General features: G+C 44.6%; 1 protein-coding gene across 3 annotated transcripts; it reads right to left on the bottom strand.

The window, feature by feature from the left end:
* Positions 1–89,080: 89,080 nt before the first annotated feature.
* Positions 89,081–141,459, bottom strand: LOC142748831 (LON peptidase N-terminal domain and RING finger protein 1-like). 3 transcript variants are annotated; one of them, XM_075856118.1, is made up of 11 exons: positions 140,850–141,459; positions 129,042–129,160; positions 127,544–127,666; positions 124,435–124,587; positions 116,263–116,410; positions 110,604–110,706; positions 104,703–104,817; positions 104,494–104,615; positions 99,691–99,849; positions 98,474–98,786; positions 89,081–90,115 (listed from the first exon to the last, which is right to left on the bottom strand). In XM_075856118.1, the coding sequence occupies exons 1-11, from the start codon at positions 141,148–141,150 to the stop codon at positions 89,960–89,962; spliced, it is 1,812 nt and encodes a 603-aa protein (XP_075712233.1). In that variant the 5' UTR covers positions 141,151–141,459; the 3' UTR covers positions 89,081–89,959. The 3 variants fall into 3 exon arrangements, with proteins under 3 accessions (XP_075712233.1, XP_075712234.1, XP_075712235.1); XM_075856119.1 differs by having other exon boundaries at positions 116,284–116,410; XM_075856120.1 differs by lacking the exon at positions 89,081–90,115 and adding an exon at positions 91,365–95,350.
* Between the last annotated feature and the right edge of the window lie 2,720 nt (positions 141,460–144,179).

Genomic DNA, 144,179 nt, shown 5'->3' with positions numbered 1-144,179 from the left:
ACATCGCGTCCCGCAGTGCTGAGCACTGCAGTTTTTCACGTCCGAGATGCGCAGCAGTCGTGTGAATCCGGCCTTCGAGTAATAAAAAATGGTTGCAAAAGTGCACATATTCCGGAAAAAGCCGAACAGACACGAAGCGGCTGAGGGCTCACACGAGCGTTTCAGCTGCTTCGTACTAGCAATTGGTGGGGTCTCAGTGCTTGGACCCCCACCAATCCAAACTTCTGACATGTCACTATGACATGTCAGAAGATTGTCAAACGTTTAGCTACCCTTTAAACAAATATCTTTGTATTTACCTGACCAATTTCAAGCAAATACTGCATTGCAGACATCACTGAGTGTAATCTGTTATTTTCCATTCCTTTATCACTCAGCCGCCGCCTGACTGACTAGCAGCTTTCTGTCCAAGAACTGTGAATAAAAACCCAATTTTGCACAGATTGAATCCCGCATCAGTCCACAGTATAATCCCAGAATCTTGAGAGTTTGAGAACCTCTATTGTTTTTACTTATTAGACTGAGGGGAGATAAAGTCTTCTCAAAAAACATTACGGTCTACAGGAATACATGTAGTTACATATAACTGAAATTTACATACGACTGCAACACGTTATTTGTACCTAGACCCAGGGATATGGGGATATTTAGAGCTTTGAAAAATGATGTGAAATAAACAAAATAAAAATGTGTCGCTTCATATGACCAAGTGTCTGACCGGGTGTCTCATCACAGACAATCCCTTCAGGCCCCATGCACATGACTGTAGAATCCATCCGCAATTACGGACCCATTCATTTGTAGTGACCACGGACACCTTTGTGTATATTTACGGGAAGGTGTCCGGGCCATAGAAAGCCTCCGCAAAATATAGGACACGTCCTATTTTTTGCTTTTTACGGACCGTGTTCCCATACTTTGTACGGGAGTATGGGCCAAAAATGCGGGTAGCTGTCCAAAGCCGCCAGCAGCCGGCCATGCCCGTAGTCGCAGACTATGATTATGGGCAGGGCCTTGGGGGCCTCAATATGAGAAAGGCAGCAGCAATCATCTGGTTATTGAGAGTCAGATCACTGGCAAAATAAGTTGTTGTGGTTGGCATTCTTTTTTATGCCATGGACCATGTGGTATAAATTACATGATACGGTGATACCAAATTTTCTCTGTTTTAGTACTTATGCTGAATAAAAGCTTATTTTATGGAAAAAGTATAATTTTTGGGGTGCCACTTTCTGAGACCCATAACTTAGCCATATGGGCACTTGTTTTTTGCAGGACGAGTTTTTTTTCCCACCATTTTGGGGTCTATATAGTTTATTGTTTGATATTTAGAAGTCTTTTAACGGGAAGAACTAGGGAAAAAACAGCAATTCCGCTATGTTGTTGCATTTTTTTATATTATTGCGCAATGTAGTTAAACCAATTTTTTCTATGGGTTGTGACGATAGTGGCAATAGCATATATATATATTTTTTATTTTTCTTACCATTTTTAAAAAAGTTAACTATTATATTAATAAAAAAAAGATATTTTTTTTATGGTGGGGACTAATTCATTTTATTAAATCTAATTGAACTTAATCTATTTTTTATTTTTTTATTATTATACCACCAAGGGACTAGCAGCTGCAATCAATTGATTGCTCACATGATGCCTTGGAATACTTAGTAGTCCAAAGTATTATTGCTTGCCAGTATAAAATTGACAGGAAAACTATTAGGCCATTCCTCTTGCATGGCGTAATAAGCATAAGCCTCTAGAAGACCTAGAGACCTTTGTCATGCCCACGGCTGCCATTGAAAGTTATCGGCACTTCGCGATGACATTGCAGAGTGCTGTTAGGCTGGCAGAGGAAGACCCTTAAATGCAGCGATCACTATTGACCACCGCATCTAAGGAGTTAACTGAACTGATTGGTTAAGCCAACCCCACTCACTCCCTGATGCTGTGTCTATACAAACAGCAGAGAGTGAGCGGTATGAGAGTGAGGGAGCCCCAGAACCGCTTCCCAAGGGGGCACAAGCGGATACTGCTTTATGTCTTAGGGTATGTGCACACGATAGCAGGCATTCAAGAGAAAACAGCTGCCTCGTTTCACACGTAAATGCTCCTCCTCGTAATATACGAGGCGTCTGTGACGCTCGTAAATCTTGAGCTGCTCTTCATTGAGTTCAATGAAGAACGGCTCAAATTACGTTGCAAAGAAGTGCCCTGCACTTCTTTGCCGAGGCAGTCAATTTACGCGTCGTTGTTTGACAGCTGTCAAACAACGACGCGTAAATGACAGGTTGTCTGCACAGTACGTCGGCAAACCCATTCAAATGAATGGGCAGATGTTTGCCGACGTATTGTAGCCCTATTTTCAGACGTAAAACGAGGCATAAAACGCCTCATTTACATCTGAAAATAGGTCGTGTGAACCCAGCCTTAATGGAAAGTGTCACATTTCATAGGACGTGAAAAGGCAGTACTGTGATGGGAAGCCGTTAATTCCCCTTGCAGAGGCAACTACAGGGAAAACGTACAGTATAAGGCCTCATGCACATGGCCGTGCCCGTAATCACGGGCTGCGATTGCGGGCATGGCCGGCTGTCCGACGGCCTCGAACAGCCGTCCGCATTTTCGGCCCGTGCTCCTATACAAAGTATCAAAGCCCGGGCGTAAAAAGCAAAAGATAGGACAAGTCTTCTACGGCCCAGACACCTTCCCGTAAATAAACGGGAAAGTGTCCGTGGACAATAGAAGCAAATGGGTCCGTAATTGCGCACTGTAATTGCGGTCCGAAATTACTGACGATTTTTATGGTCGTGTACATGGGGCCTAATATGCTGCCATTTAAATGAATAACTGTCCATGTAATACATGGACGGCTTCCGTCTGCCAGAGCGTGAGTCGCTGCTTGTTCACAGCTCTCCACCCTGGCTCATAAAGGTGGGTCCCTAACGGACAACTATCATCTTTGACGTCCATATGACCTAAAAGGACAACTCCATTAATGGGCACACGATTTTGACCACTACATATCATTATGTGATAATTGATGTAAGTAAATTATTAGTATGTCATGGTAAAGAAACAGTCTGGCGGGGATCAGTTGTCAGGTCCCCCTTCGCCCATGATTGCTAAATTTAAAGAAAAACTCCACTTTTGAACAAGACGCCATGGTTAAAATTTACATAAAGTTTTGAGTTAGGTCCCCTGCACACAGCCGTAGCCGTAATCCCAGTCCGTGATTACGGCTACGGCCAACCGTGGACTACTGCAGACATTCGTCTGCACTTGTGGGCCGTGCTCCCATTATAAAGTATGGGAGCACAGTCCGTAAAATAAAAAAGTAGGACATATCCTATTTTTTACGGAAGCTTTCTATGGCTCAGACACCTTTTCGGAAATATACGAGAAGGTGTCCATTGGCCATAGAAGTGAATGGGTCCGTAATTACGGTCCGTAACGGGCAAATATGTTTCGTAAATATGTTGTGCAAAAGTGGTTTTCTTTTAAAAAATGTAAATAGAATTGGTAGCCATTTTCCTTCTTGGGCTTCCATTAAGGGCCTGTATCAAAATGCCTCTTTAAGGCTGGGTTCACAAGAGCATGTTACGTCCGTAATGGACGGAACGTATTTCGGCCGCAAGTCCCGGACCGAACACACTGCAGTGAGCCGGGCTCCTAGCATCATAGTTATGTACTAGGAGTCCCTGCCTCACCATGGAACTACTGTCCCGTACTGAAAACATGATTACAGTACGGGACAGTTGTCCTGCAGCGAGGCAGAGACTCCTAGCATCGTACATAACTATGATACTAGGAGCCCGGCTCCCTGCAGTGTGTTCGGTCTGGGACTTGTGGTCGAAATACGTTCCGTCCATTACGGACGTAACATGCTCGTGTGAACCCAGCCTAAAGGGAACCTGTCACCAGCATTTCACCTATTGAACTTTACTTATCCCTCACTGGCCGCTGCTGTCAAAAGTTAATTGCTGTTATCCCCTTTCCTAAATTCCTCCTCCGACTGTAAATAACGGTCTGCAAACATTTTGCGCTTTTTATCGTAATAATCTGGTGTCCCTTTGTGCGCACACACCAGAAGAGGACATCAATACACAAGTGTAGGATTTTGTTTGCTGGGGGAAGGCGAGGAGCTGTCAATCAAAAGTAAGGAGGCGGGGTAAACCCGGAAAGACTCGAGGAATGAAGATATGACTCTTTTCAAACGAAGATATGACTCTTTTCAAACGAAGATTTGACTCTTTTATGCTCATTACTCATTAGCATACGGAGCGGGAACACTAAAAAGCTGAATACTAAAGCAACAGAGCCGACTAAGAAGACAATTATAGGTTATATAGAAATGATTTTTCACCCACTACCACCAGGTATTGCTCGTTTCATAGGTGAAATGCTGGTGACAGGTTCCCTTTAAATAAGTAGGTTATTAACGATTGTATTACGTGATCTTTCTAAAGTGATCTACAGAATTTAATATTTTTAATAATATTATAATTATCTTATTAGAAATTAGAACACTAAATAAGACTCTGTTCAGATCTATCAGTTATATTCTGCTCAGTTTACGGAGAGCATCATGCAGATTTGACCATATGGGACTAGTACAATACCATAAGGAGAGAGATACACAGCTGGCCTGATATGGAGAGGGTCATGCAGCTGGCACAGAAAGAGGAGGGATATGCGGCTGATACTGTATAGGGTGGGACACATGGCAGGTACCATTTGGAGAGGCGCATGTTGCTGGCACCATATGTGGAGGGTCAAGAGGATGTTATTATATGGGAGCGAGGCGATATGCGTCTGGTACTATATAGCAAGTAACTGGTACTGAATAGGGAGGAGCATGCTGCTAAAACTATATGGGGAGGGGCGTGTTGCTGGTGACATATGGGGAGGGACATGCAGCATTGGCAGGGACTATATAAGATATTACATTTGTAGGATTAGGCCCTGTTCACACGGCGTGTATTTGACGAAAACGACATAAAAAAGCACACGATTTAAGCTTCCAATTAGCGCACTGTTAGTGCATATGACGCTTTTTTTACGTGCGTGTTTAAATAACACGTCTCGGAAGAAAAGAATCGTCAGGTCAATTCTTTGGAGACGAAAATCTGCCTAATTCACATAGTCACTGGGAGTCCAAAAAAACGCACCGAAAGCGCACACAAAATGTGTAAAAAAAAAAAGTGATGAAAACGTCTGTAGTTTAAAAAGCGCTAGCGTCTTTGACATGTTTAAACTTAGTTTTGTTTTAGCGCCATATGAACAAGGCATAAGGATGGGGTGAGGGGGATTCATGCAAGAATGCACATGTTGGTAATGACTCTAGAAGGTTATGTGGGGGGCAAACATCTAGCACTTTATTGGGAGTTGTCATGTGGGTGGCACCTCGTGGGAGAGGCATATGGCTTGCACTTTATGGCTAGGTGGGAATTTTTGTGGCAGTTCATTGGGATGCATATCTACTTAATGAGAGGGAGGGGTCTCTGGTACCTGCAACTGAATCCAACGCAACATGGGGTCTGTTTTTGCCATCCTGGGTGCAGAATGAACCGTCCTTCCTCATCATCCCCTATTTTTACTCCTACTCTACCTTTGCTGACTGCCTGGCCTGATGGGAACAAGGAGATAAGACAAGATCTGAATGGGCACGTCACTTTCCAAGTGCTGCTTAGCAGGGAGAAAAGGCTGCAATACCAGATATAGCCCATGAACAAGAGTGGCACTGTTTCTGGAAAAAATCCCATAAAACCCCTTAAAAGTTATTTTTATTTAAACATTTACTATCGGGTGCTAAATTAAGGTTAGAAATCATTTTCTTTTTACCACTTTCTTATAACTTTGGGTTTGTGTTAGTTTTAAATCAAGACATGAGGTTTACAACCTAAAGAACTAAATTTCCATTTCTATTAGCAGCGGCATAAGAACACTCGGGATAGTGACGGCACAGTTTATTTGGTCAATTTACAATGTAATTATCAGGTATGTGAAAACATGATGTAGTGCCAGACGCTTCTTCAAGCAACTGTTTTGACACATGTTCTTCTGTGGCTTGGATGAGGATATCAGAAAACCAGCGCTGATAAGCTGGTCAGTAGCAAATCTTTATCCCCAGAGCTGACACTAGGCAGGAACCATATGCAGGCTTGGATGGCAGGCGATCACTGCTGATCAGAGAAAAATGACAATGGACAACAAACTACAACGTTTTACCACAGATAAAGGACCCCAACGTCTACTGATTCACTCACAGTCGTGCTAAGGAAATGTACTTTACTATAAATAAGTTCAGTCATAAGGGCTCATGCAACCCCCGAGTTGAAGTCATAACACAGCACCTATAACAGTCTATGGGTCCCTACTGCACTTCCAGGGGTGTAAACTAGGAAAGACTGGGCCCCATAGCAAACTTTTGACTGGGCCCCCCTCCCCTGGGTATCACACTAACCCCCATTGTAGATAGTGCCTCCCTATAGATTCCGCTACACAGCACCCCCTATAGATAGCACCATACAGCCCCCTGTAGATAACGCCTTACAGTCCCCTCCTGTAGATAACGCCATACAGCCCCCAACCCCCCCCCCCCAAAAAAGAAAAACGACCTATAGTATGTCCTACAAAAGAGATGTATCCCCCTATATACAGGATAGGGGATACATGTGTGATCGCTGGCAGCGATAAGGAGATCGGGGGACCGAAAGTCCCCCGAAGTTCTCCATGATGAACCTCGGACTAACGGGGTCCGCACAGTTCAATAAAAATGAAAGGAGCGCTGGTCACGCATGCGCACAAGCGTGACCGGTGCACAATTCATTTCTATGGAGCTGCGCAGACCCCCGAAGTCCAGGTTTTGTCATGGAGAACTTCGGGGGACTTTCGATCCCCCGTTCTCCTTATCGCTAGGCGCCCCAGCGATCCCACATGTATCCCCTGTGGATGGGGGATGCATGTCTTTCAGTGCCGTCGCGCTGTAGCAGCCATAGCGGCTGCTAGCGGAGACTCCGGCCATGGGGGGGGGGGCACGGGCCCCCTCAAGCTGCGGACCCCGTAGCACCCGCTACGGCTGCTACAGTGGTAGTTAAGCCACTGTGCACTTCTGTATGACTCCAATTTAATAAAGAGGCACATAGAGATTTTCTCTGAAAGATTTAGTGTTTGACAGAAAAAAATGTGGCATGCTTAATCGGATGCCTATTACTGAGGCATTCTTCTATTAGGAGGTATTGCTTCTAGGGAAAATATCTCTGTAATATGGTGCCATACAGAGGCCAATAGGGTTGCTATCAGGCTGGTAAATCACTGACCCAGCCGGTATGTACACTGGGAGGCCGGTAAAAGTCATGTGTGGATATTTTTGCATACAGTGCATTCGGAAAGTCTTAAGACCCTTTACATTTTTTCAGATTTTTTTATGTTGAGGTCTTGTGCTAAAATGAAAAAAAAATTAAAGTTTTTCCCCCTATCATTCTGCACTCAATTCCCCATAATGACAAAGTGAAAACAGAATGTTAGTAATCTTTGCTAATTTATTGATAAGGAAAAACAAAAATATTGCATTGACATAAGTATTCAGACCCTTTACTCAGGACTTAGTTGAAGCACCTTTGCAGTGATAACAGCCTCCAGCCTTCCAGAAGGGGCTGGACGCAGCCTGCAGGGCTTAAGGGGAAGCCTCCATGACCTCCCTGGTAGGGAAAGGGTTAACAGGTGAGGGAGAGTTGGAGGGAGTCGGAGGGGGGGTCAAGGAGGAGTCAGGGGGCCGTTGCTGCGCTTCCCGCTGTTTTCGGCATTGAGCCGGAAGCAGCGGGAGGAGTAGCACAGTGAAGACAAGCTCCCCGTTGCCCGCGCTCGTAAATCATGGCGGAGGCAGTGTTGTTAGAGCAGCTGCGAGCGGCTGCTGTGCACCACGGTCCCGGATGGCTGGAGGAGACCGTGGCTGCATTAGCGAGGCTCCCGGACGCCGTGTTGCCACGTCAGGCCCGGCGTTCGGGGTCTGTTGCAGGAGGCAGGCTCCCCTCCCCCGGCCCCCTTCCTAGCATGGCGGCGGGGGGGGAGTCGGCAACAACTGCTCCTGTTCGGAGCAGGCAGAGAGCGTTGCCGGGGGTGACGGCGACGCAGGCCGGGTCGACCCGTCCCTCCCGGCGGTCTCGACCTCCAGAGCGCCTCAGTCCTGAGGCAGTCCCGCGGACACGGCGTCGCAGAGGGAGCCCGATCTCGGACGCTGCGGGCCAGGCAGCTGGGAGGACCGCCCCTTCCCAGGCCCTGCGTCCTGGCAGGAATCCCAAGCCGCGACGGGGTCCGGCGGTAAGCAGGGAGTCGCAGGCCGGGCTCCCTGCCACCCCTCCCCCATCGGATGGAAGATTTGGAGGACAAGGTACGGCCGCCCCGCCTGGTGATGTTCCGGCCAGGGGGCAGGCTTCTTCAGGATCATCGAGACGGACGCCTAGATCTGCAGCGACGTTGAGACAACAGGTCCGGTCGGAAGTCTGGGTTCCATCGGTCGGGCGGCAGGTTGCCGGCCCATCGGTCAGCGCTTCATCATCTCCGATCCGAAGATGTCGGTGGGATGGCCAGTCGTCTGCGAGAGAAGAGCTGGAGGAAGGTGAACTGGACGAGTATCGTCGAGGTCAGGATGGTCCGGCTGACGGGAACACAGCGCCTGTGCGGCCCGGTGAGTGTATAACTCCATCATTGTCATATCCAGCGATTTTTATGTCGGGTGTCGGCGGAGGGGCTGCTAGCGTCGCATCGGTGGCCGTTAGTGGCGCGGGCGGGCGCGATGGCGCGGAGCTGGCAGATTTAGTGGGTTGCTTGAGGGAGCTGGTCGGGCGCTTAGATAGGGCGGCGGCGCCGGTAGTCACGGAAGTGTCCCCGGCGGTAGTGTGGGAGGGCCCCAGGGACGTGGGATTGTTACAGGCGCGGCCCGTGCTGGCGGTTAGGGAGGCGGTCGCGGTGTCGGTACAGACCGAGGCACAAAAGGATGGCGATCGGGTGTGTATTGATGACCGTGCTCGTGGGGAGGTGTACGTTTGTTTCGAAGGTCCGTTGGGGGCGCATTTAAAGCAGGAGGTGCGCGAGCGGATCTGGAAGGACGAATATGTTGAGATTTTTTCTCTCTTGCCGCTCGCTAAATTTAATTTGGATAAGAGCAAGCGGGACGAGAGTAAAAAGGACGAGGAGGAACGGCGGCGGTATAGGCTTATCCCGCAGACGTTCGTTAATTGGTCGCAGGCGTTCGCCATATTGGCTAGTGTGATAGGGGAAAAGGCGCCGGAAAATTGTTCGGCGTTGTTTTGTTATTTTGATGCCATTGGGGAGGCTCATAGGGCGTATGGGGGTCAGGCGTGGCTGCGATACGATGAGCAATTCCGTCAGCGAAAAGCGGTTCGGCCGGCGATTCGGTGGGACCAGAAGGATATTGCTCTCTGGTTACGGGTTACGGCTCCGGTTAGGCAGTCCTTTCCCGGGAGCGCCGGCCAAGGAGGCCAGTCTAGTCAGGTTGGACAAGGCGGCGGGGGAAAGGCGGGTTTTTGCTGGCAATTTAATGAAGGCCAGTGTAAGTTCGGGGCCACGTGCAAGTTCAAGCACGTGTGTTCCGAGTGTAATGGTGCATCACACGGGGCGGCAAAATGTCTGCGAAAAAAGAGGTCAGGGAACCAGTCCTCCGCGGCTGGTCAAGGGGGTGTCACCGGTGAGGGTGGAAAAGATGGCCCCTTATCTAAATGAGTATCCGGATAGGGCGGCGGCAAAGTTGCTTTACGAAGGGTTTTGTGTTGGTTTTGTTATTCCTCCGCCTCCTTTTGAGGTTCCGGTTACGCGGAGGAATTTAAAATCGGCTTACTTGCATGCCAAAGTCGTGTCGGAGAAATTGTTAAAAGAAGTTTCGTTGGGTCGCATGTCGGGGCCTTTTGTTGAGTCGCCTGTAAAAGATTTAGTTGTGTCCCCGTTGGGTATTGTTCCTAAGCGCGAGCCCGGGAAATTTCGTTTGATTCAACACTTATCGTATCCCAAGGGTTCGTCGGTAAATGACGGGATTGATCATGAGTTGTGCTCCGTAGTCTATACCTCATTCGATAAGGCGGTGGGTTTAGTGCGGGCTGCGGGTCCAGGTGCGCTGCTAGCAAAAACCGACATCGAGGCGGCGTTCAGGTTGTTGCCAGTTCATCCAGAAAGCCAACGGCTGTTGGGTTGTTTTTGGAATGGGGCTTTTTATGTGGATCGGTGCCTTCCGATGGGGTGTTCCCTTTCTTGTGCATACTTCGAGGCGTTTAGTAGCTTCGTGGAGTGGGTAACGAGGGGAGTATCCGGGGTCGACTCGTTGATCCATTACTTGGATGATTTTTTGTGCGTTGGCCCGGGGGGTTCGCCGGTTTGCGGTAATTTGCTTTATGCACTACAGAAGGTGGCGAGGGATTTTGGGATCCCTTTGGCGCCAGAAAAAACGGAGGGCCCGGTAGCGACGATTTGTTTTTTGGGAATTGAAATAGACTCGGTGGCAATGGAGTGTCGTCTCCCTGCGGATAAGTTGGGTGCTTTGAGGCTGGAGGTACGGCGGGCTTGTAGACTGAAGAAAATGATGCTGCGGGAGCTTCAGTCGCTGCTGGGGAAGTTGAATTTCGCCTGCCGGATTATGCCAATGGGGAGAGTGTTTGGTAGAAGGCGGGAGTGCGTGCGCCGCATCATTTTGTGCGGCTCAAGGAGGAGCACCGAGCTGATCTTCAGGTTTGGGATGACTTCTTGGGCCAGTACAATGGTCGCTCGCTATGGATGGCCCCAGCGCAGGATACGAGTGATTTGAATATTTTTACGGATGCGGCTGGGGCGGGCGGTTTTGGAGCGTGCGGGGGAGGTCCGTGGTGCGCAGGTCAATGGCCGGCTAGTTGGGTGTCCAGTGGACTCACGCGGAATCTGGCCCTGCTCGAGCTGTTTCCCATCGTGGTGGCGGCTACCATTTGGGGGGACAGGCTGAGGGATAAGAAGGTTCGGTTTTACTGCGACAACATGGGGGTGGTGCTGGCCATTAATAACATCACGGCGTCCTCTCCTCCGGTAGTTCAATTGTTGCGACATTTAGTGTTGGTGTGTTTGTCGTTGAACGCGTGGGTGGTGGCGGTGCATGTGCCAGGAGTACGGAATTGTATCGCTGATGCTCTTTCTCGCTCGCAGTGGGACCGGTTTCGGCAATTGGCACCGGGAGCGGAACGTCTCGGTTTGGCTTGTCCGGAACATCTTTGGGATCTGGTCTCGGTCCCGTAGAACAACTGTTACAAAGGTCTTTGGCGCGCACGACGTGGAGTGCTTATGCTGCTTGTTGGAGGCAGTGGGAGGAGTGGGTAAGAGAGTTGGGTGACGTCAATACGGATAGAGACAGGTTGGTGGCACTTTTGTACTGGTTGGGGGACGCCTGGGAGGCGGGGTTTTCAGTGGCAAAGGTGAACCGGTTCATATCTGCGGTGGCGTTTGGTTTTAAGTTGCGAGGCTTTCAGGATGTATCGAAGGAATTTCTGGTGTTGCAGGCTTTGAAGGGGTTGCGCCGAGGTAGGGTGGAGGCGGACAGTAGAAGGCCTGTGTCGTTTGCTTTGCTTAGCGCGTTGGGTGGTTCATTAGCATCGGTCTGTCGTTCTTCGGACAAAATGGATTTGTTTCGGTTAGCTTTTTCGTTAGCATTCTTTGGGGTGTTTAGGATAGGTGAGTTGGTGTCGCCAAGTACCAAGCAGGCAGGGGGGCTGAGATCTGGGGAGTTGAGCCTATTCGCAGATCGCCTGGAGGTATGGTTGCGTCGGTCGAAAACTGACCAATTGGGGAAGGGTAAGCTGATAGTTTTGTTCGCCCTCCCGGGGTCGGTTATGTGCCCAGTAGAGTGCATGCAGTGTTTTAAGCCAAAAGGGGGGTCTCCAGATTTGCCTTTGTTACGTCATATGGACGGGTCGTTTTTCTCCAGGTTTCAGTTTTGGAGCTGTATTTAAAAAATGTTTGACGGCGGTTGGTGTCGCGGCAGGCTCATATTCATCTCATTCCTTCAGGATTGGCGCAGCAACAGAAGCGGGGCGCTGGGGGTTGGATGATGAAGGGGTGCGGCGTATTAGTCGTTGGGAGTCCAACAGATTTAAGTCCTATGTCCGCCCCCATATGTTATGAGGTTTGTTGTTAACACTTAAGAAATGTTATATGGTGGTGCCTAATTGTTTTTTCCGTTTCAGATTCGCCTCCGTGTTTGGTGTGGTTGCTGGGTCATTCTTATGTGCACTGGGGGGCTTTGAGGGCAGACGTCCGCACGGACGGTCGCCAGTTGCGCATTCCGCGACAGGATGCGGTGGTGCATTGGCTGGGATTTAGAGGTATGTCTTGGAGCAGGGTGTTGGCGGAATTCCAGACATATGCCCGGCTTGATAGGGTTCCGGAGGTCTTAGTGTTGCACGTGGGTGGGAATGACTTAGGAGTCCGCCCCTTTCGTGAGTTGGTGCGGGATATCAAACACGATATGTTGTGTTTGTGGGTTTCTTATCCCAAGTTGGTAATAGTATGGTCGGACATAGTCCCAAGGAAACATTGGCGGTTGGCTAGATCTGTGGAGAGAGTCAATAAGGCTCGCATTAAAGTTAATCGGGTGGTGTCCCGTTTTGTGGCAAAAAACGGGGGCATTTGCGTGAGGCACAGGGATTTGGAGTCAGGAGTGGGGAATTTCTGGAGGAGTGACGGGGTTCATCTGACCGAGGTTGGCATTGATCTTTGGAGCTTGGCGATAGCAGAAGGCATAGAAAGGGCGGTGGTGGTGTGGAGGAACTCACAGGCTTAAGGTGGTCAAGGCCTGTTTCGCTGTGGCGGGGGGAGTCCTTGAGGCCAGTCAGTACAAAATGGTGGGGGGGTCGCATCGGGGGTATGCGTCCCCCAAAAAAGGTACATGGTTGAAGACTTCATCGGGTGTTATCCCTTTGAAGTGGTCTTCTGGTGGAAGGTATATCACTTGAAGGCTTCATCGGGTGTTATCCCTTTGAAGTGGACTTCTAGTGGTCGGTATATCACTTGAGGGCTTCATCGGGTGTTATCCCCTTGAAGTGGACTTCTAGTGGTTGGAGCCATCTGCAGAGGTGAACGGTGCTTCCGAGCTGGTTTACGGCTGGAGGTAATTGGTGGTTTGCAGATGGCTAACTCGGTGGGTTCTTAAAAAAGGAATATCTGAAAGGGCTTCAAGGACTTCCTCTGCTCGGGTTAATGTTAACGTTAAATTGTTATTTACGATTCTGACCCATGTTGGGTCATGTGAATTATTAGAAGGAATTCTCTGGTGGATTCCTAACTAGTTATCCGAAGGTTTCGGATTTAAATTGTTTTTATAAGACTGTAAAATTAATAAACGGCTGCTGTGGCCATTTCACATCCAACCTCGGTGTCACGTGTCTTTCCTAAAGGTGGGGGTGGGGGATAGGATGGGGTAAGGGAAGGTTCATCAACACACGACTCTACTTAGGCAGGTCAAGAAGGGGCTGGACGCAGCCTGCAGGGCTTAAGGGGAAGCCTCCATGACCTCCCTGGTAGGGAAAGGGTTAACATGTGAGGGAGAGTTGGAGGGAGTCGGAGGGGGGGGTCAAGGAGGAGTCAGGGGGCCGTTGCTGCGCTTCCCGCTGTTTTCGGCATTGAGCCGGAAGCAGCGGGAGGAGTAGCACAGTCAAGACAAGCTCCCACCCTCCCGCCCTTGGTTTGTTACTTTGTGGGTCTTTACGTACGTCCGTCTATGAGTGTTGTGTTATTTGTGTGTTTATTTAACATGTTTTTCCTTTTTTCCGGAGTAGGTTCTGTTGTCATGGCAGCTGGCGGGGGGAGTCCTTGAGGCCAGTCAGTACAAAATGGTGGGGGGGTCGCATCGGGGGTATGCGTCCCCCAAAAAAGGTACATGGTTGAAGACTTCATCGGGTGTTATCCCTTTGAAGTGGTCTTCTGGTGGAAGGTATATCACTTGAAGGCTTCATCGGGTGTTATCCCTTTGAAGTGGACTTCTAGTGGTCGGTATATCACTTGAGGGCTTCATCGGGTGTTATCCCCTTGAAGTGGACTTCTAGTGGTTGGAGCCATCTGCAGAGGTGAACGGTGCTTCCGAGCTGGTTTACGGCTGGAGGTAATTGGTGGTTTGCAGATGGCTAACTCGGTGGGTTCTTAAAAAAGGAATATCTGAAAGGGCTTCAAGGACTTCCTCTGCTCGGGTTCATGTTAACGTTAAATTGTTATTTACGATTCTGACCCATGTTGGGTCATGTGAATTATTAGAAGGAATTCTCTGGTGGATTCCTAACTAGTTATCCGAAGGTTTCGGATTTAAATTGTTTTTATAAAACTGTAAAATTAATAAACGGCTGCTGTGGCCATTTCACATCCAACCTCGGTGTCACGTGTCTTTCCTAAAGGTGGGGGTGGGGGATAGGATGGGGTAAGGGAAGGTTCATCAACACACGACTCTACTTAGGCAGGTCATGGATATGATGCCACAAGGTTTGCACACCTGAATTTGGGATTTTATGCCATTCTTCTCTGCAGATCCTCTCAAGCTCTGTCAGGTTGGATGGGGACAGTCGGTGGACAGCCATTTTAAGGTCTCTCCAGAGATGTTTGATTGAATTCAAGTCAGAGCTCTGGCTGGGCCACTCAAGGACATTCACAGAATTGTCCCTAAGCCTCTCCTGTGTGGTTTTGGCTGTGTGCTTAGGGTCATTGTCTTGCTGGAAGGTGAAACTTCAGCCCAGTCGGAGGTCCACAGCACTCTGGATCTGGTTTTCATTAAGAATATCTATGTACTTTGCTCCATTCATCTTTCCCTCAGCACTGACTAGTCACCCTGTCCCAGCCGCTAAAAAACACCCCCACATCATGATGCTGCCACCACCATGCTTCACTGTAGGGATGGTATTAGGCAGGTGATGAGCAGTGCCTGGTTTCCTCCAGACATGACGCTTAGAATTGAAACCAAAAAGTTCAATCTTGTTTTCCTCAGACCACAGAATCTTGTTTCTCACAGTCTGAGAGTCCTCCAAGTGGACTTTCATGTATCTTTTACTGAGGAGAGGCTTCTTTCTGGCCATTCTACCATAAAACCGAGAATGGTGGAATGCTGCAGTGATGGTTGACTTTCTGAAAGTATCTCCCATCTGCACATAGGATCTTTGGAGCTCAGCCAGAGTGACCATTGGGTTGTTGGTCACCTCTAGTACCAAAGCGCTTCTCCCCTGATTACTTAATTTGGTGGGGTGGCCAGTTCTAGGAAGAGTTCTGGTTGTTCCAAACTTCTCCATTTAAGAATTATGGAGGCTACTGTGCTCTTAGGAATTTTCAATGCAGTAGAATTTTTTTTATACCCTTCTCCAGATCTGTGCCTCCACCCAATCAGTGTATTTAGTCGCAGTACTGAGGAACTGTCCACTCCAAACCCCTGGGAAGTCTAGGATCCGTACTTCCCACCCTCTCTTAACGTTGTTTAAATGTTGTATTTTATGTTATTTTGCGGCCTGTTTATTAGAAGGAGGGGTAAATCTCTCACCTATAAGTAAATGGACAGGTAAATTATAATTTTCCAGTTAGTCCAAATTTATGACTGGACTATATGGGGGCAGGGGGCAGCAATGGAGCAGTAGAAGAGTTTGCCATGGAGAGAAGGGCTTTCGTATGTGTAGAATCCCCGATTAAAAAGGCTGTGAGCCGTGAACATGATCTTAGTATAAATATACCTGTACCAGGGAATGGATTCAGTAAAATGTACAATTCACTGAATATCCCTATAGGCAAGGCAAACAATATGGCACAGCTATAAATCTGTCAAGAACGGGTCATACTTAAAACTGACCGACCATGCTCAGAGTTATAGCGAAGGAGGCCACCAAGACACCAATGACAACTCTGACGGGGTTACAAGTCTCCCGGGGTGAGGTAGGAGGGATTGTGCATTAAAAAAAAAACTGCTGTACAGCTCCCCCTATTGGCAGGGGCAAGCAGCAATTTTATTATTATATCGCTATGGCAGAGTATACTGTAGTGTTAATAGGATGAGGTTGGAATGGCTGCTTACCGCATGCTTATGAGGAACAAACATGTTGATTTTTTTTTAACCCATATGGATTTTTTATTTTGGTATAAAAATATAATTTAAGTCCATTCTTTAAAATATTTTTAAGGGAAAAATACATCTCCATCATACAGAGTGAAGAAAATGTGCAGGTACAAGTAATTATCAATACTGTGGGCTCATGAAATTTCATGAGATGACTCACTGAGGTTACACGAGGACCCAAACGAAGTCTCAGAGTTTCAAGCTTAGCTCTGCTTGAGTGTCAGCAGATCATGAGCTTTATGACATCTTTCTCTAGTTATTTTATTATTTTTATTATATTTTTTTTACATGAAACAGGATCTGCAACTGAAACCCTTTGGGCTTAAGCACAGAAATACGTAGCTAAACCACCATAGTCCACACTCAAGAAACCGTAGTCCCACTATACATTTAAAGGGGCTTTCTCATTTTATTATATTTAATCAATGAGAGTTTATTTTTAATTTGGAACCATAATGCTTTGCAGCTGCATGCAACATTCAACATCTCCTGAGTAGCGTACCCTTCCTTACATTGCTGATTGTAAGTAAGCTGTATTGCAACCCCCCCTCCCCCCTTATAACTCCTCAGATTCCCACATGACTACAGCATGGCCTGTTGCAAATGTTTATGTATAGGGGGAACTTGTGCTGAAAACCCCCTTCCCGATGCTCCTCAAAAGCTTGGAGGAGGATCCTTTGCCGTGCCATGCTCTGTGTCTTTGATGCATAGAGTTTTGTGTTTTTTTGCCCAAAGTCGGGCCCTGGTTATCACATGAACTGAGTCTCAATGCATATAGAAGTCCATCTCAGGGGCCCAGTGGTGATTTTGGGATTAAGGAAGTACCCAAAGGCCCATGACCAGCTCCGTAGTCTGTAACTGTACTCTTTAACACAGTATTCCAGTGCCTTAGAAACCAAGACACTCTTAGTGCACGCTGATCCTATCTTATATACCTTGTGGGGCAAAAAAAAGTCACCTTTAAACATACGTTTTTATGTTAAACATATTTTCTTAGACTTTCACATGATTTTTTTTTATTTTCTGTCATTATCTATATTAAAAAAAATAATCCTAAAATCTTGCAGTTTTCACTCTGGCCACTGAGCCTCACAATAGACTGAACCTTCCTGTTCTGTAAAGATCACTTTTCAGCAATCATCTCATCATCACAGGCAGGATTACAATGACAAGTAACACCTCTATATAGATAACACAGGATCAACCATTCATAATAGACTGACCCTTCCTGTTCTGTAAAGATCACTTTTCAGCAGTCATCTCATCATCACAGGCAGGATTACAGTAAAAGGTAACACCTCTATATAGATAACACAGGATCAACCATTCATAATAGACCGACCCTTCCTGTTCTGTAAAGATCACTTTTCAGAAATCATCTCATCATCACAGGCAGGATTACAATGACAGGCAACACCTATATATAGATAACACAGGATCAACCATTCATAATAGACCAACCCTTCCTGTTCTGTAAAGATCACTTTTCAGCAATCATCTCATCATCACAGGCAGGATTACAGTAAAAGGTAACACCTATATATATATATATATATATATATATATATATATATATATATATATATATATAACACAGGATCCACCATTGACAATAGGGGATGGACACAGCTCCCCTCCTCCCTCTACCCTGCATAATGAATGACCTTTGTTCAGGTCGCAGAGCATGCCTAGAAGCTCTCTCGTAGAAGTCAATGGGTCCCCTCCTGTTTACAGGTTCCTATGCTACATGTGGCTGCTGTTAAGCATATCTCTAAATGCTGTTAACAGCAGCTTAGGCAAGATGGCGGCCCCTATAATCATGTACAGATAATAGAATAAAAAAAATATACAATCATAAAATAAAAATAGACTAGAAAAAAGTTTCACTATCTGGTTTTAATTAGGAAAAAAAAATAAGTGATACATTCCCTTTAACAATCCTTATTAGCAGTATTAGGATAACGCTTTTTATTACGGTCATCGTATCTCAGTACAGTCATTTGCTTTTCCCCTACAATAAATCTTAGAATATTTTTTCATTGGGCGCCTACTTGTATCTAGATCTACTTTGCTATATATTTTATTCCTATTATTTCCATATACTATAGAAGTCATCTCTTTATTTAAGTTTAAGAGGTGTAATCTGACTTGTTTCGCCCCTCAGGCAGTTTTCATGATATATCTTAACCAATAAGTCCATGACTCCCTTCAATTCAAGCGACAAACAGTCAGTTCTTGGCATGCACGCTATACTGAATGTCTAAAACTCCCATACATTATTAAAGCATGATCTATCCCTGGCTGTGCCAGTCCATGCAGTAATATCATTTTGCATGCAAGTCAGACAGATAATATGTATAATTACGTGCAATCTGTGTCTTTTATCTTGCAGATGGGAAAATGGAAATTTCAGCATTGAAACTAATAATATGCAAAATAGAATCAATTCTTAGATATGAAAATCTGGGCTGTAATTGTGTAACCTTTCCAATGGCTGGGGAATGCAAATCATCCAGCACGCTATACCTAGTCACTAATATGTTACACGTTTGATGATTATTATATGGAGCGGACCAAATCATATACCGCAGTATAGTTCATTCTGTTTGTTAGAATAGAAAACAGCTTATTCTTCTGACCTGGGTTCAGAGTAGCAGCCAATGCACGACCTATTCTCTGTGCTTTTATACCAAGCATTGTCTATTCCACAAGTCTCCATCTCACAGTATGTACAAAAAAAGGAAGCAAAATGTAATCATTCAGGTCTATTCTGCATATGGAACAGCGTCCAGGCAACGACTATACGGGTAATAGGAATGGGGGGGGGGGGTGTTATTTAGCAGACAGCCTACTATTGGGAATGGATATAAAGTCCACAGTGAGTATGCACTGTTATCCCCTGGCGGCTTCTTTGAATTTGCAAGAAAACTCACAGACACAGTGATGCAGGAAGCCGGCTTTCTTTATAATGTTTTTGAACGTTACAAATACGATAGCAGTCTCTACAAACACAACGCTGTACAATGGCTGGTGCTGATAATGACTTTATGTTCCCCGTCCAACTCAGTCAACATTGCTAGGCCTGTTCATAGCGGCTCCCACCCCGCCTGGCACTACGTCTCGGCACTGCTCACACACCTCTCTCTGTGTTTCGGGCGGCCGTGGATGTTGGCTACTCACCCAGGAGAACAGGCCAAGAAAGGACAGGTCTACTCTGCTCACTGGTTTGTGCAACCAACGTCTTGGCACCAATTCCCAGATCCTTATATAATGTCGGATAAGGCTTCACCTCCCTTACTCGAGTCGCGTGACTTGTGGGTCTCGGGGCTTCAGCACTACTGAATAAGTACCTCCCCCAAAAATGCTATCGCTATCATTGCCCGGGCCCAAATCACTTAAAGTACACATATCTCTCAGCGGGACAGGCAGCCCCATGCCCCTTGGCGTCTTGCCTAACTCTGACTACGGGTCTTCCTAACCCCCAAAATCACACCATATGGGGTCCCGAGCCAAACTAACCTTCCAGGGATACCATACAACAAGAACTCAATTGGGAAGAGTAATCTCAACCAATAACGTGAAAAAACACACATTATTAAAAACATTATTGACCCTACTGTTTAACCCCTCTTACACATATACCATTCCACTGATTGATAATTATTAAAACTCTGTGGGAAAACCCTACAGTGACCATAACAGGGGCTACCACCAGGTACGAGGGTTACCAGGGGCATACACAGTAAGGGCCCCATTAGCAAAACTCATAATCCCCCCCCCCCCCACTGAAATCCCAATATATTATTTTTTTATGAAAGTACTGTCCAAAAGCAAGTCAGTGCCAGGCCTCCTCTTACCACAGATCTGCCTCTATCGAGGGTAAATCTGGCCATGTAAATAGATGTGCCCTGCTTGAATGTTTAGTGCTTCCTGATGAGTTTGGTGGAGAAGAAATAATGTTCTGACTTGTTCTGTTTTTCATAGTTTTTCCCCTTAATTCCAGTGAGGGTAAATCTTAAAGGAGTTGTTCAACTTTAAAAAAAAAAAAGAAAAATTGTGACAGCTCCATGTGTTCTACAATAAATAATAAAAAACTATACTCTAGCATTGATTGTCCAGTTGGCCTCCACTTGTCTGTCTATATTGCATGAGCACTGCTAGACGCTCTCACTTGGCTTTTTCTGTACCTGCCATAGAATTGCATGGAGTAGTAGCGCACATACCTGGCCACTGCCCTATACAACTCCTCCCTACCGCGGACATGCTGCTAGAAAGGAATGGGGGACTGAGGTTCCCAGGTCATCGGAACTCTGCCTATCTAGCATTTCCCACCTATCCTGTGGAGGATGATAAATGTGTATGGCTGGAGTACCCGTTTAAGGGTAAACCTCATAAACAAATTAATTTTCCATTGTAAATAGGGGAGTCCTTCAGGCTGTGTAATAAATACACTCTTTGCCAGTGCAAGCTTAGTCAAGGATCTAGCAACAAGTAGAGAAGTCCACACAGTATCCGCCTGATCTTATACATATTCTGCATGGTCACCTCCAGCACTTTCGTCTCTACATTGTTCAATATAAAATGGCCCCAATTATCTGGAACGCGGTAGCGCACTGAGCTACACTGTTTTTGTAAGTCCCATAGAACTGAATAGTAGTAACAGAAACAGCATAACTCTCATGCTGCGCTGCTTCCGTAACTGCCATTCACTACTATGGTAGTTACAGTAACAGCGTAGCTCAGAGGGTTACGCTGTTTCCATAACTCCCGACCATGTAATCAGTAAGTGGCCGGGAGGCAGCGTGAGCACAAAAAGCAAGAACAGGGTTTAGGGGGCCCCGTTCTAGAGATAGGTGCGGGTCCCAGAGGTGTGACCATCATCTAACTGACATTTATGACATATCCTATGGATATGTCATAAATGTCTCTGATGGGAAACCCCCTTTAATGCAAATCGCAGTTATACTTCTCCTAAAGAGCAAGTGAGGGCATGGACAATGCATTATTTGCTGTGATAGAAGACTTGCAGTTATATAGGTCAGGGACTGTAAATAAGATCTGAACGGGAAATCGTTTTTCTTATCTATTCTATCCTATCTACCTTTGCAAATGCCATGAGGTTTTTCCAAAAAGGTCACTGTGGTCAAAGAATAGAGTGGCCCTGGGCGGTTCAATTTAAATGCCAAGATCAGATTTCTATGAAAACTGTGCGGTGGTTTTTCAATAAACCAAGGTTCTCAACACTTTAAAGAAATACAAGTCACTAGAGTAAAATGTTTCATTACTGGTGTTTGTGACAGAACCCTGGGGCAGAATATGAGACCCGCTACAACGTATCATTACATGAGGTTCTCTCATACAACAAGATGCCAGCCAGATCCAATTCCCAGAGCTCCAAGCATCTGCCTGGGGCCACTGTCACTGCCCAGTATGTAATGTGCGGAATCACCCACACGGCCTAGTAAGAAATTGAACACAAATACAAATAGACGTTCATATCGGAAGCAATTTACGTAAACTCTGCCTTAGCATGAATGTAAACAGATTATCATTCCACTATACGAAATATCAATGGATGAGCACTTATATAGTAGTGTCTACATAGATATAATATTGTATAAAATGTAGTAAAGCGGGTGGTACGGTGAGGTAGCAAAGACCCAAAACAGAATCAAAATGTATCACCACCCCCTCCCATGACTAACTCTTCAGTGCGTCGGAGCATGAGAATATTCCTGTTTGTTTCGTTTGGAAGGTCGAAATTTGGATCGTACATCCTCTAGCATGCAGAAAATTTGGATTGTAAGAACTTAAAATCATAACATCTAAATACAATTGATCAATGGTCTTGACAAGGGAAATACATTTCTCCATGCCCACTGAGCCATGTGATGGCGATGGAGTTTGGATAGCAAAATCAAATAATCGCTTCTTGGGTTGTATGGATTCAAACCATCGTGTCACAGCATCATAGTAATGTCACCCTCATCAAAAAGTCTAGTTGGCAATATGAAAATGTGGTCGGTGTATGGATGGGGAATTCTCAGAAACATGGGCAGAATGACTGGCATAACAATTTTCTAAAAATGATGATCTAACGTTGAGCCAGCAGAAAAAATAAATAAAACCACATGGTAATGGCTTCAGATGGACAGCTTGTCCCTCTGTGGGGAATTTCACACAGAGTAAAAAGAAGTCACGTGAAATAAATCATACAGACGTTTCACTTTAAGGCCGCATGCACACGACGCGTATTACCTGCTGATTTGGCGCACGGAAATTCCTGCGGCAAATCCGCAGTTTAATACAGTACCAGCAAAGCAAATTTGACTTCTAGTAATCTAATCTACGCGTTGCAGAATTTTACACGCATAAATTAACCTGCGGTGTGTATTTTATAATCAGCAGCATAGCAATTTAACTTTTCCATCACAGAATTGTAGCTGATAAGTTTATAAAAACGCACCAAAATAAAACCGCACCAATTTCCACATCAAAATATAATAAAACACACCTAAAAATGCATTAAAAAAAGCACCATTATGTGTGGATTTTACCTGCGGAATTACCTGCGTTTATCTGCGGCTTTAGGGTAAGTCCACACGTAGCTACTACTGCACACAGTCCGCAACTGATTTCATTGCGGAAAATTTGCACCGTATTACAGTAGCAGCAAGAGTCTGAGATTTGAACAAATCCCATCTACACGCTGCATAAAAAACCTGCCCAAAAACGCTCATAAATAGACCTGTGGTGCTTTTTTTTTTTAATCCGCAGTATGGAAATTTATGCTTCGGAATCGCTGCTTTTCTGTTGCGGGTTTTCCCCATTGAATTCAATAGGAAGGTAAAACCCGCAACAAATAGCAGATGTTGCGATTTTTGTGGCAGAAAAAGCTGCGATTCCGCCACAAAATTCGCAACTCAGAAAAAAAAATCATATTTACCCAGATCTCTTTGCTCCTGTGTCCAGCCCGGCCTCCAGGGATGATGGTTCACAACCTTATGTATGATCTCTGCATTGGCCATAGTCTGATATCTGGAAAAATCCTGATCCATACCTTTTTACCACCATTTGCTGCCTGCCTCGACTATTAGGCTGAGTTCACACTGAGTTTTTTGCAGGAGGAAAATCTGCCTCAAAATTGTGTTTGGAATTTTGAGGCAGATTTTCCTCTGCCTACATGCCGATTTTCGCTGCATTTTTCGCCGGGGGCCATTGAGCGCGCGGGCATAAAACGCAGCGAAATACACTTTCTCTTCCTCCCAGTGATGTCAATGAGAGGTCAGAGGCGTAAACGCCCGAAGATAGGGCATGTCCCTTTTTTTTCCCGCGAGCCAGTTTTTCCACTCGTGGGGAAAAAACGCCTGCACCTCCCATTGAAATCAATGGGAGGCATTTTCGGACGTTGTTTGGCGAATTTTGCGGCGCGGTTTCCACGTAAAAAAACTCAGTGTGAACTCCCCCTTAAGGGGAGTGTGATCTCAGGATTCCTTATGTTGCATAAGGTCAATGGTGAAAAGCAAATAATTCTTTAGCCTTTGCATCCTAGATTACGCCAAAGCTGAATCCAACACGACCAAGTGGATCTGCATCCTGGATCCTAACAAATCTCATGAGTACAAGTGGCTTGTAGGTAAAACATTTCCCTATGAAATTTGCTAAGAAATTTTTATAGGGCTTTCCAGGAGTTTAAAAAATTACCCTGACAGTGGAAAATGGAATAATATAAAAAAAACAAAAAACAATAGTGTCCTGTCCCACGCCGCTCCAGTGCTGACACTCTCGTGGTCCCCACCAGTTTTTATTTACTTGTCCTGCACTGATGACATCATGCACATCCATGTGACTTATATACACACAAGAAACAGAGTATAAAGCCAGGTATATATAAAAAAAATATAAAATTTTATTAAATACATATAAGAACAAACATATTAAAAAGGTACATGAATGGATAGACTCTATATAATGTAAACACAGATAAATAGGTTAGCCAGGTGTATAATGGATAATATATTATAGTTCTTATATTGGGGATATATGAATTGGGCAATGTATTATCATATGTAGCGTTAGTTCCTTATGTGTAGACTATTTAATTGTGGACATGAGTGTCCAAAGGGTAATTTCTACGTGGAAAATACTCCTAACATAGGTAGTTCAGATAAACCTTACCCATATCAGTAGTCACTGGTGGCCTGGATAACTGTGTGTTGGACCCCAACGCGCGTTTCGCGATGTCCGCCGCTTCCTCAAGGGGTGTATTGTGTCTAACTATAGTGGGCCCTAAATAGTATATTGCCCAGGTGATTTCGATATAATTTGATAGCTGTTTCCACGTCCATAGGTATTCGGCGCACGTCCATCGACGCAACCGGAAGTGTGGCATGCCCCACATCCAACCTCCAGTGCTGCGGCGCACATCCGGCTTCCTGACGCATACCAGGAATTCAAGACATGGGCACCACACTATAGGAGGCACGAACGGGGTCAGCAACAGTCCCGGCCACGTGCGTATGGAGCTCCAATCTCTGACCACTGCTGTAAAGGATCTGCCAGGCACAGCTTCGGGGTTAACTCCCATAGGTAATCAGTCGGCACCTGAGTCTATGTCTCTGAGACTGACTCCAGCTTCCACCACTCAGGCTGGCAGGCTTAGGAGTGGGAGAGCCTATCGCAGCCTGGCCAGACTCAGCTAGCTCCCACCCTCGGTCTATTTATACCTGCCTTTCCTGTTCCTCCTTTGCTTGTGATTCTTCTCGTGTGGTTTCCTGGCCTTGCTACAGCTTCTGACTATTTGATCCTGCTCCAAACTGACCCTGGCTTACTGACTACTCTCCTGCTCTGCGTTTGGTACCTCGTACACTCCTGGTTTGACTCGGCTCGTTCACCTCTCTTGTTGCTCACGGTGTTGCCGTGGGCAACTGCCCCATTTCCCTTAGCTTTGTGTACCCTTGTCTGTTTGTCTCGTGCACTTACTGAGCGTAGGGACCGCCGCCCAGTTGTACCCCGTCGCCTAGGGCGGGTCGTTGCAAGTAGGCAGGGACAGAGTGGCGGGTAGATTAGGGCTCACTTGTCCGTTTCCCTACCCCTATCACTACAACTGCAGTTTGTGCTCTATATGAAAGCATTACCACTGAGGCAAGTGATTAACTGCAGCGGTCACTTGAATGACTTTTAATTATTTTTTTATTTTATTACATTTCTTGCTGTCAGGGTAATTTTTTAAACTCCCGGAAAAACCCCTCTAAGGGTCTCATCTAACTTGGCTGGTGTTAGGGGGAGTTACACAACATTGCTCCAAATAGATGGGTAGATTTTTTTTGTTTGGTCCATATAATTAATTCTTACATACTTTTAAAAATAATCTACAGGGAGATGGACCGGAGATGAAAAAAATATTTGTTTTTCCATACAAACCCAACCAAGAAGTCCAGACTATACCCCAAAAGTGCCAAAGTTAACAGTGCCAGCAGACTGCCCCTTCTCCAAATCAGTTTTCTCCTTTCACACAGCCATAGAATTAAATAATACAATTCTGCTTGCCACTGCCACAAGGGGGAGCTAATTGCATACATGGAACCAACGAAAGCAATATGCAGCAAGCTCCCCCTACTGGCAGCCATTGGAAGCCTTTTGCGGGAGACTTGCCTTCTGTGCCAGGAGTGCTAAATATCTCCCCTTTTTCGTGAGACTTCCATACAATCCAGGAGAGTAGGCAAGTATGGTATAACTTTTCAAAAGTTTTAACACAACGGTGTAGTGTAATATCTGGTATTTATCCAAATAGTCGAAAAATTTAATCATCTGCTGGAACGAACCAATAAAAACATCTAATTTTTGATTTTGCAGAGCGAATATTGTGAGATTGTCAGGGGCCCCCCAGGCTATTGCCTGGGGGACACATGGTCGCACGGCCCCCCATAAGTTGTTAATAAAATATGTTTTTTTGCTTGGTATGTTTTTCTCTCCCCCTTTCCCTCTTTTCTCCATTTGTTATTTTATATTAGAATGGTACTTACCATCGTGGTGTCCCCCGGGTAAGCTGTGCTGGTGGCACGAGCCGGTTTCCAGATGTTTCTGTCTCTGGGCAGTTTGGAGTTGGTCCCAGCTGATTGGACCTAGGTCAGCTGTGCAATTGCATGAGCAGGTTCTGGCAGATTCTATCTCCAGGCAGTTTTGTGGAAGGCCAGCTGATTGGTCATTGATAAAATCCTAAAGGCGGGAAAATTGGACATAAAAGGAGCAGTTCATCGTGGTCAAGCAGCCAGTTTTTGAAGATTGGACCGTCGCCCACCCTCCCGCCCTATTGTTCTTAAATTCCTTCACGTCACGTTGTTTGTTAGAGGGGTTTGTCACCCAGCTAATGCTGGGCGGACTTGGTTTTTATTGGTCAAAATATTTATATTTTATTATTTATTCGATTATTTATGGTTATTCTCTTCGAATTATTTTATCTTAGGTTACCCTTAATAAACACCGTGGCCATTTTTATCCAAAGAAACTGTTGTCATGTTTTATTTCATTTTGATTGAGTATTGTGGGGTTTGTGCTACCATGATGATAGAGTCTCATTTACACAATGCAACTTACATCCCCACATAGCGCTGTATTATCATGTTATACACGACGCAGAATCACAGCTCCACCACAGTCTTCAGCAGGATGAGAGTGCGGGTGGAATCCAGTAGATAAGCGTATTTTCATGCTTAAGAATTAGAATAAAGATTGTTTACACTTTGCCGTTAACCAAATGATCCGCCTGTTTACCAGATGATGTTATATTTCATAAGAACCATTAAAAGCGGCAGATAAAAAGTTCTTTCATTTATTTGCAGGATACAATTATTTAGATTCTGATTTCCGCTGGGAGTTACAAGTTTGAAGGGCATCTTATTGCCGGGAATGGCTTTGAGAACCATCACAAATTCTGTCGCTTTGGCAACCATCTGCGGCCTGCAGCCTACCCTTTTATCCACCGCAATCATGTAATTTCTGCTGAACATATTGTGCCTGAAGAGTTACAGGGGGTGCGTTCTAGAAGCGTAAATGGCTCTTATTGTCATAACATATTCACTAGATCCACTTGTATGAAGAAATTGTCCCAAATTCAGTTATTCATTCGGAAAAACTAGGAGGACCGTGGAGAATGAGAACAGAATATTTATATTTTAGTTCCTAAAGGAGCAGTAAATCTAAGGGCTAGTTCACATGGAGTTTTTTGACGCGGAAACCGCATCAGAAACCGTGCCAAAATATGCCCGAATTCTCCTCCCATTGATTTCAACGGGAGGCGGAGACGTTTTTTCCCCGTGAGCGGTAAATAAAGCTTGCAGGAAAAAGAAGCAACGTGCCCTTTCTTCGGGCGTTTTCATCTCTGACCTCCTATTGACATTAATGGGAGGCAGAGGTCCCGTGTTTCGCAGCGGTTTTTGCTGGTGGCGCCCAATGGCCAAATGTTCTGCCGTCAGGTCAAAATCTGCCTCAAACTTCCTGAAGGAATTTTGAGGCAGATTTCTCCACCTGCAAAAAAACTCTGTGTGAACAGGGCCTAAAGATGATATGACTCACATAGAGTAAAAAAAAACGATTGTTTTGCACAATGATGGGTCATTATGAGTAATGTGTTAGCGCAAGCAGAAAGAAAACGTACTCGTAGTCAAGGCGACGCATCTCTCTGAGGTACTGCAGCCTAGCTTCCTGGGATGACGGCTCATCCCAAATGACCACTAAAGCCTGAGATTCGTTGCAGCAGTCACATGGGATGAAACATCATCCCATGAGGTCTGACTGGATGCAGAAGCAGAGAGATCTGGGTAAGTATAACTTTTTTTTTCCTGTGTTGCAATTTTTGTGGCGGAATTGCTGCTTGTCCCCCGCAAAAATCGCAACATCTGCTATTCCTTGCAGGTTTTCCCTCCCTAATGAATTCAATGGGAAATATCCGCAAAAAAAAAAAGCAGTGATTCCGAAGCATAAATTCACATGCTGCAGATCAAAAAAACGCACCGCGGGTCAATTTATGAACAGTTTATCGCTGTACTTTTTACGCAGCGTGTGGTTGTTAAAATCTCCTCTAATCTGCGGGTAATATACTACGTTGCAGATTTTCCACAATGAAATCCATTGTGGAAAATCCGCAGTGTTTACGCTACGTGTGGACATACCCTTACAATTTTCAGAGGGTGGAGCATAAGACATAAAACATGGACTGACATGTCCGTAAATACTGGTGTAAATACGGGTCCTTGGTCACACGTATTCGACCCGTATTGCACTAGTATTTACGGTCCCGTGCCCGTAAATATGGGTCCGGTGTCACCAGTATTCCACCCGTATTTACGGACACGTTTTCGATGCAAAATTGCACTGCAGTAATCGGCAGCCCCTTCTCTCTATCAGTGCAGGATAGAGAAAAGGGACAGCCCTTTCCGTAGTAAAAGTAAAAGAAATGCATACTTACCCAGCCGATGTCTTGGTGACGCGTCCCTCTTTCGACATACAGCCCGACCTCCCTGGATGACGCGGCAGTCCATGTGACCGCTGCAGCCTGTGATTGGCCTGTGATTGGTTACAGCGGTCACATGGGCTGTTACGTCATCCCAGGAGGCCGGACTGGAGGAAGAAGCAGGGAGTTCTCGTTAAGTAGGAACTTCTATTTTTTTTACACGTTGATTTATATTGTGATCGGTAGTTACTGTCCAGGGTGCTGAAAGAGTTACTGCCGATCAGTTAACTCTTTCAGCACCCTGGACAGTGACTATCCACTGACGTCGCCTACCAACGCTCCCGTAATTACGGGTGCACACACGTAGTCACCCGTAATTACAGGAGCCCCATAGACTTCTATGGGCCTGCCCGTGCCGTAATTACGGCCTAAAATAGGACATGTTCTATATTTTTCAACGGCCCGGTCACTTACCCGTAAGCATACGGGGAGGTACCCGTGGCCAATAGAAGTCTATGGGACGGTAATTATGGCCCGTGATTACGGGCGTTTTTACGTTCGTGTGCATGGGGCCTTAGAACTGGAGATATGTGACATAACGTAGTGATTATATAGTAAACCCCAGCCTGAAATACAACTGTAGAAGATTAGACAAACTTTAGTTTTAGTTACAGGGGTTACATTTTTACAAAAAGAGGTTGTTGTATGACGAAAGCTCCTGTCCATATTGCCCTATTGGGGCATATGGACGTCATACAGGGGAAGACCCCGCTGAGTACTCCTCTCATTAGCCGGAGCCACTAAGTAAGAGCAGCTCCGGCTCTGGTAGACCCATCCAGTCCAGGTATTACATGTTCAGCCATTTATTTCATATAGTACTATATTTTACATATATGTATGGCCAGCAGATCACCATATATTCAAAAAGCCAGACCCATGGTGAACCAGTTGTCTTATAAAGGACACCTAAAAGATGACGTGATAACATCCACAAATGTGCACAAAAATCACAATTCTTTAATGGTGCAGCAGAATGTAGCAAACACAAAGTTTCAACCCTCACCATGGGGCAAATGCCAAGCCATGGTCTTCTCAGTACCATGATGATCATGACATTTATGACATAGTGGATGTGGAGTCATGATGTGTCGTGATGTGGCATGATGCTATGAGGTCATGTAATGTTTGCAAATTTTGCGGTTGTGAAGTGACACTGCAATATCAGTCATCAGTATCAGGCGTCACACTGTGACCGTCAAATGAAGTTGCGTCACTGTCATCATGTAGAATAGTTAATCTCCCCAAAGTATCATTAGGTTGTGAAACATGGCAGACCTTGTTATATACCCTATACCCCTGATGCTAATTTATCATGTTGAGTAAATTTTATGCAAAGTGATTTTTATGCCGTCAGATCATTAGAAAGTACAGTATAAGGCCTCATGCACACGGCCGTGTCCATAATCACGGTCCGCCACTCTTGCCCATGGTCTGGTGCTGTATAGATGTGACCACCCTTACCTTTGCTTGAATTTGGTTAAGAGCGCCAATTTTTCATTAAACCATTTCAATATAATGTTGTGACAAGCTGCAATTCCCATCACAAACGCAGGGTGGCGATACACAGACACATATAGCATAGACATCTCGTGACAGAGTATCGCAAAATCATGTTTTCTTTTAAAACTGGTAATCTTGCGTCACATCTCAGGATATGTTGAGATAAGCTCATCCCTATTGAAGTGAATGGGGCTGAACTGCAATACCAGACACAGCCCATGCACAAGAGTGTCACTGTTTCTAGACATGCAAAAAAAAAGCAGCTTTTGTTAATCGTGGACAACCCCTTTAAGTAGGAGCACAAAATAATCTGCACACTTTTTCCCTACATGGAAAAATGGACCTTGGAAAGAATCCGGTTATGTCAGATTTTTTGAAAATGGTTGCAGATCACTTGCAACTTTTTATTTTCCATAGGAAAACATTGAGATCGCGTTGCGTCATCCCACAGTTTTACCACAACTTGTGGGTTATGCTGTGTCGCAAAGACTAGTGTAGAACATCAGCAATGGCGGTATGCTAGATCGCTATACGGACTCAACAACTTCCATTATTTCAGGTCATTAAATATACCTACGATTTAGGTCTGCCAACTGATCGGAAAAAGGGCATAGAGCGAGGCAAGCTGGTACAGTCGCCATGTCTAGAGCAAGGCTCATATTAATTAAAAAGTTCACAGTTGACTTTTTGAGCATCATGCAGTTACCTCTGCTACTGTACCGCCCATGAACGCTTCCTGTGTCTCTTCACGCCCAATCTCAGATTTAGGGGAGAACAAAATTATAGGGACACTTTAACTCAACTATAGAGCTACAAAAATAGAGATCATAATTTTTAACCCATCTAAAAATGTTCATTAAACTTTTTGCATTGCAAATCATCCATTTGCCCTTGTATAAATAATAATAAGTAGCTGCCTTTAGTGGAGTGCTGTCACTTTAATTTAGCGACATTATATATGTTAATGCATCTGTTATCCCGCTCGCCAACATGCGACTGCGCACACGCATTCCCTTATCTCACTGCAAGCACCTGCCACCGAGAGATGGTTTAAATTTGCAAATCCACAGCTCAAACAGGCCAATATTCTTACTTCAATCAAGATGCCTGGGAAAGGCAATGTATGGGCTAAATTTGGTCTTTGGATTAAACATTTTGCTATCTGTAAAGAGCAAGCACAAGGCGGTGTGTGGATAGCAGCTTAATATGGGGCCGGGAACAGCGGTTATTCTGATGCAGCATCATTTTTTTGCACAAATGTAAAGAATTTAATCCTGGATAAAAGTTAAACATTTAACAGAAAACCTTCGTTACTTTGTGAAAATGCTAAAAAAAAAGACAGCACCAGTCAAGGGTAAGATGTAAAATATATACATCAGACTAATCACCCAGGTATTGTGGACAGTAAAAAAAAGAATGAAACCCAGAATATATAGGTATGTGGAAAATGTGCATATACAAATTTGGACATATGTATTGGGACTCCTATACTGTACATTACACCTACAGGAGCTTTTATGACATCCCATTCTGAATCCATAGGCGTTAATATGGAGTTGGCGCCTTTTTGCAGCTAATACAACTTTGACTCTTCTGGGGAGACTTTCTACAAGATTTTGGAGTGTGTCTGTGGGAATTTTTTCCCATTCATCCAGAAGATCATTTGTAAGGTCAGATACTGATGTTGGAGGAGAGGGCCTGGCTCAGGTCCGGCCTTAGATTGGATGGCGCCAGGGCCGGCCTTAAGGGTGTGCGATCCGTGCCTTCGCACAGGGCGCATCACTCCAGCAGGTGGAAGGGGAAGCTGCTCTGGCTCCCTTCCCCTGCTTGTTTCAGAAGCGCCCGAGCCCGGTGACTCAGCAGTCGCCTTTCCGCCCGGGCGCTTCTTCACTTAGCAGCCATCGCTACCACTGTAGCAGCCATAGCGGCTGCTAGCGGCTACACCGGGCATGTGGCCGGGGATTCCGCTCCTGGAGAGCGCTCCTTGATGTCTTTGTCCATATATTGACAGTGACATCAGGGGTAACTCTTAAAGCGGAATCCCCATCCACAGCATTGCAGACGCTGTGACCGGGGATTCCACTCCACGAGGAGCCAATGATGTCACTGCCCATAAATGAACACAGACGACAGGAGCTTCTTCTGGAGTGGAATCCCTAGTCACAGCGTGGGCAACGCTGTGGACGGGGATTCCGCTTCAGGAGTTTCCCCTGATGTCACTGTCCATATATGGACAGAGACATCAAGGAGCGGAATCCCCGGCCACACTCCTTCAAGGAGCTACAGTGGCGCTATCTACAGGAAGGGGGGGGTTGCTATCTACAAGGGGGCTGTGGGCTGTGTGGCACTACCTACAAGGGGGCTGTGTGACACTGCCAACAAGGGGGCTGTGGGCTGTGTGGCACCCCCTACCAGGTGGCTTTGTGGCACTCCCTACCAGGGGGCTGTGTGGCACTCCCTACCAGGGGGCTGTGTGGCATTCTCTACAGGGGGCTGTGTGGCACCCTCTACAGGGGGCTGTGTGGCACTCTCTACTGGGGGCTGTGTGGCACTCTACAGGGGGCTGTGTGGCACTCTCTACAAGGGGGCTGTGTGGCACTCTATAAGGGGGCTGTGTGGCGCTATCTACAGGGGGTTTGTGTGGCACTATCTACAGGGGGCTGTGTGGCGCTATCTACAAGGGGGCTGTGTCGGGCTATCTACAAGGGGACTGTGTGGCCCTATCTACAGGGGGTTTGTGTGGCACTATCTACAGGGGGCTGTGTGGCGCTATCTACAAGGGGGCTGTGTCGGGCTATCTACAAGGGGGCTGTGTGGCGATATCTACAAGGGGACTGTGTGGCGCGCTACCTACAAGGGGGCTGTGTGGCTCTATCTACAAGGGGGCTGTGCGGCGCTACCTACAAGGGGGCTGTGTGGCGCTACCTACAAGGGGCTGTGTGGCGCTACCTACAAGGGGCTGTGTGGTGTTATATACAAGTGGCTGTGTGGCACCACCTACAGGGGGAATCTGTGAGCGGTGGGCTGATGGTAATTTTACTTTGAGTGGTGGGCTGATGGTCATTTTACTATGAGTGGGGGCTGATGGTCATTTTACTGTGAGTGGAGGGCTGATGGTCATTTTACTGTGAGTTGGGGGCTGATGGTCTTCAGGTGGTTTCCGCCTCTGACCTCCAATTGAAATTAATAGGAAGCAGAAAATACCTGTGGCGCCAGTTTGGAGCTTTTTTTTCCTGCGTCTTTTGCATTAGCTTCAACGGCTAAAGAAAAAACACCAAAAAAAAGGTCAAACAACACTGTCAATTTCTGAAGGAGTTTTGAGGCAGATTTTATTTGCTTTACAAAAAACGTGTGTAAACATACCCTACGAGTGTAGTGCTTATTTTTTAGCCGTTCTCTGTCTGTCTTTCTCGAAATAATTTATGGTAGGGGTGCCCTGAGGAAATTTTATTTTTCCAGTGCTGCCTCGAGTCCAAAAAGATTGGGAAACTCTGTACTAGGCTACAGCATCCCGTCGTGGAGCAGCTCAGTTCGTCGTGGGAACGGGGCCTAGGTGAGTACAATTTTTGTTTTTGTTTGACACAAGGGGAAGGTGGGGGACTGTATGGCACTGTCTACAAGAAGGAGGTGGGGGATTATGGCACTGTCTACAAGGAGGCTGTATGGCAAAATCTACAGGTGGCACTATACTGTGTGGGGACCACTAAGCGGACATTATACTGTGTAGGGGTACTACAGGGGGCAAAATACTGTCGGCACAATTAGTGGACAAAATTCTGTGCCCTTGAAGGGGTTGTAATATATTATATTATATTATTAAATATTATTATTATACTGTGTGGGGGCACTAAAGGGGCATCATCATTTTTTTATGGGGAATTTTTTTTAACGATGGGGGTGGGGCCCCGAAAGATCATTTCGCACGGGAATCTCTTTTGCTGCCCTCCACAAATACAGGCAAGTATACATACACATAGAGATATAATATATATATATATATATATATATATATATGGACATACAGACAGGGGGCATGTTTACATATACACACACACACACACACACACACACACACACAGGCATGTATACATGTCTGACGTTTCACGTCCGAGGCGTATCTGTGCACTGCGCTTCGGGACGCGATAACATGCATCCCCCATAGACTAGAGTCTATGGTGGGATGCGTGAAGCGTGAAAAAATAGGACATGTTCTATTTTCTCACGGACCCTTCACACGGTCCGTTGAAACAACGGCTGTGTGAATGGCCACATTGAATTATATAGGTCCGTGTGACGGCCGTTGTTTCAACGGCCGCAACACGGATGTTTAACATGTTCATGTGAATTAGGCCTAAAGGTGTTGGATGGGGTTGAGGTCAGTGCTCTGTGTGCGGCCAGCCAAGTTCTACCACACTGAACTCACCCATCCATGTCTTTATGGACCTTGTGCACCGGGGCACAGTCTTGCTGGAACAGAAAAGAACCGAACCCCAAACTTTTCAAACAAATTTGGAAGCTACAATTGTCCAAAATGTCAGTATGCTGAAGAATTAAGATTTCCCTTCACTGGAACGAAGAGGCCTAGACGAACACCTAATAAACAACCCCATAGCGTTATCCCTCCTCCACCAAACTTTACAGTTGGCCCAATGCAGTCAGACAGGTAACGTTCTCCTGGCATTCACCAAACCCAGACTCCTCCATCAGACTGCCAGATTGAGGAGCTATAGGGGGTGCAGAGGTAGCAGTTGCTTATGCCTGAGGGGGCTCAGGGGAAAACAGCCTCTGATTTTGAGCCGTTTTTTAAGTATCAAGCGTTTTTTTACGGACGTTTTTGGAGCTGTTTTTCTATTGACCCAATGAAAAATGGCCCAAGAAGTAACAGACACTTCTTTTTACGAGGCGTTTTTTTTACGGCCTGTTTTTAAAAATGGCCACGTAAAAAAAGCGCTCCGTCGGAACGAACCGCCCTTTTTCCCATTGAAATCCATAGGCAGATGTTTGGAGGCGTTCACCCTCCGTATTTTTAGCCGTTTTTCGGGTCGTTTACCGCCCGGAAAATGGCTGAAAATAGGTTGTGTGAACATACCCAAAACCTCACTATATATTGGACAATAACATACAAGTAAATAAGGGCTATGACCAATGTGGCTAAGACCAAGGTTAGGAAACTAAATCAGTTCGGAAAGGGTTACAAGACATTGCTAAAGATCTGGAACTCCACAGTAACAGCCATTATCCTTACATGAAGAAGACTTAGAATAGTGGAGAATTTTTCTTGCAAATTTACTGCAGAGGAGCAATGACAACTCATTTAGGAAATCACTAAATATCCCAAAAAAAAAAAAGCCCAATCACCCAACCACCACCAGTTTGGTGTCATCATATGGGCAATGCAATACAAATGGCTGTAATTTTCCAGGAAAAAGCTGTAGCATAAAATAGGGGGCTTACTTGTTAGCTGCCTTCTGACACTGGTGCCAATGGGTTGAATTCATTCAGGACAACATCTGCATAACATCTGCGTCAGCTTCCTATGCCCTAGTGGAAATTTGTTCTTGTGATAGAGAAATTAGACAATGAGTCTGCAAAGGGTTAGGACCAGGGTCCTACTGGCCCACCAGAGTACCAGAAGATCCTCCAGTAGGCCAAGGCTACAACATGAAAATGTCCCCAGAGGTCCAACATAAGACAATCCCATTTAGAGCTGACTTTGAAGCCAATTACTGACGACTAGGGTCTATTTTTGCAACAACAAAAAAATGTGACCTCAATAATGATATGTCCTACATGTGCAGATTACAACAGAAGTAACTACACAGTCAAAGTGAACATTAAAATGATTTCTTACGGAGGCCATACACGACCGAACCTGCCAATTTTGGCAGGATTGACCGACCATCTAATGTGTATAGGGCCTTCCGACTCTCCTCCAACAGCAGATATCTGGGGAGAGAAGGATCTGGCAGTTGGGTATCAACATACCCAATCCTTTTGTTCTCAGGGAAGATATGCCACCACTAGAGGTGTCTGGCAGCAGCTTACTCCCCTCTCCCCATTCAGATTACGAAACGAGCATTTGACCGACAGCTATCTAACTTGTATGTCCAGCCTTAGGAAAGGGTTTAACGTAAGGCAGTGCAGAGCTTCTGCTTGAATCCAGGCCAGGGAGCCTGAGGAAGCCCAAAAGGTCCCTATGCCCCATATGTTGAGACCAGTACTGTAGATTACATGTAATAGTTGTGGGGCCCAATTACAGATTTTACACTGGGTCCCAGGAGCTTCATGTTATGCCTGTGATGGTAGAGGCTCTCAGGTGATGGAGGCCCCAGGGTAATTGCCCCATTTGTCATTTTTATAATCTGGTCCTGCAAATTCACCAAGTTGTGGATTGATACAAATGCATTGTGCCTTGCGACTTGAGGCTTATTTTATGTTGCCAGCCTCAGTTGCTTATTCCGATCTGTCTTCCTATTACAACTGTATCAATATTTTCCTTTAAATGCTCTCTCAAGTCTTGAGAACTGAGTGTTGCCATTTTAAAGAGAACCCTTGAAAATCCCAGTGTCTGCCAAGCACAATTATACTTTCAGATAAGTTCAGCAGTGCATATCTTCCACCCACCCACACAAGCTGGCCTACTAAAGCTAGTAATTATTTACTGTGCCAACATTCTGCCAGTCAGTGCAGTGATGCGCTCCTTGAACAGCCTCTACACGTAATGTGGAAATACACAAGTTGCTTCTATATAATAGGAGCTCACAGACAACTGTGATTTATTTAGAACCACCCTAACTGGCGCTGTTACAGTATATTACTTTATATACACCAACATGTAAAAGTGGACTAGAGGTACACGCTGCCCACTCCAGTGTAAGTGAGTGACAGAAAGATGAATATTATTTAGACAGGGAATAATAGTGGAAGCAGACACGATTCCATCATAAAAGTGTCAGTCACAATGGCCCCCATAAGTGTCAGCCACGTATTTCCAACCAAAATGTAAAACTAGCTAGCTTCTATCATTACACTGTCAGCACATCATAAGGTTTTTGGCTGATGACATCACAAGCTTGCCAACGATATTAAATCGAGTGCAGGGGCCATGCCGGAGGAGTTCCCTTTACAGCTCCATAGTGGGGGGGGGCGGCAAAATCACCAACTAATGACGTCACTATTGATAATTTCATCAGGAGGGATGTCAGGGACATGGGACACTGGGTCCCCTGTAAGGCACCATTGAATCATTTCATGGTTAACAACGTTACAGGGTTGGTGATGTCATAATGGGCACTGTCAGTGACAAAATTTGGTGTCATCTTTAAGAACAAATGGTAATGTCACAGGTCGAGACTTTTAGGCAGTAACATAACAAACGGTGCCAGTCCTATAAATTTAGAACCAGTAACCACAAGTAACAAACAACACTAGGGACTTGGCTGGCACTTTCCAGAGACATGTTGTAGCGGGAGTTCTCAGGCACATGAACTAATAGGTACTCTGTAGTGCACCAGTGCTTGTAACAATGTCACAAGAGGGTGTTGACGTCATAGGGGTTATGTTAGTGACATTGCCTAACATGTCCCCATTAAGTCCCCCAGAACAGGTGGTGATGTCACAGGAAGAAGCGTGGTTAATGATGATGTTACAACTGGGACCTGTAGCTGCCAGAAAACTGCCCTGGGAGCAGAGGAGGATCATGCTTGTGTTGTGGCTCCATGGTGATGTTAAAATGTAAAACTGGCATGGAGTCATCACATCACAAGGGTTGGGTACTCCTAGACTGAGAGCAGGGGTGCCCATGATGGAGAAGTGGTCATCCCTTTTACGGCTTTATAGTGTCTGGGCCAAAGTCACTGACGTAGTGATGTTACTTGCTGAGGGATATCCGAGACATGAGCTGGTGGCTCCCGTGTAGGGCCCCAGTGCATGCAACGACATCACATCGGGTATAAGGTCAGGCATGACAACATCATAGAGGTGATGACATCACTGGGGTGACACATCATAATGGACAATGTCAGTGAGATTGCCTGACATATCCACTGTAAGGATACAGAATTGGAAGTGAGCACTGGGACACCCTACTACCAGAAAGCCACGGCAGCTGCATCTGGGAGCAGTGGTGGCCCATGCCACAGGCTCAATTGTTTGTGATTGTGCTGCGGTCTTGCAAAAACTGCACCAAAACGTATAAAAAACATAACTGAGGAATAATGGAAAAGAAGTAAAGCAATGTAACACAGACTGTGATGGTAAATCAACAACCTACAAAAACCTCCAACCAAACCAATGGCGTAAAGAGGGGTCCCCAATTTACAAGTAGACAACCTAGACGCGAACCATAAGGGAATCAAAGCCCCCCAAAAAATGTAACATGCACAAATATATGCAAAAGTAGAAAATCTTTATTAGATAGAATAGACAATAATACAATACGGAATAAAAAGATGGACTATACATGAAAAAAAGAGACAGTAGGGTCAGATGAAATAGACCAGTGACCTGCAGAGACAGTCACCTAAAGTAGTCTGACTACACTCAATTACCCACAGTAATACATAAATATTGCCCAATAAATAATATGCTCATATGTATACACTAAGGTAGCGGTGCCAGTTACTAGAGAGCAGGTAATGCATAATAGAAAATGTTCCAAATATCAAATGCAATTCTATGGGGCATATACCCAAGGAAGTAAAAGGCATATTGGGCCATGAACAAACGGTACACAAATTAACAATTAGCACATACCCTGAGACATGGTGGAGAGTGAAACCGGCAACCTAGGAACCGGAAAAAACAAGGACGCCTCGACGCGCATTTTGCCAAACAGACCGGCTTCGTGTGATGGTAATTGGCCTGGCTTGACAGTTAGAATTTGGGACAGACTGGTTGCTATGGATACAATATTGTATATGGGGTTGTAAGGAAGCGTGTCCCTAGCAACTACTTCAGACTGACAGAGTGTGGATGTCAGAGGAGAGGTTCTTATTTAACTGCCCCGATTCTGGCTTCTTCAACCCCCAACGATCATGACCATGGGATTCCAGAGCTCGTCCAGTTAATATGTTTTATATCCTAATACTATCACTATGGCCCCCCTTTTGTGACCCCAACTTACCCCACCAATAAAATACACCGAGACCTCAGGTTGGATAAATTCGGCCACAGCAGCCATTTATTAACAAAAACATACATAAAATAACAATCCGTTTGTATAACAAAAAACAATGAGAACGGGGAGTCCTTGGAGCTACAAAAATCGGGCGCCAAACTGCCCACCATATAGTATATTTACCCCCAGCCATTTCCCCGCAGGCTCAGGAGCACAGTTATAAACTGCAGTTGGCTCGTAATGAGTGTAAACCACTCCCCGGCACACCACCAAGCAGGAACCCAAAATAAGCCAGACTACTAAGCCATTGTATAATTTGGGAGGGACCTTACCCATGAAGAATCCCCCCACACCAATTTACCACCAATTCCAAAGACCCCCGATCCGCCACCTGAACATACTTAGAACACCTTTAAGTATGAGAGCCCAGACAAATCAATAAGGCCCGCTCGATCCACTCCTGTATCCGCAGGGCCCAATGGTCAATGCCGACGGCATTCAGATGATCCCCAACCCCCAACCAGAAATTTCCCAGCCCGTCTTCAAAATCGTAAGGACGGACGAAGACGCCGCCACTCCTAACTACAAAACCCGAGACCGCCTGGTTAACTTTCATACGAGCCTTGTTGAGACGTGTCACAGAACGAGCATGCCTACACACTTGTCGAGGGACAATTTTGGACCACACCACTATCACCCCCGGAAAACAGGACAAAAGACGCAGCAAATCATATTTTATATCCCTAATTAATTCACGGAAGGGGCGAGTTCCCAGGTCATTACCCCCAACATGTAGAACCAATACATCCGGCGCCCTGTCTAGCTGGGCATAACGATGAAAGTCAGGGAGAACCCGATTCCAAACCATACCTCTAAAGCCAAGCCAATGAATTATGGCAGCGGACCTCAGAAAACCCAATTGTCGCCCCCCACAGCCTCCCAGTGCACGTAGGAGTGCCCTAGTATCCACACCAACCAAGGGGCGCGATCTACAATGAAAAATTTGAAAAAATTAATAACGTGGGAAGGGGAGACGGACGGATACAAAGACATGGGTCAAACAAAAAGCTTGTACAATCACACAAAATGAGGACGGACATAAGACTGAAATCGCCTGGACTCCCACCTCTGGCCCTAACCCCCAAGCTGCCGCCTCAGTAGCGGCCCCGATACGGAAGGAGTGAGGAGAAAATACAGACCTGTCCAACCCCATAGCAATTACGCATTTCTGAAAAACCCACGTAAACTGGTAGCGAGACAAAAGGAAGTCGTCCAAGTAATGGATAACCGACCGAACCCCCGCAATGTCACAAACCATCTACTCTAGGAAGGCGTTAACCCCTTCCCGCTCCTGGACGTACTATTAGGTCATGGCAGCTGTATCGTTCGCGCTCCATGACCTAATAGTACGTCTCGGGAGTAACGGCCGTTTCGGCCGTCCTCCCGACACATACAGGAGCTGTGACAGCTGCTGTCTCGTACAGCAGCTGTCACAGCTCCTACAGCGGGGACCGATCGCTGTGTCCCCGCTGATTAACCCCTTAAAAGTCGCGTTCTATAGAGATCGCGGCTTTTTAGGGGTTAAGCTGCCATCGCGATAGTGGCTGGCGATGGTGACTATGGCAACCGGACACCAAACAATGGCGTCCGGCTATGCCATAGACGAAAGCCTAGTGGGTCCTGACAACGTCAGGACCCACTATGCTTGCTGTCAGTGAGTAGCTGACAGTTCTAATACACTGCACTACGCATGTAGTGCAGTGTATTAGAATAGCGATCAGGGCCTCCTGCCCTCAAGTCCCCAAGTGGGACAAAGTAATAAAGTTAAAAAAAAGTTAAAAAAAGATGTGTAAAAATAAGAAAATAAAAGTTTTAAAAGTATTAAAAGTAAAAATCCACCTTTTTACCTTATTAGCCCTTTATTATTAATAAAAATATATAAAAAAAACAAATAAACTACACATAATTGGTATCGCCGCGTCCGTAACGGCCTGAACTACAAATTTATTTTGTTATTTATCCCGCACGGTAAACGCCGTAAAAGAAAATAATAATAAACCGTACCACAATCACAATTGTTTGGTCACTTCACCTCCCAAAAAATGGAATAAAAATAGATCAAAAAGTCGCATGTACCTAAAAATGGTACTGATCGAAACTACAGTTCGTTACGCAAAAAATAAGTCCTCGCACGGCTTTATTGATTGAAAAATAAAAAAGTTATGGCACTTAAAATAAGGTAACACAAAAAGTGAATGATTTTTTACAAAACGTATTTTATTGTGCAAACGCCATAAGACATAAAAAAAAACTATAAACATCTGGTATCGCCGTAATCGTATCGCCCCGCAGAATAAAGTGAATATGTCATTTATAGCGCACGGTGAACGCTATAAAGAGTGTTTTAAAATGTATCATACATCCCTTGGTTTATAATCTACCCCAGTTTTACTTACCCTGATGCACTCCGCACAGCTTATCCCCCCTCGTCTTTCCCCTCTGAGCCCTGTTGTGTGCCCAGGCAGCTGATAACAGCCACATGTAGGGTATTGCCATACCCGGGAGAACCCACATTACAGTTTATGGGGTGAGGGTCTCCGGTCAAAATGCTCACTACACCTCTAGATGAATGCCTTAAGGGTGTAGTTTTTAAAACGGGGTCACTTCTTGTGGGTTTCAACTGTACTGGTACCTCAGGGGCTTCTGCATACATGACTTCGCACTAGAAAATCCCCAGTAGGCCAAATGGTGGTCCTTTCCTTCTGAGCCCTCCCATGGGCCAAAACGGCAGTTTATCACAACAAATGGGGTATTGCCGCACTCAGGACAAATTGCGCAACAGAATGGGGTATTTTGTTTCTTGTGAAAATAAGAAATTTTCAGCCAAAACTACATATTATTTGAAAAAAATAATTTTGTTTTCATTCCCAGCCCAATTCAAATAAGTTCTGTGAAAAAAACTATGGGGTCAAAATGGTCACAACACCCATAAATGAATTCCTTGAGGGGTGTAGTTTCCAAAATTGGGTCACTTCTGGTGGGTTTCTATTGCTTTGATACCTCTGGGGCTCTGCAAATGCGACATGGCACCCGAAAACCAATCCAGCAAAATCTGGACTCCAAAGAACACACAGCGCTCCTTTCCTTCTGAGCCCTCCCATGGGCCCAAACGGCAGTTTATCACCACAAATGGGGTATTGCCGCACTCAGGACAAATTGGGCAACAAAATGGAGTATTTTATTTCTTGTGAAAATAAGAATTTTTGACCTAAAATTACATATTATTGGAAAAAATATATATTTTTTTAATTCCCAGCCCAATTCAAATAAGTTATGTGAAGAAACTATGGGGTCTAAATGGTCACATTACCCATAAATTAATTCCTTGAGGGGTGTAGTTTCCAAAATGGGGTCACTTCTGGTGGGTTTCCATTGCTTTGATACCTCTGGGGCTCTGCAAATGCGACATGGCAGCCGAAAACCAAACCAGCAAAATCTGTACTCCAAAGAACACACAGCGCTCCTTCCCTTCTGAGGCCTCACATGGGCCCAAACTGCAGTTTATTGCCACAAATGGGGTATTGCTGCACTCAGGAGAAATTGGGCAACAAAATTGAGTATTTTTTTCCCTGTGAAAATAAGAAATTTTGATAAAAAATTACATCTTATTGGAAAACATTTCATTTTTTTTAATGTCACAGCGCAATTGAAATAGGTGCTGTAAAAAAATTGTGTGGTCAAAATGCTAACAACAACCATAAATTAATTCCTTGAGGGGTGTAGTTTCCAAAATGGGGTCACTTTTGGTGGGTTTCCATTGCTTTGATACCTCTGAGGCTCTGCAAATGCGACATGGCACCCGAAAACCAATCCATCAAAATCTGGACTCCAACAAACATATAGCGCTCCTTTCCTTCTGAGCCCTCCCATGGGCCCAAACGGCAGTTTATCACCACAAATGGGGTATTGCCACACTAAGGACAAATTGGGCAACAAAATGGGGTATTTTGTTCCCTGTGAAAATAAGAAATTTTGATCACAAATGACATTTTATTGTAAAAAATGACATTTTTTTCATTTCACAGCCCAATTCAAATACGTGCTGTGAAAAAACTGTGCAGTCAAAATGGTAACAACAACCATAAATCAATTCCTTGAGGGGTGTAGTTTCCAAAATGGGGTCACTATTGGGGGATTCCTACTGTTTTGACACCTCAACACCTCTTCAAACCTGGCATGCTGCCTAAAATATATTCTAATAAAAAAGAGGACTCAAAATGCACTAGGTGCTTCTTTGCTTCTAGGGCTTGTGTTTTATTCCAGGAGCGCACTAGGGCCACATGTGGGACATTTCTAAAAACTGCAGAATCTGGACAATACATATTTAGTAGTGTTTATCTGGTAAAACCTTCTGTGTTACAGAAAAAAAAATGAATAAAATTGAAATTCAGCAAGAAAAATGAAATTTGCACATTTCACCTCCACTTTGCTTTAATTCCTGTGAAATGCCTGAAGGGTTAAAAAACTTTCTAAATGCTGCTTTGAATACTTTGAGGGGTCTAGTTTTTAAAATGGGGTGTTTTATCAGGGTTTCTAATACATAGGCCCCACAAAGCCACTTCAGAACTCAAGAGGTACCTTTAAAAAAAGGCTTTTGAAATTTTCTTAAAAATATGAGAAATTGCTGTTTATGTTCTAAGCCTTGTAACGTCCAAGAAAAACAAAAGAATGTTCACAAAATGATGCCAATCTAAAGTAGACATATGGGAAATGTGAACTAGAAACTATTTTGGGTGGTATAACCGTCTGTTTTACAAGCAGATGCATTTAAATTCTGAAAAATGCTATTCTTTCTAAATTATCTCTACATTTTGCAATTTTTCACCAATAAACACTGAATATATCGACCAAATTTTACCACGATCATGAAGCACAATGTGTCATGAGAAAACAATCTCAGAATCGCTTTTGTAGGTTTAAGCATTCCGACGTTATTACCACATAAAGTGAAATATGTCAGATTTGAAAAATGGGCTCTGAGCCTTAAGGCCAAAACTAGGCTGCGTCTTTAAGGGGTTAAAGGGCTCAAAGTAAGAACAAGAAATCAAACAGCCCATCGGTAGGCACCTATCTACAAAATAAGCCCCGTCCCAATAACACCACAACAGCCGCAAGCTGTCCGGGTGCACTAGGAGGAGACGAAAGGTTGACTCGATATTCGTCTTCACCATCAATGTCCCCCTGCCACAACGACGCACCCACGCAACTGCTGTATCGAAAGGGGTATATACTACGGAACAGAGCCCTGGAGCAATACCACCATTAACAGACAACCCCCTAGGATGAGATAAGTGGTGAATGAGCAGAAACTTATTTGGCTCCTTTTTCGGCACCACCCCCAGCGGGGACACAATCAGATTGGAAAAAGGGATGTTCAAAAACGGGCCCGCCATCCTACCCAACAAAACTTCCTTCGTCAATTTTTCCGTCACCACCCTGGGAAATTGCAACGCTGAACACAAATTTCGCTGAGAAAAAGGGACCTCATGAGGCAGAGTATGGATCACAAAACCGAAACGAAAACCATCTAATAACAACTTAGCTCCCCCCTTATCAGGGTATCTACTTAGGTAAGGCTCCACCACCATGGTTATTTCCCTTTTTAAAACATTTGGAGGACCCGTGTGAAGTATTGCCACACGAGGAACAGGAATGTTTAAACTTGCAGCCCCCGAACTTGCACTGGCCGTCATTGAACTGCCAGCACAAAACCAACCTCCCCTGGTGCTCCATTACTGGATTGACAGGAGGGGCCTGCGCCTCCGGCCCCTCTGGAAAGGTCTGACCGAACTGGGGCCATCACACGCAACCACAGCCCTATATCCTTATTATCCCACCTGATATGGGGATGAACCGTCTTCCATTTGCCTGAACTGATCGTCATACCAAAGCCAAAACTGTCCCCCATAAACCCGATGCGCCTCCCCGATAGCGCCCATATTTAAGAAAGTCGGAATAATTGTCCGGCGCCTTCTCACCTATAACACTCGCCAAAATGGCAAATGCTTGCAACTAATTGGCAAAAGTTTGGGGAATCAATATGTACCTCCTTTTTTCCTCGTCCTCTTTTTTGCTCTCCAAGCGTTTGCTCTTATCAAAATTAAACTTCTCAAGGGGAAGGAGGGAGAATATCTCAACATATTCGTCCTTCCAAATCTTATCTCTAACTTCCTGCTTCAAATGAGCCCCCCAAAGGGCCCTCAAAACAGACATACACCTCCCCCTTAGCTTTATTATCCAACCGTACTGTCGACATCCTTATCCTTATCAGTCTGAACCGATACAGTCACCCCCGCATCCCTGATAAGTGCCCCCGCCCCTGAGAGGGCTGACCCGCCACTGAAACGGGCCATACCGCCGGCGGAGCCCACGCCAGAACCGCCGTTGCAGCGCTCAATAAGCTCCTGTACACATCCTAGCAACTCCCACACTCCCCCCCCATCCCTATGCCCCTGCGACGTGCCACTAGCAACAAATTCAGCTGCCATCCCACCCAGTGAACCACCCCCTACCCCTGGGGACCGAAATATAGCAGGAAAAGAACATGAAGAAGATATCGACTCACCGGGTTGCGCAGGTGCTCTGTCCCCACCAGCTAGGGCGAAGGATCTATCCTGACGATCATCCTCATCTTCCATGCCATCAGCCTCACCTGGTCCCGCATGGTCCGAATAGGCGTCTTCCACCCAACATCCGTGACCCCTGGCACCGACATCATGGATCTCCACCGCTGACCGAGGCCTTCCCGACCTTCCTCCAGGAAGCACCCGCTCACCAGCAGAGCACTGACCACCGCTGCGACTCTGCGTCGCCGCCGATTGCGGCCGACGCTCAGCTCCAGGGACTGGAGCATCGCTAGACTGACCCGCCGCAGCTACACGAGAAGGTCGACGGGAGACAGAGGGCGTTCCCAGAGGCAAGGGAGCTGGACCCCCATCTCTGCAGGGCCAGGCCAGTTCCTAGGATACCTCTCAGACCGGACCCTGCGACCCCAGGCCGGGGGCCCGACCAGGAGGGTCCCGAGAGGGGCTCCTTATCCTGCACCTGACCCTCTGCTGCACTTCAGGACTCAGGCCCCCGGGCCCCCAGTCCTCTAAGAACGCCGTAGGATGGGCGATGACGTCACCGTCATCTCCCCGGCGGACCGCATATCAGAGCCGGAGGGCGCCAAGGAGGGAGCAGAAGGCCACATCCACGGAACCAGCAGCCGAAATCCTCTCAGATGACCTCTCACTGGGACCGGTCCGTCGCAGTACCTCCCCCAGCCATGCCATCCCCCGCTCTGCGAAAGCAGCCCGAAGCCGCATCATCAGCGCCTCCATGAGGTACGTTATAACAGCTAACACGGGTAGTACAAATTACACAGCTATCCCCCTGTTAATGGCGCTCAATTCCCCCGCTCATCCTACATATCCCCTAACCTTGCCCCTTCAAGCCACCCCCCTAACTCATACCTAACTCACCCTCCTACTCCTCCTTAAAATTAACCCTTCCCTGCCTGTCCCCCAGGTCATGCTGGCCTCCCCTGAGGCTTTCATCCTGTGTCTGGCCATTACTGTTGACACTTCCGGTGCAGCCGCTCACTTCCCCTTGATCATCGCTGCAGAATTTCTCAATGTGAGGCTTTATTCAGACTACCGTATTTTACATCCGGATGCTATCCGTTTTTCACGAATAATTTCCTAAAGAAATGATGAGAAAAAAAAAACAGGTAGTGCAGAAACACGGACGTGAAAAACTAATGCCACACGCAACTCAAATACATGAAATACGCTCCGCTTTTTTTGCGGAAACAAAATGGACACGCTCGTCTGAATAAGGCCTTACTGTAATTTTAAACATTGTTGCTGCTTACTGTATATTTTCTGCGAAATCCATGATATTGCAGCGATAAACATGGCATTGTATTTTCTTCTGATTTCTAGATTTTGTACGTATTAGTTAATTACATTACACTGTTCATACTAATTTGTTGTGTGCAGTTACTCATCGTGTGGAGATGTTAGATATGGTTACTGTTTCAGGATGAATAGGACCTCAGGAGAGCTTTTCTGTTTTATCGGTGAAGAACTCTTTCAGTAACAGCTGCTTTCAGTCTCATCTCATAATCATTGTCTTATTTTTATCTTGTCTTTAAATATTAACACCGATTCGTTTTTTTGCATTTTTATTAGTTAAAAATTAAAAGTAATTTAAACAACAATTCATTTGTAACTTTTTACTCTGTGACATTGATCATTGATATATAACAAAGACTTAAAGGGATTGTCCACTATTTACAATTCCTACTTGTTAGAAGGGCCACCCAAAAATAAGCTGATCACAGACCTGCTGGGACCCCCAATGATCAGTTGTAATCTGTAGGGAAACTAAGCAGCGAGTGTTTCCTTCCCCTGCAGCGCCACCACAGGGAAAATGAAGCATTACATTGTGCTCATTTCAATAGACTGTCCGTGTAATGCATGGACATGCTGGATCCCTCAGAGAGAGAGAGATTCTCTTTGTAGTTAATCTCAGCTCTTGCTAATTGATGTAGGTTCTGAGAAAAGGACCTCAACCTCTATTAAGAATGTCCTAATAGGGTATTTGTAATGTTTTTTCTAAGGCAGATGACCCCTTTAAAGGGCAACATTCACTGGTTATTTCCATTGTAATTATTCATTAGGAAGGTCTTCAAGATTATTTTTTTTAAATCACATACTCTTCTGTTTCCGGCTCCAACTACTGCATACCGTTCAAAACATCAGGCGCTCGGAGGCAACCGGAGCAGCTGATTGGTGCGAGGTCCAAGTGTCGGACCTGCCCTGATCATATGCTGATGACCTGCATTTATAACAGGTCATCTACAAAGTTTCCATTTATATATAAGGACACCCATGCATTTCACTATTAGGGTAGCAGAGGTAGAAATATTTTCGGGCTGTTGCTTAGCAACTGAAACATTGGCCAGTAGGTGACACGTCTAGATCACTACACGCATCTCCAGCACTTTTGTCCTAGAAAAATAGCTGACACCTGTTTTCTTAGATTTTCATATTTCTTTTTAAAAAATTGGGTGCTCGGAGTGTTGAAGCACAATGATCGGGCAGGGACCTTCATGTCTCTCTGGTCCAATTTCTCTTTATTTAAAATTGTCGGTCAATATGAGACGGGATTGCCTAAACTGGACAATTGGTGGCATTGTAAGAGTGTGGGGGAGAACCCCAACTCTTAAAGGGGACTTTGGTGCATTTCTTGTATACCTGTATATGCCGTATACCATAAGATGATCTGTTCATTTTATGCACTGTTCCTTTAAAGGGAATGTGTTGCCAGCAAAACATGTTTTTTTTTTTAGTTAAACAATTAGTGTATAGGTGATTAAACATTGTTCTAATTTTTTATTTTTTTTTCACGAGTCAGAAAATATTATAAATTGGATTCAATTGGATTCTAATTTATAATATTTCCCATTGCTGGTCACTAGATGGAGCCATTCCCAAAATTGCAGCATTGCATGTGGTAAAGCAACCACATTGCTTTATGCTGCAAAATTGGGTAAAAATCCCTCGCTCTAGTGAGCTCTCAGAATCCCCCCCTCCTTTATCCTGGCTAGTGCCGGGAGAAACGAGGGGTTTGAACGGTCTAACCTCCTACACTGTGTGTCGCCATTTTTTGAGCTAACACACAGTGTAGTAGGTTGAACTGTAGTAGGTTGAACTGTGTGGGAGCGGCGCATGCGCCGTTCCCACACAGCGGCGTACATGATAGTGGATGGAACGGGCCCCGTTCGCAGTCCCTACGGGACTGTGGCTGCCGTATTCCATGTCTGTATGTGTCGTTAATCGACACATACAGAAATGGAAAAAAAAATGGCAGCCCCCATAGGGAAGAAAAAGTGTAAAAATAAAAAAAAGTAACACACAAACACACAAATTAATCCAAACGTTTTCAATAAAGCACTAACATCTTTAACATATTAAAAAAAAAATTGTGGTGACACTGTTCCTTTAATTTTGTGCAGCTTTCACTGTTTTTCCTCCGGAATAGCTGATCCCCAGGACGTGTTATGTTGTGCTGCAGTTTACTGCACTGTAACGTTATTTAATTTATGGCAGGTGCGGTGGATGATGGTTGGCTCATTGGTGAACTAAATTACTTGGCACCGGGATAGACTGTCCGGACGCCATCATTGCTACTGTAACTTTTGCCGTGCCATAACAGCACCAGGACATCGCAGTGTGGCTATGCTGTGTCCTGACACTGGAGATTGCGCTTACGGTATATAAAATTGCTGCTGCCCCCGCCAAGAGTGTTCAGTTAGCGAATGGAAGTAGAAGAACCTATTGTGACAAGTGAGCTGTGGAAGCTGCGTGTGGCGCGACAAAAACAAGCTGGTGATCCGTAGTCTGTGGCTACTGGAGCGAATTGCGGTTTCCGAGCAGGAGAATCCATCTGTGAGACCTGAACCGAAACGTGTAAATAATTTTCTCCCAAGTGTGAGAAGTGTTTGTTTTCCTGCTTCGTGTTCTGTCATCACCGGCTTAATGTAGCAAAGTTTCTGTTGCCACAAGTTCCTGGTCTCTCTTCCAAACCCGCAAGAGCCGCGCACCATCTTCAGCCCCCACCACATGGACATCCATTGATCACAACGGCCATCTTGCTTGACCTTATTCTTCATGCAGTAAAGAACCCGTCAACCATCTACTGCAGCAAATGGCTTTGTTCAGCCTGTAGATAAGCCTCTTATAGAAGTCTTGCAGCCGCTTTTCTCCCTCTTCGCATTGAAACAAACATTTATGTTTATGGGAAAGTTGGAGGAGATAGCAGGTTGGCTGAACGAAAGAGGGTTTTGCCAACAGCAATCTTAGGCTTAGTTCACATTTTGGCTCAAAGTTTAGCGTGTATTACGCATTGGTATACCTATTCTATCCCACAGATGATTTTATTTTTTTTTTACATTGGAGCCTTAGGGTCACACACAGTTTTTGGGCGCTTATTTTCACATGGAAATCGCGTCGGAATGAAGCGCTAAAAAACGGCTGAAATCGGCAACCATTGATTTCAATGGAAGGCAGAGGTGTTTTTTTCCTGGACGGCTCTTGGCCGCTCGCGGGAAAAAAAAGCGGAACCTCCTTTCTTGCCGCGGTTTCTGCCTCTGACCTTCCCCCATTGAATCAATTAGGCCTGAGGCTGGGTTCACACGACCTATTTTCAGACGTAATGGAGGCGTTTTACGCCTCGAATTACGTCTGAAAAAACGGCTCCAATACGTCGGCAAACATCTGCCCATTACTTTCAATGGGCTTTACGATGTACTGTGCCGACGACCTGTCATTTTACGCGTCGCTGTCAAAAGACGGCTCGTAAAATTACAGCCACGTCAAAAGAAGTGCAGGACACTTCTTGGGACGTTTTTGGAGCCGTTTTCTCATAGACTCCAATGAAAACAGCTCCAAAAAAGGCCGTAAAAAACGCTGCGAAAAACGCGAGTTGCTCAAAAAACTTCTGAAAATCAGGGGCTGTTTTCCCTTGAAAACAGCTCTGTATTTTGAGACGTTTTTGACTCTACGTGTGAACATACCCTAATTCACACGACGTGAAAAACGGCCGTGTGATGGCCGTCCTTTTAATGGCCATCACATGGCCGTTTTCAGAACAATTATGTTCTATGGGTGTATTCACACGGCCGTTTTTTTAACGGCCCGTGGATAATGGCCGTCAAAAAATAGGACACGTCCTATTTTTGCTCGTCTTCACGGCCTGACAGCCCCCATAGAAGTCAATGGATCAGTTTTTAACGGCTGTCAATACATGTAACAACCGTTAAAAACAGATCTGTGAGATGGGGATTGGCAAGGGAACTACTAGTTCCCTTGCTGGCTATCGGCAACTTGATGACACTCACCGATACAGCGCCGACCTCTTCAGGTGTGGTCTCTCGTCTTCATGGGTTCTGTGAAGGTGACGCGATGCCGTCATCGCGCCGCCTTCGCAGATCGCGTGAAGACGAGAGACCACGTTCAGAGACTAGCTGCATGGGTGAGTGTCATCGCGTCGCCGCAGATCCAGTGAAGACGAGAGACCTTACCTGAAGTAGACAGCGCTGCATTGGTGAGTATGTAGGGCAATCATGTCGGGCTGTGTAGCATTGTCTACAACGGGCTGTCTGGCATCATATACAGGGGGCTGTGTGGCATATACAGGGAGGCTGTGTGACATATACAGGGAGGCTGTGTGGCATATACAGGGAGGTGTGTGGCATATACATGGAGGCTGTGTGGCATATACAGGGATGCTGTGTGGCATATACAGGGAGGCTGTGTGGCATATACATGGAGGCTGTGTGGCATATACATGGAGGCTGTGTGGCATATACAGGGATGCTGTGTGGCATATACAGGGAGGCTGTGTGGCATATACATGGAGGCTGTGTGGCATATACAGGGAGGCTGTGTGGCATATACAGGGAGGTGTGTGGCATATACAGAGATGCTGTGTGACATCATATACAGGGAGGTGTGTGGCATCATATACAGGGAGGTGTGTGGCATCATATACAGGGAGATGCGTGGCATCATATACAGGGAAGTGTGTGGCATCATATACAGGGAGGTGTGTGGCATCATATACAGGGAGATGCGTGGCATCATATACAGGGAGGTGTGTGACATCATATACAGGGAGGTGTGTGGCATCATATACAGGGAGGTGTGTGGCATCATATACAGGGAGGTGCGTGACATCATATACAGGGAGGTGTGTGGCATCATATACAGGGAGGTGTGTGACATCATATACAGGGAGGTGTGTGGCATATACAGGGAGGTGTGTGGCATCATATACAGGGAGGTGTGTGGCATCATATAAATGGAGGTGTGTGGCATCCTATACAGGGAGGCGTGTGGCTTCATATACGGGGAGGCGTGTGGCATCATATACAGGGAGGTGTGTAGCATCATATACAGGGAGGCTGTGTGGCATATACAGGGAGGCTATGTGGCATCATATACAGGGAGGTGTGTGGCATCATATACAGGGAGATGCGTGGCATCATATACAGGGAGATGTGTGGCATCATATACAGGGAGGCATGTGGCATCATATACAGGGATGTGTGTGGCATCATATACAGGGAGGTGTGTGGCATCATATACAGGAAGGTGTGTGGCATCATATACAGGGAGGTGTGTGGCATCATATACAGGGAGGTGTGTGACATCATATACAGGGAGGTGTGTGGCATCATATACAGGGAGGTGTGTGACATCATATACAGGGAGGCTGTGTGGCATATACAGGGAGGCTGTGTGGCATATACATGGAGGCTGGTGTGGCATCATATACAGGGAGGTGTGTGGCATCATATACAGGGAGGTGTGTGGCATCATATACAGTGAGGTGTGTGGCTTCATATACAGGGAGGTGTGTGGCTTCATATACAGGGAGGTGTGTGGCATCATATACAGGGAGGTGTGTGGCATCATATACAGGGAGGTTGTGTGGCATCATATACAGGGAGGCTGTGTGGCATATACAGGGAGGCTATGTGGCATCATATACAGGGAGGTGTGTGGCATCATATACAGGGAGATGCGTGGCATCATATACAGGGAGATGTGTGGCATCATATACAGGGAGGCATGTGGCATCATATACAGGGATGTGTGTGGCATCATATACAGGGAGGTGTGTGGCATCATATACAGGAAGGTGTGTGGCATCATATACAGGGAGGTGTGTGGCATCATATACAGGGAGGTGTGTGACATCATATACAGGGAGGTGTGTGGCATCATATACAGGGAGGTGTGTGACATCATATACAGGGAGGCTGTGTGGCATATACAGGGAGGCTGTGTGGCATATACATGGAGGCTGGTGTGGCATCATATACAGGGAGGTGTGTGGCATCATATACAGTGAGGTGTGTGGCTTCATATACAGGGAGGTGTGTGGCTTCATATACAGGGAGGTGTGTGGCATCATATACAGGGAGGTGTGTGGCATCATATACAGGGAGGTTGTGTGGCATCATATACAGGGAGGCTGTGTGGCATATACAGGGAGGCTATGTGGCATCATATACAGGGAGGTGTGTGGCATCATATACAGGGAGATGCGTGGCATCATATACAGGGAGATGTGTGGCATCATATACAGGGAGGCATGTGGCATCATATACAGGGATGTGTGTGGCATCATATACAGGGAGGTGTGTGGCATCATATACAGGAAGGTGTGTGGCATCATATACAGGGAGGTGTGTGGCATCATATACAGGGAGGTGTGTGACATCATATACAGGGAGGTGTGTGGCATCATATACAGGGAGGTGTGTGACATCATATACAGGGAGGCTGTGTGGCATATACAGGGAGGCTGTGTGGCATATACATGGAGGCTGGTGTGGCATCATATACAGGGAGGTGTGTGGCATCATATACAGGGAGGTGTGTGGCATCATATACAGTGAGGTGTGTGGCTTCATATACAGGGAGGTGTGTGGCTTCATATACAGGGAGGTGTGTGGCATCATATACAGGGAGGTGTGTGGCATCATATACAGGGAGGTGTGTGGCATCATATACAGGGAGGTGTGTGGCATCATATACAGGGAGGTGTGTGGCATCATATACAGGGAGGTGCGTGACATCATATACAGGGAGGTGTGTGGCATCATATACAGCGAGGTGTGTGACATCATATACAGGGAGGTGTGTGGCATCATATACAGGGAGGCTGTGTGGCATATACAGGGAGGCTGTGTGGCATATACATGGAGGCTGGTGTGGCATCATATACAGGGAGGTGTGTGGCATCATATACAGGGAGGTGTGTGGCATCATATACAGTGAGGTGTGTGGCTTCATATACAGGGAGGTGTGTGGCTTCATATACAGGGAGGTGTGTGGCATCATATACAGGGAGGCTGTGTGGCATATACAGGGAGGCTATGTGGCATCATATACAGGGAGGTGTGTGGCATCATATACAGGGAGGCGTGTGGCATCATCTACAGGGAGGCTGTGTGGCATATACAGGGAGGTGTGTGGCATCATATACAGGGAGGCTGTGTGGCATATACAGGGAGGCTGCGTGGCATATACAGGGAGGCTGTGTGGCATATACAGGGAGGTGTGTGGCATCATATACAGGGAGGCTGGTGTGGCATCATCTACAGGAAGGCTGGTGTGGCATCATATACAGGGAGGCTGGTGTGGCATCATATACAGGGAGGCTGTAAATAGTGTCTAGGTGAACATGTGACCTTCCTTTAGGTGTTTTCAGGGGGTTGGGACAAAAAAAGCCTGACCAATGAAATTCATCAGTTTCTTTAACAGTCATGAAAAACTGATGCAGAACGGATATCACACGGCCATTAAAAACGGACAGATGGACTGGAAACGGGTGAAAATTTGGAGACACACTGATGCAAAATGGGCATGAAAAACTGACAGTTGATCAGTTTTTAATGGTCACTTTTTTTATCACTGTCGTGTGAATGTAGCCCTAGAGGCAGAAAAACTTGCATTAGCTTCAACGGCCACGGGCGAAAAATGCCGGGCAAAACGCAGCGAAAACTGCGGAAAAAAGCGCAGGCAGTTAAAAATCTGTCTCAAAATTCCTGAAGGATTTCTGAGGCAGATCTTTTCTGCCTGCAAAAAAACCTCAGTGTGAACAAGGCCTAAGGGTGATGTATGTGACTGCATGGCATACGTCACAGGCATACGTTTAATGTATACGTCATGAATTGTGGAAGATTTGATGATAGTAAAGCTGGTCATACATATTAGGTCCCATTAACATAATTTTATTTGGCCTACGTTTGATGTACACGCCGGAAAAAGCTGCCGATGTAGATGTTAAACATAAGTCACCATAGACTATAATGTTATCCGTTTAATGTATACGTCATGAACTTGAGACTTCATGACTTATACGTTTAAAGGAGCACTCCACTTTATTTTTTTTATTGCACCCTCCATTTGTACATTGTTGTTTCAGTGGGGTGCTGTGTGTAAAAATACTTACCGATCCCCCGCATCTTGTTGTTTTTCGGGTCCAGCGCCGCTCACGTGATCTTCATTCTGACCTGGTCTGGAATCGCTGTTGTTCAGAAAACCGGAAGTCAGGCTCTCCATGCATTCCTTTGGAGCCTCGTTCTGGCTCCCATAGGAATGCATTGAGAGCCAGAGGGAAGATCAACGTGAGCGACGCTGGACCTGAAAAAGACAAGATGCGGGGATCGGTAAGTATTTTTGCACAAAGCACCCCACTGAAAAACCAATGTACAAATGGAGGGTGCAATAAAAAAAATAAAGTGTAGTTCTCCTTTAACATATACCATTATAGTCTATAATGACGTCATCTGTCACAGTCCTGAATACATGCCGGGAGATTCCCTTTATAAGTCAGTACTGAGGGTTTAGGGCAGATGGCTATCAAATATATTCATGTAGCATGCATCAGTATAGTGTTAGGGCATGTTCACACGGCCTATTTTCGGCTGTTTTTCGGGCCGTAAACGCCCCAAAAATCGGAAGCAGAATGCCTCCAAACATCTGCCCATTGATTTCAATGGGAAAATGGCGTTCTGTTCCGACGGAGCGTTTTTCGTGGCGTTTTTTTACGCGTAAAGAACGGCCACGAAAAAGAAGTGCAGGTCATTTCTTGGGATGTTTTTGGAGCCGTTTTTCATTGACTATCAAGAAAAGCTCCAAAAACGGCCGTAAAAAAAGGCAGCGAAAATCGCGAGTGACTTAAAAGACGTCTGAAAATCAGAAGCTGTTTTCCCTTGAAAACAGCTTCGTATTTTGAGAAGTTTTTGAGTTTGCGTGTGAACATAGCCTTAGGGTATACTTACATATAAGAAACAATAATCTATTATTAAAGGTAATGTACTGCTAACCATAAAGGAATAGCCTTCCTGGCAATGACAATGTGGTGGCACTGATCCATAAAAATGTGAAGGTTGGCGCTCTCCCGATCTCTGGGTACAAGGATGCACATCTATTATTAATATAGCTCACAGATCTTGCTGAGTTTCAAGGACTGGAGGAAATATGCTAAAAAATACATACGGCAGGAGTATGGGAAAATATTACTGATTACCTTTAACAATTCCGGTTACACATGAATAAAGATGAAAGCTCCACTGGAATCCAACAATGTCAGAGAGAAACCCATGAAATCATTGCACGTTCAACGGTATTTTACAGAATGTTAAATTTATGAGCTTGTTCCTGTGCTGAGCACAGATTGTTCTCGATTATATGTGAAAAAGCACGACTGATTTTGTTCCGCAGAGGGGGCGAATTATCAAGGTCTGGTAGGCAAATGTGTTCTCTGTAAGTGCAAGTAACATACGTACATTAATAGAAAAAGCATCATAAAGAGAGAGAGAGAGAGAAGGAGAGAGAGAGAGAGAGAGAGAGAGAGAGAGAGATAGATATGGGATAGATAGATAGATAGATAGATAGATAGATAGATAGATAGATAGATAGATAGATAGATAGATAGATAGATAGATAGATAGATAGATAGATAGATAGATAGATAGATAGATAGATAGATAGATATGGGATAGATAGATAGATAGATAGATAGATAGATAGATAGATAGATAGATAGATAGACAGACAGACAGACAGACAGACAGACAGACAGACAGACAGACAGACAGACAGACAGACAGACAGACAGACAGACAGATAGATAGATAGATAGATAGATAGATAGATAGATAGATAGATAGATAGATAGATAGATAGATAGATAGATAGATAGGCCTTATTTATTAATTTTTTTACTAGTTAAAACTTAACGCTGAAACATATTCTTATTTTCGAGTCTGTTTTGATTTTTTTATTGTATAAATGTTATTCTATTTTCTGCACGTGATTTTAGGCCGCCATCTTACCTGAAATGCTGATCTCAGCTGTGAACAACAGTTGAGAGATTTGCTTTACAAGAGTAACTTGTACATTAGAAACCTCGGTCAGAAAATGATTTATTGACTTCTATGGGAGAGTGTTGTGGGCATGCTCTGTGACATGTGTAGTGGTCACTGTGAAGAGAGGAGGAGAAGGTGAATTGGTGTTCATCACCTAACTTAAATGGTGGATCCTGTGTTATCTTCCCCAAAAAATATTATAGAGGTCTTGCTTTTCATTGTAATCCTGCCCTCTGATGACGATGATGAGATGACTGCTGAACCTGCCCTCATTGTACACGGCACAAGCTAAAAAGTGATCTCTACAAAACAGATATTGTCAGCCCATTGAGCTCTTAAAGGCCAGAGTCAAATCTGCAATGCTGCTGGCAAACATACTGTAGTGTTGCACGGCATCCATAAAAATTGGTGAGCGCCCATGTAATAGATGGGTGCACAGATTACTCAGAGCGAGAACAGTTCTTTGCAATGACTCTCCACTATGACGTTTTGATAGCATATAGAAATCCCCTTTTTTTTATGTCCTGCCTTTGTCATAGGAGACAGCTGGAGCATTTTGTGTGGTTTGAACATGAGCTTGTGCCCAGCCTAGTTCCTGAGTCCCAGTGTTGCCCAATCTGCAGTGCCCAACTCCTACCCCGTTCCTGTTGTGCCTGTTTCAGTACTAGTTTTCTACTGCTTGCTTCCATGTTACTGACCTGGTCCTTCTGACCCTGCCGTTGTATACTTTTATACACGATTTATACTTGATTGTCTATCCTGTTGCTGACCATTGCCTGTCACATCTTCATCTTCACTGGCTCTTTGTATTTATTTAAGTGAGTACATTTTCCATATACTTGTTTAATCCTCCGTGTCCTATTGCTTGTACGGGATTAGAAAAACATGGCTGTTTTTTCCCAAAAAAAAGGTTGTGTGAGGTATTGCAGATCAGCCTCATATACTTCAATACAGCAAAGCTGCAATACTAGACACAACCTGTGAACGGGTGTGGCGCTTTTTTAGGAAGAAAGCAGCCATGTTTTTCTAAATCTGTACAATCCCTTTAAGAAAAGACACGAGATACTCCTTCCTGCTTAAAAAAAAATATTCCGTTCTTCATCTTGGAATCCTGATTTAGTGGTTGACCCTTTGCGACAATCAACCTATTGAGAATAATCCATGTACTAAATATGTATTCCACGGAGCTACAGCAGAAGCTTTGTGGAGATTTACACAGCGGGGAAGCAGGAGAACTAAACAATATGGCACTGAAGGTTAATTAGGTATATAAAAGATTTACCGCTGTAGAGATGAAGATCTGCCTGTTTTAAAATTGTATTTGAATTGGGAGGTACACATTAATGGGGTTGTCTGGTTTAGAAAACACCCTATTAGGGCATTCTGAGTTAATAGAGGTAGTTTACCATTCCGAACCCCCATCTTTCTAAGCAGAGAGCAACTACAAAGAGCTGCTTTTTATTCGGCAGGACCGAACATCTCCCTGCACTACGGGGATAACCTATTAATCTCAATGTGCATCTTGTAATGCTTCATTTTACCAGTGGTGGCGCTGCAGGAAAGTTGAACACTTGTTGCAGATTAAGGGCATGACCAGACATGGCGGAATTGCTCTGGAATTCCGCTGCGGACAGTCCACTGCGGAAATCCGCAGCGTACACGTTTCTCCATTGCTTTCCACACCTTTTTAGTTAGGTTCGTGCACATGTTGCGGAAAACTCCGCTGCGGAGCATAGGCTGCGGTGCGGAATTTGGTGTCCGCAGCATACACTGGTTGTTGTGGACGTGTAGCGGACTTGTTGCGGACTCATTGCGGAATTTCTCCATTGACTTCAATGGAGAGTCAAAATTCCGCAATGAAGTCCGCAAATGTTATGTGTGCTGCGTAGCGTGTTGGTTTTACTAACATGATCTTTCTTCATTCTGGCTGGACCTATGTATTTCTAGGTCTACAGCCAGACTAAGGCCCCATGCACACTAACGTAAAATCGCCCGTAATCACGGGCCGTTATTACGGCACGGCCAGGCCCATAAAAGTCAATGGGGCTCCCGTAATTACGGGTGACTACGTGTGTGCACCCGTAATTACGGGAGCGTTGCTAGGCGACATCAGTAAATAGTCACTGTCCAGGGTGCTGAAAGAGTTAAGCGATCGGCAGTAACTGTTTCTGCACCCTGGACAGTGACTTCCGTTCACAATATACATCAACCTGTAAAAAAAATAGAAGTTCATACTTACCCAGAACTCCCTGCTTCTTCCTCCAGTCCGGCCTCCCGGGATGACGTTTCAGTCCAAGTGACGGCTGCAGCCAATGACAGGCCAATCACAGGCTGCAGCGGTCACATGGACTGCTGCGTCATCCAGGGAGGTCGGGCTGGATGTTGAAAGAGGGACGCGTCACCAAGACAACGGCCGGGTAAGTATGAATTTCTTTTACTTTTACTAGGGAAAGGGCTGTCCCTTCTCTCTATCCTGCACTGATAGAGAGAAGGGAAGTACTTTCACCTCAATACGCAGCGGCTAGTCCGCATCAATTTAATGCCCATTTTAGGCAAAGCCGCAATAGAATCTGAAACGCAGATTATGTGCGGCATTGATGCGGACAGTGGCGGAAGAAATACGCCACGTCTGGCCATGCCCTTACAGCTGATCAGTGGGGGATCACCCTGCAATCAGCTTATCATTGGAGAACCCTTATAACAAAAAGGGATTGTTCAAAGCAAATAAAAATCTTGCTAATGCTATTTGTACTCATGTATAAATTCTGCAAATAGTATTATGGGTGGAGATAAAAGAAAAAGAAAACTAGAGATGACTTACCGTATGCTCCTAGCTAGTAGTAAGGAAGCCTGTGTGGGACTGCAGATATTGCTCATTACACACATATTATTAGCACATATCTGAATACATGTATTCATCCTCTTATGTAATATGTTCTGTGAATACATAATATAGTGCTATGTGCGGGGGTATCTGAATGTAAGCTCCTGTGTACCCAGAACGAGGGGAGTAATTATAGATAACCAATCAAGCCTGCAGTGTTATTATAGCCAGCCCAGCAGTGTTAATATTGTTGCAGAATTGTGTGGGAGCCGCTTTGCTCCTTTTCTCTATTGTTTTCTCACAGGTTCAGATGTTTTCGCACTCGCTCTAGTGAAATTATAGAAATGACAGGTCAGAACAGAGTGTGAGAGGAAAAATTTCAGTAAAGGGCACCAGCCATATGCTCAAAATGTATTTCCAGGTGAGATAAACATGTTCTGGAATAATGTGTTATATACTTGCGTCGTTTAAGGGAATGTCCACCCTTCATTAACACTTTAGGCTTTTCGATCCTAAAAGGTTTCTTTTTGCAGCAGTCAATAAAGGAAGTTCTTATTATTGAGTTCAATGTATAAACAGTATGCAGTAAGCTCCTTAGCGCCCTCTAGTGGTAACTGCAGTTGTAAGAGTCGGGAGGAAAAGTATAGAGCGGATTTACAGGCTGAGCCCACTCCATAAATTGCGGGTGTCAGCCGTTTGTTACAGCCGACATTTCACTGTAATGAGCGGGATCCTAGATTACTATGATACCACTCGTTTAGCACCTTAGATGACGTGGTCAATAATGTCCGCGGCATCTAAGCCATTAGATAGAGGTGGCAGCCGCCTTTGACAGCCCATAGGCTTCCCCACAATGTGTGTAATGACGGGGGTGGGGAGACAGACAAGTGAGCCCTAATCTACCCACCACTCAGTCCCTGCCTACTTGCAACGACCCGCCCTAGGCGACGGGGTACAACTGGGCGACGGTCCCTACGCTCAATAAGTGCACGACTGACAAACAGACAAGGGTACACAGAGCTAGGAGGAGAAAGGGGCAATTGACCACGGCAACACCGTGAGCAACAAGAGAAGTGAACAAGCCGAGTCTAACCAGGAGAGTACGAGGTGCCAAACGCAGAGCAGAAGAGTAGTAAACAAGCCGAGTCAAACCAGGAGTGTACGAGGTACCAAACGCAGAGCAGGAGAGTAGTCAGCAAGCCGGTGTCAATATGAAGCAAGGACAATGGTACAAGAAGCTGCAGCAGGGCCAGGAAACCAACAGAGAAGAATCACAAGCAAAGGAGGAACAGGAAAGGCAGGTATAAATAGACAGAGGGCGGGAGCTAGCTCCGTCTGGCCAGGCTGTGATAGGTTCTCCCACTCCTAAGCCTGCCACCCTGAGTGGTGGAAGATGGAGTCAGTCTCACAGACATAGAAGCAGGTGCAGACTGATTATCTATGGGCGTTAACCCCGAAGCTGTGCCTGGCAGATCCTTTACAATGTGATTGTGGGGTGCAGATAGTGGTCATGGCAGCCTGGGGGCCTAATGAAGGCCCCCCAGGTCTGTCATCTTTGTGCTCTTTTTAGGCCCATTAGTATTATTAGTATCACAGTATATCATGCAAGCGATCGCTGGTTCGTCCCCTAGGGGGACTAGTAAAAAAACTGTTAAATACGTAAACAGTCAAATATAAATTTGAAAAAATATATACAGCATATTAAAAGTAAAAACAGAAAAAAAAAATTTCCCCAAAAGCAATGAAAAAAAATTAACATAACTGGTATCATCGCGTCCCCCAAAAATGTAAAACGCCACAATCGCTTTTTTTTTGTCACCTCAACTCCCACTAAAAAATAGAATTAAAAGTGATCAAAAAGTCTTACGTACCCCAAAATGGTACCAATAAAAACAACAGCTCGCCCCGCAAAAAACAAGCACTCACACCTCTCCATAGACAGAATTTTTTTTCCTTGTTAAAGTAGTAAAACATAAAAAAACGATAGAAATTTGGTATCGCTGAATCTAATTGACCCACAGAATAAAGTTAACATGATGTTTTTACCGTATGGTGAATGCCGTAAAAACAAAACCCAAACAACAATGGAGGAATCACTAACAGGAATCACTATATAAGACCCCCTGTCTTATATAGACAGGGGGTCTATATAAGACAGGCCCCTTTAGGGAGCTGCTTGGCACCACCTGTGATTGGACATCCCATCCCATTTTTAGGGCTCAAGTATATTTTCCACTTCCCTGTTTGTTTATATTGCAGCACCTGTGAGATCATGTTCCTGTGTAGGTTCTCACCACCCATTAAATTGGGAACAAGTCTAATCTGGAATGGGCCCTCTCCCGCGTACCTATTGTATGGGCTGCCTCTATGGTACATATGTCATTGCCATCTATATCCTAAGGGCTTATTCACACAAACGTTGTATTTCAATGGGGCCATCCACACGGCCGTTGAAAAATAGAACATGTCCTATTTTCTTCCATTTTCACAGATCCCTGAACTTAAGTCTATAAGGGATCCGTGAAAACGGGTCCCGGACTGGTGCAACTTGGACGTAAAAAATGGTCGTTCTTCACGTCCGAGTTTGCACTCATTTGTGAGAATAAGCCCTAATTGGATAACGCCCTTAATTTCAGATTAGGCTGCAATTAATAAGGACCAGTAATAACACTTAGGCTGGATTCACAAGAGCATGTTCCGTCCTGAAAATATGATTACAGTACGGGACAGTTGTCCCGCAGCGAGGCAGGGACTCCTAGCATCGTACATAACTATGATGCTAGGAGCCCGGCTCCCTGCAGTGTGTTCGATCCGGGACTTCCGGCCGAAATACATTCCGTCCTTTACGGACCGAACATGCTCGTGTGAATCCAGCCTTACTATTGCATAGTGCTTCTTCTAAGGCTTTATGCTATTGACTGTTATTAGAGTATGATCACACGGCAAACGAAAAACGGCCGTAAAATATAGAGCTGTTTTCAAGGGAAAACAGCCTCTGATTTTCAGAAGTTTTTTATGCATCAGGCGTTTCTTGATGCGTTTTTTACGGCCGTTTTTGGAGCCGTTTTTGTTTTGAGACAATGAAAAACGGCCCATTGCACATGCACTTCTTTTTACGGGGCATTTTTTTAACTCGTCTTTTTTGCAAGCGGCCACGTAAAAAAAAACGCCCCGTCGGAACGAAACGCAGCTTTCCCGTTGAAACAAATGGGCAGACGTTTGGAGGCGTTCAGCCTCCGTATTTTTAGCCGTTTTATGGGGGGGTTTATGGCCCGAAAAACGGCTGAAAATAAGCTGTGTGAACATACCCTTATTCTCTATGTTTTGTTCATTTTCATTTTATCTTTCACAGATGTTAATGAAGCATTGCATCCCTCCAGTAGCCTTACACTAATATATTACATTGCAGTAATTAGGTTCAAGGCATTGCCGCTGCTAATTAGTATATTCACTTGTTGGAAAAGGCCTGGAAATGGAGAAACATGGAGACTATACATAATGGCAATTATTACCAAAGTTAATAAAATGAAGACAGTTGTCGAAAATCTAACCCTTTGAGGAGGGGCAACAACAAAAATTCCATCAACTTCAGCACCACAATCACTACCAAGGGGACTCCCTCCCTCTGAATACCGATTCCATTTAAAATAAGCCCCCGGGTCTGTCCAGTGATTCTGCTTGCTAGAACGAACCTATACCTAGGTATGCTCCACCAGATTGCAGGCACATTGTATATGGACAGGTAGGAATGTAATGTCTCACAGTAGTATGCCATCACATTACAGTTAAAAACAAATGTATAATAGTTAAAGTCTATAAAAAATTTATTTTGTTTTTTATTAAAGTTAAAAAAAGTTGCCAAAATTTTTTCGTTTAATAAAAGTTACAAAACATTAAATTGATGCCTCAAAATTCTGCAACTAATCCTGCAAAAAACGACATGAAAGTCATAAAGAGAAAAAAGTTATGGCTAATGGAATGCGGGGAGGAAAATAAAACAAATTCCTGCAGTTCTTCACATGAAAATGGACTTGGTCCTAAAGGGGTTGATGCAGTTTTGTTTCAGGCTGCGTGCTATATTGATTTTTAATGAACACTAAGTAGAACAAGAAGGTACGTCTTTCTTTACAGATATCCCCATTCAATTACACCTCCTGCCATTCTTTGTTCTTCACGTTGTTTAATAAAAATAAAAAATAAATCAGGGTCTATCTGACATCTCTAATCCACAAGTAAACATGTGGTTACTGATACCAGATCTTCTCTTACCCTTATACATTCAATCAAGCATGTCTCTGCACATTTAGCAGAATGGCAGCAAAAGTGGGAAAAAAGACTCACTGGGTGACCAGGTGACGGAAAAATCAGATGCATAAGAGCTAATACGGCTGACAATGATAGTTGCCAGACAGCTACTTCCTGTCCTATAAATTTATGGCTGGAAAAGTCTGGAAGGTATAATTTAAAGGACCAGTGTCACGAAAAAAAAAAAAATTTTATACAATTTGCTTTTAGTGTTTTATTAAAAAATTTTGTATTTATTTGTGTGTTTGTGTTTTACTTTTTTTTATTTTTTCACTTTTTCTTGTCCATGGGGGCTGCCATTTTATTTTCCATCTCTGTATGTGTCGATTTACGACACATACAGACATGGAATATGGCACATACAGTCCCATAGTGAATGCAAACGGGGCCCGTTCCATCCACTATGCTGTACGCCGTCTGTGTGGAAACGGCGCATGTGCTCTCCCACACAGTCCAAATTGAACTGTGCGACGTCCGGCGCCATTTTCTTGTGGACCGGAAGTCGCGGCCGGACAGTAAGATTACAACTTCCGGTCGCGGCTTCCAGACTTGTGCACTTGGAGCGGAGGTAGCAGACGGAGCGGACGGACCGGAGGGAGCGGCGGCGGCAGGAGCAGGTAAGTTAGGTCTGTGTATGTACGTGTTTTACTGTGTGTTTACTACTGTATGTTAACCTACTACACTGTGTGTTAGCTCAAAAAATGGTGACACACAGTGTAGGAGGTTTGACCGTTCAATCCCCTCGTTTCTCCCGGCACTAGCCAGGATAAAGGAGGGGGGATTCTGGGAGCTCACTAGAGCGAGTGAGTTTTCTCAAATTTTGCAGCATAAAGCAATGTGGTTGCTTTACCACATGCAATGCTGCAATTTTGGGAATTGCTCCACCTAGTGACCAGCGCTGGAAAATGTTATAAATTAGAATCTAATTTATAATATTTCCTGACTCGTGAAAAAAATGAAACAAATTAGAACAATGTTTAATCACCTATACACTAACTGTTTAACTAAAAAAAAAAAAAAATTTCTAGCGACACATTCCCTTTTAAGGGGATTATCTCAGCACAGACAACCACTTTAATATGGCAGGGGTGCATGGCTGACGTTACATCACGTTAAATGATGCGCAGTGCAGTACTTTCTCTTAGTACCCCCTATATGGTGTATGGTTATATAGTGTACAAATAACCATGACATATAGTGCTTTATTATAATAACAGTACCATACGTTGACTAAATAACAATTTATACAGTTGTCTAAATAAAAATGCTATGCAGTGTCACCACCACCACCACATATTGCCAAAATATTATTTATGTTGCTTATATTGCACCAACATAATCCACAACACAGTACAGAAGTTGCCATCACATGGGTAGAACATGCAAATTCCATACAAATGTTATCCTTGGTCGGATTCAAACCAGGGACTCCAGTGCTAACCATTGAGCCACCATGCTGCCCGTGTAATACCAACATGCGGTACCATACATAATGTAATCTAATAGCAGTGCTAAGCAATTCATGGTGGGCACAAGCCCCAGGCAATAAGTGGCAATCCCTTCAGCAGTGGTGGCTCATGGACCGTGTGTGAACATACAGGTTGCACACGCCTAAGACCGACTCTGCTCCGTGGCCCACAGCTCTCGATAAGCCAAGGACTCTGCTCGCTTGTCACGGGTGAAGAGGACAAGTTTCCTTGTGGTAGTTGTGATACATGAAGCTCTTTGCATTAGTAACTGGGGCAGAAGTCAGAAAAGCATTTATCTAATTTCAGCTCTTTGCATTATAAGCCTCATGTAATTGTTATAGAATTGGGCTTACGGAATTACAGACATGAGCTCTTCTAAGATTTTGTTTTGCCCTTTAAACTTGTGACACAACTGTTGTTATGAATCACCACATCTACCGAGTCTGGTTACTTCAATCCTTATGTATTGCCGCCTCTGAAGGTTCTGTATTGACATGTAGTGGACTGGAAATGATCTTGGGATTCATGTTTTATAACCGATGAAACCTATGACATGGTTAAGTAGAGTCGTGTGTTTGATTACCCACTTAGTTCATTACCATACCCTAATTCCCAGAAAGAACACAGAGGAAACGAGGTTTGATTTTAACTGCCGCAGCAGCCGTTTATTTATTTACATAAAATTAAATTGTATCTATTTTTCCAAAACATTGTATAAAACATAGGGAATTCTCCACAATAGAATTCCTCCCAAAATTCACCTGACCCTACCTGGGTCAGTATATCAATAAATATCAATAAAAAATAACATCCGTAAATAACATGTTAATATATAATACGACAGGGGAAGTCCTTGAAGTTATTACTTTGATTAATTGAGATAGCCATCTGCAACCACCACCTTTTTACCTCCAGCTGAAAACCGTCTCGGAAGCACCGATCACCTATGCAAATGGCTCTGACCAGAAACCCACTTCAAAGGGATAACACCCGAAAAAGTCTTCCAACTAATATTCCTTTTTGGAGGACGCATACCCCCGATGCGACCCCCCCCCCCCCCCCCCACCACCAGTTTGTACTGACCAACCTCAAGCCTGTGAGTCCCTCCACACAGAAACTGCTCTTTCAATCCCCTCTGCCAAGGCCAAGCTCCACAAATCCATACCAACCTCGTTAAGATGTACCCCGTCACCCCTCCAGAAATTGACTTCGCCAGACTCTAAGGCTCAAGGACCGTATCCAGAGAGTTGTGGTCAATGATTCCTACTCTGAATGGACCCCGGTTATAAGTGGTGTACACCAGGGTTCCGTGTTGGGATCACTATTATTCACCTTTTTATTAATGATATAGAGCAGGGGTCTCAAGCACGTGGGCCGCGGGCCGCATGCGGCCCCTGGGGCTGTCATCTGCGGCCCGCGGGACACAGAGCCGCTAGTACAGACTCTGCTCCGGGACTCTGGAATTCCCTGACATCGCTGTCCACATATGGACAGCGATGTCTGGGGCTTCCCCAGAGCGGAGTCCCGGGCAGAGCGCTAGTATAGGCTCTGCTCCGGGACACTGTGGAATTCCCTGACATTGCTGTCCATATATGGACAGACAGTGTGTCAGGGTCTTCCCCAGAGCGGAGTCCCGGGCAGAGCGCTAGTATAGGCTGATATCACATTCCGGTCCAGGAGGATCCCCTGACATCACTGTGTATGGACAGTGACGTCAGGGGCTCCAACAGTAGAGGAATCCCCGTTGGCAACGCTCTGGCTGGGGATTCCTCTCCTAGAGGGAGCCCCAATGGAGCTATCTATTTGGGGTGTGTGGCATTATCTGCAGAGGGCACTGTGGCAGCATCTGGGGAGGGCACTGTGGCAGCATCTGCGGAGGGCACTGTGGCATCATCTGCGGAGGGCACTGTGGCAGAATCTACAGAGGACACTGTGGCAGCATCTACAGAGGACACTGTTGTAGCATCTACAGAGGGCACTGTGGCAACATCTACAGAGGGCACTGTGGCAGCATCTACAGAGGGCACTGTGGCAGCATCTACACAGGGCACTGTGGCAGTATGTAAAAGGGGCTTCCCAATCTTGACGTGTGTCTGCCAAACACTGCCAACTGAGCCGCCGGACTGCATTTAGCGACACTTAAACTGGAGAACTTGATTGTTGAAATAAGCACGTGGAGAAATATCTCAAATTTTAAACCTAGCGGTATTATTATCTGGGTGTACTTGTAGATAATAAACTAAATAACAGTATGCAATGTCAATCAGCTACTTCAAAGGCCAGCAAGATATTGTTGTGTATTAAAAGAGGCATGAACTCGCGGGACAGGGATATAATATTACCACTTTACAAAGCATTAGTGAGGCCTCATCTAGAATATGTTCAGTTCTGGGCTCCAGTTCATAGAAAGGATGCCCTGGAAAAAATACAAAGAAGAGCAACGAAGCTAATAAGGGGCATGGAGAATCTAAGTTATGAAGAAAGATTAAAATAATTAAACCTATTTGGCCTTGAATAAAGACGACTAAGGGGGGACATGATTAACTTATATAAATATATTAATGGCACATACAAAAAATATGGTGAGATCCTGCTCTATGTAAAACCCCCTCAAAAAACAAGGGGGCACTCCCTGCATCTGGAGAAAAAAGGTTCAACCTGTAGAGGTGACAAGCCCTCCTTACTGTGAGAACTGTGAATCTATGGAATAGCCTACCGCAGGAGCCGTCACAGCAGGGACAGTAGATGGCCTTAAAAAAGGCTTAGATAATTTCCCAGAACAAAAAAATATTAGCTCCTATGTGTAGAACTTGGTTGAACTTGATGGACATGTGTCTTTTTTCAACGGTACTATGTAACTATGGCGGACACAAATATCCCCATTCCTGGCTACAAAAACAGAAACTGCCCCGGTTTACTGTTTTGTTTTTTTTTAAATTCTTTATTTTGTTGACCCAAGAGGTCCATTTTGTAACATAAAGGGTACATAAAACAAGGCAATGTACATTTAGAATACATAATCCTAAAGCAAATGTACAAAAAAGAGTAAATACATTGTTATACATCAGTGTACTGATTGAAAAAGAGAGGATAGTGATAGGGGAACACGAATCTCCAAAGTGAGGCTGGAGCTGAGTTCCCAATCTAGGGAAGGAAGAAAGAAGGTGAAAGCGGAAAGGAGAAGGGGGGGGGACCCTCCACAGCATCCCATAGACAAAGGTGCTATTCCGGCTGACTAAAGGGATGCGGCTCTCAAATGATGTCTTTATAGGAGTCCGAATCCTGAAAAACTATCCATTGGGTCCAAGTTTGGCAAAACCTGGAGCTTGAGTCGTGAATAACGGATGTCAAGTCCTCCATATGCATGATGTCGTTAGTGTGGGGGGAGATGGATCCTTCCACCGTAGCGGGATGCAATGACGTGCTGCCATCACTAGAAAGTGAAGCAGAGAACGCTTATACTTGTTCGCTGGAATGTCGCAGTGATGAAGAAGGAAGAAGGCCGCATCCAAAGTTACACTTGTATTTGTGACTTCAATTATCACCCGTTTTATGCCTTCCCAAAATGGGGTAAGGAGGGGACATGACCAGGAGGTATGAAGGAGGGTACCAATGTCTTGCCCACATCTCCAACACATAGGGGACACTGTGGGGAAGATGTTATGTAGGCGGGCTGGGGTCCTATACCAGCGCGAGAGTAGTTTGAAGCTTGCCTCTTGGTATCTTGAACAGATGGAAGTTTTTTGAGCCATAAGGAGTATACGCTGCCCTTGTGCGGGAGAGAAGGATATCTCCAGGTCCTCTTCCCATTTTGAAATGTATGTAGGGGTGGGCATATCTGGGGGGTCCATGAGAATCTTGTAAATTGCGGACAATGTATGTCTAATCAAGTCAGAGCCTGTACAGAGGGTCTCTCGTGGAGTCTTTACCACTTGGTAGGACATAGGAGCTGAGATAGAGGTTAAAAAGTGTCGTAGTTGCAGAGAACGCCAGTGTCCCAACGGAGGGAGATCAGGAATCTGGGCCAGGTCTGCAACAGAAAGCCATTCACCGTCTGTCAAGAACCGATCTGCACGATACCATCCAGAGGATTGCCATATACGGAAAATTGGGTCCGTCAAGCTAGTGGGAAAGGATGGATTGCCCAGTATCGGAAACATAGTGGAAAGGAGTGGCAAGAAAGATGTCCTTACCGAGGGGAGAGAGCAGCACACTAGTGTTGGGCCTATAGTAGGGTGATGGTGGAGATGTCTGAGTTGGCTACGGTGTAGCCACGGAAGAGCCGATAATGGAATAGAGTAAAAACTCTGCTCCAGAGACACCCAAGACTTAAAGGTCGCATGTCTGCACCAATAAACTACCCGAGCAAGATGAGATGCAATGTAGTAGGTGCGGACGTCAGGTAGTGCTAGCCCTCCCGAAACCCTAGATCGACACAATAGCGTGCGGGAGAGACGTGGAGTCTTACCATTCCAAACAAACGTAATCTGAAGAGAATTGACCGTTTTAAAGAACTGCGTTGGGATGGCTATGGGAAGGAACGATTAAAAAGTAAAGTTTATTAATTGTATTTATAAAATTGTGGCTCAACCAGCCACTGATACCAGACCAGGCATAAGCAAGCGATTTGCGACAGGAGAAACTGCTGACGTTTGGGATAAAAGGAACACTAACTGTGTCACGTCCGAGAGTGTAGTCTCCTACCGAGACGGCTCTCATGAGGACTTACCTCTCCCAATGTACTTACACGGCCTTGTTCTTTTACACTGCCGTGTGCTACATTAACTATATCCATATGTGTATTGCTGTCGACTGACAGTTCAGGAGCCGCGTCTAGCGTCCCCTAGTTACTATGGACGCGTTCGGCGTTCAGGAACCCTCACTGGTTGCTAGGTACGCGGGGAGCCGCCTCCGGCACGTCACAGGTTGTCGTGTATGACGCGGATTGGTGGCTTCCCCCGGGGACGACCTTTTGAGGGCGGGCTCTCAGCCTTTTAAACCATGGGTCTTTTCGGCGCGTGTACGGCCAGTGTATTAGAGCCGTGCATGCGCCTGGAGGCTAACAATCAGCACATGAACAGTGCTATCCAGTGCTGTAACATTGCAACTATTGAAACACTTTAGAATTTAACTACAATTTATATCTATGAATCCCTGAGGAAACATCACCTTAAGTGTGATGAGGAAACGCGTAGGATCTATATAGATAGTGATTTTTGGCAAGGATATAGCGGAATTTATACTATTAGCAGGAGAATTGTTATTTAGGTGTGAGATACATCATTCACTCTGAACCATTTTCTCCTGTCGCAAATCGCTTGCTTATGCCTGGTCTGGTATCAGTGGCTGGTTGAGCCACAATTTTATAAATACAATTAATAAACTTTACTTTTTAATCGTTCTTTCAGGCGGTGAACTATATTTAATAATATTGGAACGACATTTATTATCAATTTTTCAGTGAATTGGCTATGGGAAGGGTTTGAAATAAATATAGTAGCCTAGGAAGTGCATTCATTTTGAAGATGGTACAACGGCCCATCCATGTAAAGGTGCCTTTGGACCATCTGGCGCAATCTTCCTTAAGTTCAGCAAGGAGTGGGGGAAAATTTAATTGAAAGAGATCTCTCAGGTCTGCTGATAAGCGAACCCCGAGATATTTCAGAGCTGTCGGAGTCCATTTAAAACTGAAAGGTTGTTTCAGGGTTGCGGAAAGATGGGGTGAGAGAGAGATGTTCAGGGCCTCGGACTTAGAGAAATTAATTTTAAAATTGGATAAACTTGAAAAGCGTTGGAATTCCCGCATGAGATTAGGAAGGGAGACAGTTGGATTGGTCAGAAAAAAAAGCAGATCGTCTGCGTAAGCAGCCACCTTGTTAGCTGAGGTATTCGTTTCTAGTCCCTTCACATACGGGTTTGCACGTATATGGCGTAAAAAGGGCTCTAGTGTCAGTATAAAGATCAAGGGTGAGAGGGGGCAGCCCTGTCTGGTGCCGTTGTGTATAGCAAATTCCTCTGAGAGAAGTCCATTTTCTCGAACTCCAGCAGATGGGCATGAGTATAGTGACATTATCCAGCCCATCATATGTGATACAAGGCCCAGACGTGAGAGGGTTTCTTCCATAAAGGTCCAGTTGACTCTATCAAACGCTTTTTCCGCGTTCGTAGATAAAAGCATAAGGGGTATATTGGAGATTTTGGCCTTGTGGATAAGATTGATGGCTCTAGTTGTATTGTCACGTGCCTCTCTACCTGCCATGAACCCTGCCTGGTCCGTATGCACAACTCCTCCAATAAATGGTGCAAGACGATCCGCCAGAATCTTGGCAAATAATTTGATATCCGTATTGAGGAGGAATATAGGTCTGTAGCTGGCACATTGTGTAGGGTCTTTCCCAGGCTTGGGGATCACCGCGATATGAGCCCTAAGGGCATCGGGAGGGATGGGGGAGGAGGCCGAGTAGGAATTAAAGGAGGCTAGGAAATGTGGTCCTAGGGCCATCAGAAACTTTTTATAATATTGGATTGTGAATCCATCTGGGCCAGGTGCCTTGCCTGTTCGGGAGTGCTTTAAAGCGTATGAGATTTCTTGTGCAGTAAGTGGTTCTTCCAGGCTAGTGCCCCGGTTTACCTTTATCCGGGTCTTGTTAATCCGTTCAACGGATCGGGCGAAGCGCCATTGCTTCCTAGGAACAATGTCAGACCACACCACGACCAAGCACGGGTGCGAAGCCCACAAAAAGAGTAGGTCATGCCGAATGTCTCGGACGAGCTTGCGAAATGGGTGAACACCCAAGTTTTTCCCGCCAACATGCAAGACCAGGATCTCAGAAACCCTATCTAATTGTGAATACATGTGGAACTCGGGCAGGACCCAGCTTCACAGCAAACCTCAGAATCTCAGCCAAGGCAAGACTGCGTCAACCTGCGGGATCCTCAGTTGGTGGCCGTCCGGGCGGACATCCGCCCTCAGGGCGCCCCAGTGAATGAAGGAATGCCCCAATATCCACACCAGACATGGGCGGGCATCTGAAATGAAAGAAAAACATACACGCACATCCATAAGCAAACACACCATGTTCACAACAACATAAACCACCTCCATACTACATATAAAATACAATCGCCAAGGCATCACTTACAACAAATGGGGGCAAACATATGACCTAAACCTGTTAAATTCCAACCTCCCAATGCGCCGAACGCTCAACTCATCCAACCCCCAACGCACTGCCTCGGTCACCGCACCGATGCGGAAGGAATGTAAAGCATAACCCTCCAAACTAACCCCCGCCCAAACACTTTGTAAACTCTGCATAAAACTGGAATCTAGAAAGAAAAGTACCATCCCTGTGATGCACCAAGGGCGTGTCCGACAAACTAACTGGAGGGCTGAAGGCGCGCATGCATCACACTGGGCAATCCGCCACCCACAGGAGAGAGAACAAAACTATCCGCTTACCCCGACTTAGTTGATCTGTTTTTGACAGACGCAGAAAAAATTCCAGTCTATCATCATATAGTTCCACATCATCCTGTCTAAGGCCCCCCACGCGAGATGTGCTAGGAGAGACCAGCTTGCCCAACCTGAGAGCTCCGAAAAACGCCAGAGAAAAAGCAAGTCGGAACAACTTTACCTCAAAACACGAACAGCACACCGCATCCACTGCCAACCCGAGCGAGCAAAGGAGGGAAAACGAAACGGGCCGCCTGTGAACTAACTTGGCCCTGCCCCGACGTAAACCCTTTAACGCATGCCTCACCAGGAAATATTTTGTTACATCTGTTAAATCCCGCAATTTAAAACCAAAAGCTAATGCGGAGACAAAACTTAACTTTAGCCACAGAATAGCCTGCATCAGAAGCATCCTCCAACCAATACAAAAGAGAGACCAGCATGTCTTGATCCGCCCAAGCATCTTACCCAATCCTTCCACTGACGCCAACTGGCAGAATAAGCGACCCATGTTCACCCTGCCAAAGACCTCTCAATTAACCTGTCTGCTGAATAGAAACCAGCTCCCAAAGATGATCCGGGCAGGCCGTGCCGATTGGTTCTGCACCCGGTGCCAGCTGTCGAAAACGGTCCCACTGTGAGCGAGAAAGAGCGTCAGCAATACAATTTTCCACACCCAGCACATGAGCTGCCACCACCCATGCATTCAATGAAAAACAAACCATTACTAAATGCCTAAGCAATTGCACAGCAGGTGGAGAGGATGCAGTGATGTTATTAATTGCCAACACTACCACGAGATTGTCGAAGTGAAAACGTACCTTCTTGTCCCTGAGCCTATCCCCCCAAATGATCACGGCAACCACGATGGAGAACAACTTGAGCAGTGCCAGTTTCTTTGTAAGACTGCTAGCCACCCAACTCGACGGCCAAAGACCCGCGCACCAATGACCCACGCAGTAAGCACCAAACCCCCCTGCCCCTGCCTCATCCGTGAAGAGGTCTAAATCGTAAGTATCGGGCACCCGCGACATCCACAGGGACTGACCATTATATTGCCCGAGAAAATCATTCCACACGGGCAAATTGGCCCGATGTTCGTCACCTAATCGCACAAAATTATGTGGTTCCCGCACACCTGCTGTAGCGGCCGACAACCGCCGATAAAATACCCTTCCCATCGGCCTGGTCCGACAGGCAAAATTTTACTTCCCCAACAGCGACTACACAGTACGCAATGTAATTTTCCGTAAATGACATGCCCACTGAACCTCGCCGCTGAGGGCCCGCAACTTATCCTCTGGAAGTCTACATTCCATCGCGACGGAATCTATCTCAATCCCTAAGAAGCAAATAGTAGTAACAGGGCCTTGCGTCTTTACAGGTGCCAAAGGGACACCGAAGTCCCTTGTGACCTTTTGTAAAGCATACAATAGATTACCGCACACAGGGGATGCTTTGGGGCAGACACAAAAAAAAAGTCAAGTTAGTGAATCAATGAGTCAACACCAGCTACCTCCCTAGTGACCTAGTCGATGAAAGAACTAAATGCCTCAAAATACGCGCACGACAGGTAGCAACCCATGGGAAGGCACCGATCAACATAAAACCCTACATCCCCAAAACATCCTAACAGCCATTGGCTGTCAGGGTGCACTGGCAACAGCCGAAACGCCACTTCAATATCAGTTTTTGCCAGAAGAGCCCCGCAACCAGATCCGCCAAACTAAACCAACCGCTTTATCAAATGATGTATAAACTACGGAACACAGCTCAGAGTCAATGCCGTGGTTTACCGACGACCCTTTTGGAGAAGGTTAATGTTGGATCAAGCTAAATTTGTTGGGCTCCCGCTTCGGCATGACGTCCGAAGGGGAAACTACCAGATCCCTCACCGAGGGAGCAAGGAAGGGTCCCGCCATACGACCTAACGCTACCTCTTTGTGAAGTTTAGATGAAGCCACTTCAGAATGCTGGTAAGCGGACCGAAGGTTCCGCCGTGTAACTAGGACTACATACGAAGGAGTGGGAATAACGAAACCGAAACTAAACTCTTCATAAATAAACTTAGCCGCGGCCCTATCAGGATAATCATTTAGATAGGGGGCCATCCTTCCCAACCTCACTGGCGTCACCCCCTTGACCAGTAGAACCGGGTTGGGTTCCCGATCGTTTTCCTTTACGCAAGCACTTGGAAGCGCTGTGAGAGGGCCTGTTGCAATGCGAACACGCGTGCTTAAATTTGCAAGTTGATCCGAACTTACACTGGCCATCATTAAATTGCCAGCAAAAAAAAAGTTTTGAACCTGCAACCTGGCCGGACTGACTGGACTGACCGGGCGAACCGCCGCTCCCGAGAAAGGACTGACCTTGCTTAACCGGAGCGGTCACCCATAACCACAAAGCTATATCTTTTTGGTCCCACCGTATGGATGGCCAAACTGCCTTGTGCTGACGAAACTGCTTGTCGTAACGTAACCACGCCTGACCGCCATATGCCTGGTGAGCCTCGCCAATGGAATCTAAGTAACAGAAAAGCGCGGAGCAATTTTTCGGCACCTTCTCGCCAATTACACTGGCCAAAATAGCAAAGGCATGGAGCCTATTGACGAAAGTCTGCAGAATAAGCCTATACCGCCGACGCTCCTCTTCCTCCTTTTTACTTTAGTCCCGCTTGCTTTTGTCCAAGTTAAACTTTGCAAGCGGCAAGAGAGAAAAAATTTCCACATATTCATCTTGCCATATGCGCTCACGGACAGCCTGCTTCAGGTGGGCCCCCAAAAGGGCCCTCGAAACACACATAAAGCTCGCCGTGAGCTCGATCGTCTAAACGAATCCTTATCGGTGCATCGGTTTGTACTTATACTGCAACCGCCTCCGTGGATGTCACAACCAGTTCAACGGAATGGGAGGGGACCTATGAACCTCCCACTACCGCACGCTGACCTTCCCATACTACCTCTGGGGACATAACCAGAACGACAGAAGCAGGAGCGCTGCCTAATCCCTGACCAACTCGCGCAAGCAACCCACCAAATCCGCTAACCAATGGACTTCCGCGCCCGCCTGCGAGGGAGCATCATTAGCAAAACCCGACAAAACCGCGCCAGCTAAACCATTCCCCGACATAAAATTTGCAGGATATGGCAAAGACACTCATCGGGCTGCTCAGTTGCTGTGATCCCTCCAGCCGGAACCGTCTGACCGCGTTGGGGCTCATCCAATTCGCCATCCTCCAACTCGGGCTTAGCCAGCGGCTGGGAAGTACACTGGCACCGACGGCAAGTGGATCCAGAAGCGCTGCCCATCTCACCAGATGGTGATAGGCCCCTTCTGGTATGGGGTACACTGGAGGCCAGAATGGCGTAGTCAAAAGGGCCAGCTACCTGCCGCCCACCTGGAGGGATCCAAACTTCAGAAAGCAGGCCGCGGCCCACCGCTGTTCTGCCACGTGCTGCACGTCCAGCGAATGCTGCAAACCCCCTGGCCGGGACTATTTTAATATATAGGTCTGTAAGTATAATACATTTTGCACAAAAAAGAAACAGAGTGATCGCAGTATTTCACTATTGGAGTCCGCTGGTTTTCTATTCTTCTCTGTTAAGGTATGTTCACACAGGCTATTTTCAGCCGTTTTTCAGGCCATAAAACGGACGAAAATAAGCCGTGTGAACATACCCTGATAAGACTCTTAGGGACATAGACTTCCTGAGGAAGCGTTGTCGTCAATAGCAACCTGATTTGTGAGATGCTACCAGATCTGGAACGTCATATTCTATGGTGAATTCTACCAACATCGTTCTCTTGTATGAGGGTATGTTCACACGCTTAAGCAAAATACGTCTGAAAATACGGAGCTATTTTCAAGCGAAAACAGCTCCTGATTTTCAGATGTTTTTGTAACAACTCGCGTTTTTCGCTGCGTATTTTACGGCCATTATTGGAGCTGCTTTTCAATGGAGTCAATGAAAAACGCCTCCAAAAACGTCCCAAGAAGTGACATTCACTTCTTTTTCGCGGGCGTCTTTTTACACGCCGTATTTTGACAGCGACGCGTAAAATTAAGCCTAGTGGGAACAGAACACCGTGCATCCCATTGCAAGCAATGGGCAGATTTTTGGAGGCGTAATGGTGCCGGTTTTTCAGGCGTAATTCGATGCGTAAACGGCCCGAATTACATCTGAAACCACTGCATGTGAACATACCCTTAGACTTTACTCAAGAGTCCAGTTCCATCGGTTTGTGCCTCTAATTTTTTGTACAGAGGGGAGAAGATTGGAGGGGTGAGAGCTAAGGATGCCGGAAACGCTAGACAATTGGAACCTAACTTGTAAACGATTCATGGGACAATAAAAAAAAAATGTATACACTGAGGCAAGAACTAAGCTATCTAACAGAGGTATGTTGCCACTGCTTTCCCCTAGTCCACCCAAACCATTTTTTATAAAAGTTACACAATACATTATATGTACCCCAAAATGGTGACATTAAAAAGTACAACACATACCACAAAAAACAAGCCCTGCTTTGATGGGAAAATGGAAAGTTATTGTTTTTGTAATGCGGAGATGAAAAAACTTGCATCCTTAAGGGGTTAAAAATGTATAAAAGATCTAATAGAAAAATGATGAAGTCTCGGCTTTCGCACATGCTCTGTAAGTGACCCCTGTTATCTTTATTTGTTTTTGTGTTTTATTGGAAGATCTTTTGAACTTGTTAGATGTCACAGCGGGTTCTGTACAGCAGCGAAGGCACAACGGCGCTATCTCAGGGTATCGCTGATTTATTCAAATACTAACCAAATAAAAATATCACCCTGTGACATTTCAAATGGAACAAAACATTTTCTACCAGCTTTCATTTTCATTGGGGAATGTCTAAAGCTATTTAGAAGTCACCAAGACGTCAGGCTGACAGTTCTCCTCCACTGCGGGAAAATAATGATGGAATCTGTTATTGGATCCGAAAATTTTTGGGCTCGTGAACAAAAAAGCAAATCTGAACTTGTGCATATAAAACTGTAGTAGGCGCGCGAGAGGGAGGTAAACCAGTAGGAGTGACACATTATTCATTATTATTTAGATGGTAAACCAGTAGGAGATTTATATTTGAACTTCCCGTTTTATGTAAATGCAGCTCCGTTTGCCGGGTTATATGTACCAGATGGGAGCAAATTATTCTAAATTTCATATGTTCTGACAATAGATTTCCCGAAAGTGAAAATACAAGCATAAAGTCTGTTTAAGGCCTCATTTACACGAGCGTATTATACGCGCGTGCGACGCGCGTGCTTTTCACGCGTGTCGTACGCACCTATAATAGTCTATGGGGCTGTTTAGACGATGCGTGAATTTTGCGCTGCGTGAGTGCGTTGCGTAAAACTCACGACATGTTCTATATTCTTGCGTTTTTCACGCAACACGCACCCATTGACTTCAATGGGTGCGTGAAAACAACGCATGCCACACGGACGGTCCTGCGTTGCATGCGCGAAAATCACGCAAGAGCTGTCAAAAGGTGCTTTTATGGTTACAAACATCCAAACGGAGTGTCAAATTAGAGATGAGCGCACCGAACTTCACCGGGTTCGGCCGAACTCGTTTTGACCGAACCCGGCAAAAAATGTTCGGGTACGCGACGTCAGGAGACAGTCACTGCCCACAGTGCTCAAAGACTTAAACTGTTTCAGCACCATGGACAGTGACTTTCGATCACAATATACATATACGTGTAAAAAAAACAGAAGTTCGGACTTACCGATAAGTCCCGGCTCCTTCCTCCAGTCCGACCTCCCGGGATGACAATTCAGGCCAAGTGACAGCTGCAGCCAATCACAGGCCAAGCACAGGCTGCAGCCAATCACAGGCTGCAGCGGTCTCATGGCCTGCCGCGTCATCCTGGGAGGTGGGGCCGGATGACAAGAGAGGGACGCGTCACCAAGGCAACGCCCGGGAGACCGGACTGGAGGAAGCAGGCAGTTCATGGTAAGTTTGAACGTCTTTTTTTATTCACAGGTTGGTGTATATTGTGATCGGCATTCACTGTCGAGGGTGCTGAAAGAGTTACTGCCGATCAGTTAGCTCTTTCAGCACCTTGGACAGTGACGGGCGTCGACTACCTCATCTCTATGATGGCGGCTGCGTGAAAATCACGCAGCCGCGCATCATACACGGATGACACACGGAGCTGTCAAATGCCTTTTGCGCGCGCAAAACGCAGCGTTTTTTGCGCGCGCAAAACGCACACGCTCGTGTAAATCCGGCCTAAATTGGTATTTAATTATTTCTAATGAAAAAGCCAGCACAATGTTTTTTTGGGGCAGCTAAAGTTGCACGATGGTGCTCCTCATCAGCTCGCATGAGTACGCAGCGTATCTGACCTAGAACCCACAAGAAACTCTGGCCAAAAAAAACGCGCCAAACTGTGGTGCAGATTTTCGGCAGGAATCGCCTCTGTAAAAAACAGAGTTGGAAAAAAGTCTATACTTACCCTCGGGCGTTGCCATAGCGATGCGTCTCACTGTTCTCTGTGCAGCTCAGCCTCCTGTGATGAGGTTGCAGCCCATGTGACTGCTACAGCCTGTGATTGGCTGCAGCAGGAAGCCAGGCTAAACAGAGAACAGTGGGACACATCACTATGGCAACGCCAGGGGGCAAGTATAGATTTTTTTTTCTATCTTTTCCAGCTCCAAAATCGCAACGTTTGCTATTTGTTGCGGGTTTTGCCTCCTTATTAAATTCAATGGTTGAAAACCTGGCAACAAAACTATGCGGCTACTGTAAGGCCTCATTTACACGAGCGTGTGCGTTTTGCGCGCGCAAAAAACGCTGCGTTTTGCGCGCGCAAAAGGCACTTGGCAGCTCCGTGTGTCATCCGTGTATGATGCGCGGCTGGGGGATTTTTCGCGCAGCCGCCATCATAGAGATGAGGCTAGTCGACGCCCGTCACTGTCCAAGGTGCTGAAAGAGCTAACTGATCGGCAGTAACTCTTTCAGCACCCTCGACAGTGAATGCCGAACACAATATACACCAACCTGTGAATAAAAAAAGACTTTCATACTTACCAAGAACTTCCTGCTTCCCCCAGTCCGGGCTCCCGGCCGTTGCCTTGGTGACGCGTCCCACTCTTGTCATCCGGCCCCACCTCCCAGGATGACGCCGCAGTCCATGAGACCGCTGCAGCCTGTGATTGGCTGCAGCCTGTGCTTGGCCTGTGATTGGCTGCAGCTGTCACTTGGACTTAACTGTCATCCCGGGAGGTCGGACCGGAGTTATCGGTAAGTCAGAACTTTTTTTTTTTTTTACAGGTTCATGGATTTTCGGAGCGGAAGTCACTGTCCATGGTGCTGAACCAGTTTAACGCTTTCAGCACCGTGGACAGTGACTGTCTCCTGACGTCGCGTACCCGAACATTTTTTACCGGTTTCGGTCAAAACGAGTTTGGCCGAACCCGGTGAAGTTCGGTGCGCTCATCTCGAATTTGACACTCCGTTTGGATGTTTGTAACCAGAAAAGCACGTGGTGCTTTTCTGTTTACATTCAGGAGTTTGACAGCTCTTGCGTGATTTTCGCGCATGCAACGCAGGACCGTCAGTGTGGCATGCTTTGTTTTCACGCACCCATTGAAGTCAATGGGTGCGTGTTGCGTGAAAAACGCAAGAATATAGAACATGTCGTGAGTTTTACGCAACGCACTCACGCAGCGCAAAATTCACGCATCGTCTAAACAGCCCCATAGACTATTATAGGTGCGTACGACACGCGTGAAAAGCACGCGCGTCGCACGCGCGTATAATACGCTCGTGTAAATGAGGCCTAATACACTGCAGATTTTCCATAATTAAATCAGTTGCGGAAAATATGCCGCTAATCCGCCAAGTGTGAATATAATCCGCCACGGTCTGCGGTCTACGGGTAAGTGTACCATAGGCCCTGGGCTGTTCCAAAAACTTGGCCCCCGCCATATCTATAGTGAGCAGCAGTAAAATAACAACGAAGGGCAAATGGGTAGAAAGACGGCACTGAACAAAAGGACACTTAAATTGACAAATGGGCACAGAATTAGTGCCAATTTGTCAATCATTGCCCCGTAGTGCCCTTCTGTTCAGTGCCCACTGGATGCCAGTTTGTCATTCGTTGCCCTTTTAGCACTTGAGTGTCTGTGTACAGGATCTGTAACCCCATGCGGCTGCCCAAAACAGAAATATTATAATCTGCCGTTGGCCGCAGACTGCTATTTTCAAGTGCAAAAGTTTCCTGTGACATCCACACTTCAATAGATGTCAGTGTAAACCTGGAGTAAACATGGCAGGTGAGGGACAAATTCAGACGTTACATTGGCTTCTAGAATGCATCTCATGAAAAGAAAAGTCTTGCTCCGCTAGCTTCTTACCTTAAGACAATGTTCAGACGTGGCAGAATTTTTCCGCTGCAAATGTTGGTGCAGATTCGGGGCAATTATGCAACGAATCTGCAGCAACATTTGCATATTTGACAGGTAATTCAGACGTTGCAGATATCACAGCGGATTTGCCACAGATTTAAGTTTTTGCATTGCAAAGGCTGAAATCCGCAGTGAAATTCCGCTGCTTTTCCGCAACATGAGCATGATGCGGAGGGAAAAATCTGCACCGCAGCCTGATTTCCGCACAGTTATTTTCTGCAACGTCCGAACTAAGTTTCCTAAAAATGTATTGAAACAAATGTAAAAAACGTCTGCTGCAGAATTCCACTGCAGACTGTCCACAATGGAATTCAACAGCAATTCCGCCACGTCTGAATGTGCCCTAAAGGGGTATCCTCCCTTATATGCATTATGCTATGGCGTATTGCTAATAAAAGCCATAACCTTCTCATTGGTGGGGTCTCGGAAAGATCAGAAGTTCAGCAGTTCTCTGGCACAGTGGCGCTCCCAGCCACCCACTGTGCAGGAAACTGCAACAAAGTTAAATTCTGTGGTCCTTTACTGCCATTATAAACAGAAGCCATCACGCTAGTGTGGACAGAACCTACGTGAGCCCACTTATCTGTTCTTCTGGTACTAGTTGCAATGTCCACGTAGCTCTGTAGATGCCCCTCTAGTACAGAATTTCCCAACCTTTTCAGGCTTGAGGCACCCCTCCAGAAAATAAATTCTCAAGGCACCCCTACCGAATATCGTTTACCAAAAGACAAAAGAATGGCTTAAAAAAACAAGCAGTGACCATTAGCCTCCCCACAGTAAAATAACCATCATCATGAACAACAACCCCATATCAGATCACATGGCGTATTGTAGACAAAAAAAAAGATCTCCTCACCGGCAGCTCACCCTCTGAGCTTCATCCGGGCCACGAAAATTCCCTCCCCCGCAGTAACCACACTACAACGCCGCTGCAATCACATCATAGGGATAGGATTGTAACAGCACAAAAGTGTTCTTACTGCGGTGGAAGGAATCACATAGTTACGCTGCCCAGGACCGGTGTTAATGGCGCCTGCACTCCTCTCCGTGGGGCTGTTCTGGCGGGAGGCGTCCGGGGCCGGTACCTGTAGCAGACGTGCGTGCGTCACGCCTGCTACAAGCATAGGAAGAAATAGGAATTCTTTATTTTTATTACTTGATACTGGGGGCAGTGGATTAGGAGTGTCGCGCCACCCCGGAGGGTTCTCACAGCAGCACCCTGGTTGGGAATCACTGCTCTAGTAACTACTAAATAATGAATAACAAGACGTAACGCAGCGAGACATTTTTTTTTTATTGTTCCAAATAGTAGAAATAGCATTCATGTCCAAAATTATCAGCGATCATCTACAGATCATAAAACAGAGAAAAACCCTACAGGTCGTGGGTGGTAATAGTACTAATAAAACCTAAAGTTTTTTTTTATTGAGAAATGTAGAGGTCAAAATAAATTGTGTAAACTGCATGTAGAAATTTATGATAAGAATTATTTATATATAAAAAAAAAAAAAGAGCAAAGGAATCAGTCAAGGATCAACCTGCATAGTTTAATCAGTTACTATTGGAAACATAGATCTCATGGAACTAATTATCGGTCACCCAGAGGGTCCTCCCTCTCTCAAGTCTCCCTGGCAGCCAATAATAGAGAATCGTAAAGGGGTTATCCAGTTTTTGTTTTTTTTCTAAATAATTTATGGGATAGTCCTTTACATAATAATCCTCCTCGCAGCAAGTCTTGGCAGCATCAAAAACAGCAGTACTGCACAGAGCTACATCGGTAACATAATGAAAAATATTTACCTCTGAGTTATGGTTGCAATAACAATTCTAGGGCATTTTTTCTAAAAATTTTAAAATAACCTGATAATGTCCAATCAGTTATGACAGAGTGAGACTGTATAGGAACACGCCCCTTTGGCAACTGGGCGTTACCATTCCTGTTGTCAATTTATTCATAAATATCTGGGAGGAATAACAGAGTAATGATACAATGCAGAGTTCTAAGATAATATGTTCCAGAATTGTTATTCTATGGGGAATACAAGGATTTACTAAAAATAGACGTCAGGCGAGGTGACAGGTCTTCTTTAAACAAAACAATGATCGGAATATATAGGTATAAATGCCGTTTGGACGATTAAATTATACTAAAATAATAATTTTTCCATAGATGGTCAAATAAGTTTACTATGGAAGCTATAAATGCAGTTAGATACCATGACTATAATTATAGTTTATATTCGTCCGGGCCAGTGGCAGAGCTATGGGGGATGCAAAGATATCTATCGCTACAGGCCCGGGTCCCTCTTCTCATAAGAAGACAGAAGTATTATAAAACGGCACATAGTAGGTGGGGGGCCCTCGGATCAGGCTCTGATGGTCTGGGTGTTATAGAAAAATCTGAATTTACTGTAGAGAATATTTATTGACAAATACATAAACTGTGGAATCCTTAGGTACAGCATGAACTCAGTGCTACACGGGCAATTTCGGCAACTAACGTAAGTGCGATCATGTATGACTATTCATCTATTGTCCCCTTTTTTTTTTTTTTTATGAGATTAATTTTCCATCCCAGAATTCACCAGGTCTTTAGAGAATTTCCTTGCATAAATTTCTCAAATTTGTGCATTTATGTTACAATTGGTAATGAATATTGGTAATGAATATCCCCCGTTACAAAAGTATAGGAAAAAATACAACAATATTATATACACTTTAAAACACAGGCAACTTATGCTGAACAATCCCCTGTGTAGTGGGGCACATTCATAATAATGTGTTACAAAAAAGGGGACTGAACACAAACATTTTAGCAATGCGATCAGGATACCAAAAATTGTCCGTGCAGCTTAAGTCTGAAGAACTTTAGTCTTATTTTACAAACCGGAGTACGGCTCCGCTTTTTATTAAAACTGAATATATAATTATCTAACTCTAACATCTTTGTAATATATCACTAATCTTTTCTCTTGTTTTTGCTGGTTTTCACACTAAGAGACAAATATCTTGTTGCCACCTGAAAGCTATCAACCAGTTGGCATTTTGGGTATGTGTCTTTTTGTAGTACTTGGACTACACAAGGGTGTAATGGAAGGATACTGATGCAGTGGGTCTCATCAACATATAAATACCCAGGGCAGTATGGCTCATTAAAACAGGTTATCTTCACCAGGATAACCCTTTTTCGTATGCCCTACTAAGGCATAAGGACATCAAAGAAGGGTCTAACAAACAGCATTTTGCTTTGGCGGCCACAGCCCACAAGTATTACATAATGTATAGCCAGACACAGCTTCGGAAACAAGACGGATTGCTGGCCAGCTCCTACTTTATTTTTATTTTTTAAGCGTTCTGATAAGATAATTCCTTTAAAGGCTATGTACACCTATAGAAATATTTTTTTTACTCAGTGCGTTTGGTGCAACTTTCTAAATACTTTTTCTTAAAAATTATGTTTACTTTTTTGAGATACAGCTGCTTTGTATTCTGTATACAGAGCAGCTGTATCTTTGTATCTTGTGCTGAAACCTGAATCCGTCAGGTCAACGGGACCGACGGGTTTAATGTCAGCGGCTCCTGCGTGTCAGACACCTGTTATGGATGACATCTAAGTTATAAACTTAGATGTAATCGATAACAGCGGGGTCCTACGTGTCTCTGACACGTAGGATAGAGCTGACACTGAGCCCGTCAGTCCCGCTGATCTGACAGATACAGGTTCCAACGCTGGTATATAGCTGCTTTGTATACAGAATACAAAGCAGCTGTATCTAAAAAAGTTAAAATCGTTTTGAATAAAAAACTATTTAGAAAGTTACAATCACACAGATATTTTATTGGAAAAAAACACACACAAAAAACAAACAAAACACGATTTCAAAAGTGTACATAGCCTTTAACATAAAAAACAAGGTGAATCAATAGAAAAGTGTTCAGAATGAGCTGCTGGTCTGAGTGACTTATGAACAGTACTGTTCTGTACTCAAAGTACTTATAAAAAAAACGATTCACACAAGCCATAAATAGATCTGTCAACAGCAGCTAAAATGCATGTTAAAAGTTCCCACATAGCAGCAGGAAAAAAAATTAATATATAGCACAGAGACAAAAAAAACCTACAGGAAAAGGTCATGAACAAAAGTGCTCGATTTTCTGACTATAAAGCCAAAATGGAGCTTCACCGTTTGATTCTCAGTTTAGTTTTTTCGGATGAGATTCTCCATTAGAACGGATGTGTAAAGAAGCTTTGTGTTTTATGTCACTTACCTCATGAAGAGTAATGTTAAAATCCTCATTTACTAATATAATGTGCATTATATTCCCCTTTTATGTATCACCACAATTTAAGTGGTTACATGGGCCCTGCATCAAACCTTAAATGTTCCTACATATCTGACCCTGTGGTTACGGTTACTATAGCAACAATGAATTGACAACACATCGGGGCAAGAAAAAAGGCAGAAGAAGTAGTCAATTAAATTAGAAGCTTATGCTTTAATCTGACATTGAAATCCTTATATTAACTACTAAATACACTTAAAACAAGATGTAGCTACACAACATGACTTCACTCCTGGGATTTGTTAAGCTCATACCCTTGCCTGAAGACCTAAATAATATGAGACAGACTGGTTGCTAGGGATGCACTGCCTGACAACCCATTGTAGCGGTAAAGCAGTGGATCCATAGCGCTAGTGATCCAATCCCTACCATGGCAAGTACTATTAATCAGATTTTTTTTTTTAGAAAATAACCTCAGGTAAAGAACGTCTTTACAGATCCTAGAACATGTTAAAATTTGGTCCATGAATGCTGACAAAAGTTTTTGGTTTACATTCGCTCACTGTAGGATCAATTTACCAGACTTCTCTCTATGGACAAGACCTATGGAACACCTACACAAATTAAGCCCTATACCTAACCAATTCATACAGGGCAACTTGTATACAATGCCTTCTCTGCCGTGCATGCAGTGGATCTATACAGGCACGCCAAGGTTAAACTAAAGCTGCCCATGCGCTTAAAATAGCACGTTCGGCCTACAACTCTTCTTCCTGACTCCCTCAAACATAATGGATCAGGCATACTGAAATACTACATGCCGAATCAATCTTTTTTGATACATCTGCCATCAGGAAAAGAAACCCTGATATATATTAGTTGGCAGATCCCAGGTCTATTTTAAAATAAAGTGTATGGGCACCCACAGACACGATTTGGGTGCAGACTTAAAAGGGAACCTGAAAGAAAAGTAAATCACAGCACCGGAGATTCAAAGTGAAGTGCAATATAATGGGTGCAAGCCTCAGAGGAACCTGATCCAAAGTCCCATTAATGGAATCCACAAATATCAAGAGACAAGGCAGCACATCCAAAATAAATGGGAATTTATTCACCCACAGGGGTGAATAAATTCCCATTTATTTTGGGTGTGCTGTCTGGTCTCTTGATATTAAAGGGAACCGGTCACCAGGATTTCACCTATTAAATCAGCAATACCTGGTGGAAGTGGGTAAAAAATTCATTTTTATGTAACCTATAATTGTCTTCTTAGTAGTTTCTGTACCTTTAGTATGCAGTTTTTTAGTGTTCCCGCACCGTATGCTAATGAGCAAAAGAGTCATATCTTAATTTGAAGAGTCAAATATTCATTTCTCAATCCTTTCCGAGTTAACCCGCCTCCTTACTTTTGATTGACAGCTCCTCGCCTCCCGCGCTTGCGCATTGATGTCCTGTTCTAGTGCATGCGCACAATGGACACCATAGCGGCGCATGCGCAGTAACTAGATTTGAGGCCCAGACGAAGCAGGGAAGAGTGACGGACCATACATGACGGGAGCATGCATGCTATCTCAGACTAGATTTCGTCATTCAGGGCGGGCCAGTTTTTGGCGGTGGGTGGGCATAAGAAGAGGAACGAACGAGACTGCCGGATTATTACCATAAAAGGCGTAAAATGTTTGCAGACCATTATTTATGGTCGGAGGAGGATTTTAGGAGAGTGGATAACGGCAATGATCTCTTGACAGCAGCGGCCAGCGAGGCGTGAGTAGAGTTCAATAGGCGAAATGCTGGTGACCGGTTCCCTTTAATTATGAATTGTGGCAATCAAGAATTCTACGAGCTAATACAAGATTCAAGGAACCAATCAGATCTGCGGTCATTATTACATAAACTGTTGGATGATTGGCTGCTGCAGGAAACTATTGCTTATTGGTTATTTTTATATGCTGGTGAGAATTTCCTACAAAATTAAAGTAGGACAGTGTCCTAACATGCTTTATGTAAATGTTGTAAATACACTACTGCCATCCCGGACAACTAGAAGCCCTAAATATCATCCTCGGCCTAGTACTAGTACAGAAGCAAAGCATTGCTTTGACTTTGTGGTAAAGGCTTTGAGGTTAAACAGCATCACAAAAGTCTATAACTGAAGGCATAAAACAACATTTTACATCTCTATCAGTAAATCATGGAATCATTTTCATAAAAGTAGAATATACAGTGCTAATTTTTGCACCAGAATCTGCCTAGGACCCATGGTTATATATATAACATAGGATATACTAGTCGTGTCCAATAGCAAACATCTAGAGACAGAGAAACACAAACATGAAGCCCTTAGATTGAGTGGTAGGGCTGGGTCAGGTATGGGCCATGGCAAGGGCATACGTACGATGGAGGCCGGGCCCAGTTTGTCAAATTCGTTTTCTTTTTGAGTGGGGAGAACCTATGAAAGACTCTTCTCTAGAGATTGCATGGTTAGCAAACAAGTGGGAGGGAAATGGCCCAATGATAATGTAAGGATGTGAGTGTGGTAACAAAAACCAGGCCCCGCTGTCCTGGGTGGCAAAACCCAGCACCAAAATGCCACTGCATCAATGGTGCATGTTCCAAAAATACACCCACTGCACCTACAAAGAGGGGCACATCCCATTCCTCATGGGTGATGTGGCCCTACAGAAGGCTTTCTTTCCAGATTCACCTACCCCTTCCCCATGGGCAATGTGACCCTATATAAGGATTTCTCGACTTATCGCCTATCCTATTCCGCATGGGCGACGTGGCCTTATATAAGGCTTTTCCTTTTATCAAACCTAAGGGTCACATTGACTTTCTCTTCTCCATTAGATGGAAATGAACGGGACAACCAAGTCATAGGACCTCCTTTCTTTAGATGGAAGGCTGCGGTGAGAAGGGGAGGGTCATTTATTCCGTTTTTGTTAAGTGACACCCTTTCTCTATGTACACCCCATCTTTAAAGTCCAGGCATTTTCAGGTTTAGCTGGCTGAATGGTGTATATAATGGATCCACAGCACCATATGACATAGAAATATTAATGATCGCTTTCAATAAAATCCATGTTTTATAAATTGTAGTACTAAAGAACGCTACATAACGTACTTACAAATCCACAATTGAAAAACCCATCATTGCAAGTATAAGGGTACACATTGTAGGAATTTTACAATTAATACAAACAAGTTTCTTCTTGAACAGAAAAATAAAGGCTGTAATGTAATATCATCTAAATAGTTTTATAAAGTGCAAGAGTGCCTGTTGGACACTACTGCAGGGAAATGGTAACCCGATCAGTTATTTCCATAGTAGTGCCAAGCTTCACACATATCCATTCCCTTCTACTAGCAATGCTCAGCTTACCTTGCCTGCTGCCGGGAAGTCTTATAGATAAGCCAAGAATAAATATAAAAACAAATAAGTATAGCAGTACTTAAAACAAGCAAAAGGCAGCGTAAAATATAGTACAATCACTCTGCAGAAGTTTGGCCGCTGATTTCTAGGTAAAAAGAGTGCATTGCGAGGGAGAATAAAATGGCCACTACGAGCTTGTGGACCTTGGGCTGCTTGAAGATAGATCAAAAAATTTCACGGTTCAAGGTTTTGTCGAGTCAAAAAGGAAAAATATATATTTTTTCCCTCACATAATTTTTTCACTAAGCAGGTTGAGCATCATTAAATGATGTTGACAGAAAAGGTGTGGAGATATCATTGTATCTCCAGTGGATAGTCCTGAATGAGGACTTCTTCATATCGTACTTCAGAATCTACTGATAAACATTCCAGTAATTACCACTGGTTGAGCATTGAATCGCAAGTGACAGCAGAACAGTCCAGTCAGCAGCCCTATATTTTTTTTTTAATGGACGGATGGCACATCTTGGAAAGGTTGTTTTGGTTTCTGAGAAAGACAATGATCGGTGGTTCCTAAGACCTGTTCTGAAGGAATACAGAGAGAATGTGCTTTAAGTGGAAAAGCCTTTCTTTTAATGATGTCATGGAGAGTATCAGCATCTGGTAAGTTGGATCCAATTGTAATACGGATAATAGCCACCAACACCAGATAGGACCATCTGGAGATGCCTGAAAAAGATACAAGGACAACGTGAGGGCACTATGTAAAAATATAACATGTCTTGTCACAATGGTAGTTCAAGTGAACCTGACTCTGCATATACAAAATATTTATTTTTGGGTTTTTTTAGAATTTTTTCTGGATTTAATAGTGGGTGGTCTCCACAGAAGTCATGCACACAAATCTGTGCCCAGAATGTGAATGAAACAACTCTCTCTATCCCTCTCTCTGGAGGAAGTCACAGCAGGATTTCCAGTATCAAACCCTTGACTCACCATGTCATTATTTCTTTCAGCTTGCCATTACCTTACACACTCAACAAGATTTACCAACATCATGTACTCAGTAGACACGTCTTTGATGAAAAGGAAAGCTGTGGCTTTATTTGACAGTGATTGGGGCTTTCAATCGTTTAAAAATTTTCGAATACTGAATCTGTCATAGTAGAATAAAACGACAGATTTATCTTAGCGTGAACAGATTTACCTTAGCGGAAGTGAAAAACTGGGATGGTTGCCTAAACTAATGTGTATTAAAGGGGTATTTTCATCTGAGAATGTGAAGGCATATCGCTAGGATATGCCATAACATACTGTTTGTGGAGGTCCAACCTCCGGGATGCCCACTAATTCCATAAGCAAAGTGTGACAACACCCTTTGGCAGTTCTCACAACGGCTATTCCGGGCCAGGAGCATTGCCGTGCAGGAAAAAACAGTGGGTCTGCAGTGCTTAAAGGGGTTGTCCGAGACTTAATGACTTTGTGTTAATGCTTGTAATTTATAAATGTAAATACATTTGGAATATACTTACATTTTCCAAAGTGGCCCCGTTTCCAGATCCTGCCGTGGGGTACTTGACGGGTGACGTCACTCTCTGCACTGGCTCTGCCGCTTTGTTGATCTTGAATTATTTTCTGGGTATACAACACGTCACTTGTGACGTGGTGTATATCGGCTTGTTCTGTTGTAACGTGCATGTGCGGCCCTGCTGTTATCTCGAGAATAGCAGGGACCGTGAGAACAGCAGTCACAGCGCATGCGCGTTATGGGCTGTGAAGCAGAACAGCCCATACACGGCACGTCACAAGTGACGTGTCGTATACCCGGCAAAGAATTCAAGATCAACAAAGCGGACAGAGCCAGTGCAGAGAGTGACGTCACCCGTCAAGTACCCCACGGCAGGATCTGGAAACGGGGCCACTTTGGAAAATGTAAGTATATTCCAAATGTATTTACATTTATAAATTACAAGCATTAACACAAAGTTATAAAATGTCGGACAACCCCTTTAATTAGCACTTCAGCCCCTTTTATTCTGATAATCGTGGGGGTTCCGGCAGTCATATACCCCACACATTAGGAAGTGATGACATATCCTTACGATGTGCCGTAAGTTCCTATAGTAGGAAAACTTTTTTAAGAAGAGGGGAAGACAAATTACTACGGGCTTTAGGAGCCAGTTGGACTCCTCCAAGAGCCAGGTTGATTAGGTAATAGCCTAACAATAAGAACTACCATAAATAGCAGTGGAAAACCAAAAGAGAGTGCCAGCCTGCCTGGCATCTCTCCAGCCCTGAATTAGGCCATTGTGCGTCCCAGTCTCGATAAGACATGCAATCTTCTGCAGTGTTGTCAATATCTGGCCACAAAGCATGACTTTTCTAGGTAACGGTAAATTTATTGACAGACCATAAAAAAAATTATTTAAAAAAATCACAATCTTTCAGCAAGGTGTGTCTAAAAAACACTTTTTTTTACATTTTCTACTAGGCTTCATTCACATCTGCGCTAGGGCTCCGTTCAGACAGAGCTTTCAATGGTGACGGATCCGGTGCTGTTTGTCTCCGTTGTGCAAGGGTTCCATTGTTTTGACGGAATGAATAGCGTAGTTGACTACGGTATTGTGAGATGGTACCCTTGCACAACAGAGACAAACGGAAACCATTGGCACCGGATTTCAATGGTGATGGAAACGGAAACTTATGGTTTCAGTTTGTGTCAGTCAGGCCTCCGTTCCGATGGAAAGCTCCGACGTAACGTCAGAACGGAGCCCTAGCGCAGATGTGAACGAAGCCTTAGTTTGTCTATAGTGTCAATATTGGAGAGGTTCCCCAACAACAATTATTTGTACAGAAACCTTAATAGATAAGATAAAAGTATGGTGTGAGTCTTGCCAAGACCTAAGTAATCGGAGATAGACTGGGAATCCAACAGGTGCTGCTTTGTTGGGATAAAGAATTTGGCTAGACAGAGGAAGTCTTCAAAGATTCTTTATTTAGAAATTTTTGTAAATTCGTAGAAATGTGAGCACCGCTCTACAAACTAAAAAGGTGTTTTCAGATTTTTTTTTTCCTCTAAGGTTTCCTAGCAACAAGACTATCGGATATTCAGCTGAAAGCTGGATTGGCACCAGGCTTACAGCTCAGAAGGCGAACAGAAGCCTGACATCAATCGCAACACACAACATCAATCACAACATCAATCACAACACACAACATCAATCACAACAGCAATCATAACGTGCCATCCCCTATTTCTTCATGCGCTATTAATCAGATTTTTCTAAAAAAATATATTTAATTGTAGAACATCTTTAATAAGGCAACTAAATGCAAAGGGTACCTGACAATACTATCAAAAAGTCTACAATGTAGATCTGAAGTGCCATCAAGATGTAATGTAATTATAGAACCTTAGGCCCTATGCACAATACCGTATTTTCAGCATCCGTAAATACAGATCCGTAGTCAGAAGCATCTTATCCGCATATACGGAACAGTATCCGCAAATACGTATATACGGATCCGCAAAAAGAAGAAAACAAACAAACGACGTGCAACATCTGCAAACCTGGTGTCGCCTAGAAACGCTTTCATAATTATGGACGGCTACACGTCCGTAATTACGGAAGCGCCCATAGACTTGGGGAGTTAATGCCATAATTACGGATAAGAATAGGACATGTTCTATATTTTACGGATCATTTCTACGGAACGGACGCCCAGCCATAAAAATACGGAAATGTGTGCGTAGCCCATAGAAATGAATGGGTCCGTAATTACGGATGAACAATATGGTCGTGTGCACGAGTGTACGTTCTACTTTGGCATATCTATTCTCGGATTCCAGAATATTAAGGAAACAAAAATAGAAAATGATACTAAAAAACAGTCATTTATAATCCCCTGTTTGGGTTGAAGTGTCGCCCCGGGGTCTTTAAGTACGCTATTTTGGTTTTGAGAACATTTTCCAGTCATTTGCTTGCAAGCACCTGGCGGCTTTTTAATGGACAGCAGCATCAATCTCGCTTTCAGGAGCCGGCAGTGTGGGCAAGGAGAAGGACTGCAGGGTGCGAGCAGGGGGAACAACACTACACGGTGCACTGAGTCCGCTAACGTCTGTCTTTAACCTCTTCCATACCACCTTCAAGGGTAGTCCCATCAAAATATAAAACTCTACAACTACTTTACCATTTTATCTCAAGCTTTTATATGCAGTGATCTTAACGTACATACTTTATACTACTGAAATGTCAGAAGAAATTTTTCTTTTTATATATATATATATGTATATATATATATAATTACCTCCCCACCCAGAAAAGTGAGTGCATTGGTGGTCTAGTGATGGCAGCAGGGACTTGCGTTTATCCCTGCTGGAATTGCGGATGGAAAAAACACAGCAGAATACAGTAGCAGCAACGTGGATGACATTTAACAAATCTCATCCACACGCTGCGTAAAAATACAGAGACTAAATTAACCTGCGGTGTGTAATTTTCGGACTGCGGCATATCAATTCCTGCTGCGGAATGTGGAGAGAATTGCGGCGGTTGTCATTGAAGATGTCACCATCTCCCAGCATTGTGAAAAACGCAGCAAAATACCCATCATTTTCTGCCGTAAAAAAAAATGCATGAGTGCGTTCTTGCTGCAGCGGAAAGCCTGAAACTTTCAACGGAACTGCTGCAGAAATTTTCTGCAGCAATTCTGTTGTGTGTGGACAAGCCCTTACAGCGCGGACAGCAGGGACAACCGCACGTCCTTACTGCCATCACTAAACCATCAAAGACGTCATTGCCGCCTGTGAAGGGGCACTGTGGTGGTCACTAGTTCGGGAGTACAGTGGCTTGTACTGTTAGGGGCACGGTGGCTGGTGCTGTAAGGCACGGCACGGATAAGCTGCGTAAAAACCACGCAGCGTATACGACCTGGAACCTGCAAGACATTCCGTCCGATAAATCGCACCACATTGCGGTGCGATTTTTCGGATGCAAATTCTGCTGCGTAATTAGGCGCACATTCTTACCCCCTTCTCTCCACTGACGTCCGCTCTGGCTTCCGTGGATGAAGTTTCAGGCCATGTGACACACGGTCATCCCAGAAGGCCAGACAGCACGAAGGAGATCGTTCTCGGTAAAAACGTTTGTTTGTTTTTTACTGGCGCTGCAATTTTTGCGGCGTAATTACTCTGAATAAGCCGCAAAAGTCGCAACACGTGGTTTTTCTGTTGCGGGTTTTGCATCCCCATTGAATTCAAATGGGGAAAACCCGCAGCAGAAAATCAATGAATACTCAGCGTAAATTGACATGCTGCAGAATAAAATTCCGCACCGCAGGTCAGTTTATTAACGTTTATACTGTGGGTTTTTTTTCCGCAGCGTGGGCATGAGATTTTCTAAATCTCATCCACTTTGCTGCTACTGTAAACGCTGTGGAATTTCCACACAGACTTCCGTTGCGGAAATTCCGCAGCTTTTACGCTACTTCGAAACCCGACCTTAGGTGTTCAAAGGCAATAGGTTGGGGATCTTTTTGCCCTTTTTTTTTTTTAAGGGTACAAGTCTGAACTTTTCTCTGTGGTACATTCCCAGAAGTAGTCAAGTGTGCAGTAACAATTAGTTTATGTGTTAATGGTGATAACCAGCGTCAGACTGGCGCTGCCGAATACCAAAGGATTCTCCGGTGGGCCCAGGCTTTAACACAATAATGGGCCCGAAAGGACCAGTAGAAGAGAGCCCTATTTAAAGCGGACTTGGAGACCTACAAAGATCATGGGGACAGACATTAAAGTCTGCCTCATCCCAGCCTTAATGGATAATAAGAGGCAATAAGAGATGTAGAGAAGTAAACACAGGACCCTTTAAGTGAAGCAAGCGGAACACAAATATTTTGTGGCTTACGGACACCATGATATCGATGCCTAGAACCCTCTCACTGCGGGATTTCAGCTCCGGTTTAAGTCTGCCAAACAAAGGTAGAGATTTACAACACAGCAATTAAATACACCCGCTGGGTGTCCGGGGTAATGTGATGGATATGAATAATTGAATACAGTCATCATAAACCTAGTCCTATAAACGTGCTGGTAATTACACTGATTTACGTTCTCGTATCCACCTGGCAAACGCTTTATACAGCCAATGTCCCCTTATATGATGATATCCCTCGTCGTGGAATTAAATTATTCACTGGATGACACTGCCTCACGCTGGACGGTGGGGATTTACGGTGACTTTGGTAAGAAAATGCTCCAAAATTGCGCTCTAAACATAGTACTCACAGAATTTAGAGATCACCATATATCAAGACCATATGGGACAGCGTTTAATTGTCATTTTCTTTATCCAACTATGTACTAGATTTTCTATATGACCCCTTTCTGCGTCTTAGTTTTTCAGTAAATAAAAAAAAAAATTGTTGATCAAATTCAGGAATTTTCCAAGTTCTTAAATTAATACTTCAGGAAAAACTGATGTACTGTATTATGTCTAGCGCAGGGTCTTAGTGCACAACACAAACATTCAAAGATAAAAGTCATGCACCACCCCTTTAGGCCATGCACGTGGCATAACACAACGAATATGTTTTCCTGGAGCTTTCCTTTAAGCTGGCCATAGGCATTTATAGGGTTTTTCCAACTAGGCAAGCACTTCTCCAAACAAAGCAGTCCCATGCAATCAGCGGATTGCCATAGGACGGCTGCTGAAATCTCAGGCGATCAGCTGATGGCGGAAACTGCAGGTGGCCACTACAGGCGAAGTGTAGAATTACACGACGCCCATTAAAAATAATAGGCAACTATTTGCAGCGGCTCTTTAATCTGGCTAATAAGAGGGGGAACCTGAGCTTGGGTAATAGGGTATATATACAGAGATTGCCATTTGGGACAACGCCTTTTAACAACTGATAGCCTAAAGTTTTCAGTTGGCACTTATTACGCTAATTTCCTTCCTAAACGCAAATTGACCACATGTGAACGCAGCTTTATATCTATGAAGTGAGAAAGCTTTTGTGGTTGTCGGACACCCCAGCAATCACTCCCGGAACCCTAAATGTAAGTGGATTGCCCACCAAAATTGGCAGCCAAAAATGCTGGCAACAGACTAAAATTGTCCATTGACAGAGTAGAGTACAAGAATAACTTCACGCTGCATTCTTATAATCCCATTGACGACAACATGAGTGTCAAATCCGTAGCTCCATTCCCTACAATCACATTACCGCGTCTGCTCATTACCAGTGTAATTTAATAAAAAAAACAGTTTGCAGCAATATTGACATTATTCCAAACAACTGTGTGTTTTCTGCTTGCGAGGATCTCATTTTTTGGAATAAATGAAGCTTGTATTTTTGGAGAGTGACAAGAAAATTTAGCAAATCGACTTTCACGACTAATACAGCAGGACAAGATTAATGCGCGGTGGCAAATGCTGTGCGCGGCATAACGATCATTGCTGTACCTGCAGAGAACATGTGGGACTGTAATAAAATGTGGTGCGAAAACAGTGTGTGTTTAACAAAGGCTGAGAGGAAATGCGCACGTGATGGGATGAGGCAGAAATTCAGACTGCACTCTGGCACATCTCTCCAACTTTTATATACCGGTGTCTGTGAATGGGTTAGGAAATGACATTTATGAAGACGGGTGCCAAGGAACTTTGTATTATTATTACCTAAAAAAATATTCTATGGTCCCATGCCGCTCCGGAGTTTAGTTCTGGACACCATAACCTCATGTCATACGACTGCAGCGGCCAAGTGCTGACTTTTTGGTCAGGTCCGGTGGAAGCGATTGGCCGTGACGGTCACATGACATGACGTTATTTTAAACGTGCCGCGTAAACACCGGTGTGAGAAGTACCGACAGAGGCTGGCAATGGTGGAACAAAGCTGAAAAAATGTTTAAAGAGGAATTCCAATAAAAGTATAAAAATGAAGCTGGAGAACAAATTACAGCCACAGGATAGGTAATTTTCTGATTGCTGGGACCCCACTAATCGTGAGAACAGGGGTCCTGAGCCCTTAGATCCTCACTGCACCCCCCGCAGTAAGAAGGAGCGTGAATGGAGAGGCGGTCGAGCATGCGCCTGCCACACCATTCAAGGTCTACGAGAAGATGGAAACAGCGGTTTCCGTCAGTCCCATAGACTTTGAATGGAGTAGCAGAGCGCACACTCGACCGCTGCTCCATTCAATGTCGTCCTTGATGCGGTCGAGCAGTGAGGAGGAACAGATGGTTTCGGAAACCCACATTCTCACGATTAGTGGCGGTCCCAGCAATCAGAAAATTATTACCTATCCTGTGGCATTTTTGATCCTAGGACAACCCCTTTAATGTAGTTAATGGATTGTCTACAGGATGCAAGCTACACGGGAGCCATTTTATTTCTCTGTGGTTTCCTCATTGTAGCTTTGTCTCACCAGTGTATATTATGCAATTTCCAGGTGTGTATCTAAATCAGAGGTGGACCTGAAATCCAAAAATTGGACTAAGAGCCTGTATGAAAGCCATGGCTGAATGCAAATTTGTTCCAGGACCCTAACCAATCCTAATATGGGGTGGGGGAGGAAAAAACATCTACGTTTTAGTAAATACTTGTATTACCCATGAAATAAAAATTCTGTATCATCTTTTCATAGAACTCTATATTGTGTCGTTCCTGTTATTCCTTCTAGAAATGTATGAATAAAGGAACAACTAGGTGTTACTGTTTGGGGGGGGGGGGGTGTCCCTGTACACACTCACACTCTCCAATCAGTGCTGCAGGTGTCAGACTTTGTAGAAACGCACCCCTTTGATAAGGGGAACAGTAACGCCTGGTTGTCAATTTATTCATACATTTCTAGGAAGAATAACAGAGGAACGGCACAATTCAGAGTTCTAAGAAAAGATGCTCCACAATTATTACTTCATTAGGAAATACAAGTATTTACAAAAACAGACATGTCAGGAGAGGCGACAGGTCCTCTTGAATGACCTTCTTGTAGGTTGTAGATAAGTGTAAGATTACGTTGGTGAGGTCGGAGGCCGCTACGGATTTTAAAATTAAACCTTGAGCCACAGTCCTTTTCTCTAACACTAACCTGTATGTCGTCCTGTTTCGGAGGGAGGCTGGTATGGTCCATGAAGATACGTCGTGGTAGGCTCCCCCTTTGCTGTGAGAAGCATTCCTCCAGCTGCTGATATACCATGTCATGTAATCTCTGTACTTCTTGTAGTTCCTCGTCCTCCAGTTTCTTGTCCACCAGGTATTCTATCTCTGCTATGTGGTATCCATCTAACAGGCCCCTCTGAAGTACCCGGAAACGTCTTCTACCGACTGTCTCCACCAGTGACCGACCGTCTGGAAGATAATTCAGGTGCTGGATCTCCAGCATGCATCCGTAGTCTGCAAAGCTGAACAGATCATAATCATGGACAAGTGATCACTAATTGATAACAGATTTTTAAGACCGACAAACATGATAAATCAGAAGGCTGAAAAAGGTTGGTATAATGAAATTGTATCGGGCTAAAATCCTGCCAAGGTCGGTTATCAGACCATGTACATGTGATGGTGTCCACTCTGGGCAAAACTCATAACCAGGGTTACTTAAAACCAGACTCTGAAGTATTACCTTCAACGGTGGATTCGTTCTGGTGGCCCAACGCCGGGGAAGCCCTGCTTACTCACTGCCCTACTGGCACAAGCAGAACCCAGAGTTAGCATTTCATGGTCAGCTCCCATCACCATACACAGGGAGCGCCCCAGTGGCGGACCGTATATGGGCCCTTTGCTCTTCAATATCTAATCACAGATCGTCCTCTTACGTCTTTCTAACAATCCATCAGTAATTGGCTGCACCAATGGTATGTCCGCCTCTGGAGTGACTTGGGAGCTGCTGGAAGAGGCACTGGGGCAGTAAATAAGGAAGGCTGCCCCATCGGTGGATTTTAGGAATAGAGTCACGATGTCAGGTGATAATTCAGGAATTGGGGACGAGTTGCCGTACAACGTAATAATTCAGTGGTAGGGGGAGCACCAATCTCAGCGGCAGTTTAATATCTATCTACTTTATCCAAGCTAATTACTATAATACTGCCCCCTATGGACAATAAAATGGAGTTGAATGGGAAGAAGAATTTTCACAACTGACTGGAGTTAAATTGAAGAACAACTCCTATGAATGTATTAAAAAAATAAATAAATGAGTCTCCCTTTTCTTGATTATGGTTTTTGTAGTGTTGGTGTGTAGATTACAAGTTTATCAGAATTTTTGGAGGGATGTCAATTAGACCAGAAGTAGCGTATGATCATTACCTCTTGCCGCTCTCATACAAGCACATCCCAAAGCTCTTGGTTCCAGCTTCAAGGCAGCGACGCATCATGAGGCGATAACGTGGTTCAAACACATGGAGAGGACAGGGGACTCCGGGGAAGGCCACAGTGCAAACGAAAATTGGCACGTTGCTAACCAGACTGAAAAGAAGCATAACGAACAATAAATCAGGAACTTTTATGTGGCGTTTGACATTGTAGACCGTTTTAAGAGTTTATTTAAGGACCAAGCTATTTTTTATTCTTCATTTTTTCATCGTCGCATTCCAAGAGTCATAACTTATTTTTTCATTCACTTAGCCGTATGCGGAATTATTTTTGCAGGACGAGTTGTAATTTTTAATGCCCCCATTTTGGGGTACATATAATGTATAGCGGAACTTTTTTGTGGGGATAGCAAAAAAAAAACAAACAGCAATTCCGCCAAAGTTTTTTGGGTCTTGTTTTTACGGCGTATACAGAGTGGTATAAGTAACATAATAACTTCATTCTCTGGGTTGATTTGATTACGATGATACCAAATATGTATCGTTTTTGATGTTCTACTACTTTTGCACAATAAAAACCCTTTTTTTTTTTTTAAACTTTGTGTCGCCGATTTCCAAGAGCCATAACATTTTTAATTATCCATCGGGTTGTGGCCCCATTGAAATACATCTGTCCGTGTGACGGCCGCTGTTTTAATGGCCGTCACATGGACGTATACAACGTTCGTGTGAATAAGCCCTTATACAAATAAATATGCAATGATAACCAATGGGACCTGATATCTGTTAATCCGACACCTATTCTGGATTATCAGAGGTCACAGGAAAAATATATAAAACTCCCTTCTGAGAGCAGAGAATCTCCAGAAACAAAATCAATCTAATTGTAAAATTGCACATTGAGGCTCCTGTACACACTGCAGTTTTGTTGCAGAAATTTCTGCGATTAAAGACCTCTGTACCATTCATCAGGACGGGGTTGTTTCTGCCGTCTCTGGATTTCTGAAACAAAATCTGCAAAGTGTGCAGGGGGCTAAAGCTGAAGTCCAGTGCGAATTACAACAAGTGCTGGATTATGAGAGTTTATGGATACGATGCCGGATTAAAGGAATTTTACAAGCGCCACACAAACGCAATACTGGACATGGCCAAGTGCAGTAGAATAAAGTTTTATTCTATCAGTCCTTACAGGAACAGCACGTTCCTGCAGAGAAATCCCTAGTTACAAGCCGCACAACCCCCTTTGACGCAAACTAACCGCTTACATCGGCCTTGTCTCGAATAGGAAGTCCAGCCCTGGAGGTGGGAGATTTTTAGCCTGGAGATTGACTTAAAAAAAACACCACTTTTTTCATCAGACGTATCTGGTGCAGCCTGCGTTTGGCTGTGGCGGTCACATGTGATGAAACCTGAAAACAGGAGGCTGGCAGTACAGAGACCAGCCGGGGAGCAGGGACGCATAGCCATGGGAGCGCTAGGAAAGCGGAGTATAGTTTTTTTGGGGTTTTTTTCACTGTGAAACGTTTTTTGGGGTTTGTTTTTTTTACACTCTACCTGTGGATTTTGCTTCATATAAGCAGCTAATGCGCAGCAAAATCCAGCACAATGGGCACTTCCCTGTTGAACTCAATGGGGAAAATTCGCTACAAATCTGACAATTTCGCAACATAAATTGACATATAATCTGTACCGCAGGACAATTAACGCCCATATTCTGTTCTAATTTTTTCTGCAGTGTGTAGATGACATTTGTTCAAATTTCATCAATTTTGCTGCTACTGTAAATTCTGTGTCTTCTGTATACACCACGTGTGGACTAGCCCTTCGTGGGGAGTTACAAACTGTTAAATTAAAGCAACCCTCCAGTCCCAGGACAAAATTATAAATAAGATGGTGTCCATGGAGTAATATTACCTTGTGCTCTCTAGCTGTGCCTCAATGCTGTGGATCCACCGTTTTAGGGCTGTCCCAAAATGGCTACAGCGAATCTTAGACAACGAGTCTGAGACACTCCCACTCTACTCGAATTGGCCAGAGCTGATCACGTGAGCAGTTCTGTCCAATCCATGTACAGTGGGAGTGTCTTAGACTCAGTCTGAGAAGCGCTGTGGCCATTTTTGAACAACACAGAGGGAACCCTAAAACGGCACATCCACAGCATTGGGACACAGCTGGAGGGCAACACATAATATTACTTTATATACCCCATCAGATTTATAATTTTAGAGTGGCTATAAGATACAAAATGCGTCTCGTTTGATGTCAACTATATTGTGATTGGTTGTTGTCAAACCACTTGCACTGGTAAGATAGAAGCAGATTCCTGACTGGTTGCAGTGGTTCACTACGACGTTAAAACATCCATACTGTCTGTAGCGTCTTATGCCAACTGCAGCTGTGATCTCTGCTGAGCAGATGACAAGAACAAAATTGCAGACATCAGAGGGAAGTAAATGACATACAGGTACAGGAAACCTCATTTTCAGGCCCTGAAGTCAACGAAGGTCATGACAAGGACATTAATTACGGCACAATTTCTAAGGGCGAGTTTCTAATTTCACCTGCCGAGGCTTTGCAATTATTCTGCTGATATAGAGGGCCCCACAATTAGTGAACTCCGTTATCCTGTTAAGCTGCTCCCGCCATAGTAATTATCTTTTCTCCGGTGTGAAGGTCTTCAAACAATTCCATTCATTCTAGAGAAGGAACGTGCAGATCCGCACAACGTAACTGTTTTTATGTTCGGCAATCATAGATTTTAGTTTCTGCAAATTTTAAAATGTAATGATTGCGGTTTTAGCGAAAAAAAAAGACAATAAATATGTAATGGCGGAAGGAGGTGAAGGGAACAAGTGAGCCCTAATCTACCCACCGCCCTGTCCCTGCCTACTTGCAACGACCCGCCCTAGGCGACGGGGTACAACTTGGCGGCGGTCCCTACGCTGACTAAGTGCAAGGGGATACAAACAGGGAACAAGCAAGGGAAGGGGCAGTAGCCCACGGAACACCGTGAGGGAACGGAGTGGTGAACGAGCAGTCAGGATCAGGATGTAATGAAGTATACAAACGCAGAGCACGGAGCAGGAAGCAAGCCGGGGGCAGAGCGAAGCAGGCTAAGCGGGAACTGAAGCAAGGCTGAAGCAGGGGAGAAGCAGGCTGGAGCAAGGCAGCAGTGGGGCCAGGAAACCAGGAAGAATCACAAGCAATGAGGAAGAGAAAACGGCAGGTATAAATGGACAGGGGGCGGAGCTAACTCCGACTGACCAGGCCGCGATAGGCTCTCCCACTCCTGAGCCTGCCACCCTGATTGGTGGGAGCAGGTGTCAGTCTAAGAGGTCTGGCCTCAGGTGTCGATTGATTAATCCTGGGAGTATCCACAGACGTAGTGCCTGGCAGATCCTTTACAAAATGTTCACCTGTTTTATGGGGTACATCCTCATTTAGGCATTTCTGTGTTTTTTTTTACCTCAATAACCAGATGTACAAGGTTCCTCTGTGGGATTTTAATCCCCAAAAACGAGAGGCTTTCCTAAACAACTTTAATTGAAAAATATCTCAGCATTGAACGAAATGTGTGGTCTTCCATGCAGTATACGTGAGGTTTAAAGGGGTATTCTCACCAAAAAGTTGTGACCCTGGGATCCCCACCGATCCTTAGAATGAAGGAGCTGCAGCGAATGAAAACGGTTGTCTCACTTAGACAACACTTTATCATATGCCCTATGTGGACGTCATAGATGAGTCCCCCTAAGTGTCAGCTCCTCTCGCTTTGGTGGACCTGGCCTGTCCATGTATTACATGGATGACTATTCATTTGTATGGCCACCATTCAATATAACATTTCCTCAGTGAGAACAGCTGATAGCCGAGGGTTTCAGAAGACCGATCCAGGGGCGTACCAAGAGTGTGGCGGGCCTAATTATTCTCCGGGTCAATACGAGTTTGTTTTTTGTGGGGCGAGCTGTAGTGGTTACAGGTCCCATACTTGGTTATGGATGCAGTAACCGATTATATTAACTTTTTGCGCTTAAATTGTTTATAAAAAATGGGATGGGGTTCGTTTTTTTAAGAGTTTTTAGTTATTATAAAAAAAAATTTAATGCTTTTAAACATTTTTTTTTTAACCACTGCAATACTTGTGTATTAAGGTTTAATAGTAGCGCACTGATGGCATACCTGGAGGCCTTTGACTGCCATGGTAGCCATTACTATCACCATGTGATCTTGGCGCAGGGGGTGGTGGGTGCGATGAGCGGAGAGAGCTCCGTTTGTCCCCTGGTCGGCCCGACCCCCCCATGATGCAAACTAACCACTTACATCACACGGTTGCCATTGACCACAGCATCTGAGGGGTTAAACAGATAGGATCGGTTGTTTGAAATAACCGTCACCAGTCGCGTATGGTGCAGGCACAGCTTCTGAGCCCACGCCATCTTGGGGTAACGTACATCGGACGTAACTGTATGTCAGAATTTGCTAAGAGGTTAAAGGTTTATTCCCATCTTATGATTATTGGAGGTCCAGGGACCCCCACTAAGCTGGAGAATGAAGGGGTGTCGCAGCGCTGATTTAGTGCTGCATCCCTTTCTAAGTTTTTCCTGCACAGCGTCGCTTCCATGAGGCTGGTGCGACACTGTGCAGGAAAATATTGTGAAGCGATAGGCCATCACTTTAGATGGGAATACCCCTTTAAAAAGTACTTTTAGCCAATGTAAATAATATTCAACACCCGCCTTAGAAGCATGGCTTTTGGAAGGTGGACCATTTCATAAACTACTGACTATAGCGAATTACTTACTTGGACATCTCCGCAATTTCAGTAAGGTGAACCTGCTTCCTGTCAGACATCTCCGAAGGAAACATGGTCATCATGAGATCCTGCAGAACAGCAGTGAGCGGATAAGACCCCACCCTCAGGTACTGCGAAGGAGAGGACCATGAAATTATAAATTAATGGTAAAAGGCAGAGGGGACAAAAACAACACTGAAGTGAAATGTCCATGCTACCTCGCGTAAGCATTGCTTGCATAGTGGGCAGTATGGCTGGTGGTCCATGCAGCGCTCCAAGCATTCCCTGCAGAAGGTGTGCCCACAAGGGGTGGTGACTGGCTCCAAAAACATCCTGAGCAAAAACACAGCAAATAAGACCAAAACAAAAAAGCTAGACAACTGAGGAAAACAATGACGAGATTCTTCATGAATCACTTAACATTATTATGAGGCTCTACACAATTTAAATAAAAATAAAATGTTATAATATAACTATATATATATATATATATATATATTTACTTCAATATTTAAGGGTTACCTCCAATGACGATGCCATCAAAGTTTAGCCAACAAAAAAGGAGGCACTGCCCCGGTCCTCCCCGCCGCTGTTTGAGGACATGGCTGCAGCGATGATGTGCCCGTAATAGCCACGTGATTGTGATACTGAATAACTGGCCTCAGTGGGTAATAAGGCACGGGACCGCTGAGGCCAGTGATTGGATGCAGTGGTCATATGGGTATAAAGGCACATCATGTCAACAAATGGCGACTGCGAGGACTGGGGCGGCTATGCTGGAAAGCCTGAGATCCGTTGGGTGAGTAATGCCTCTTTTTTTCCCACTGTTTACTGTGTGGATAAAAGACAAACAATCTATCATTATTCTACGAGTCAATATGTATTTTTTTGATGGAGCCATTTTTTATTAAAATTTATTCAACTTTATTTTAACTTTTTTTTTTTCTCCTCCTAAGGGACTTGAAGCAGCAATCACTTGATCGCTTCTAAAATGATTTGGAGTACATAGTATTCCAAAACATTATTCCCCGATAGTATTACACCAACAGGCAACCTATTAGGCCATGCCTCTGGCAGATGCTAATGCTTATGGCAGATCTTCGGGCTGTTGCTAGGCCCCCGGCTGCCATGATAATGCCCCATGATTGAGCCCCCTCTCTTTATCAAACACTTAAGATGCTGCTGTTATTTTCTGCGCGGAGGATCACGACAGGTGGGCATCTAAGGGGTTAAACGATAGTGTTAAGAGATTTCTCTAAACCTGGATGCTACAGCGGCTGTCAATCAAAAGGGGCTCCAGTGGTGATAGCAAGGGCACAGCTCCTGTGCCCGCACGATCATCATTACATAACTTTACAGTTACGCCATGGTGCGTCACGGGGTTATGCAAGGCAACGTCAAACTCTGATCCGTCTCCTCATAATAAAAGGGAAAAGGTCTAATTTTCCAATATCCTTTCTGTATTAATTTCTCACAGTTTTCAAGATCTCTGCTTGTTGTTATTCCGTATGAACATTCATTGTTTACTCCCAGTGGATAAAATTCTGTTCATGGTCTTGAGATGTACACGGCTCGTTACAGTATGTGTATCAGAGCTGTGTCTTCTAATGATCCCAGCACTTGTGCGTCCATCACATGACCATGTAATGATCCCAGCACCTGTGTCCATCACATGACCATGTAACGATCCCAGCACCTGTGTGTCCATCACATGACCATGTAACGATCACAGCGCCTGTGTGTCCATCACATGACCATGTAACGATCCCAGCACCTGTGTGTCCACCACATGACCCTGTAATGATCCCAGCACCTGTGTGTCCATCACATGACCATGTAACGATCCCAGCGCCTGTGTGTCCATCACATGACCATGTAGCGATCCCAGCACCTGTGTCCATCACATGACCATGTAACGATCCCAGCACCTGTGTGTCCACCACATGACCCTGTAACGATCCCAGCACCTGTGTGTCCATCACATGACCATGTAACGATCCCAGCACCTGTGTGTCCATCACATGATCATGTAACGATCCCAGCACGTGTGTCCACCACATGACCATGTAACGATTCCAGCAGCTGTGTGTCCATCACATGACCAGGACAGCGTTTTATCCACTGGAAGTAAACAATGAATGTTACTACTGAATAACAACAAGCAGAGATCTTGAAAACTGTGAGGAATTAATACAGAAAGTATATTGGAAAAGCATAAGTTTTAGTTATACAAAAAATGACTTTAATTTGCTGAAACTGGAAATATTTACATTGATGCACTTTATATATTGTATGTAATGTCAGAAGCCCTTTAAACAATCTCTGCCCTGGAGTGCACTTGGGTGGCCCCCTATGTACTCAGGGCTCCTGCGCGGGGAGACACACAGCTCTGCAGTGCATTAGCAGAGTCGTTTAGTCTGTGACCTTTTGCACGAAAAACTTCAGCGATCTCTTTCATTCTACAAGGACTCTGCGGTTTGGGCTTTTTGTGTGGATCCTGCAACAATGAAACTCCTTTCCGCATTTTGTTTCCAGGGATACATGCCAGCCTCTCCGAATCCCGCTAAATGTGTCTGTAAATAGACTGAAGGACTGTCACGCTGCTCTGTAGAGATGGCAGAGAACATCCTGTAAAGATGATGGGTTGCAACTTGGGAACTTCACTCTATTAACCCTAGAAATGCTGCATTCAGCAGAAACAAAGGGTTTACATAGCACCACCATTTTTCGCAACGCTGCACAATGCCTTAATCATTCACCACTGGTTATAGTCCTGTGAAACGGACCAAAAGGTGGGTGTGGCTTATGCTAATATGTCCCAAAGTGGGTATTTCGGGAGATTCCTGGGTGGATTAGGGAGGGGCTTAAAACATTCTGAGTATAGGGATGTTGGGAGAAATCAGAATATCTTCCTTTGGATAGGTGAAAAATGCTGGAAGCTAGAATACCCCTTTAGGTGTTCCATAGAGTCATTTTCTCGTTCTGAAAATCAGACTTTATTTTTTTTTTTTAAAAAGGTATCTTTATAAAGACCTCATATCAAACAGCGGTACAAAATGAAGAAGTATAAAACAACGGCATAATCAGTACAAAGCATATCTGTACCAAGTGTACAAGGTAAATTTTTACAAAAACACATGGATATATTACGGCACATATCAGTATATATTATATAAAACAAAAACAGAAACTAAACAAACAGCTTTTCCTTATCAGAAGAAAATGCAAGATAAGATTAGGTGAGGACCAGTCAATAGCAGCCGTTAAAGAGACTCTGTCACCACATTATAAGTGCCCTATCTTCTACATAATCTGATCGGCGCTGTAATGTAGATTACAGCAGTGTTTTTTATTTAGAAAAACTATCAATTTTGACCGTTATGACCTATTTTAGATTTATGCTAATGACTTTCTTAATGCCCAACTTGGCGTTTTTTAGCTTTTGACCAAGTGGGCGTTGTGGAGAAAAGTGTATGACGCTGACCAATCAGCATCATACACTTCTCTCCATTAATGTAGTCCGCACATAGTGATCTTGCGAGATCACGATGTGCTGTCACTTATTCACACATTCAAGACACTTCAGTAAAGTTAGAGCGAATAGACATCGTTTCCAGCCAGGACGCGATGTCTATTCACAATCCCGACACTTCGGTAACGTTTGTGTGTCATCTACTTCCACAGCACATCGAGATGACGCTGTGCAGTCATTTACAGCGTGATCTCGCGAGATTATGCTTGCTGTCATTAAGTCCCACACAAACGTTACGGAAGTGTCGGGATTGTGAATAGACATCGCGTCCTGGCTGGAGGTGATGTCTATTCACTCTCAAGACACTTCAGTAACGTTAATGTGTGAGTAAGTGACAGCACATCGTGATCTCGCGAGAGCACGATGTCGGAGTACATGAATGGAGAGAAGTGTATGACGCTGATTGGTCAGCGTCATTCACTTCTCTTTACAACGCCCACTTAGTCAAAAGCTAAAAAACGCCCAGTTGGGCATTAAGAAAGTCTATGGCATAAATCCAAAATAGGTCATAACTTGGTCAAAATTGATAGTTTTTCTAAATAAAAACCACTGTTGTGATCTACATTACAGCACACATCAAATTATGTAGAAGATAGGCCACTTATAATGTGGTGACAGAGCCACTTTAACCGAGGAACAGGGGACAGCGGAGAGACGTCAGCCAATTCCAGGCCCAAGCAATCTGAACGATAGCAAGTTATGAGCTAGTATGAGGGTTGGCTATCCAAGAGCTCCACACTTTCAGAAATTTATCAGGGCACCCACGTGCTTCATATGGGAGCTTAAAAAGTGGCAAGGTAGAATTAACCAACGCAATCCATGCTGACAATTGGATGTTTCCAATGCAGGGGAATAGTCTTTTTAGCATAGAACCATAAGGGCATGCCCCCACGTGGCGGAATTCCTCCGCAACTGTCCGCATCAATGCCGCACCTAATCCGGGTTGCGGATTACGGCTGCGGATCTGCCCAAAATGTGCAGTAAATTGATGCGGACTAGCTGCTGCGGACTGCGGTCAAAGTGCTTCCCTTCTCTCTATTATCAGTGCAGGATAGAGAGAAGGGCCAGCACTTTCCCTAGTGAAGGTAAACAAATTTCATACTTACCGGCCGTTGTCTTGGTGACGCGTCCCTCTTTCGGCATCCAGGCCGACCTCCCTGGATGACGCGGCAGTCCATGTGACCGCTGCAGCCTGTGATTGGCTGCAGCCGTCACTAAGACTGAAACGTCATCCTGGGAAGCCGGACTGGAGACAGAAGCAGGGAGTTCTCGGTAAGTATGAACTTCTATTTTTTTGACAGGTTGCTGTATATTGGGATCGGTAGTCACTGTCCAGGGTGCAGAAACAGTTACTGCCGATCGCTTAACTCTTTCAGCACCCTGGACAGTGACTATTTACTGATGTCGCCTAGCAACGCTCCCGTAATTCCGGGAGCCCCATTGACTTCCTCAGTCTGGCTGTAGACCTAGAAATACATAGGTCCAGCCAGAATGAAGAAATGTCATGGCAAAAAAGCAAGACGCATCCGCAGCACACATAACATGTGCATGACAGCTGCGGACTTCATTGCGGAATTTAGAATCTCCATTGAAGTCAATGGAGAAATTCCGCCATGAGTCCACAACCAGTCCGCCACTGCTCCGCAACAGACAGAGCATGCTGCGGACACCAAATTCCGCTCCGCAGCCTATGCTCCGCAGCGGAATTTTACGCATCGTCTAAACAAACACTTCTAAATTAAAGTGGAAGTCAATGGAGAAACGGCTCCGCTGCGGATTAACGCTGCGGAGTGTCCGCAGCGGAATTCCAGAGCAATTCCGCCACGTGTGAACCCAGCCTAAGAGTGTCTTGAGAGATCGAACAGCGACAGTAGGTATAATTTCTTCTACCTATAATAAAAGACGCCTTCTGAGATCAAGTATACGAGGGGGTCCTACTTTAAGCTCAAGAAATTCTAATACCTCAGCCCAGAAAGTATCAGTGGCACCATGGATAGACAGGAGTAAGTATGCGTCCCATTCTAAATAATTTGTAAGGGGTGTAATAAATTTGGTGGAAAAATGTCAAATTGAAGAAGTTGGTCTCTTGTGGATATCAAGGGACTTGTTAAAGCGGATTGCATTTCCCTATGATCGTCTGTAAACACAGAGGAAATAGTCTGAGACCAACGATCCAAGGCTCTATCAAGTTTTTTCTGGAAATCAGTCTTGGTGCAAGATCGAACTTTACTGCATTTCCCCTTTATAAGAACTAAAAAGAGGTATGGAGGAAATATTTGGGCCAGACCCGGAAGGATGCCAGGGCTCACTTGGCTTGGGGCCCATGGCTACTTGGGTAAACATGCTCTATAGCACTGCCCACTGTGACCTTGTACAAGCCCAAAGAAGGCTGGAGCCGGCCCAGATCTCATTCCGCTATCCCAGAACAAACATTAACTTGTATTTTGGATAGGTAATGAAATTGAACGACCACATCTAAAAAAAAAATGTCTTTCATTAAACTCATATGCAAATTATATTTCTACATTTTACAAAGATAAAAAACACCTAATTCTGACTTTACTATTTTAATCTTTTTGTTACTCACCGAATACACAGAGAACATTCTACATCCGAGAGGTTCAAGATGTTTTTCAGCGATGAATCAGGTGGGAGGTTATCCTTCTGATTCTCCTCATCTTCCTGAGAGTCTGCAAAACATTTTAGAGGTCATGACACATCAGCAGTCTCTAATTTCCAGAGTTCTCACTGCGACGCCAACTAACAGCAAAAAAAAAGTGAATGGCTATGAAGCTCAGACAATGTTAAAGTGCAAACATGAGGACTCAAAAAGTTTGGAGTAGTAAAAGTTTGCTCCTTGAAAAAAAAAATTGCTGGAAATATAAAAGTGCATTCACAATAGATAGCGGTCGGCTGAATGCTCATTTGGCTGACAGCTATTCCCCCCAATACATATCGCATGGATATGTTCCCAACATGGAGAAAGGAATAAGCCACTGCCGGAGAACAGAGGATCGGGCATTAGATAATCGTCCGGTTCTGCCAAAACCAAGTTCTGCCGACGTTCCAATGAACTGTATGTAGGCACCATAAAGGCTCTATGTTGTCCTTTTGGGTGAAGTTTAATATTCTATGTTATTGGTGTCCTATTCAGGTAACAGATTCTGAGTGGCCCAAGTGGAGGGGGGGGGGTAAATTTATGTGGTTGCTCCTGTTATGGGGCCCCTGAGGGTAGAGTGGTTGTCTGTGATATGATGGCAATGTGATTGACTGCTATGGAGAACTATAACTGTACTTGGGGCTATAACTGTAATTGGAGCAATGTGGTTGGGTCTGATATGGGGCCACAGCTGCGATCACATTTGGGCACTGTGGTTGGCTGTAATATGGAGGCACTGTGGCATTCACTACTCTGATGGTACTGCGGCTGGCTCTGATATGGGGACACTGTGGCTGGCTCGGATATGGGGGCATGTGTAGTTCTAGTGAATTTAAATTTAAAGCATACTACAATATAAATTTTCTAGAACCATTTATTTTAACATGCAATATATACGTATATAATATATCAACAAACATTTGTGGTTTTTTGTAGGGCAATAGTGGCTCCACCATCACATATTCAGAATTAGAGCATTCAATGAGGAAGGCAAATTCTGAGGCTGTGAAATGGATAAAGAGATCAGCATGATACGCTGCTGTGTACAGGGCCTTCTCGATGATAGGAGCAGACGCACGACCACCATGATTCATCTCTCAAGGCATTTACAGACAGGGAATGACTGTGGTAATAGAAGACAAGAATAGACGGCATGGTGCTATGGACTTCAAGAGAGGAAGAAACAAGATGGAGGATGGCAGAGAGGGATTGGCGTGCCCAAGTCTATTATAATAACCCGCTCATAGTACTTTTGTAGACTTCTCCATTAGTTTGGACACACGTCCTATTATTTTAATGGAATTAAGAATCAACAACTCCCTGTTGTCCACTGGGGGCGCATGGTAAGGTGAGCTTATTCCATCTGTTCACTTGTTGTGCTACTGTGGGGTGGTGTCTGTTGTTGTTGTGGGGCTGCACCTGTGGGGGGGGGGGTGTGGCCCAGAGCCAGGGAGGCTTGGCTTGGCCTGATGACATGGGTGCTTTTGGGCCTCTGGGTTGCTCCCTCTGCAGGAGCGGTGACCGCCATGCGGTGCTGCAACTGATAGAGTAGGGACGCACTTTAAAGAGGTCGCCGTGAAGTGGCAAGTGGGCTTATACAATTTGATCAAAATGTTAACAAAGAACCTCATGTTCATGTTTGTAAAGTTTGCCTAGCCGCAATTGATCATAGTATATAGTGGATGTGCGGTCCATGTCTAGTCTCCCTTATTGATTGTTAATGGAATTAAAGATGCTCTGTGTGGAGAAGGGGTTTATTTTCAGTCTTCCAGAATCTTCTTTTAGGAAACATTCAATTAATGCCTCTATCATGCTGGACTAGTAAACCCTGTAGATAGATCCACCTGTGGTGGTGGTGGTGGGAGTAGAAGATAGATCCACCTGTGGTGGTGATGGTAGTAGAAGATAGATCCACCTGTGGTGGTGGTGGTGGTGGTGGTAGAAGATAGATCCACCTGTGTTGTTGGTGGTAGTAGAAGATAAATCTACCAGTGGTAATGATGGTAGAAGATAGATTCACCTGTGGTGGTGGTGGTAGGAGTAGAAGGTAGCTCCACCTGTGCTGTTGGTGTAGTAGAAGATAAATCCACCAGTGGTAATGATGGTAGAAGATAAATCCACCTGTGGTGGGAGTAGAAAATAGGGTCAAGGAATCACTACTTGAGCAATTCCCCAGAGTGAAAGTTTATGGAATTGTTATATGAGCAATTCCCCAAAGACTGCTGGAAACTGTCTGGATCAAGCGAACAAATAAATCAGCTACCTCAAGTCCGTCATCACTCTGGTCAGCAGAGTCTAAGGCTACTCTATGGTCTTCACCAGAGCCCGCCGCAAGGCAGGTTGGATTTGGGCGCATATAACCCAGGTTGCTTTTACAGAATACAGTATTGGACAGGAGGTGCACTTGCAGGCAATACCAGAACGGATAACCAGAAAGCCAGAGTGGTGATCAACAAGCAAAGTTCAAACCAGGAGAGACTAAAAGTCCAAATAGCCAAACAGAAGACTACCAGAAGTTGCAGAGGTCGAAACCAGCTGTGAGCATCAAATCCTAATCAGTCAGCAGAGGGTAAATCCAAAGACACAGTCGAAGTTCAGTTCAAATTGTCCAAGTAGTCAAGGTGATTCAGGGTGAAACCAGGAGCTTGAACAGACACATGCATCCACAAGAAAATCACAAGCAACAATGAAAAAACTGAACAGACACAAATACTCCACCCTTGGCCCTGATAGGTTACAGATGGAGAAATAAGATTGGCTCTGCATCTCAAACCAGGGCCACGCAGAAGCTTGGCTAGTAGTCACGACAACCTAAAAGTGACGGACGTTTCCTAATAGATACATCCACCTGTGGTGGTGGTAGATACAGTAGATCCACCTGTGGTAGTGGGGGGGTAGTAGAAGATAAATCCGCTTGGGTTGCTGTTAGATAGATAGATTCCCCTGTGGTGGTGGTAGTAGTAGTAAATAGATTCACCTCTGGTGGTGGTAGTAGTAGTAGTAGTAAATAGCCTCACCTGTGGTGGTGGTGGTGGTGGTGGTGGTAGTAATAGATATATCCACCTGTGGTAGGGGTGTTGGTAGTAGTACATACATCCACCTGTGGTATCGGTAGGTAGATCCACCTGTGGTGGTGGTGGTCATAGTAGTAGATGGATCCTCCTGTTTCATTAGTAGGCAGATCCACTTGCCGACGGAAACTCGGATTGCTGTACTCGGCTGTCTCAGTTGGTTCCATAGACACTGGATGGAGCGGCAGCGCACATGCATGACATCCGCTCCATTCAAAATCCTCCTCACTGATCGTGTAGTGAGGAGGAATGGGGGTCAGGACCCCGTATCTAGTGATTGGTGTGTGTTCCAGTAGTGGGGCCTCCGGCGATCATACATTTATCACATATCCTGTGTATAGGTGATAATGTGATTATTGGAGAATATCCTTTAATGGAATCTCCCTCAAAACTAAAGACTGTTATTTAAACAAGTTTTTTGGCCTTGAGGACCAGAACAATTTTTATCTTTTCTCTTGGCATCCCGGCGGTCGTAACTTTTTTATTGTTTGTCGTTGCCTTATAAAAATGCATTGTTTTTGTGGGACAAGTTGTACTTTATGTAGGTGCCCTTTTTGTTATAAATACACATTAGGACGTAGATTAGATGAATTTTTATTTGGGCAAAAATGCAGGAAAATAAAGCAGTTTGCTGCAGTTTTAATTTTTTTACAGCATGCACCGATTATCATAAATTATGCTATAAATTTACTGTGCAGGCTATTACGGTCGTGATTAAACCAAATATGTGAATATTATTTTATATTTTGGGACTTCTATTTAATAAATTTTATTTTTTGTAAAAATGTGCATTTGTGTGTTTAATTAAAAAAATAAATAAATGTTTTAACTATAATGTACTGGCATATATCTACATGCTAGTACATCATGCAGTTTTTAGGTTATATTAGGGTATTTCCATAAGGAAATATGGCTAGTCAGCCATGGCGTACTGAAGTGGACCCCGGGCTGTCTGTGCATATAAGGTATGGCCATCAAAGAGGGATCCTCCCCTCACTCTTTCCCTTTGAATGGTGCGCTCAGCGTTCAAAGGGTTAACAGTGGAGATCAGCGGCTTCCATGCTGTTCTAGCGGGAGTGTGGCTGTGTAATACCACCATTGCCCTGCTCTTGATCGCAAAGGGAAACGCTTGCTATGGCGGTGCGATCTTAGGACAACTATGCTCGTCCTAATGCAGAAACGTCCTGCTGCTCATGACTAGCATACTTGTCCACTGTCCGCAACCAGCCGGTTAGACATCTTAGAACTAGGCCAGGCAGGCAATGCGCCAAATTGATCATAGTCTTGAATGCGGTGTGATAAATCTGGTGTATCTTGCTAGAAACGTTAGACACATTTCTCTAACTTTACGCCACCTCTTGGTTGGTTTACGGTAGACTATTTTTTGCCTCAAATTTTGGCGCAATTTGCTACACGCACCTTTTCTCTATGCCAAGCCTCATTTTTTCTAAGCCACATCTACTAACAAGAAGCAAAAAGTGACTAAAACACTTCATAAATGTGCGCGCACACTGTCTAAGATAACTTTTAGGTATGCGTGCATGGAGCACAGTAGTTGTAGTAGCAGAGGCTTAAGTGGGAGTAGTAGTTGTAGTAGCAGAGGCGTAACTGGGAGTAGTAGTTGTAGTAGAAGAGGCGTAACTGGGAGTAGTAGTTGTAGTAGCAGAGGCGTAACTGGGAGTAGTAGTTGTAGTAGTAGCAGAGGCGTAACTGGGAGTAGTAGTTGTAGTAGCAGAGGCGTAACTGGGAGTAGTAGTCGTAGTAGCAGAGGCGTAACTGAACTGGAAGTAGTAGTCGTAGTAGCAGAGGCGTAAGTGGGAGTAGTAGTTGTAGTAGCAGAGGCGTAACTGGGAGTAGTAGTTGTAGTAGCAGAGGCGTAACTGGGAGTAGTAGTTGTAGTAGCAGAGGCGTAACTGGGAGTAGTAGTCGTAGTAGCAGAGGCGTAACTGGGAGTAGTAGTCGTAGTAGCAGAGGCGTAACTGGGAGTAGTAGTCGTAGTAGCAGAGGCGTAACTGGGAGTAGTAGTCGCAGTAGCAGAGGCGTAACTGGGAGTAGTAGTTGCAGTAGCAGAGGCGTAACTGGGAGTAGTAGTTGCAGTAGCAGAGGCGTAACTGGTAGTAGTTGTAGTAGCAGAGGCGTAACTGGGAGCAGCGGCTGCAGAGGCGCAACTGGGAGCAGCGGCTGAAGAGGCGCAACTGGGAGCAGCGGCTGCAGAGGCGCAACTGGGAGCAGCGGCTGCAGAGGCGCAACTGGGAGCAGCGGCTGCAGAGGCGCAACTGTGAGCAGCGGCTGCAGAGGCGCAACTGGGAGCAGCGGCTGCAGAGGCGCAACTGGGAGCAGCGGCTGCAGAGGCGCAACTGGCAGCAGCGGCGTAACTGGGAGCAGCAGCAGCAGAGGCGTAACTGAGAGAAGCAGCAGCAGCAGTAGTAGATGTCAATAAAAGTAGTCAGGTTTTATAGAGAAGACACGTGGTCTGTTCCATACCACAATTTATTTTTTCCCACTACAGTACTGACCTGTCAATCTTAAATGCTTACTTGGTCTTTCCTTGTCTGGTGGCGTTGACTTGTCCAGCTCCTTCCTTTTCCTTTGTTCTTGGTTTAAGGCAGTTGATATCCCACCAGAAGGCTGGACCAATGGAGGACTCTTCTCATCTCCATCAACCTGAGGAGCGGTAATAAAAGGAACATCTCAATAAAAATATTTGTAATGTATCAACTCTTATACGTATGGAATAACAAAACTTCTCTAAATGCGCTCTCTTTGAATGTAACCATATAACTTCTTAACAGACACTTATAGGTTAGCAAAAAGGATGGATGGATGCAAAATTGTTGTCATCCATCCCTTTTTTTGTACAAGGGAAATCACAAAATAGCCTAGAAAAATTAGGCTAATAACAGGATCATAAAGTACCCAGATAATATAACACAGCAATAGAGTACTACGCGATAATACCACCATATAGTGCCCAAAACAGCAGCACAGAATGCTAGACACCATAATACTGCCGTACAGTGCCCAAAAACAGCACCAGAGTGCTAGATACCATAATACCACCATACAGTGCCCAAAAAACAGCACCAGAGTGCTAGACACTAGAATACCACCATACAGTGCCCAAAAAACAGCACTACAGGGTGCTAGACACCATAATACTGCCAGAAAGTGTCCAAAAACAGCATCCCTATAAAGCTAGACACCATAACACTGCCATACAGTGCCCAAAAAACAGCACCACAGAATGCTAGACACCATAATACCCCAATTCAGTGCCCAAATAATGCACCACATTGTTCATTTTCAACAGTGGCATACAGTCCATAAATCAGCAGCCAGCCGATCGATAGGAACAGTCGTGCCACACTCTAACACATGAACTTGTCTTCCTCTTATCTCGGTCCACAGGATCCTACAGTTTGAAAGAAGTCAAGAAAGGACCTGAATGTCAGAATGGCATACGCACCAGAATCTATACGCCTATCTGACCCGTGCATGGCAAAGATGGCGTAGTGAAGGCCCTGCATAATGAAGCCCTGAGGACAACTACCACTTTTGACCCCGCTATATTTTTCTAGCATGACAATGGTTTCTGCTGTTAAGTGCAGGAGGTACCTTGCGGACAACAAAGCTATTCTTTAAAAAGAAAGTGTGTCACTAGGTCATATAAGTTAAACTGATTTACTGACCTGAATAGCGCGGTCTCCCTAATTTTAGTAATGTTTTTCTTTTTTTCCTGGATTTCCATTCCAGAGATATGGCCCACTGTTGCGTTGGCTCCCTCTATGCTAATTTTCTGTAGTTAGCCAACAGGGCGTGAACTAACCTCAAGCTGCATCGCACTGATTGGTCAGTATCAGTCAGGGAAGCTAGCTCCACCCCCTAACTACAGCAAATTAGCATACAGGGAGCCCACACAACAGTGGTCATATCTCTGGAATGAGGGGTTCCAGGAAAAATAAAAAAAACATTGCTGGAATCAGCGCTATTCAGGTCAGTTAATGGGTACAACTTATATGATCTTGTGACAGGTCCACTTTAAAACGGATCTGTCACCTCAATATGCTGCGCTAGGTAAGGGCAACATATTAAGAGGCACAGATCCGTTCTCCTATTAGTGAAAGTGGCACAAATAGGCTAAATATTGGCTAACAGGAGAACAGACCTGTCCGCTCACTTAACCACTTCTACCATCAGCACCCTCGCACGGAATTTATTTCATATTTATCTCTCCAATCTTTAATTATTTTTTGTCGGATTTCAAGAAAGAGGCACTGAGCTGGAATACCAGACAAACCATGAAAACTTTTTTTTTGTTTTTTATCTCAGTAAAGTATCCTAGTCCAGCCACACCTTCTCTACGCTGACCCTATAATAATAAATGGTTCTGTTCACATGAAGTCTTTTGCATGGACACATAAAATAAAAAAAACGCGGCATGCTTCATCGGATGCCGATTTGCAGCCAAGAAATCCTGATTGAAGTCAATGGAAACCCCAAAAAATGAAATCAAATCTGTTATACGGATTTCAGAAACCATCCGTATTTGATCTGTTTTAAGGTTGGGTCAATATAGGATTGTATTTTTTATGATTTCAAAGAATACGTACAGACGTAAAAAAAAAATGATCCAATACAGATCTATTGCGGACAGACGGGCGTAATATTGACAAGCCTTTTTGGTCTTTTTTAATCAATCTTGAAATAAAATGTTTGCCCTAAAAATAAGGTCAAAATAACTTTTTGTGCCTAATGTCCTAAAAAAAATAAAAAATTAGAAGATCCAGGATTGAGTCGTTGCCTGATGTCTCAGATTTATAATATGCTTGTCAATCCTTGAATATCTGTGGCCTGTGGCTGATCTTCAGGAATAGTCTCGATAACTACCTGTCACATCCAATAACATGGGCTGCAGCAAAACACTTTTTCCCTAGAGAAAGTAATATTTTTAGAATAACTCAGTATCATGATATCGGAGACAAGGTTATGCAATAAGATGAACTTCGGCACCTTTCTAATATACTTTGCTTCAATTCTTCACTATATTCAAGATCTCTGCTTGCCGCCAGTGAAGGGTTTGCCACAACTATAAATTGGTGCTGGATTAAAGGAATTTTACTGTACTTATTTATTCTATTCCACGAGTCGGGATATGCAAGTAGCAACGTTTCAGATGTAGAAAAAGCTACAAGATAACACTAAACCAAACTTCACATTACCTTCTTGGCACAAGACCGCAATGTACCCTGCAATTTTTCTCTCTACAGGGCTATGTTAAAATTGTATTTGATTGCAATGTTATGCGGTATCATAATGCCATTTAGCTTTAGGGGCAACAATACACGCCGCCATTTCCACATTGTCCAATCCTGGTAGATCACAGTGCGCTATTGCTCTCGATCTTACAATTATGTAAAAGCATATCTAGAAAAACAGTCTCTCCTCCAGTGCAGCATGCGCCAGACCAATCAACAGAGCGAGGGGTGCCCGCAGAGGGGAGGCTTCCATTTGCCCAGAATCCCCCTGTGACCAAGGCCAGATTTTTATTGGAGCTCTTGGAGGTTCAGCTCCAGGTCTTGCTATATCCCTGGCTCAGGAGGGCCCCCGGGTGGATCCTGCTGGCTCTAAAGGCCCTCACATACAATTGGACCCAATAGTATCCCCATCTTTAGGACACGGAAACAAATTACAGTGTTGGCCAGGCAAGGGAACCATCAATTCCCTTCCTCACCATTCGGCGCTTCTCTTGTGAGGCAGGTCCCGCGATGACCCGTGAAGACCCGCCTGTGTCGTTCCGCTGGAGTAGGCCTGGTCAGAAGGGGCAGGAGGACGACGTGAAAACAGGACAGGTGAAATTGATTGTCATAGCGTGGGGCACTATCTACAGGGGGCAGTGTGTGTGGCATTATCTATGCTACGAATAGTGATCAGCACATATCCACTAGCCCAGCCATTTATATTAGTGCTTGTAATATAAACGGCTAGGCTGGTGGACACATGCAGACCAATACCCGTAGCGTAAATACCAGGGGTTAGCGGGAGCGTGGCAAAAATAATTTGCTTTAAAAAGTATGCTTTTGGAAACCCCCTTTACAAATCCTGCATTTGCCCCTGGGGGCACATTATAAAATCTGGCATTAATCTCAACATGACTCTGCAAGCCCCAACCACGTTATCTGCCACATACGTACATGAAAAAGTGGCGTCGAAGCTTCATCAATATGGCTCTCTGTCCGAACACCTCCCCTATTAAAAGGTATTTACTCCAGAAAACTGGTGTAAATACATTGATAACTCTCCCCTATTGGGAGAAGTTTTTGTCTAAAATGTAATGCTGCGGTCAAAGGCTTTTTTTTGGAGCCTCCGTCACAAACTCTGTCACATTGATAGAAAATACAGACCTGCACGCAGCCCTATTTTTTCCGTCAAAACAACAGACCCCTCGGTGAAACCCGACAGACCCAATTAGAAGTTCATATCCATGACAATGTGGAAGCGTCTTACACCAAGCGGATACACAAGTCTCTAACTTCACATCTGACGGTTTAGTTCTATGAATTTTTCTTTTATTCCTTTAATTCTTATTCCTTATCTACTTTGTAAGCTGATGTGAACTTCTATTAACAGCGGAGGATTAGCCATAAGCATGCACGGGAGTAGCATCATTTATACACTAGGGGGCTCCCTAAGATTGGTTAATCAAAGAAATCACTTCCAAGACTCCTAGGTCTGCCACTGGATATTACATTTCCATTCAGTTATCAATAAAAAAAAATAAGCATAAAGAATAAGAAAAACAAATAGCAGAAAGGATAGGATGCATTTGTGTAATTAATTTGCAATTATTTTCCAGTTAGTAAATTTAATCATATCGATGGCATAGAAACGGTAACTCAGCCCAAAACATATTGCAATCTAATTTCTTTCTCCGGCGGATTATCAGACTTTCTGTATTATCAAATGTCGGATAAACAAAATTTTTCCTGTATCTTATATATACACAATTTTAAATTCCAATCATACGTCGCAGTTAAAGGGGCTTAAAATGGAAAAATCTACGAAGCAATATACTTATATTACCTATTCTGCTCCTGCCACCCCTCCTATTAGTCTTGTGTCCTCATACAGTACACATTGTTCCTCCAGGTGCTAACATGCCATCCACAGTGACATCAACACCGGCCAGAGCAGCCACCTGACATCTCGCCACTATGAACGGCAGCCCGTCAGTGCGAAGAGGTGCAACGGTAACTGCAGAGGACCGTGAGACCAGTGGTGAGGCAGGGCTCTCTATGAGCTGGAGCAACGAGGGTCTCTTGTTCTGCTGGACCTCGCCTGTCCACGTATTACGTGGTTGGCCAGTCAACTGAATGTCCGCCATGTAATACTATGACCAGCCACATCTTCAGTTTTCACTGCGGGCTTCAACTGATAAAGTTGTTGTCTAGAAGACTAAGTATGATGATTATTCATGACCAGCTCACATCAAACAGTCACTTCGTTCATATGGTTGTATTATTGCTTATTAACCCACTCTTACCAATCAGAGAGGACATGTGTGCTCTAATGGTCACATTTATGGGGGTAATTTTTTCCTACTAAGGGTCGTACTACATGGCACAATATGGGCTGTGAAAACTAGCGCTGATCAACGAGGCAGCCCGCTGATCGGCGCTTGTTTGCTCTTTTCACAAGGAGCAATGCTTGGTTGTGTATGTGGACGAGCAATCGTTAATGCGATTGTTCATCCCCATAGACTTCCATCAGGTCGGAGGCAAGTCTTCCAGTTTATACAGGGAGATGTGCTGCCAACAACGATATTATTTAATCCCGCATAAACTAGTAGATCAGCCGATGAATGGGCGCTTGCTCATTCATCGGCTGATCGTTGCCCTGTTTACATGAACGTTCGTTTGCCCGATAATTGGCCCCTGTAAAAGGAGTAATAAGATGATTAGTTGCATATATTATCACATTTGTCGACTCCGTGACCTCTGGATATCTTTGGTCTATTCATTACTGGTGAATATGTGAATATATATGTATGTAGACATTGGCAGAAGGGTCATCTACGAACTCTGCACATCGGGAGTTTTATTTTTAGGAGGTTTTGTTAGTCTCCGGCTCTCCTTGGGTCAGACTTTTAGCCACAAACAAGAATTTGCCTGCATTTCTTACAAACCGTTACACTTCGAGGTCAAGTCGCATGAAGGGGTCCATAAGTGCTGAGTGGCATTTTCCCCAAAGTGCCAGGTGTCTACTTTCAGAAAATATATAGATATGGGTGCATAATATGATTATTTTTATTTTATAATTCAAGATTTTTTGTGTAAGTCAAAATTGGGAAAATTGTGCCGAAACCCCTGATAGCGAAAAGGTAAGACCTAAAGATGGCAACAGCAATCAGCGCCATACACGCGGATCATCATCTGGGCACAGCATAATGAACTTTCATTCTTCTTAAACTTTTCCTTTGCTTTCTTATTCACGATTTGTTCTGGTGGCACTTTGTACACCGTTGGCAGTCTTTTCTAGACTGAATTATCTGCTGTTTGTACTACATAGATAACATAGACCAGGGTTATAATACTACATGATATGGTGTGCGCTTTACTTATTGCGTTTCTATAACCTTTATTATTAGAGCCGCCTTTTGTGATGTTGTTTTAATAAATATAATCTGTAGCCCTTTGGGGCTGCTTTATCATGGGCCTCCAAGCTAGGGTTGTGGGAGCCTTTATCATTGGCTAGCCTCAAAAGATTGTGTGCGTTTTTATCATCTTTGGAGTGCTCGGTTAACCCCTTCCCGCTGTGGCCACTTTTGACCTTCCTGACAGAGCCACATTTTTCAAATCTGACATGTTTCACTTTATGTGGTAATAACTTTGGAATGCTTTTACTTATCCAAGCGATTCGGAGAAGGTTCTCGTGACACATTGGACTTCATATTACTGGCAAAATTTGCTCGATACATTGAGTAATTAATTGTGGAAAAACACCAAAATATAACAAAAAATTGCACAAAATTAGCATTTTTCACAATTTAAAAGTATCTGCTTGTAAGACATATAGTAATACCACACAAAATTGTTGCTAATTAACAACCCCCCATATGTCTACTTTAGATTGCCATCATTTTTTGAACATCCTTTCATTTTTCTAGGACGTTACAAGGCTTAGAACGTAAACAGCAATTTTCAAGAAAATTTCAAAAGTCTATTTTTTTAGGGACCAGTTCAGTTGTGAAGTGGTTTTGAGGGCACTATATATTAGAAACGCCCCATAAAATACCCCATTTTAAAAACTGCACCCCTCAAAGTATAAAAAACAGTATTTAGAACGTTTCTTAACCCTTTAGACGTTTCACATGAATCAAAGCAAAATGGAGGTGAAATTTACAAAGTTTCATTCTTTTTTTTTTTCCAGAAATTCATTTTTAATCTATTTTTTTCTGTACCACAGAAGGTTTTACCAGAGAAATGCAACTCAATATTTATTTCCCAGAAGCTGCAATTTTAGGAAATATCCCACATGTGGCCCTAGTGTGGTAATGGACTGAAGCACCGGCCTCAGAAGCAAAGGAGCACCTAGTGGATTTTGGGGCCTCCTTTTTATTAGAATATATTTTAGGCACCATGTCATGTTTGAAGTGCTCTTTCGGTGCCAAAACAGTTGAAATCCCCCAAAAGTGACCCCATTTAGGAATCTACACCCCTCAAGGAATTTATCTGAGGGGTGTAGTGAGTATTTTGACACAACAGGTTTTTTGCAGAAATTATTGGCAGTAGGCCATGAAAATGAAAATCTACATTCTTTTGAAAGAAAATGTAGGTTTAGCTAATTGTTTTTTATTTCCACAAGGACTAAAGGAGAAAAAGCACCGCAACATTTGTAATGCAATGTCTCCCGAGTAAAACAATACCCCACATGTGGTAATAAACGGCTGTTTGGAAACACAATAGGGCTCAGAAGCGAAGGAGTGCATTTGGATTTTGGAATGGTTTCTGGGCGCCATGTCACATACGCTGAGCCCCTGTAGTACTAGTACAGTGGAAACACCCCAGAAGTGACTCCATTTGGGAAACTACACCCCTTGAGAAATCATCTAGGGGTATAGTGAGAATTGTACCCCAAAGTTTTTGCTGAATTAATTAGAATTAAGCCATGAAAATTAAAAATGAAATTTTTTTTCCCATAAGATGTCGTTTTAGATCAACATTTTTCCATTTTCACAAGGAATAAAAAAGAAAAAGCCCCCCAACATTTGTAAAGCAATTTCTCCTGAGTATGGTAACATCCCATATGTGGTTATAAACTGCTGTTTTGACATACAGTAACGACCGCTCATCCCCATAAAAGGCCCTTAAGGCTTCGTTCAGATCTGCGTCGGGACTTCGTGGGTTCCTTCGGACCTTTCCGACAGGGGAACCCATGAACGGAATGCAAACGGAAACCGTAAGTTTCCGTTTGCATCACCATTGATTTCAATGGGGACAGATCCGGTGCAAATAGTTTCCGATGCAAATGGTTTCTGCATTTGCACTGGATCCGTCCCCATTGAAATCAATGGTGATGCTATGGTTTCCATTTGGATTCCGTTCATGGGTTCCCCTGACGGAAAGGTCAGACAGAACCCATGACTACCAGCAGTAGTACATTTTTTTGTGTTCTTATTTGTGCAACGTTACCTTATTGCTGGCACCACAGTCTTGAGACCCAATGCTTGCAGCTTCAAGAGGAGCTATAAGAGCGGAAGTGTCCACAGTAGTCGAGATGCGAGACACCTCATCCATTAAATCCTCCAGAGATGAAGGCACAGAACACCCCAAGTCCTTCAGAATCTAAGGGGAATAATGGTACAGTAAGGCCTTCACAAAATGTCTAAATAGCAGCTCTACTTATAACATGATTTAGAACCCCTTTAAGAATAGTTAGTGACATCTAGGAAAGGTGTTGTACTCTAGTAAATGTCTGAGCTATGCTATGTTCGAAGATAGTGCCCCTTGTTGGTAGAAATCCAGAGCAGCAGTCTGTGCTCCAGAGCTGTAAACTGGGACTATTCCAAGCCATTTTAGGCCCTGTTCACATCAGCGTTGCCCTTCTGTTGAGGGGTTCCGTCTGAAGTTTCTGTCAGGTTAAAGGGTTACTTACATGTACAAAAATCTAGCTATTAAGCTCACCCTTCTAAAGTTAATAATTTTTCTAATTACCTGTCCGTAGCCCAGTGATGTCGTTTTCGTGCTATTCTTGATTGAAGTCGCTGTCAGTCCCGCTTTGTTTGTAGCTCGTTGTCTAGGGATCCGGCCACCACTATTTACCTTTAGCGGTGGCCGCGCATGCGCAATGATATCCTCTCCGTCCTTCATAGAGGATGTCATTTATCTCATGAACACGCATATCGGCGCATGCGCAGTAGATGCAGGGCAGGGCACCAGTCGTGGGAAGTCTTTGGTCCGCTGAAGGTACTACATGCGCAACTGTACTTATTATGCTGAAATATTACATACAGTGGACAGTTTGAAAAACATCAGCTGTTCGGTGTATGTAATCAGAAAAAATTTCATGCTTAGATACAATTGCCAATGTGTGAAATATTATCAAGGCAAGTGTATCTAAGTATAAAAGATTATATGCTTGCATACACGACCTGTTTATTTTTTATTTTTTTGGACAATGCTAGCGGCGCCAAATAGCAGTAAGATGGAAAGTGACAGGACCGTCTAGATCAGGGATCTCAAACTCGGGCGGGTAAGTGGGCCGCATATAGAAAAAATGGAAAGTTGACGGGCCGCATTACTATCAAATTTGATACAATACAAAATTATTGTTAATCAATTATTTATTTTAACTACTATAACACTATATTGCTAAAATACTAATACTACATTACTATAATAATAGCGCTAGGTTTACAATTTGAGAGAATTCTCCATGTACTTATTTCAAAAATCCAGTTTTCCAGTTTAAGTGTTGCTAAATGCAGTCCGGCGGCTCAGTTGGCAGCGTTTGGCAGACACACATGTCAAGATTGGGCAGCCCCTTTTTAGATAGTGCCACAGTGCCCTCTTTAGATGCTGTAACAGAGTCCTCGGTCGATGCTGCCACAGTGCCCTTTGTAGATAATGCAACACACCCCTAGATAATGCCACCGTGCCCTCTGTAGATGCTGCCACAGTGCCCTCCGTAGATGCTGCCACAGTGCCCTCCGTAGATGCTGCCACAGTGCCCTCCGCAGATGCTGCCACAGTGCCCTCCGCAGATGCTGCCACAGTGCCCTCCGCAGATGCTGCCACAGTGCCCTCCGCAGATGCTGCCACAGTGCCCTCCGCAGATGCTGCCAAAGTGCCCTCCGCAAATGCTGCCACACACACCCCAAGTAGATAGCTCCATTGGGGCTCCCTCTAGGAGTGGAATCCCCAGCCAGAGCGTTGCCGACGCTTTGGATGGGGATTCCTCTACTTTTGGAGCCCCTGACGTCACTGTCCATACACAGTGACGTCAAGGGATTCTCCTGGACCTGAATGTGATATTAGGGGCAACCCCAGAGCCGGAGTCTCGGAGCAGAGCACTAGTATAGACTCTGAGCCGGAACTCTGGGGAAGCCATTAACACCAGTGTCCATATATGGACAGTGTTGTCAGGGGCTTGCCCAGAGCTGGAGACCAGAAGCAGAGCCGCTTCTAGCACTCTGCCTGGGATTCCAGCTCTGCTCCTGACATCACTGTCCATATATGGACATGGATGTCAGGGGCAACCCCAGAGCTGGAGTCTCGGGCAGAGCGCTAGTAGGCTCTTCCTGGGACTCCAGCTATGCTACTGACATCACTTGGACTCATGCTCTGGGGAAGCCCCTGACATCACTGTTGATGTATGGACAGCGATGTCAGAGGCTTCCCCAGAGTCCCAGAGCAGAGACTATACTAGCGCTCTGCCGGGACTCCAGCTATGGGGAAGCCCCAGACATCGTTGTCCATATGTATAAGCAAGCTTTTTTTTATTTAACTTCAGCTTAGAATGTCTAAAAAAAATAAATTGGACTCAACTTGGGAATAACCCTTTAACCTATCAACAGAAAGGCAAACTGAAACTTCAGCTTCCGTTTCCCTCACCATTGATCTCAATGGTGACGGAAACATTGCTAAAGGTTCCCGTTTGTCACCGTTGTGACAGGGTTCCAGCGCTATTGATACCGTCAAAATGACGGGACCCTGTCACAACGGTGACAAACGGAAACCATTAGCTAGGTTTCTGTCACCATTGAGTTCAATGGGGAGAGAAATGGAAGCCAAGGTTTCAGTTTGCCTTTCCGTTGAGGGGTTAACCTGACGGAAACCTCAGACGGAACCCCTCAGCGGAAACAAGTACACCTGTACACAAGTTTAACACAAAGATCCTTCATGTTCTTTCCTACCTCCCCTCCTTTTACATCTACATGTTATCAAACTTGTGTATTTTAGTCAAACCGTAGTGCCTTCCATGCCTAACAATTAAAACCACGGTCAAGTTACGGAAACAGCGCATCTCAATGTGCTACACGATTTCTGTAAAAAGTACGGAAACATTGTAGCTCCGCTGTTTTCGGACAACTGTTCTGCTCTGCACTAATGCTCCGTCTGGATGCGGCGGACAGCGGTCACCGCACTAGGCAGATCGGAGTCGGGGAACCCCCATGCAGGAAATGGGTGCGGGGTCCCAGAACTGGTACCCACATCTATAAGACATTTATGGCATATCCTACGGAAATGCCATAAATTATGACATTAGACGGCTACTTAATATATATCAGCTTGACATTACCTGTTCAATCTCATGACGGGCTGTAGAGAAACGCGGATTTAAGGCTAGGCATCGCTGAAATTCCTTAAGAGCCTCTTCCTTCTGTTCCATATGAAGCTGAGCCATTCCCGTTCTGTAGTATCCCTGAAGAGTACATAACAATAAGAAAGCAATAGCTGCTTAAACAGATATGGTAAAGGGGCCCCGGCCCTGATCTCGAGAGCCACAACTACACAGAGTGCAGAGTTTTCTATTGTGTCCACAGATGACGTGTATATAGAGATCGGTGTAAATTTTCCTAATTCATGGACTTGCCCCATATAAATATACCCTTTCATTGTAGTCAATGCATTTAGAGATCACACATCAGGGACCGCATTAAAGCACAATATATATTGCAATGCCTGAGCACATCGTGTGTTCTCTTTTGCAACCCCCATAAAATATTTGATATATTTGTCTGCTTTCTGTGTGCATTACTTCATTTTCTTTATTTTATTATTTTTACACACCATCTGTTTTCTTGTTGCTGTCTATAGTTCTGTCAGATCCAGCAAGTTTGTGTATTATTTGACTTCAATGGGCACCATAGAATTCTTAATTTCCTCTTAAAAGGGTTCTCCTCTTTGGACAATCCCTACTTGTTAGGAGGGTCCCTTGACAATTAGCAGATCACAATGTTTCCCCCTGCTGGGAGCTTCAGTGATCAGCTGTAATCTCTGGGGGAACTTGGCTCGATCATAGGCCTGTGTAAAAGGGTTTTAAGTGTTTAATATCCCTGCAGCGCCACCACAGGGAAAATTAAGTATTACTCATTCATATCAATGGGTTGTCTGTATAATTCAGGACAGGTCCTCCAGAGCAGGAGACGCTCTTTGTCAGCGCTTTCCTCTCTTGACAAATTCTATTAACTCATAATTCCCAGTAGGGTATATGAAAATTGGTTTTCTAAACTGGACAAGGTTACTGAACTTTCTGAATATTTTTTTGCAATCCAGCCATACATAGAAATCGACAAAGCAGTATAATGTGAACAGCACCCAGGGAATACAGTAGTGCTGCCAAAGTGACGCGCTAGCAAATCCTGTCAATTCTATAGCTGCAATTTGACCCTTTGGCAGGGAGACAACAAGACGCTGTTTGTGGTGGGCTGTGAATGGCGTCCACACTACAGACTGCTTAAAAACAGCCTAATGTCTACTGGCAGGAAAGTCTTGGGGATATTAAATTCACCATGCCGACATATATATATATATATATATATATATATATATATATATATATATATACATACATACATACATACATATATATATATATATATATATATATATATATATATATATATATACACCTTATAATTCTCTGTATACCCACAGTATGGATGATATATTATTTTGTATACACTATAGCAGTACATCATTGGCGGCAGCATGAAATCAATCCTCCTACGCCTATATAAATCATATACTGACCCCGGAGAGTGCATCACATTACAGTAAAGCGGATGTATACTCACCTCTGGGTTTTGTGGTTGCAGATCGCAGATCACCTCCGCTTCCCGTAAAGATTCTGGGAATTGCTTTAAACACAGATACACCTGGGAGCGCAGAATCCTCAAGGGAACATCCTCAGGAGCTGAAAAATACATTTTCCATATTATATTACCCACAATGTCGGATGTTTCCATAATGGAGGATAGAAGGGATGACTCTTTTACGTAAACAGCTTCTTTATCCAAGGCAAGATGTGTGTCCCTTTAATAACCACCATTACGTGAAATAATAACGCAGTTGTAGCCTAATCCTCGTAAATCTGGCCATGTACAATGCAATATTTTGGAACGACAAAGAATGAGAACGTGAGCGGTTGGCTATAAATTCCAAGAATCAAAAGTATTCTATTGCACAGATAGATTTTTCCTGCTCTAATCCGATCCTATCTTTTCTCATAGATGGCACCGCTGCCCGTGGTCACCAAGCAGTGCCCGCAGCGAAGCTTATTTGCATAAAGGGTTTCTCTTCACCCTGCCCCCCTACTCAAAAAGTTCAGAGAATAGTCAGTAGCAGTAGGTACACAAGGAACTGTGCAGTAGATTCTTCTGGCGCCACCTAGTTTAAATTTTTTGTGTTATCCTTTATTTACATAAGGCCAACATATTATGTAGCTCTATACATTAAATAGTGGGTGCAATTTACAAAGATGAACAGAAATCATATACAGAAGGAAAGGATGACCCAGCGTCATGGCTTCCATAGTGAACAGAAACCATAACGCAAATGTGAACATAGACTAAACTGCTGAACATGGACGTGCCTAAAATAGTAGATCTTGTCCACAAGGGGTTGTCTAGTAGTCAAATAATCATCGTATAAGGAAAAGTTCTACAACTTACTATTATACATTGGGGCAAATTAACGAAGACTGGCATTTCATATGCCAGTCTTGGCTTTCTACTATGCTGGAGTAAGAGGTGACAGATATATTAATATACGCATGCTGGCAGTGCGATACAATTATGGCGTAACAACCGCGGCCATGCGCCACCCATTCCCCCCATTGGGCATAAAATAAATGTATTCAAATTGAAGAGGAGAAACTAAGGACGGCACATCCACAATATTAAACAATAAACGTGAACATAAGGTTCCTTGTTAACATTTTGATCAAGTTGTATAAGCCCACTTGCCACTTCACAGCGACCTCCTTTAAGTGAGTCCCTACTCTATTGGTTGCAACACCGCATGGTGATGCCGCTGCTGCCACCACAATAAAGCACCTGCAGAGGGAGCAACTGAGAAGCCCAGAAGCACCCCTCCTTGGCTCTGGGCCACGTCCCCCACAACTGCAGCACCACAGCAACAGACACCACCACAAGTAAAAAGAAGCGCCCCCTTGTGGCTAACTGAGAGCACAAGAGCAGAAACACTTATGAGGTCAATCCAAAATTAAAATCAACTGGGTCAAAAGCACGGAGTGCTGGTACCAGAAGTGTTTCTCCACCTGTGCTCTCAGTTGGCCACTGGGGGCGCATCTTATGCCTGATTTACACGAGCGTGTGCGTTTTGCGCACGCAAAAAACGCGGCGTTTTGCGTGCGCAAAAGGCACTTAACAGCTGCGTGTGTCATCAGCGTATGATGCGCGGCTGCGTGATTTTCTCGCAGCCGCCATCATTTTGACACTCCGTTTGGATGTTTGTAAACAGAAAAGCACGTGGTGCTTTTCTGTTTACATTTAGAGTTTGACAGCTGTTGCGCGAACCACGCAGTTCGCACGGAAGTGCTTCCGTGCGACCTGCGTGGTTTTCACGCACCCATTGACTTCAATGGGTGCGTGATGCGCAAAAAACGCAGAAATATAGAACATGTCGTGAGTTTTACACCTGTTCTTCCCGGAGAACAAAAGGATCAGGTATATTGAAATCTAAGTTCTCCCGACATTAAGCTAATGTGTATTGCTACCCTCAAGGCCCTATTATAGGGGCCAATGAACGAGCAAACACTATCTTTCCACGGATCGGAGAATCGTGTCAGTTTTCATGGACCCGATTCACCCGCTAAAGTGAATGGGTCCTTTTAATGGGTTAAAAACGACCGGAGTAGCACCTCGGTTGTGTGGAACTGGCATTTGTCTAACAGTACTGATGTTGTGTATTCAAAGCTAGGAACTGCCATTAGACTTTGCTTTGACAATATCAGGCTATGCTTTAACTTTATATGGAGACGACATTGTTGACAAACTTTCTTACAAGAAAGCAAAGACTTTGTTACTGTCGCACATTCCACCTATGGTTAAGTCTTACGAGTTCACTAGCGTTCAATACTGTGAATCATAATGCTTGTATAACAAAAAAACAGCCTTGGGCTGATAAGACAACTAGCTAAAACCAGGACACCTAAAATAGAGCAAGGATGATACACACAGCGGTGATATAACCCTATGAGATGAGGGAGGCCATTCTTAAATAACAACAAACCACGTGTAAGGGGCCGTTCACATATGTCTGTTGTCCCTGTAAGTTTTCCTCCGGAGTGTTGCAGAAAAGGCAGAGGGAAACTGATGTTAGAACGGATCCCAAAGCTTTCTATGGGATCTGTTCTGGCACATGGGACAGAAGTTTGCCATTGTACGGCACCGGACCTGTGCAGGAGCCGGATCCAAGAACGTTACCTGCAGCGTTTGTGTCCTGCTCCCCGGGAGGTCCGGCGCCCTATCCTATCTTAAAGTACGGTTTTCCGGATGAACGCCGGGTGCTGCCGCATCCACCTTCCAGCAGCAGCCGCAGTGGCATACCTCCCAACGATCCCAGATTCTGGGGTACACTCCCGAATTCCTGGCGATGCCCGCTGTCCCGGGCAGCTGGTGGTATGTCCTGGTCTCAACTGTATCTGTGTCCTCAGGACGCAGATACACTTAAATCCAATGCTAAAGCAAGGAACCTTCAGCCCCCTGCTCAACCATTTACTGTCCACTACTAGAGGACTCCCTAGGCATAGCGCTACTTTAAGCGCTGAGCCCGGGGAAGCTCTTGATGTCACTGTCCATATATGGACAGTGATGTCGCGCTTTCAACTATGGAGTCCCCGGCCAGAGCAATGCAAGCTCTCTGGATGGGGACTCCTGTCTTGGAAAAGCTCTTGACGTCACTGTCCATATATAGACAGTGACTTCAGTGGCTCCTGCAGGAGTGGATTTCCCGGCCAGAGCGTTACCGATGCTCTGGCCAGGGATTCTGGCATCCCAAAGCCCCTAACATCCCTATCCATATATGGACAGTTACGTCAGGGGCTCGCTCTGACCGGGGATTCGGCTCCTAGAGGGAGCCCTTGACGTCACTGTGCATGTATGGACAGTGATGTCAAGGGCTCCTCCTGGAGTGGAATCCCCAGGCACAGCATGGCTGATACTCTTGCTCGGGATTCCACGCCTAGTAGGAGCCCCAATGGCTCCAAGTTAGGGCTAGTGTTTGGTGCCTTTACAGGTTGCATTCACAGCTCTGCTCCCTCTCCCACGATAACCAAACTAATCTTATCGGAGAGGTTTTTGCCCCTTTGTTTTAGTGATTGGTGAGAGTACCAGCACCTGGACCCCAAAAAGAAAACTTCTGACATGCCAGGATCATGTAAGAAGTTTTGTCAAATGACAAGTATACAATATGTATCTAATCTATCATGTATCCAATCTATCACAAACTATGCACCACTCTGATAAAATTGGCACATATTCAGACTACCTTTTTGGTGGATTATTGTGGTGAAAATTGATGACAACCGAGGCGTCGTTCACACCAGTGTCGGGTTCCATTTGGGGTTTCCGTTCATCCTTTCCGTCAGAGTAAAACGAAAACTTTACGGAATGGAAACAATTGAAACCATTTGCAACAGAAGCATTACCACTGAAATCAATGGAAATGCAAACGGAAGCTATGGATTCGTTTGGCTTTCCGTTCATGTGTTCCTCTGACATAATGGATAAACGGAAACCCCAAACGGAACCCAATGCTGATGTGAACGAAGCCGAATGACAACTGATGGTTTTGTAGTAAAAAATTGTGAAAAAGCCCGATGGCAACTGATACATCTTTTCACCAATTTTTGCATCAGTTGTAATCACTTGAGACAAAAAAAACTGATGCGGATGCAACTGATATGTGAAACTTTTTGAAGCACAATATATATAAATATATATATATATATATATACATACATACACAGAAAACCTGCATATGTGCTTTTTTTTTATAATAACTGCTCTAGAATCTTTTTTACGACATTCACCAAAAATAAAAAGTTATTTTCTGTCAAGTTGTCAAATTCTATTCATCAATGACAGGGTGACAACCAATATGTAGATCTCACCAGTTCCCCATAGAGGTCTTCTGCGTGCTTTTCCAGACTGCCCAATAGGGAACCTGTCTAGTTAAACATTGATAAGGAGGAATGGTGTATAACTAGGCCAATTTGTCATTTAGGAGAGTAAAAAACCTGCGTGACCACCTCGAAGGGAATCCATTATCCGAGAAGAAAAAAAATAGGCAAGAAACAGCTGAAGAGAAATGTTAAATCTTTGACAGAAAAAAAACATCTGTGACAGAAAAATGCACCCAAGGGTGATCTTCTGACAGCTTGCATCGATAAGCCAAAAGCAGTGAAGTCTATTAGCTTCGAGCGCTCAGATTCCTATTACTCAACATGAGACCGTTGGCCGATCCCGGTGATATAAGCGGGTTCAGCCAACTTTTGTCTCACGTCTATGGCCAGCTTTAGGGTGGCGTCAAACGCATTTTTAGAAAAAACGCCACGCTGCGGACAGATGTTAGCTTGAAGTCAATAAGGAAATAACTAGGGTTGCACGATGCACCGAAATATCGATACTATTTCGATGCTGTGCACCTTCAAAGGGTTCAATACTGTGAATTTCTGTATTTTGATATTAAAGCACAGCTTAGTATTGTAATACATAAATTTAGCGACTAGCAAGATGTGATGCGGCCAGCTCCGGCCCTGAAGACAGAACATTTCACGCGCACTGCACAGCACCCAAATGTTCTCGGTCTTCAGTGCTTGCCGCTCATTAGTGCAGCGCCGGCCGCAACACATCATGCTGATCGTGTGGGCACAACAAGTATGCCCGCGTGATCAGGACTGCGGCAAAGGCTGTAATACACCGCCGCAGCTCCACTCGAAAGCCGGAAATCAGAGAAACCTGTGATCTCCGCCGTTATCCTGCGATCAAAGCTGACTGCGGCATTCAAAGGGAAAATGAGAAGGGAGGGAGCCCCCTTTGATCGTGTCACAGGGAATGACTGACACGATCGAGGGACATACCATATATGGGCAGAATGACAGCCCAGGGTCCAATGGAGGACCCAGGGCTATCTGACCATATTTTCTGGTCAGTACACAGACTAATGTACAAGCATATAGATATATGCCAGTACATTAAAGTTAAAAAATAAAAATGTTAAATTAATTTTAAAAAAAAGTAAACAATCTGGAAAAAAAAAAAAAAAACACAAATGGTAATTTATTTACATTAAACATTATAAAAATAAGTCCCAATACATAAAATAATATAAACATATTTGATATAGTTGGGACCGTAATAACCTGCACAACTAATTTATAGCATCATTTATGCCGATCGGTGTATGCTGTAAAATAAAAACCTGCTTTTTTTCTGCTTTTTTGGCAAAACAAAAATTTATGAAGGTGCCGTTTTTTGGTACATTTACATTATCGTTAAATACATATAAAATACAACTCGTCCAGAAAAAAACAAAAGTCTCATACAGCATCGTCGAGCAAAAAATAAACGTCTGTCCTCAAGTATCGTTTTGGTATCGATAATCGCAATACTACAAGGTATCTGTAGCGAAGTCCAAATTTCTGTATGGTGACAACCCTACTGCAAACTTGACTTTTTTTTAGACAGCTTTTTTTTTTGTCTTGCCTTTTTTTGTGTTAGATGTGTTTTTTCAAAATCACAGTGGCGTTTTTTTGCAAGCATTCCAGGACATATAACCCCGAAGGGTATGTTCACACACAAACGTAATATACGTCTGAAATTACGGTGCTGTTTTCAGGCGAAAACAGCTCCTGCATTTCAGACGTAATTGCTCGTACTCGCGTTTTTCGCGACGTCCATTACGGACGCAATTGGAGCTGTTTTTCAATGGAGCCAATGAAAAACGGTTCCAATTACGTCCCAAGAAGTGACGTGCACTTCTTTGAGGCGGCCGTCTGCACAGAACATCGTAACCCCATTGATTTCAATGGGCAGATGTTTGCCGGCGGTTTGGAGCCGTATTTTCGGACGTAATTCGAGGCGTAAAACGTCCGAATGACGTCCGTAAATAGGGCGTGTGAACATACCCTTAACGATGAGTGACGGATATATCAGTCACAAGAAGGGGCTAGTTCCCGCATTGTGACAGATATATCCTTCACTTTGATCTCATGGGTACTGCAACTGTACCCACGAAATCAGCAACAGGAGCTCAGCAGTTATACACCAGGCCGGCTGCCGCAACTGCCGAGATTGAAGAGTACTCCGATTGCAACAGTTTAACACCTTAGATGCCTCTGTCAATAGCGACTGCAGCGATCGCTGGGCGCCAATGGGTTTCCAAGGCTGCCGCGGACCTAACAAAGGCCCCAAGGTCTGCCATCAGCCAGGGGCATGGCCTAATAGATCAGTTTTACGCTGATAGGCAATAATGATTTGTATACTAAGTTTACCAAAGCATTAAATCTGCGATCATAAGTGAAGACCCCTAGTAGGACTAAAAAAAAAAAAGAAAAAAAGGGGATTGCAATAAATAAAGACACTTTTAAAAAATAAATAAAAACACAAATATATATTTGGTATTACTGCAATTGTAACGACACAGACTATGAAGTTAACACATTAATTAAACCGCCGGGTGAACGGCGTCCAAAAAAAACAACGGCAAAATTACTTTGTCCATTCCCCCCACAAAAAATAAAAGTTAATCAATAAGACCCATGTTCCCCGAAATAGTACCAATGAAAAGTACACATTGTCCCGCAAAAAAAGAAGCCCACATATGGCTACAATCGACGGAGAATAAAAACAAAAAAGCGGCTCTTGGAATGCGGCGATGCAAAAACAAGTAATTTTAAAAAAAATGTAAAAGGGTTTTTATTGTGCAAACGTAGGAAAACATAAAACCTTTACATATTTGGCATTCCCGTAATCGAGCCGACCCACAGAATAAAAGGTAACATGTTATTTACGGCGTCAATTTAGAACGCGAAAAACAATGTTGGAATAGCTGTTTATTTTCAATTCCCTCCTAAAATAAAAGGTAATAAAAGTTAATCAATAGATTTTGAAGAATACAACTCGTCCTACAAAAAAAAAAAAGCCTTTATACAGCTATGTCGACTGAAGAATAAAAACAGTTATGACTCTTGGAATGCAACAGTCAAAAAAACTAAAATAATTATTGGTCATTAAGGGGTTAAATAGATTCTTTCTGGCCTTAAACTCAAATACTAGATCTGACTATTCATTAAAAAAAAAACAAAAAAAAAAAAACAACATTCTATGATTTTTGGACTTGCTTTCCCTTCAGCACTACAAAGATCCCACCAATAAATGGCACGCAGACCACTATGGGCGACGTTGCGATCCTCGGGTGCTAGGAGCTGCGCTGGACACATATTTACATTATGGAATGAACCCCAATTGGTCATCCGTCAATAAGTCCTAAAAGGCATTTCAAAATGTGTTGTTAAAAACAAAAAAACCCTTTTAAGATGTTCCACCTACTACAAAGGGTAACAGATTCCAGATACAGAATTTCCTTCAGGCCAGTTATATCCTTGTTATAGCCCCTGATTTTCAGCCGTTTTTTAAGCAATTTGCGCTTTTTGCCGTTTTTTACAGCCGTTTTTGGAGCTGTTTTTCTATTGCGTCAATGAAAAACGGCTTCAAAAACGGCTCAAGAACTGACAGGCACTTCTTTTTACGAGGCGTTTTTTTACACGTCCATTTTTAAAAACGACCGCGCAAAAAACACCCCGTGGGAACGGAACGCCGTTTTTCCAATTGTAATCAATGGGCAGATGTTTGGAGGTGTTCAGCCCATGCAATTTTTAGCCGTTTTTTGGGGCGTTTACAGCCAGAAAAATGCCTGAAAATAGGCCGTGTGAACATACCCTTAGGATATGTTCACACGCTGAGTTTTCAGTTGTATTTCGGGGCGTAAAAGCCTCGAAATACGCCTTGAAAAACGCTAACGGGACTTTTTTAAGCCGCGGTTTTAATAAAACAGTGTGTAAAAAGACGCCCTGTAAAAAGGAGCATGTCACTTCTTCAGACATTTTTGGAGCGGTTTTTCATTGTGTCAATGGAAAAACAGCTCCAACAACGTCTCCAAAAAACGCCTCAAAAAACTTTTTCAGATAGAAAAACAGCTGAAAATTAAGAGGATGTTTTCCCTTGAAAACAGCTCCGTTATTTTCAGCCGTTTTTAATTGTGCGTGTGACCATATCCTTTAGGCCTCATTTACACGAGCGTAATATACGCGCGTGCGACGCGCGTGCTTTTCACGCGTGTCGTACGCACCTATATTACTCTATGGGGCAGTGCAGATGATGCGTGAATTTTGCGCAGCGCGAGTGCGTTGCGTAAAACTCACAACATGTTCTATAATCGTGCGTTTTTCGCGCATCACGCACCCATTGAAGTCAATGGGTGCGTGAAAACCACGAAGGTCGCACGGAAGCACTTCGGTGCGAACTGCGTGATTCGCGCAAGAGCTGTCAAACTGAATGTGCTTTTCTGTTTACAAACATCCGAACGGAGTGTCTTAGACATGAGCGAAGCGAACTATACCGGGTTCGGCCGAACTCGTTTTGACTGAACCCGGCAGGAGACAGTCACTGTGCAGGGTGCTGAAAGAGTTAAACTGGATCAGCACCCTGGACAGTGACTTCCGATTCCAATATACGTGAACGTGTCAAAAAAAAAAAAGTTCTGACTTACCGATAACTCCCGGCTTCTTCCTCCAGTCTGACCTCCCGGGATGACAATTCAGTCCAAGTGACAGCTGCCGCCAATCACAAGCCAAGCACAGGCTGCTGCGGTCACATGGACTGCCGCGTCATCCAGGGAGGTGGGGCCAGATGTCAAGAGAGGCGCGTCACCAAGGACGTGTCACCAAGGCAACGGCCGGGAAGTTCTCGGTAAGTACGAACCTCTTTTTTTTAAACAGGTTACTCGATATGGTGATCGGAATGCACTGTCGAGGGTGCTGAAAGAGTTACTGCCGATCAGTTAACTCTTTCAGCACCATGGACAGTGACTGACGTCGACTAGCCTCATCTCTATGATGGCGGCTGCGCGAAAATCACGCAGCCACGCATCATACACGGATGACACACGGAGCTGTCAAGTGCCTTTTGCGCACGCAAAACGCTGCGTTTTTTGCGCGCGCAAAACGCACACGCTCGTGTAAATGAGGCCTAAACCGGACAAAAAACATTAGATTTTATCAGTAAATCCAGTCGATAAGGCGCACCAGGTTGTCTGGCGGCTGCTGATTCTGCCGATTGCCATCCCCACAAGATAAGTGGTGCCATCATTATAAAGTGGTAACTGCCAGGAACAACAACCAGCAATTATCTAATGCATAGGACGGGATTTGTTCTAGTAGTTAGACTTTCAGAGGTCAACGGAGATTAAATTAAAGGGGTTGTCTACTTTAGATTACCCCATGTCATATATTAGGTAATATTGAGCTAACAGGGCAGATCACCCTATCGGGAAACTCCTTTGCTCTACTAAAGTCTCATTTAGCTCCTCATGCACGGGGCACAGAATAATTCATCTCTTATTTTTTGTGCTGTTGTGTTGCAAGCCGGGGTTAGGAGTTCAAATCCAACCGGGGAAATCAGCGTGGAGTTTGCATGCTCTCCCATTTTCGTGTGAGTTTTAGGCTATGTTCACACTGAGTATTTTGCAGGCAGAATTTCTGCCTCAAAATTCCGTTTGGAAGTTTGAGGCAGATTTTCCTCTCCCTGCACGCCGATTTTCGCTGCATTTTTCGCCCGCGGCCATTGGGAGCTGCGGGCATAAAACGCCGCAAAATACGCTTTCTCTGCCTCCCATTGAAGTCAATGGGAGGTCAGAGGCGGAAACCCCCGAAGATAGGGCATGTCGCCCCCGCCTCCCATTGAAATCGACGGGAGGCATTTTCGGGCAGTTTATGACGAGCTTTTTGCCGCAGTTTCCGCGTCAAAAAACTCATCAAAATACTCCGTGTGAACATACCCTTAAGCTGGTTTCATAACATGCTATGAGTGCAGAGCCACATTTGATTTACATTGGTAAAAATAAAGTACATGTAAAATTTAGTCATATGTTTTCATCATGTTTTTCCCCTTTTTAGCTACCTGGAGAATGTCAGCATGCTGCTGCTGACAGATCTGTAAGGGTATATTCGCACAAGGCAGTGTTTTTTCTGCGACTGACGAATACATCTAAATGAAATGTGCAGATATCCATGCACCTGCTTCAGAAACAACCCCATTCACATGCATGGAACTAATTTTCAGTTGCAGAAATGTCTGCAACAAATCTGCCGCGTGTAAACAATCCCTTACGTGATTCTAAGGTCTTCGCACGAGCATGTCCCGATTTGCGTCCACAAAATACCGGCCGTTTTTCATGCATATGACGGTCTTTGTTACGTCCTTGTGTCATCTGTTTTTCTCATCCGTTTTTCTCTTCTGCTTGCACGAACTGGTTTTACTTTTATTTTTTTCTCTGCATGTCTATAGCAACTGATGCGTGAAAAACGGACAGCACACAGGTTTCGTCCGTATGCTGTCCGTTTTTTTAACGCACCCATAGACTTAAACGGGTGAGTCTACTCTGCAAAAACAGACCAGAATAGGAAATGCGGTGAGTTTCACACGACGGACGCGCTCTGTGAAAAGACACGGATGCGTGAATAGCCCCATTGAATTGCATGGGTCAGTGTGCTGTCCGTTATTTAAACGGATAGCGCACGGACGAGAAATACATTAGCGGGAATAAAGCCTAATTAGTACTTTGAGTGCATGTGACTAATTGGCTCCACCCCCGCAGTCCCTTCCTCGCCGCTCTTTGTCTATGCACTACGACCACATGACATATCGCCATTACGTAAGAATGTACACAGAAAGTGGCGGGCGACCAAGCGGACCAGCGTGGAAACGGTGGCAAAGTAATAAAGTGAGCATATTGTAAACCTTATTATTTTACGGTTGTGAGCCTAATAAACTCTAACAAGATCTGTGGACAGCAGCGGGTCTACTTGCTGATGGTTTCCAGATAGCAACACTTTTGTAAACAGATTGTTACAGATGCGGACTATGTAGCCAATTTTAATTTATACAGCGTCAGTAATTGATCTATTACTACAGGGTAACCGTAAGGTTACATCATGACCAACCGGAGTACATGGCATCACATAATGTACCACGTGCAGACAGGATGCCTACTTAGGGCTTGCTACCACAAGGTGGCATCTGTGCCACACTGCTGGGCGTGCATCTATCTCCAACGTGACCAGAAATGGCAACTTTATAAGGAAGTCATCAGTCGGTCAACGTTGCAATGGATCGGCGAATTGCAAAGTTGCCACAGGTTCAGGTTAACCCACCATTGTATAGGGTCAGATAAGGGCACAATGCCACGCAGGTTACAATGTTAAATCTGCCAGGCGGGCATCACTCCACCAATGATAATAATCAGAATAATCAGGGCATACACCTCTACGAGGCGTCTTTTAACCCTTCCATGGTCCTTACCCATTACTATTCCTTTGCAGGCGATCTTCCCAGCCTCCTCATACTGCTGAATGGAGATCAAGTCCTCCAGGTCCCTTGTAATCCTCCTCACTTTGGTTTCCATATTCAGGCACTTGTCCAGCAAGTCGGACAGGAGGGTGTTGCACCTGAGCTCCTGGGCACCTCTGCCCTTCAGCCTTTGTTTGCAGATCTGGCATCTGTTGACAGCTTGCAGGCATTTCTTACAGAAAGTGTGCCCACAGGCCAAAGTCACAGGGTCCCAGAGGGTCTGCTGGCAGGATGGGCAATTAAAAAGCTCCATGATGCTGTGCGGTCTCCAACACCCCTGTCCCTTTAAAAGTCTAGATCCTCAGCTGGCATCCTTGTTCACCAGCTAGTCAGTGGCATTTCTCTGTCCTGGCATGCAGAAGAAAAAACAGCTGATTGCCAACCAGATGTGGGAAGGATAAAGTCACGGTGTGCAATGCAAACTGGCAGCTAGAATAAGGATGATACATAGGAAACCCAACCAATGCCCCTGCCCAATGCCCCACAGGGCACCGGAGAAATAACGAGATTCCGCACACAAAGCGCAGCGACCTGATATAACATGTGCGGCCGCATTACATAAAGTCTACGGTCACATGACGCGCCACGGCGCCCTCCTATTGGCTGCGGCGGGGACTCCCTGCCCTTGTTGTGAAACAGCCAGGAGTCTGTGTTTCATAATGGTCACATAACCGGGAGGAGGAGGGGGGACGAGGGCTCCCTGTCTGCCTCCTACACGGTGACATGAGGGACAATAACACGCATATCGTGATAGCGACGATACTGGGGTCACACAGCAGCTCCCACTGTATTTACTATGACTGGCATTTTATAGGGCGATTTTCATGCTATGCCCACCTTGAAGGAAAATATCTCCATTAAATATGTCTTTACAGTTTCATATTGTATTTTGTCAGTTCTGAGTTATATCTGTTACTAGGAAAGCAGGGTGACAACCAATATGGCCGCCATTAGGCTTCCGTCGTGCACACTTTGGCCCGGTTCACACGTAGCGTAAATACTGGGGATTTTCCGCAACGGTTTTAGTTGCGGAAAATGCAGCAGAGTCGATAATAAGCGGAAAACCGTTCAGATGTTGACCTGCGGTGCCGTTTTTTTATTCCACGCATGTCAATTGTATTTGCGTAATTGCTGCTTTTCTGTTGCGGGTTTTCCGCATTGAATTCAATAGGGAGGTCAAATCCGCAACAAATAGCAGATGTGATTTTTGCAGCGGAAAAGCTGCGATGCCGCCACAAAATGAGCAAATCAGAAAAAACAAATCTTAGGGTATGTTCACACGATGAGAGGCATTTACGTGTGAAAAGACAGACTGTTAACAGCTGCCTCGTTTCACACGTAAATGCTCCTCCTCGCATTTTGCGAGCCGTCTGAGAAGCTCGTAAATCTTGAGCTGCTCTTCATTGAGTTCAATGAAGAACGGCTCAAATTACGTGGCAAAGAAGTGCCCTGCACTTCTTTGCCGAGGCAGTCCATTTACGCGTCGTCGTTAGACAGCTGTCAAACGACGACGCGTAAATACAGGTCGTCTGCACAGTACGTCGGCAAACCCATTCAAATGAATGGGCAGATGTTTGTCGACGTATTGGAGCCGTATTTTCAGGCGTAAAACGAGGCATAATACGCCTCGTTTATGTCTGAAAATAGGTCGTGTGAACCCAGCCTTATACTTAGGGTATGTGCACACGTAGTGACCAAAAACGTCTGAAAATACAGAGCTGTTTTCAAGGGAAAACAGCCCCAGATTTTCAGACTTTTTTTAGCAACTCGCGTTTTTCGGGGCGTTTTTCGCGCCGCTTTCGCTGCGTTTTTTACGTCCGTTTTTGGAGCTGTTTTCATTGGAGTCTATGAGAAAACTGCTCCAAAAACGTCCAAAGAAGTGTCCTGCACTTCTTTTGACGAGGCTGTATTTTTACGCATCGTCGTTTGACAGGTCGTCTGCACAGTACGTCGGCAAACCCATTCAAATGAATGGGCAGATGTTTGCCGACGTATTGTAGCCCTATTTTCAGACGTAAAACGAGGCATAATACGCCTCGTTTACGTCTGAAAATAGGTCGTGTGAACCCAGCCTTAGGGTATGTTCACACGGCCTATTTACGGACGTAATTCGGGTGTTTTTGCCCCGAATTACGTCTGAAAATAGCGCCTCAATAGCGCTGACAAACATCTGCCCATTGAAAGCAATGGGCAGACGTTTGTCTGTTCACACGAGGCGTAAATTTACGCGCCGCTGTCAAATGACGGCGCGTAAATAGACGCCCGCGTCAAAGAAGTGACCTGTCACTTCTTTGGCCGTAAATGGAGCCGTTATTCATTGACTCCAATGAATAGCAGCGCTAATTACGTCCGTAATGGACGCGGCGTTCAAGCGCCTGCACATGCCGTTACGGCTGAAATTACGGGGATGTTTTCAGGCTGAAACATCCCCGTAATTTCAGCCGTAACGGACGCCCTCGTGTGAACATACCCTTACCCTGAATTCTGTCCTTCTTCGTCCAGGCCGGCCTCCTGAGATGACGTTTCGTCCCATGTGACCGCTGCAGCCAATCACAGGCTGCAGCGGTCCCATGAGATTAAACGTCATCCCAGGGTGGATACGCTGTACTTTTATGCAGCATATCCGCAGCATTTATGTGTAAGCATACCCTTTATGTGTGGAGGTTTTTTGGTGCTTGATGTTTGGGTGGTGTCTTTTTAAGGGTGGCTTCACATGCTGCGTTTTTTTAGGAAAACGCCATGTTCTTAGTGGACTTGTTCCTGCCCTTTTTTGCAGAAAAAAAAACCGCTATAAGGTTATGTTCACACAGTTTTTGCCGCGTTTTTCGCTGCGTTTATCGCCCGTGGCCATTGAGCGCCGTGGGCAAAAAATGCTGCGAAATACGCTTTCTCTGCCTCCCATTGATATCATTGGGAGGTCAGAGATGTAAACACTCGAAGGTAGGGCATGTCTTCGAAAAACCGTCTCGCGGGAAACAAAAACCGTCTCGCGGGAAACAAACGCCTCCCATTGAAATTAATGGGAGGCATTTTCGGCCGTTTTGTGGCGCGACTTCTGACGCGGTTTCCACGTCAAAAAAACTCAGTGTAAACTGGCCCTAATAATTTATTATATTTGCGGATTGACAACTTTAGAAGCTGAAGGCTAAAGCAGTTGGACAAAGGCCCCATGTACACGAACGTGCTTTTGCGGCCGCAATTCCCCCGAATTGCGGCCCCATTCATTCCTATGGGGCCATGCTCACGACCGTGGTTTCCACGGTCCGTGCATGGTCCAGGAGT

The sequence above is a fragment of the Rhinoderma darwinii genome, chromosome 3, assembly GCF_050947455.1.
Source record: "Rhinoderma darwinii isolate aRhiDar2 chromosome 3, aRhiDar2.hap1, whole genome shotgun sequence".
NCBI lineage: Eukaryota > Metazoa > Chordata > Amphibia > Anura > Rhinodermatidae > Rhinoderma > Rhinoderma darwinii.
This window is presented reverse-complemented; position numbering and strand designations above follow the sequence as displayed.

Bases quoted from the DNA above. Each gene is read 5' to 3' on its own strand.
- LOC142748831 (XM_075856118.1), bottom strand. From the start codon at position 141,150: ATGGAGCTTTTTAATTGCCCATCCTGCCAGCAGACCCTCTGGGACCCT. The intron at 110,707-116,262 runs GTCAGTACTGTA...AATGTTTTGCAG, and splicing joins TAAGCATTTAAGATTGACAG to ACTCTCAGGAAGATGAGGAG. The intron at 99,850-104,493 runs GTAAGTAATTCG...GCTTCTTTTCAG, and splicing joins GAAATTGCGGAGATGTCCAA to TCTGGTTAGCAACGTGCCAA.